At 43.7% G+C, this 128,354-nt stretch overlaps 3 protein-coding genes across 5 annotated transcripts; all 3 read left to right on the top strand.

Moving 5' to 3' along the window:
• The first annotated feature begins 11,911 nt into the window (after positions 1-11,911).
• Ptpdc1 (protein tyrosine phosphatase domain containing 1) lies at positions 11,912-65,169 on the top strand. 3 transcript variants are annotated; one of them, XM_005066330.4, is made up of 10 exons: positions 11,912-12,170; positions 28,743-28,830; positions 50,586-50,757; positions 52,770-52,850; positions 52,994-53,112; positions 54,244-54,381; positions 56,673-57,919; positions 60,599-60,784; positions 61,475-61,585; positions 63,197-65,169. In XM_005066330.4, the coding sequence occupies exons 2-10, from the start codon at positions 28,749-28,751 to the stop codon at positions 63,314-63,316; spliced, it is 2,256 nt and encodes a 751-aa protein (XP_005066387.1). In that variant the 5' UTR covers positions 11,912-12,170; positions 28,743-28,748; the 3' UTR covers positions 63,317-65,169. The 3 variants fall into 3 exon arrangements, with proteins under 3 accessions (XP_005066387.1, XP_012966098.1, XP_012966097.1); XM_013110644.3 differs by lacking the exon at positions 11,912-12,170 and adding an exon at positions 12,321-12,339; XM_013110643.3 differs by lacking the exons at positions 11,912-12,170; positions 28,743-28,830 and adding an exon at positions 49,885-50,150.
• A 22,881-nt stretch (positions 65,170-88,050) lies between these two features.
• On the top strand, positions 88,051-88,742 carry LOC101838454 (peptidyl-prolyl cis-trans isomerase A-like). Its single transcript, XM_005066331.3, has one exon. The coding sequence runs from the start codon at positions 88,238-88,240 to the stop codon at positions 88,715-88,717; it is 480 nt and encodes a 159-aa protein (XP_005066388.1). The 5' UTR covers positions 88,051-88,237; the 3' UTR covers positions 88,718-88,742.
• An 18,732-nt stretch (positions 88,743-107,474) lies between these two features.
• On the top strand, positions 107,475-124,566 carry LOC110340214 (translation initiation factor IF-2-like). The gene is made up of 4 exons (XM_040755233.1): positions 107,475-107,611; positions 107,706-108,048; positions 121,729-121,823; positions 123,281-124,566. The coding sequence occupies exons 1-4, from the start codon at positions 107,475-107,477 to the stop codon at positions 123,321-123,323; spliced, it is 618 nt and encodes a 205-aa protein (XP_040611167.1). The 3' UTR covers positions 123,324-124,566.
• The last annotated feature ends 3,788 nt before the right edge of the window (positions 124,567-128,354 follow it).

Genomic DNA, 128,354 nt, shown 5'->3' with positions numbered 1-128,354 from the left:
ACCAAGGTTCTCCTCTTGGACATCCAGGTGACTGATCTTGGAGGTTAATTTCCCAGATCCTTATCTATGAAGTGGACATACACCTAGCATTTTCGAAGAAGCAGAATCATTATTATGTAAAAAACACTTTATAAGCTGCAAAGTGCAATTACACAGTCCTCTTTCAGGATGGACATTTAATTCAGGTTGGGGCTGAGGCTGGGGAGCAGCTTCCTGGAAGAACTAGTAACTCTGTGACATTGTAAAGGGTGCAGAAAGGAAGGGAGTGCATTCTAGACAAAAGAGGAGCCTGGGAAGAACGAGAGAGGGCTTAGTTTCTCTGACAAAGTGGTCAACATTTGCACAACTAGGGTTTAAGGAAGGGAAAGTGGGGATGGGAAGAGAGCGAATGAGCGAGACCACGAAGCCCCTTGAGACCACCTTAAGAGGTTTAGACTTGTTGTGGGAAAAGCTAAAAACTTTTGAAGAGTGAGTGGCATGAGTGCTAGACAGACTAAATAAAAGCAATCAAGACTAGGCAAAAGGATTATGCAGGCTGGTACAGTGACCTCACCAGCGGCTGAGACAAGGCAGTCGGAGCAAAAGTGGGGAAGATCATGTTAACTCAAATGGTACTGAGGAGGTCCAGTCTGCAAGCCAGGTGGTCAGGAAGCAGAGAGAAAAGGATGGAAGATGACGGGAAGGTTCTTAATGTGGCTAAGGGATCAAAAGCAGTGGTTAAATGTACTCAGAAGAGACAGTCTGTGTAGAGTGTAGTCTTCCTTGCCAGTCGACTGGGCCCTGCTACAGTTTCAGCCCCCAAATAACACACAAGACTCTATATTAATTATGAAGCTGTTGGCCATTTGCTTGGTTTCTTACTGGCTAGCTCTGACTTAAGTATTTAACCCATAATTGTTGATTTAAGTATTTCTCTTACCAGAGAAAAGAGTCCCGACCTCTTACTCTGGCGGTCTACATGGTGACTCTGCCTCTCTTTCCCAGAATCCTCCTTGACTCCTAGTCCCACCTATCTTGCTTCCCTATTAGCCAACAGTGCTTTATTCAACAACCAATAAGAGAGAGAGATTTACAGAATGACATCTCCCATCAAGTCTGGGGTTAGAGGACCAAGATCCACAACGTTAAAACAGTTTACACACTGCCTTGGGAGGTACCTGAGGGATAGGCAGAGGTATCTAACAGACTTAATGTAGAGTTCAGGAGTACAGGAGACCTTAGGCGGATAAACATGAAACCATTATTATACTACTGAGATCATTGACTTATCGCTAGTACGAAAGATACTTTACATCCAAGGGTTAGGGAGATGGCTTAATCAGTAAAGTACTTATCACACAAGCAGGCAACCTGAATTCATATCCCCAGAACACATATAAAAAGTGTCCGTAACCACAGCAGCGGAGACATAGAGACATGCAGAACGCTGGAGCTTCCTGGCTAGCCAACCTAGCCAAGTCAGTGCTTTCCAGTCAGTGTGAGACACAGCCTCAAAAAGTAAGAAGGAAAGTGACCAAAGAGGCCAGTCTTTACTTCTGGCCTCCACACCCAAGTTCACACGCCTACATGCTTACACACACATTTTAAAAACTGAAATAAAAAATAAATGATACTTTATGTCTATAGGGTTTCAAGCTTCACACACTTCCAGTCCAATAAGGAATTGCAATGGCTAAATTACATTGTAAGGATTCCGCATATCATTTAAATCTTCATTTTGCATGAAATCATGCTCCAAAACCCTGAGGTAATGGTCACTCTAAGGAAACTGTAGCCTAGGCATGCTTTTCAAGGACAAGGAAACATCAGTAATAATGTCTGGTGTCATATAACACTGTGGAACCTCCACATTCACCTTAAAATCTTGTCTGCTCAGGCCCGTTGTTTCCTGTTCTGGTCCTCACGGGAAGTAAAGTCTCGCTGTTTGCCTCCATGATGATGCGACTTTAAACCCGTGGTTTAACTCTACATATATGAATGATAAACAGAAACTTGAGCTATCAGTAGATTTTCAGGTTTTAAATAATAATGTCTGCTCTTTACTATTTTCCCATGGTCTGAGAAAGGATCAAGAGAGTTAATGTGGTCCAGAGGTCTTCATGATGGAGACTGTAGCTGCCTTTAAGCCCATCACGTGGCCTTCTCCCTCTTGTCCACTCCTGTCTTGCCATTTTGGGCTCCTTTCCATGCCCAGAAGAACCCTGTTTTATCTTCTCTGATTGCTTCTTTATTATAACTACAAAAACACTGGCACACAATTTGGCCCCTTCCTTCCTCTTGGATCTTAGTCTCTATCTTTTTTCATATAAAGGCCGAACACAGTTAAGGTTAAACTCCTTAGTTTAGCTTGGATTTGTACTGGGTTATCAAAGATGTGAATGAGGAATCAGTGACTTTAATAAAACCAACCTTTTCTCATTAAAAGACTAAGTAAAGAATATGGTTTTTTTTTTTGGTTTTTCGAGACAGGGTTTCTCTGTGGCTTTGGAGGCTGTCCTGGAACTAACTCTTTCTTGTAGACCAGGCTGGCCTCGAACTCACAGAGATCCACCTGCCTCTGCCTCCCAAGTGCTGGGATTAAAGGCATGCGCCACCAATGCCTGGTAGTAAGGAATATTTTTAAAGTACCTACTTACCTGCTTCATTTTTAGAAGAGGAAATAATGCCAAAAGCAACTATTACTGTATAAAAGAGAGAATAAGAGGATTTACAATGTTAACTATGAAAACAACATATTTCCTTTTAAATGAAGCCATAACAGCTTATTAACCAAGATAGTTTTGTTAGAAAAAAAGAAATTAAAGTACATATTTGAGATATGCTGTTCAAAATAGGGGTCCATAAGGTGGCAGATGATCAATGGCACTCAGTAAAAGTTGGAAGCCGGTTGACTGAATACTAAGAGGCTGTGGCAAAGACCCATTGGCAAAACACATGCACTGACAGGCACATACCACAAGATGGTGCTGTTCTCAGAAAAGAATGCAATCGGTCCAAGATGGAAATCTCTCTACTCTGTTGTTCAGATAGAATACCCTTCTTTTAGAAACTCAGTTCTGATTTCTCAAGTTCTTAAGAATTTTCTCCATTAACGTCGTTATTCCTTTGACCTGGGATCTTTCTCAGTCTTTGCTCTCTCCCCCCCCTTTAACTCACATTTCTTTATCACCTAAAACCTCATTTCCCCAGAGAATCTCACCTCTCTGGACTAGGTTTGTTCTCATAGTGTACACCACCAGAACACCTAGTCCTCAGCTGGTATGTATGTATGTATGTATGTATGTATGTATGTATGTATGTATGCATATAAATGGTCTCGCTGGCTGCCCTGGAACTCACTATAGACCAGGCTGGCCTTGAACTCACAGAGAATCACCTGCCTCTGCCACCGAAGTGTGGGATCAAATGCATGTGCTACCACACTCAGCTACTGTGTTGTACTTAAGAAAAAATTTTAAATTAAAAATTATTTATATTTTATCTTATGTATACAGGTATTTTGCCTACATCCGTGTCTGTGCACTACTTGCATGCCTGGTGCCCTTGGAGGTCAGAAGAGGGTGACAGCTCCCCAGGACCTGGAGTGTCAGACAGTTGTGAGCAACCATGTGTGCATTGGGAATCAAACCCAGGTCCTCTGGAAGAGCAGCTAGAGCTCTTAACCGCTGAGCCATCTCTCTAGACCTTTCTTATGGGATTTCTGACTTCTAGATTAGTAAATAAAGAACCACATTGATATTTTTTGCAGTTCAAACCTATAAGCCAGCCCCATGAGTGAAGCCATGGCAGGTATTCAACACATATTTTTCAATGAATAGATTAATTGTAAACCACACAGCAGACAAATTATCTCTAAAGATTCTTCTAGACTGAAAAGATTTGGAAAAAAAGAAAGTCATCCAGTCAGGTGTTGGTGGCGCACGCCTTTAATCCCAGCACTCGGAAGGCAGAGGCAGGCGGATCTCTGTGAGTTCGAGGCCAGGCTGGACCGACAGCCTCCAAAACAGAGAAACCCTGTCTCGTAAAACCAAAAAAAGAAAGAAAGAAAGAAATTTAACCTATCAAAAAACACACAACAGGTTAACCCACAACTCCCAAGGTTAAGTGCCTTTCCTGACTCTACTCTGGCAAAGTGTGCATCATCTGGTATAATGATGGGAGATTAGCAGTGCTTCCATCTGTTTTTTTTGTTTGTTTGTTTTTGTTTTTACGAGACAGGGTTTCTCTGTTTTGGAGGCTGTCGGTCCAGCCTGGCCTTGAACTCACAGAGATCTGCCTGCCTCTGCCTCCCAAGTGCTGGGATTAAAGGCGTGTGCCACCAACGCCCGGCTTGCTTCCACCTGTTTGATAGTAATTGTGAAAACAGCAGAGCCAGCGTCTCGGGGAGCAGCCAATCAGAGTTACCAGGGTCTCCTCCTGGTGGTTGTCGATGGCGAAATGACTTCTGCCTAGACACAGCAGAAGTGTGGCTGGCGTTCCCACCTGAGCACAGCCCGTCAGGAAGATTGTACCATAATCTAGTTCTTTTTATTTGATGTTAATCTCAGCTTTCCTCAATTAAGTTTCCCTCAGCACTAAGCACTTGCCGTGGAGAGATCCGCACTGGGTGCTTGAAATAATACCAAGATGGGAGCAGCAGAGCTCTGTGTTCAAGGAGCCTGCAACCCAGCGAGTTTTGATCCAGAGCTGTGATCCTGTAACTCATGTTACGTTTAGAACAAAGTCATTTTTTAAATATTTTATTTATTTATTATATATACAATCTTCTGCCTGCATGCCAGCAGAGGGCATCAGAGCTCATTCAAGGTGGTTGTGAGCCACCATGTGGTTGCCGGGAATTGAACTCAGGACCTTTGGAAGAACAGTCAGTGCTCTTAACCACTGAGCCATTTCTCCAGCCCTTTTTTAGATTTTTTTTTTAAGATTTATTATGTATACAGTGTTTGCATGTACACCTGCCCGTCAGAAGAGGGCACCAGATCTCATTACAGATGGTTGTGAGCCACCATGTGGTTGCTGGGAATTGAACTCAGGACCTCTGGAAGAGCAGCCAGTGCTCTTAACCACTGAGCCATCTCTCCAGCTCCGAACAAAGTCATTTTTAAGTTAAATTTTTTTTTACCTTTTTCAAGACTGGGTTTTTCTAGCTATCCTCAAACTTGTTCCACAGACCAGGTTGACCTCGAACTCAGAAAACCACCTGCCTTTGCCTCCAGAGAACTGGAATTAAAAGTGTGCACCATCAAGCCTGGCATTAAGTTAATTTAAAAAATATTGTGAATGTGTGGAGGTCAGAGGCCAGCCTGTGGGAGTCAGTTCTCTCTCTCTCTCTCTCTCTCTCTCTCTCTCTCTCTCTCTCTCTCTCTCTCTCTCTCTCTCTCTCTCTCTCTCCTCTATGCGGGCTCTGGTGTTCGGTCAAATGCAGGCCCAGGCTTGAGAGCAAGCCTTCCTACAAGCTGAACCATCTCACCTTCAGGGTTTATTACGTTTGTTTGGTGGCTGCGGAGGGAGGGAGGGGGAGTCAGAGGACTCTTCGTAGACTTGACTCTCTCCTTTTACCAGGAGGGTCCCAGGGACTGAGCCCAGGTCTTCAGCCTTGGCAGCCAATGCCTTCACCGTTCCAGCCATCTCATCAGTCCTTGGGTGACTCCGACTCCTCAGGACAGACTAATGGGGTCTTGCACTGGGTGGCGGGAGGGGGGGGGCAACTGTCAAGAAGCCTGGGAAGCATGTAGTCAATATATTATCGATTTTTTCAGTAACAAAGGTAATCCTAAGTCCAGAAAGCCAAGCTCAACAATAGTTTCCTTCTGAGGGGCTGTGCACAAGATGAAATAGAGGTCGAAAGGTATGGGCTACACAGCTTGAACCTGGAGGCAGAATCTGGTCCAGAGGAGCGCTGCTTATAGATGCTCTCTCCATTCACCACCCAGTGTTTCGGGGGCATCCTCCCTGCCAGTAGCTCCCGTGCACGGAACACCCCTGGGCTCTGCATCAGGAGGGATGACCTGTACAGCCTCACTCCTTCTTGTGCCTTCCCGTGTGCTGTTCACTGTGTGGACTGCTCGGATGCCAATGACCTGGCAAATCCCTCAGCTTCAATCAGCCCGGGTGTTAGAACCGCTGATGGATGGCTTGTACTCCCTGCTCCGGGCGTCAGAAGCCACTGTGCAGTCACCGTCTATGTGGACACAGATCCCACATATACTTTAGCAGAGACCTCGGCACACATAGGAGGCTCGTTTCCCCACCTCAGTGCGTCTTCCATGGGACAGCTGTTGATGTCAGGGGTCAGAAACTCTTCATCCTCAACATCCGTGGCAGGGCACCCTAAAATATCATCTTACTTGTCACAGGGAACTACCGAATGACAGCCCACGAGGCCACCTGCTGACACTATTAGGTTGCATGCCATTCATTTGCTTAGGAATTTCAGGTGCAGGGTTTCCTTTCAATGTTTGCAAAAACGTGGCACTTAAGGTACTTTTTATTGATTCTTTGAGAATTTCACATAATGCCTTGTGATCATATTCACTCCATTCCCCCTCTGCCTCCTCCCTGGTCCACTCCCCCTTTCCTATCTTTCCACCTCTTTATTTCTTTAACAACCTATCAGATCCAATTTGTGCCGCCCATATACACTTGGGTATGGAGACAACCACTGAAGCATGGCCAACCAATCAGTGGTCAAACTGTAAATAAATGGACTGTCCCTCCCTGGAAGCTGTCAGCTGTCCATAACTTCAGTTAGAGGTAGGGGCTCATGAACCCCTTCCTTCTCCACGCTAGAATGCTCTCTGGATTGATCTGGTGCCAACAACCACAGTTGTTGTGAGTTCATGATTGTAGTGGTTCTGTCACGTCCTGAAGACACCTCAGCCCTGGTCCTTCCCAGCCTCTGGCTCTTACAATCTTTCTGCCTCCTCTTCTGTTATGGTCCCTGAGATGAAACATGACACTTTTAAGAATCTTAGAATTGGGGATAGGGAGATAGCTGAGCTGGTAAGGTGTTTGCATGCAAGCATGAGGAACGAAAGTTCGATCCCCAGGACTCTCATTAGAAGCAAACAAGCAAAAACAAAAAACTGGGCCTGGTGGCACACACTTGTAAAAGCAGCGCTGGAGATGCTGTGACAGGTGGAGCCCTGGGACTCACTAGCCAGCCAGCCTACTCTAAGGGGCAAGTTCTTAGGCCAGTGAAAGACCTTGTCTTAAAACAACAACAACATGGCTGATAGTGTCTGGGGAACAGGAACTGAGGTTAACCTAAATAACTGTATTTGGGAGAGGGCTCTAGGGATTGACTCCAAGAGCGTATGTTCACACACACACACACACACACACCTCAGTATCATCTGAGCTAGTGAGGACCTAAGAAATAGTGCAGAAATCAGGTGAAAACTAGAACCAGAAAAAGTGAAAGACTTGTGTCAAGTCCTAAGATTTAGCAAGAAAATCAAGGATTATTATTTTCTGTTACTGAATAAATTATTTCAGATTTAGAGGCTTAAAACAGCAATCACTCACTAGCCCACGGTTCTTCAGTCAAGGTCTCTCTTAGGTGACTCAGAAGGTCAGGGAGGCTGTTTCCACCTGGAGGCTTTGGGGAGGGCCCAAGCTCATGCTGGCTGGCAGGATTCGCTTCCTCCCAGTAGGAGGACCAAGGAACTGCTCCACTGCTGGGCTCTAGTCAAGGATTGCTCTCAGCTCTCAGAGGCCCTCTCCACGTCCAAGGCAAAAACACAGGCAGACTCTCTTTTGTTCTCTGAACCCCTGGTCCTTGCTGCCACTACCAGCAGGAGATCTCTCTACCTTTGAAAGTTTCAGATGATTGTGTCATGTTTACCCTGATAGTTTTTCTTTTTAAAAAAATCTTTACTTATTTTTACTGTATGAATGTTTTGCCTGTATGTATGTCTCCTTGCCACTTGTGGGCCTGCTCCCTGTGGAGGTCAGAAAACGGTATCAGACCCGCTAAACAGGAGTTGCAGGTGGCTGGGAGCCACTGTGTGGGTGTTGGGGATCAAACCTGGGTCCTCTGCAGATCGGTCAACCCTCCTAACCACCCAGTCCTCTCTCCAGGCCCCTAGTTTCCCTTTCTTAGCATCAATTGTTCCATGTCACGTTTCCTGCCATAGGAGTGGTAATGAACTCCATCAGGTTCACAGTCTCAAGGATTACGTAGGATGTGAATGTGGGAGTAGTGGGGTGGGGAATCTTGGAAGACAGAATCCTACCTACCGCACAAGGGCTCTGCAGTCACACAGATGTCCATGTAACATTGCCTTTATGGCTCACTCCCTCTGCACCTGAACGAAGCATTAATCGCTGAGCTGGTGTCTTGGTCCTAGGTGAGAATAAATACTCCATGGGGCTTTGTAAGTATCAGTGAGAAGATGGACACGAAAGTGCATTGAGTTATAAGGACCCATGTGTCGGGATCTAACTGCAGTGACATGTCCGATGCAGCCCCGCCCACATACCCTCTCTGCTCTCTGCACAGTAGTCCTAAGGATAGGACAGACGTCCACACCATCTCCACGTCAGTGCTGTACTACCGAATCATATCCCCAGACCCAACTGGGTCTCTGAATATGACGAAATCCCTCAAGTGTCACAATAAAGTGAAAGCTTAGGCCACCAACAAACACAAAGCCTGCCTTCAAGTGGCCGTTTTTTTCCATCCAAGGTAAAGCTAGGCCACATTCATCTATGACTAAACTGCTTTAGCATGCAGCCAAAGGTGAAATATCTTTAAGCAACTGGCAACTACTGACCCCCCAATCTCTCATGGTTTCCCTTGTACAGAGATGGGGATCAAATTCAGGGCTGTCCTTCAGAGTGAGGCTCTGCAGGCATGGCCAGGTCAGAGATCCAAAGCACACAGCTTATCTATACCCCTTCCCCTCCGAACCTCCTTTAGTGTGGAAATTACACACAGTAATAGCATCTAGTCTTAACACTTAATCTGGAACACTGAGGGGAAAGATGCTCTACGGTCTGCAAGCCAGGGCAAGCATCTGGTGAAGGCCAGGCTTTGTTTCCTCTGCCACGAGGCTTGCTTTGTGAGAAAGAAGCACACAGGCCTTGATGCATCTTGACTAAGAATGATGACTACATTTTTATCAGACCGATTTCCTTTTAAAAGCTTTCTTTATTAAATTTATTAATTCTGTTTTATGTGTGACTGTTTTGCCTGCTATGTATTTATGTGTTCCATGTGTATTCTTGGTGCCTGTAGAGGTCAGAAGAGGGCACCAGCACCCCTGGAACTAGAATTATGGATGATCATGAACTACCATGTGGGTCCTGGGAATTGAACCTGGTCCTCTGCAAGAAGAACACATGCTCTTAACCACTGGACCATCTCTCCAGGTCCCATTTATTCTTTAGAAAAAGAAAGTATTTGATTATATCTCCCTTAACTTTTTCTTTAAAAGCATTGTGTGTGTGTGCGCGCGCGTGCGCGCGTGTGCACAGAATGGCAAGTATATGGAGGTAAAATGACAAGTCACTGGAATTTCTTTCGTTCTACCATGTGGGTTCTGGATCAAACTCAGGTTTCAGGCTTGATATCAAGTGCTTTTACCTGCTGAGCCATCTTATCTACAACTGCTTCAATACTTTCTTGCTAAATGCCCATAAATACAGTATATAACCTCTCACATAATGGGCATATTTGAAAAAGTATTCATGGGGCGGGAGACAGCTCAGTTAGTCAGGCATTACTTTCCATTTGACCAAAATGTTTGTTTTCCAAACACTGCATTGATAAATTAATGTGAAAAATTTTTTTGTATTATGTATTATATAAGACATACTTCTTGGGCTACAAGGTAATATTTTTCTTTATACTGCCTCTTGACTTTTTGTTTGTTTTTAAGACAAGTTTTCTCTATGTAGTCTGGCTGTCCTACAACTCACTCTGTAGACCAGGCTGGCCTTGAACTCACAGGAATCTGCCTGCCTCTGCCTCCTGAGTGCTGGGTCTGAAGGCACGTGTCACCAGTGCCTGGTGTTGTTGATTCTTGTTAACTTTAGACAGAGAGGAGTTTGTTAACTGAGTATGTAGAATTATATGCCTTAGGTTTGTGTGCTTGCAATACTGGACAACTAATTCAAACTGGACCAGTCATTTGGTATACCTAAAGTTCCTCTGTGTTCTAGTTTATCACCATTTACATCCATGCGTGTCACATATACCATGAAGCTAGTGATAGCATGAAATAGGAAGATATACGTAAAGCACCTGGCACAGAATATACATTGCCTAGCAAACTGGTCTGCACTAGAAAGACTTATTTCCATTGAGCTGTATGAGTTAATACAACTTCCTATATAGAGTCCGATACCAAAGATGGAGCAAACAGATTCATCCCTCCCTTTTTGGATATGGGATTTCCTTCAGCACAGCAAAGTGCCTAGCAAAGGCATTTCTCAACTACATGAGGCCATGCTGCTGAGTCAGAGCGCATAAGATCTATAATATGGTTAAGTTGTTGAGTAAGCTTCTAGAAAAGTCCTTTATTCAGGAAATGGTGATTGATGTTTCACCTACCATTTTGACCCTTGACACAAATTGGAAGGAAGCCTAATTTCTTTTTTGTTTTGTTTTTGTTGTTGTTGTTTTTACGAGACAGGGTTTCTCTGTATTGTTTTGGAGGCTGTCGGTCCAGCCCGGCCTCGAACACACAGAGATCTGCCTGCCTCTGCCTCCCGAGTGCTGGGATTAAAGGCGTGCGCCACCACCGCCCGGCGGAAGCATAATTTCTTAAGGGTAACAAAGGAGAACTTTGGACCCCTGGGCATACCAACTCTTCTATGAGAAGAGAAGGCATGCCTATGAGTTTAGGTCAGGACTCTGGAGCTTCGGGGTTTCTGTTACAAGCAGGTGAGCCCAGTCAGCCACAGTTAACTGCAAGGGGCTTGTTCTCATGCATGGGTTCGACTCCTGGGTGCAGACCTGGAGTCCCAAGAGGCTAGGATGCTGGGAAGGTCTGAAGAAAGAGAGGCTAAGCACTGCAAGGGAACAGAAAGAAGGAAGTAGCTCTGATGTTAGAACCGAACAGCTCTTTGAAAGGAGGAGGACGCATCTTTACTAGGCTAGCATATCCGGTCGGGGGGATGCTCTGGAGAGACAGTTTCACATAGTATTTACTGGTTTTCAGCATTGGTCATTCAATTGCTACAGCACTGGTGGCTTTACATTGCTGCCTAAGTGACCATTTGCCGATGGTCTGTTTCGCGACAACCGAGGGGAAATCTCCACTGGAGTTTAAGCGTGTTTAGAGAGGCAGATACTGTGGCAGTGAGGACATTGTTTAGCAGAGTGGTTCGTTGTAGGCACAGTTGTTTCACTAGATAGCCGTGGAAACCCCTTCTTGTGACAGCCCTCTACATAATTCAACTTCTATTAGTACAGTTCTGGGGCGGAAATTTACACTTAAGCTGTCACAGCGCAAGTCAATACTTCCATTGCATTAATTTTGCACATTAAAGACAACAGATACATAATATGGGCTTTTCTTCGCGGGGAGCTGCGTGGGAACACGTGGCTCTGACAGCGAAGCACCAGGGCTGTCCTCGCTCCTCTCTGCATCGGCGCTGGTGAGGAGTCGGTGCCTCCATGTCGCAGGCTGGCACCCGCTCCCCCTCAGGGCCCTGAGGGTCCTCCGGCTTTCGGTGCACAGGCCGTAGGCCGAGCGAGCGACCACACAGCCCCCCAAACGGCCTCCCAGCCGCGCGCGCAGGTTCGAAACCCCTAGGAGCCATCCCTCGCGTCACGGGCCGCCTCAAGCCGCCATTGGCTGGCGCGTGTCACGTGCAGACAGCGACTCTGGCTGTTGGCTGGCGGGCCGGGCGCGCGCAAGGCAGCGCCGGCGACGCGGCGTCATCGGATGCCGGGCCGCGGGGTGGCCCGTGCGCGCGCCGACGGGGAGACGTTGAGTGGCGCGCCCGGCGGGGAGTCAGTCCCGCTGCTAGTGGCGCGGCGGGGAGGCCGGGCCCGGCCTGCGGAGAGCGGTGGCGGGGCAGCGGGCAGGCCGGCGCCGCGGAGCCCGGGCAGCGCTTGGACCGGCCTCTCCGCCCGCGCATCCCGGCTCTAGACGTTTGAGACAGACCGACCGGCCGGCCCCAGGGCTCCGAAGCCGGAGAGCGAAGCGCGCCAAGAGGTTCGGAACCTGCAGCCAGTTAGGCGCCCGCCGAGCCGTTCCCAGACGGTTGTCCTTACGCGGCGGGTGACAGAGGGAGGCGTTTTGTAGAAGCATCCCTAGGGGCGGGGCGGGGGCCGGGGCCACCGGACTGCGGGCGCCCCTCTGTTCTGCTCCGTGGGGCGAGCAGGTGGGTGCCTGGGTGTTTTAGTTGAAATCTCTTGATTAGAAAATACCGGTAACTAAATTTTCATTACAAAGACGCCAAGCAAGACAGTCGCTGGCTGGTAATCAGACTGCCCCTTTACGATCTCTAATTCAGAACTAATTCTGCTAGTAAATGAGTCACTTGACCTTGTCCAAGTCACTTTTCTTTCTCACAGGCATTCTCAACATTGACGATGATGCCCCTGCTATGCGCGTGTGCGTTTGTGTGTGAAGTCTTATATAATACAGGGTTCGTGGCCTGTCACAGCGTCACAACATAGATACACAGTGTCTGTGGTATTACATTTTAACGGAAAAGAAAATATTGTAAAGAAAGAAAGACCCAGGGGCGTGGGGAGGCGGGGTTGAGAAACAGTACTTTAGGGAAATAGCTGATCAGATATTCCGCAAGAGTTGCCTATGCTAATGAACACCAGCTATCATTGACTCTCTGCTGAAAGAACCTGAGATATCATTATCGTTGTGTGCGCACGTAGACATACACGTATACCCCACCCCCACCCCACCCTGTACACTGAACAATCTTACTTGATTTTAACAACAAAAGTGCCACTCTAGTTTTGTTGTTGTTTTTCTCTGAGAGAATGGAAGGCTTGGGTGACTTGCCACAATCAGAGCTATTAACTGAAAGAAATAGGATTTCAACACGAATGTTTCCTGCCCCCCCCCCAACCGCTCACCCACCATCACATGGTTCTGGATTGCCTGTTCAGTTGTAGATGAGTACCCAGGAATTCTACCTGTGACTTTTTAAAAAGCATGGATTGCTGAAAAACTAGGACCAGCCTGAAATTTGCATAAAACCTGACAGATGATTCCTATTTGGTAACCCATAGTCCGTTTTAACCGTAACTAATCCCTCACCTGATTCCAGTGCTTTCGTGGGGTTGTGTCTTGGGATTCAAATTTCCCATCTCAAGCACTGCTTCCATTTTCTCTTTAAGAGGACGATTTTCTCCAGAAGAAGACCCTTTGTTGTCGGAATCCAAAGGTTATGATAGGGCACTGTTGAATAGCTCTCTTTTTGGAGAAAGTCCTGACAATTTGAATTTGCTTTCTCACTTTTTATATGATCTTCCTTGAGTGCTACTGAATATATTTTTTAAAAAGGCTCAAGTTATTTCTTTTCAAATCAATGTGAATCACAGTTAAACCCTATGAAGAAAAGTTCAAAAACCACAATTTACCCATAATACCACCAGTCTAACAACATGATGTTCATGGTCTTTATATTGCTGTATCCTTGTTACTGATATTTCTCATATCACATAAATTATTCAGGTTCACAAAACTTAGAAAATTCTTAGAGATGAGCCTGAACTTCACAATCCAAATCTGGGGGAAAAAAATCTAAAAATTGTTTTGAAGATAAATTTCGAATCACTGTTTTCTTGAAAGCACATTTCAACCCTTTTTCCAAATCCAAACCTGCCCCCAGGTCCAAAGCTTTTTATTTTTTCCCCCAGTTCTGAAATAAGGAGTGTGGAGGGAGGCTGTTGTGAATAGTGCTACGGTGAGCTCTGGAGTGCAGATTATTCTTTGAAAGACTTATCTCCTACTTTTGTGTAACTCAGAGCGTTGTGACATTGTGACGGGGGTGGGGGGGTGAGTGGTGGTGGTGGTGGTGGTATCTCCAAAAAAAAAAAGTAATTTTAGGTAAGGACTTTTTGAGTGGCAGGTCTACATAGCCTGGTTCTGGCTACTACAAACTACTGTCTCTGGTTTAGATCTTTCTGAGAACGGGTTGGGTGAATCTCTAGACTAGGCTCCCTGTGTGAGTGCTGTGGTGGCTATGGGAGCTGCCACCACTGATAAGAGAAGACCCACAATCACTGGGAGGAAACAATGTCATTTTTTTAATGCCCAAGTTATTCTGTTAATTATAGTTTAAGTAACATTGTCCTAAGCACACCAGTTCCATCTTGTGATCTAGGACATTACCCCTTAAACCATCTTGCCTCCCATATTCAGTCTTTGATTAAAAGTTTTGAGTACTTACTGTGTGCCAGATACGATGATGGTTTAAGTGTGCCCACTTCCCAATTCCATAGCCAATGCTATGTTTCTAAGAAGAATTCTGATGTCACCTGCTCATGGAAACAGTTTGCATCTAGATTCACAGCCTTGCAAAATCAGTCTTTGATAGTTTTTATTTATTTATGATTTATTTCTTTAATACCTGGTTGTAGAGATTTTGTATCTTCTCCATTGATTTGAGTCTTTTGTCTTAGGGATTAATTACCTGTTTTTTAAAAATTGTGTTGTGGCTCTGTTTTTATGTTTGTTACTGATACTGCTTTCTAAGAAGTATGAGGTATAATATAATATTTTATAAATAAAATGTTTTTTCTTCAAAGGCAAAGTATACAGTCAAACTTAGAAAACATCAGTAATCAGAAAGAATGTAAAAAAATCTGGTCATTCTCGTTTCTTCGGTGTGTGTTCTGCCGCTCTCTTGTCTATGTGTTAGCTGCAGAACTGAGAACGTGCTCTGTATCGTGTGTGTAAGCGGTATTGCTACTAATTATTGTGTCTGTGAAAGTGTGGGTGCATGCATGTCATGGTGCATGTGTTAGCACTTTAAGGAGTTGTTTCTCCTGCCCTGGGATCTAAGGGGTGAGCATGCTTCAGGGGCTGCCACTTTTACACCATTGAGCTATCTTGCCAGCCTGTGTTATATTTTGTGACATATTTTTTAACCCAGTGATAAAGTATGTCCTTTTCTCACATGACTCCAGTTCTTTTTAAACAGCTGTTTTGTTGCTAGAATTGGGGCTAGAAGGATCCTGTTTATTAGTGACTCTATGGGACAAATTCAATATACTGCCAACCCAGGAAAAAAGCCTCTGCTCTTTTTCTTTCATTAATTCCTGCCTCATCCCCCCTTTCTTAGACCCAGGACAGAGGGGCTCTGCTGGCAGCATCCCTGCAGGAAGATTTAGTCAGAAACATTGTCAACATTGTAGTTTCCTTCCAGTTTTTTTCCAGATATAGTTGGTCCTGCTAGAAATTCTTGAAACTGAAAGCATCCTATTTATTTAAAAGGTGCTCCTATAGCTAAAGCTAGTGGAAGAGATGGGTTTTATAGGTAGAAAACGAAAAGGAAGGAAAGAAACCCAGGTTGGTTGTTAGAGGTTAGCTGCAGGTAACTTGCAGGTTTAGAATGGAATTTTCTGTGTCATGCCATTTCAGACAAACTGAATTCCTTCTGATTGGCTGCTGTTAACCTTCTCCTGTTTGGAAGACTGTTTTATTTTGTTTTGGTTTTTTGAGACAGGGTTTCTCTGGCTTTGGAGGCTGTCCTGGAACTCACTCTGTAGACTGAGCTAGCTTCGAACTCACAGACATCCGCCTGCCTCTGCCTCCCTAGTGCTGGGATTAAAGGCAGGAGCCACCAACGCCCTGCTGGAAGACTGGTTCTTTACAAGTTTTGTGTGATAACCTAATATCCAGCACAAGTGACCGTTTGGACTGGGCCTGACCATTGGGCCTAGCACAGTCTAAACCAGAGACTTTTTTGCAGTTTACTCTACCACCCTCATTATCTGACTTGGATATGTATATGTTGAATATATTATCCTTTTCTCTCCCACGTCCCGTGATGGGAACCAAATTCAGGGCCTGGGGCCTATTAGACAAGTACTGTATCAGTGAGCCATACTTCCAGCCACTAAGTATTTTTAACCTATTCTAAGAATGGATGGTCTTGGGATCTCTGCAGATATCCAGGCCATCATAAGCCTTTGAAGAAAGGTGACTAAACTAACTTTAATAAACTATTTCAATCATCTTAACAAAACAATGAAATATAAAGAAATTATATACTATAAAATATAGAAACATAAAGAAAAAAGCTTCCTTTCTTCCTCCCCTCTCTCCCCCCTCTCCCTCCCTCCCTCTCCCTCTCTCCTCTCTCTCTCTCTCCCTCTCCCTTTCTCCTGTCTCTGTCTCTGTCTCTCTCCTCTTCTCTCTCTCTCTCCCTTCCTTCCTCTCTCCCTCCCTCTCTTCCACTCCCTCTCTTCTTCTTTGTGAATTCCTGAGTGGTTTCTTGAGCATCAGACTGCCCTATTTCCATAGTAAACAATAGGCTTGGTTACAAACTACAAGTTGTTGCTTCAACTGTGTTAATTAGTAAGCTACATTTAAAAGAAATGGCTTTTCCAAACATTAAGTGACTTTGTATCAAAGTTGTGACTTAAAAAACACAAAAGTCAAATCCACAGGTGAAAACCAGTAACCCAGCAAAATGCCCTGAAGTGTCAGCTCTGAATCGTGTCTAAATTGTTTAAGGGGGGGCAGCACCCTTCTGGAGACAAAAGGTAGGTGAGCCTGCCTGCTTCTATTCTGGTAGTTTCCATTCTGTCTTTGGTATATGTGGGTCCAGCCCCAGGCTGGGTACCATGACTAAGGAGGTGACAAAGGGCAGGGCCAAGACTCCAAGCCAGAGCAAATGAAGAAAAATGGCCCTACCTGTCATTTCCAAGCTTTGGCAGCTCTCAGAAGGTGTTTCCTGCCTGCCCAGCCCCTGCTGTGGCCAGATTGTGGGTCTTGGACCTGGGTTTATGGTTACTGAAGACCTGCTGCTACTGCCCAGCTCCAAGCCCTTATTCCAGCTCCTCCGTATCCCAAGGGAGAGAGCTGGTCTCATGGCTGGTCTCAGGCTGCGGGTGGAGGGGAAGGAAGGTTAGCTCAGACCTCAGAATCGGCTGGTGCCCCTCAGAACTGGGGCTCAGCACACAGGAGAAGTCGGAAAGAGGTAGACAGAGGATGGATGTGGTCTCACGGTACACAAGGCAGGCAGGGCATGAGTGAGGACCGTGTCCAGCTCTGAAAGGGCATGGACTGATGAATGGCAAGGCCCATTCTATGCACATGTGTGTTTACCATCTACGTATAGAGCTTTATATTTGACTCCCTTGAATTTTTGTACCACTGTACATTGCTTTTTCATATTTTAGTATGTAGCCAAAATAGTATGCCATAGTAAATGTTAGCACATATCTTTCCATACTCCTCTTACATGAGGTTTTCTATATGCCAATTGTCCTAATTAGATAGTTTATCATTATTATCATTTCCTGAATGTGTCTAATTTTTCTGGGGTTTAAGTGGCCTATTTGAACAAGCTTACCTTCTCTATGTCCTAGTGAGCACTGTTAATCGACTGCTGTGTCTTTGTTTCTACCCAATAGCTGAGTAAGTTTCAGTCATGAGAGTCAATGTACCTAATTTGTAAAGGTCCTATTGTGCCACCACTTTAGCCTGACTGACTGTGTTAAGCAGGGACTATATAGAATAGCTGACTTTAGTTCAGTATTTGCGTTCCTTTGGGTATGATAAGGACCACAGGGAAGGGAGGGACTTTCTCTGTGATTATTGTGGTTGTTCCTGATGCCCAGGGGAAAGGACTCTCACTTAGATCCTTCTCCCTACCTGGTGTCAATGCCTGGATGACTCAATGTGGAAAGCAGAGTGCTGCTCTTGATTTGTGGATGTTAAAAGGGTAATGCCCACAATGATTTAAGTTGATGGAGACATATGGCAGAATATTGGGCTTTTAGCCCATACCTCCCATTTCTATTTTCTGAGTGATTATTATTTAGATCAGTGTAGACTTCCTTGACAGATAAACTCCTCAAATTAATGAACACAGAAATAAAGTTGAGCTGTTTTTCTCAGTTAAAATGTAAACTTCTAAATGTTTATTTTTAGAAAATTAACTTTTCTAGGTGATAATCAAATTATAGGATAAAATCTTCTTTTATTGTGCAAATTAATTAAGATGAAGGGTTGAGGAGATGGCTTTGTGGGTAAAGGGCTTATTATACAGGCATGAGGATCTGAATGTGGGTTCCTAATATCCAGGTAAGGTAGGTGAGATGGCATATGACTTCAGTAACCTTAGTGCTCCTACAGCAGGATGGGAGACAACAAAATCACGGTGGCTCATAGCTAATCTGGCATAACTAGCAGTAAACAAGACTGTCTCAAGCTGGAAGGCAAGGAACTATACCTGAGTTTGTCTTCTGACCTCTACACAGAAATTTTTAAAAATGACATTTAAATTCAAGCCGGGCGGTGGTGGCGCATGCCTTTAATCCCAGCACTCGGGAGGCAGAGGCAGGCGGATCTCTGTGAGTTCGAGGCCAGGCTTGACTGACAGCCTCCAAAACAATACAGAGAAACCCTGTCTCGTAAATACCAAAAAAAAAAATGACATTTAAATCCAGTAAATTCTGCATTGGATCTTACAGCCCAGTGCAGTCTATTGTAACTTACCCTTCATTCTTGTATATTCTTCAGATTGTACTCTGACCTTACTTCTCTTACTCACCCCAGCCCTTTGACTGTCAGCTGTCACTAATCTCAGGGTACAGTCTTTCATTCCTTTTACTAAGCACTTACTTTTTAAAGCGCAAAGACTATTTTACTCATCCTTGCACCCCACCACTCTGCATCTTATGATTTTTGTGGTGCCTGTTAAGAACTTGAATATTTATCAGTTTAATTGGTTCATGTGTGCCTGTCACACGGTCTTTCCCTCTGAACATGTACTAATGTGTCCATTTCCCTTTTGACCTGTGTTTGTGTATATGTTGTTCTCCTACTTTGGAAAAATATGCCTTACAATGGCATACTTTTATGTATCAAAGTTAGAAAAATGCAAAGAGTGACCTGAGTTTTTCCTGTGTGTGTGAGGGGTTGTGACTGCTGGCCAGTGATGGCAGTGTTGCACTGCTCATTCTGTCCCTGGCCTGCTCAGCTTTGCCAGTAAGAGTGCTTTCATTTGGCCTCAGGCCCTTTGACATTCTTGTCCACTAGAGTTTTGAGCCCTTGTCTGCCTTATAGCACTACAAGATGATCTAGGCTCATTGTAAACATTCCCTGCCCTAGCCTTAAACAAGTCATTTCATCAAGAGTCCCTTTGCTCTGGTGTGCTCATAGCAATTGGGGTTTCATTGCTTTCGGGTAACCGTCTGTGACCAGAGTTATAGAATATATATACATGTGGTTTTTGCTTTCCATGGCTTCAGTTATCTAGTTAGCTATAATTTGAAAGTATGAAGTGGAAAATCCCAGAAATAAAAATGTAAATTTTAAATTGCGTGTCATTCTTAGTGACATGGTGCAGTCTTGCACCCTCAGCTCTCTCCTGCCCTGGACATGAGTCATCCCTTTGTCCACTGTACCCATGCTGTGAATGCTACTCACTCATTAGTCACTTAGTCATAGGCTGTCACAATGCTTGTGTTCAGTTATATAGCAATGCATGTGTACTTTTGTGTAGCAGACTAATGACTACATCACAATGCCTGTGTCCTTCACCTCACTTCATCTAATCACATAGATAGAATATAATAAGATATTTTGAGACAGCTACTTAACTATTAGCACAATAATGTTAAATTCTATTTTATCAGTTATTGTTAATATTTTCTTTTGCCTATTTTATAAAGTATTCTATAGTAAGTGTGTATGCATTAAAAAGAGCAGAGGGTACCTGTAGTTGTTACATGCATGGCTTCAGGCATTCACTGAGGAGCTTTGAAACATGTCCTCGCAAATATTGTATTAAGCTTACCAGGAGACCCCACAGTAGGCCAGACTAGTGCAGATGGTTCACTTCTTGTTTACCTGCGACTTCATAGTCCACAGTCTGTGTTGCTGCTCCGTTCAGCATCTCTTCTGATGTTTCCTATCTTGGTGTACATGACCTATATGAAGATTGCTAATTTGACCTCCGTAAGAAACATAACCTAATATGTATGAGTAGTTCTTTTTCTCTCACATTTACCATTCATTTCCAAAGATACTTGTTTGTAACTTTCTTACCATCTTCTCAGGGAGGTCCTGTCCTACTTTTGTAATGCAGTCAAGTTCCTTTGCCTTAGTCTGGGATCTGTGCTGCAACCCATCCCCTTCTTGGTTGAATTTTTAAAAAAACATTAGTAGACATTTTTTGTGTTGTGAAAATCCATTGTTCTTGATAAGTAGATAACATATTTATCATGACACTAATAAACAAATAATCCATGCTGTACCTGGTCAGCCCTCTCTCCTGAAAGCCCTTGCAGAAACTGGCTAGTTTTCTGTCTGTGTAGTTTTGTACTTTTCCAGAAAGTCTCTAAATGTATTCATATGATATACAGCCTCCTCAGACTAGAATTTTCACTTAGCACAATTCCAGAAGACACGTAAAGAGACAGCTTTCTTGTAGGATTTACCCATGTTGCTCAGATAAACAGCTCTTTTATTTTGGCCACAGAACAGCATTCCTTGTACAAAGAGACATCACGGCTGCCTCTGGCTTTGTGCCATCATAAGTAATGCTGCTTCGAAGATTCATGGGCAGGTGTTTGCGTGGATGTAGTTTTCACATCATCTGGAAACCATTTCTGGATTTCATGCTCACACTGTGTTTAGCTTTAGAAGCCTCCGCTGAACTCTCTTCGTTTTGTATGTATTTCACCAGTAGTAAAGAAGCGAAGTGTTCCCATCTTTGCTAGTGCTTGAGAGCGTTACTGCTGGACTTATGCGCACACTTTAACTTTTACATTATAGTTGTAGTGTAGTACATGTGCATGTGTGCAGAGGCAGAGAACAACCGGAAGTCCATTCTCTTCCCACATGACGCTTCTGATTGGATTTATGTTGTCAGGCTTATGCAGCAAGTGCTTTTGTCTGCCAAGCCATGTCAGCCCAGCATGTATTTTTTTTCATTTTAACGATACTAATTAATGTTTAGTGGTCTTTTGTATATCAAAATTTTATTTGTGATTTAGAGTTGAAACAATGCAGTAATATGTGAAGAGAATACAGTATAATATATTCTATCTCTGTTCTGAACTGAAGTCCCTCAAAATGTGTTGTCATTGTTGCCCTTCTAGTGATACAAATGTCGTTTTTCTATTGTTTTGCAGTTTTCACATTATTATGTGAAAAATCATTATACTACAACTTGATTTTACCTTTTGACTTGTTACAGCCAAATTTCCAGGTCATTTATATATCAGTCTGACTAAAAATGTAACTTAATTGTATTCTGTGAGTATTGCATGTAATAATGTTTTTAAAAAATAGGAGTTTTTTTGTCTTGCTTTTTTTTTAAAAAGGCAAGTTCTTGCTATGTTGCTCATACTGGCCTCAGGAGTGCTGGGATTATAGATGAGTTACTACATCCAGCCTCTGCTACTATTCATTCAAGCTTTCTTACTTAAAAATATTCTAATTATTAACAGTTTACTTTTATAGCAAATATAACAATATTTAAAATTAACTCATTTGTGTAAATTGCACAAGTTGGATGCATGGCCTTTATCACTGTGTAATTTGCAGATGTTTTTCTCAGCCTGCCTCCTTTGCTCATTGTCTTAATGTCTTTTACTAACAGATTTTTGAAACCTTTTTTTCATTTATTGAAAATAGATTCTTTTCTCATGCAATAATCTTGATTACAGATATAGAGTCCCTCCCTCTACTCCTCCCAGTCCATTCCCCTCTCCTCCTCTTCCCTCCCCTTCTCCTTTCTAGTCTAGAAATGAGTAGTCACAGGTAAAGCAAATAACAAGCCGTGGTACACTTTTCATGATGAACACTAGTTCCTGAAAAATTTAAATGTCACAAAGTATGTAAATAAACAGTTTTATATGTGTATATCACTGCATATTAAAACGAATATCTAAATAGTGAGCATGGTAGGAATTCATATAAATGGTGTTCAATGAGGCATGGTATCTGGTACTTAACCAAAAAGTAGCCCATGTTTTGAGAAGCCTGGTTTTGTCGACACCGGTCTTATAACAATTTCCTAGTTTCACGCAATTTGGTTTAAAATAGAAACTTGGTAAGAACATTAAAACCAAGTCTCACCCAGGAATATTAGCCAGATTACTGATTTAGTTGAGGATATGGGACTTGTCGGTATATTTCATGTTATTATCAGAATTGGCTCAGAAACTGTAAAAAATGTTTAATGTGGACAGCTAAAGTAACCCAGGAAGCAGTCCTCCATGACAAACTCTTTCAAATATAAATATCTGCTGTTATATATGTATACATTGCTAACCTAGTCCAGTGGTTCTGAATGTGTGAGCATCACATGGAAGCCAGTTAAAAGTAAGATTCTCAGCCTCAATACCTTCTGGGTCTGAAATGAGGGTGGGGACAAGTAAACTACTGAGTCTTTATAACATCCAACTAGTTATTTATTTGTGATACTGGAGATTGTGTGAGGCAAATGATCTACTACTGAGCCATAATCACCAGCCCACCAGGTCATTCTGATGGCTGTTGAAGTGGCGGTTGTCTATACCGATGAGCTTGGAAGTATTTGTGCCTTAATTGGAGTTTGGTTCAGACCTGGATACTGTGCCAGGTGCAGCTACTAGCAGGAAAAAGCTTGGGGGTATGGAACAGCTCCAGCTATTGCTACCAGTTTACCTCATTTGTTTGTCATGAAGTATTGTCTGAAGACTATGACTTCAGCAGCCTAGTTCTTTAAATGATGAAACAGGAGGTTTCCTGAAGTGTTGTTTTTCTGTGGTGTGTGACTTGCCTCCTGGGAGCCTTGCAGTCTTCCCTAAGGTGTAGTTAGGGTGTGAGATCAGAGAAGCCAGTGAGGTTACTAGTGAACTTCCAGGTAGCTTGCGGGTTAGGATGGCCTTCAGCCCTCTCCCTGAGGACTACAGGACGCTGTGTCTGGGCCCACATAGACCTCCAGGATAAGGAGATGTGAGTAACATTTGTAGTTGACATTTAGGGAGGGATCTTAACAGGGAGGAAGTATGGGCTGGGGTGAGAAGAAAACAGATCCAATCCCTTGAGGAATTAGAAAGAACACAAATTTGTCAGATGAAAGATTTATAAGAAATTACAGATTTAAATGTGTTCAGGAAAACATCATAAAAGATTATGATGCTATTCCTTGTATTTGCATTGTTCTGTCACACAATTATACACTCTCGGTGTTGCTGAGACAAGTAAGGCATGATTACAGTTCCTACTTTATAGATGGAAAATGAAGACTCATATTTTAAATGGTGGCCGCAGGTACCCATTACTGGATGTTCATTCGTTCACTCAGTCGTTACTATATGCTAGGTTCTAGCATAGGTCTAGAAGTGCAGATGTTGACAAAGCACATCCTCAGGAAATGTGTTTTCTATGAGCTTATGCCGTAGAAAAGGAAAGGTGGACAATAAATCAGATAAATAAAGTAAATTACATAGTATTCTAGATTATTTTATCTTGATCCTATTGAGAAATACTAATAAGTGAGGATGATTTAAATTTTAAGGTGGGTTATGCAGAGGATTTTTGGAAGTAGACTGACATTCTAGGCATGGTAGTATATGTTTGTGGTCTTAGTACTGGGGAGACAGAGATAGAGGGTCAGGAGTTCAAGGTCACTGTCAGCTATATGGGAGTTACAATTAGGAGTTGCCTTGGGTCTCAGAAGAGATTTTGGGCTTATATATTAATCAGTGTTGAGACTATGAAAGATTATTGGTACTTTTGAAGTTGAACTAAATACATTTTGAGTTAAGATATGGCCAGGAGCCTTGGGTGGTGAACTGTGGCGGATTGAATGAGAATGTCCCCGCTAGGCTCAGATGTTTGATACAAGGTCCCCAGTTAGTAGGTTTAAGAGTTTGGCTTTCCTGGAGAAAGTATGTCACTGGAGGCAGGTCTTAAGAGTTTAAAGACTCACACCACTTCAAGTTCTCTGTCTGCTTTCTGCTGAGGTTCAAGGCGGCAGAAGCTTCCTGCTTCTGTGCTATGTCTAGGCTCTGCCATCATGAACTCTTATCCCTCTGAAACCATAAATCAAACTCTTCTATAAGTCACCTTAGGCGTGGTGTTTTATCAAAGCAATGGAAAGGCAAGTAATACATTACTCCATGATCAAAATAAATGAGTCATCAGACCATGAAAATAAATGGAGGAACCTTAAATGCACATTTATTTATAAGTGAAAGAGTTAATCGAAAAGGCTTCCTAATGTGTGAGCCTAGCATTTTGGAAAAGGCAAAACTGAAGAGTAGTATGATGCTTAGTGGTTTCCAGAAGCTAGGAAAGGGATGGTTGAATAGGAAGAGCATATGGGGATTTTTTAAAAGTGTAAACTACCCTGTCTGGTACTATAAGGGTGGATTTTTTCTAAACCTATTGAATATACAACAAAAGAGAAGTTTAGTGTGATCTGGGGTCTTTGGGTGACAGTGATGTGTCAATTTAGGTTCACTACTTGTAGTCACAACTGTCCTACTCGGTAGATAATGTTGGTCATATGAGAGGCTGTATTGGGAAGTGGAAAAGGGCCTAGGGGGCAGATGGGAAAATCTCTTACTTTAACTCTGCTTTTGTTTGTGTGTCTGAAACTGCTCTAAAAACATTGTCAGGGATGAAGAGATAGCTTAGCAGTTAAGAGTACATACTGTTCTTGCAGAGGACCAGGGTTTAGTTCCCAGCACCACGTGAGAGCTCACAACTGCTTACAGCTCCAGTTCCAGAGGATCCAACACCTTTATCAGGCTTCTATGGACTCCTGTATACATGTGGTGCATGTATACTGAGGTGCAGACACTTACCTGACATTTAAAATAGACAAATCTGTAAATAAATAAGTCCAGATGCTGGCAACATGGTTCATACACAAAGGCACTGGCTGCTAAATTTAATCCCTGGGCTCCACATGTCAGAAGGAGAGTGCCAGCACTACAAAGTTGTCCTCTTTTCTCCATGTGTGTGCTGTGACCTGTGCATACACACTAAATACATGTAAAAAAATAAATCTGTTAAAAGTAGGAATAAGTGCTGTCTCATGTAATAGGGTATGATAAGGATTACATGAGATAAAATATATAAAGGAATTGGAATAGTTTCTGCATGGAGTGAGCTAATATTGTTTGGTTATCATGTTATGAATGAGCATAAAATATGCTTCCATTTGAGCACCATTATGTTTACATGGCTTGGATAAATTCATTCACATTCTTGAGTGTCTATGATTATTGTCCAGAATCTTACCATACTGACAGTGTTGCCCATAAGAGTGGACTCAAGACCTCTCAAGTCAGAACGACGGGGAGTATAAATTAGCAATACGTGAGTGTTGTGCTCCTCCAGAACTCAGGCACTTTGGAAGTGGGGACACGAAAGGATCTGCCCTTCCACAGGTCCCCAGGCTGATCCTGATGCATTCCCAAGGTGGAGTGCTTGAGCTGGGAACATCAAGGAACGATTAGAGCACTTGCTCAATGCACCGCCTCACAAAGTGTCTCTAAGAAATATGCAAAACACCATTACATCCATAAAATAAGAGGAGAGAGAGAGAGAGAGAGCCAGCTGAGGTTCTTTAGGTTCTCACTACCTAGTCTTTGTGAAGTGAATTCATTATGAAGTAGAACATTACTTCGTGACTGTTCTCCTTAACTGTGAGTAATAGTTCACCGCGGTGCTCAAGTTTTAAGTAGTAGGTACTAATTAGTGAAATGTGTGACTAATTCCAAACTGTTGAGTCATTGGGGGGGGTTTAGGGATAAAAGAACTGTAGGATAGAGTGAGCAAATCACGTGTCATTGAGTCAGGAAGTGAAGTTACATAATGTGTGATCACAGTGAAATGTCAGGGTTAGAACTGAAACTCTCCTTGTTCTCCAGCTAGGCATATGAATAAGTTAGTTGTGAATGGAGCTAATGCTTTCTTAAGACTTCCTGGAAGCTCAGCTGTTACTAACTACTAGCAGGACAGACAGGTAATGCAGAGACTCTCTTACAAACTACTTTCAGGTAGAAGCAAAGTGAAGTGACTACAGCCTAGGAACGGAATGGAAAAATTACACTATTGATTTGCAAAGAAAAATAACAAGCATTTGCTTTGTGTCAGGCATTGCTTTACACATGCTTACATATGCACATACACATAATTTCTTCCTTACAGCTTATGAAGTGCATATATCAATCTTCATTTTGCAAGAGAAACCAAAGCTTAAACCAGTTCATATAGATGGCAGTTGAATAAGATTTAAACACAGAACTTTGACACTTTATAATATATTTAAATCTTGATTTTTTGATCAGCAATTATGTATAACTGTACTGCATTTGTATGCAAAGAAGCATACAGTAGACATTGTTCCAGAGATCTGAGATTTGAGTTTCAGAGATGAGTGGAGAGATTTCTGATCCTACTACATAAATAGGGCAGATGCATCTTCTTATCTTAACTAAAGTTTTAGACTACTTTATGAAAAATGATTGGAAAGCAGGCAGCCCATGGCTTCAGTCTCTTAGAGAAGAGATGTTAACATGGTGATTTTAAGGTTGCACCAGCTGCCTCCCTGGGGGAAATTTCCAGATTTGGGCTTAGGGAAGGGACCAGGCCTTCTCAGAGATGCACAGAGGGCTGAACTCAGTGGAGCCAAAGTAGCTAGGATTTGCATAGTTAAGATCTCCAAGAAAGGTGAGGGAGACCACACCCCAGAAAGTCCTCAGAGCTTTGCTGAACAGCAGAGTTTGTTGAGTACGTGTTTGTACAAATCATCTGAGACCAGGAAAATACAAGAAGGCAGAGAACTTGTCACAAGTGGCTCTGCTCCATCAGCTAGAGTAGATAGGCCTCTGCACATGTAGGGGCAAATCTGTGGAAAGATTAGCCTTAGCAGTACCTCTAAACTAGCCAAAGTCTAGGCCAGGAAGCAGCCCCAACACACATCTCAAAGAAAATTTACAAAGAATCCAGTTAACTCCTTTAATAAGAAAAAGTCAAGACCTGCTGGGAAAGTAACCAGGATTTCAGGATTTCCTTGAGGAAGGTGGATAAAAAGGGGCTTAAGATGGGGGAAGGGGGAAGGGTCGGGTTACAGATGTTTGGGCAAAGAGGAAAGCTCACATTTCTAAAGAGTGAAACTGAGGCACCAGATTCCCAGATAAGGGCAGATTGACATCCACAAGGTGAGAGAGGATTCTGCATGGTGTACTGTAGGCTGAGCAGATACAAGCAGTATTCTGTTTCCCAGATTGACTTCTTATTACACAGCTCAGATTTGTGAGAATTGGCAGTGTAATTAGACACTAAAACAAAGTCACACTTTCTTTTCTTCTGTACTACTTGTTTTGTTTTGGTGGAGGCTGTTTGTAGTAAGAAGGCTTGAACCCAGCCTCCAGCGTGCTGGGCAAGCACACTAGCAGCACCAGACTGTATCCCCACCCAGTACCCTGTATCAAGAGATGTGTGCTACCCAAGCTCAGCTAGTAGTGCTACATAGCAGCCAAGAGTTCTGGTTGGTTGATTGGTTGGTTGGTTGGTTGGTTGGGCTTTTTGCTGGTTTTGAAATAGTGCCTCACTTCAGAGTCTCAAATTTTAGATCCTCCTGCCTGCCTTCCTTGTATGTATCCTCTTTGGGGACACCAATCTGTGTGCTGTTCCAGCCACACATGTAACGATGATGATATCCAGATACCTGTAGAGACCATGCATACTGAGCATGTGGAGAATGGAGACTGCTTAAGAAGCCACTATGATGGAAATATTATATTTTAAAAAACAAAACACGCCCCCCTTTTCCTGCTTGAGTACTTTTTCTTCCCAAGGAATCAAAATGTACCCAAGTATGTGATTGTGAGTAGAAAAATAGGGCACAGAAATCAGATGTGGGCAGTTTTGCGTCATCACTTTTGTGTGAATTTTCAGTGAAATGTGGAAGGAAGTGGGGATAGGGTAGGAGGCTGGGGGGGATGTTGGGGTTATGCAGGAGGAGGGGAGAGAGAGGGAACTGGGATTGACATGTGAAGCAAGCTATTTAAAATTAAAATGAGGAAAAAACATTAAGTCTAAACGTGACAATGAAAAGGTTTTAATAGTTGAACATTATGCAATAATTTCTTACAATATCAATATCTAGATTTGACTTTAAATTTTTTGGTATCTGTATGATGTGTGTGCTGTATGTCAGAGTATAGATGTGTACATGTTAAATCATGTGTCAAAGGACAGCCTTGGTTATAAATAGTTTGCACTTTTTTTTTGAGACAGGGTCTCTCCACATAGTTGTGGCTGTCCTAGAACTTACAGTACCCCAGAAGTCAGGCTGGCCTCAAACTCACAGAGATCTGTCTGTCTCTGCCTCCCCAAGTGCTGGGATTAAAGGTGTGTGCCTCCATGCCCAACTTTAGTTTACCCTTCTTTGTAGTATGTTTTCAAATGGTATATCTGGAGGTGCAGCTCAGTGGTAGAGTACTGAGTTTAGTCATACAGAGAAGGGAGAGAAGAAGAAAGGGCCACGTAGTTAATGACTGCATATTGGGCAGCAGATGTCTAACATGATTAGTTAAGTAATAAAATCTTTTTTTAATTTTCCAACAGACAACTATGGCTGCAGGAGTCTTGCCGCAGAATGAAAAACTGTATTCCACTTTGGTGAATAGCAGTGGGTACACTGCAAACATGGATGGTAATAATCTCTTTAGTGTACTTTGTGTCTCTGTGGAAACTCATACTTAGTAAAAGTTATTATGTGAAGGTATCTAAAAAAAAAAGCTGTATTCTTCACTTCAGAAGCCCAGGTCCAGGTGGTGTTTTCTTTCTGTCTCACCGCTTGGCCGGGTAGAATTCCTTTACAAAACCCTAAATAATGCTCTTGGCATTTTGAAATAGAGATGTCAGAAACAGTGTTTGTCTCCTGCATTATTATCTTAAACTGATATTGCATGTTTGTTCCTACCATCAAACGCCTACTTGTGAACCAGCCATTATTTCTGTTTCCTTCATTTACATGCAAGAGTCACTTGCAAAGCATATTCAGAAGTCCTCAGGCCCTGTGTGTGTGTGTGTGTGTGTGTGTGTGTGTGTGTGTGTTTCTGTTTCTATGGTATCCAGGCAAGAAAGCATACCATAACTTACATTCTTATTGCTGTATCTGCCTCTCATCCTTTTGCAGTTCTGAACTAGGAATGGATGACATGAATCCTCTCTGGCCTTGTTAGTTGTGTTAGGCAGCTTTCTATTGTGGGGAAATACCCAGTAAAAATTGATTAGGGGCCAATGAGATGATGGCTCAGTGGATAAAGGCACTTGCCACCAGGCCTGAGTTTGACCCCAGACCCCACCTGGTATAAAGAGAAACCCAACTCCTGCAAATTGTCCTGTGGGCTGCATACTTCTTCTGTATCCACCCAACTGAAGTGAATGTGATATTAATAAAATTTTAGTTAATTCAAGAGAGAAAATGGTTATTTGACTTAGGTTTCAAAGGTTTCAGTCCATAGCCAGCTGGCCCATTCCATTTGAGCCTGTGGGAGACCAAACACCATGACAGAAATGCATGGCAAAGGAAACTGCTGCTGGACTAGGAACAAAGACAGGAGGAGTCAGTGTCCCAGTATTTCTGTTAAGAGCATGGACACAGTGGCTAACTTCCACTAGAACCTGCCCTTTAAAGGTTCCACTACCTTCAATAGCACTATGGGCGGATGACCACGCTTTAAGCATAGGAGCCTGTTAGGGGCACTTAAGATCCCAGCCATAATGCGGGCCTTGTTGCCATCACAAGTGATAGCAGAAGAGATGCTGAGCGTTTCCTTGGCAATACCTTTCAGGATTTTCTAACTGTACAAGTTCCTTTTACTATTGTTGAAAAATAGACTTTAGAGGATTTCTTCTCACAGTGTGGGTGAGGTGACAGGAAAGTAAAGGAGGAGGCTCTGACTGCAACTTAGGAAGGTAGAGGAGGCTAAGACTGCAACTGTTGCATCCAGTGCTGCCTGGGAACAATGGCTCTCAGTTCATTGTGTTCTTACTCTAGGAGGGCCTTCTCTCACATCATGAGAAACAGTGTTTCCTACATGGCCAAATCCCAAAACCCTGTAGATCTTTCATCTGTCTGCTGTGTCTGGCTTTAGAGGACATGCTTCCCTTGTAGAATATTTCCCCTCAGCAACAAATTAAATAGTCACATCAGCCTCCTTCCTTCTTTCTTCATCAGGGTTATTTTCTAGTGGATTTTTTTCTGGAGGGTTTCTGTTAGCTTTGAGATAGTGTAAACTCATTACACAGGAGAGAACTAGGGTTCCACCTACTGAATCCAGCCATCCGGGTTTCAGGGACCAAAAACTCTCTGCACATTCCCAGATGCCTCAGGGAAGGAGACCATTGTGATCTACTAGAGAAGCTGATTTTTTTAACCTTTTAAATTTTAATTAAATAACTTATTAATATTTTTCTCTCATAAGTACAGCTAATTTTTATTAGGAAAAAAGGTAGAAAATTTACTTAATATTTACCTTTTAAAAATTCTATCTCATTAAAGGTAAGTCAGTTATATTTTACTATATTTTAGGGTGGAGAATAGTTTTTTGAATTTTGTCTAATGAGTCATAGGAAAATTTAATGTCCAGGTACATCAATAAAATACTTAACTATTAGAGGACAAAGTTAGAAAGTTCATCAGAAACTCGCTTTATAATGAGACAGACCTAGATTTAAATCTTGGTTCTACCACTTAGAACAACAAATCTGAACAATACTACTTTCATTAGGGAGAATTTCAGACCTTCACAAAAGTACAAAGAATAAAATAAAGGCCTTTCCATCATCATGTGTGAGCCATCCCTCAAGTATACACAGTTACCAGCAAACAATTCCTGTCACTCATTTCCTCTGCTTACCCTTCCCTGTACTTACAGTAGGTGTCACTTATTCAGTAAGTACCTACCTTACTGCCATAATGAAAATACTAACTCACAGTATCATCAGCTATCTAAATAGTGTTCAGATTTCTCACCATGTCATAGGCAGGTCTTATAAATATGTATTTACATATAATTTATATTAGAATCCAAAGGTGCCACTATGTTGTCACTTTTGTTATGTATATTAAATCTGTTTTAATCTTGAATTTCACTTATCTCACTTCTTATTAATAGTTTATTGACTAAAAAAATTTGGGTTTGGGCTTTGTAGAGTTTGCCACAATCTTGCCTATTACGTCTATTAGTTATTTCTTATTCTTGTGAATATAGAAGCAAATCAGGATGACTTTTTAGTTGACTGGGATATTACATGAGCAATGCAGTATTCCTCCATTAGATTTCCAGCCTCTTCCTTTTTGTGATGCTTTGAGAAAAAAAAAGTATTATTTGAGACAGAAGTTTGATGAAAAACATACACGAAGAGGCTGAGAGGATGGCTCTGTTGATAGAGCACTTGCTGTGCAAGCATGAGGACCTGAACTCAATCTCCAGCTCCCAAGTTAAAAAAAGAAAAAGCCAGAGGTAGTGATTCACAGTTGTAGTTCCAGCACCAGAGAGGAAGAGACAGAGCTCACCTGAATGGTGAGCTTCAGTTCAGTGAGAGACCCTGCTCAAAGGTGGATGATACTCTTAAGAATGACATTTGACGTTGTCCTCCAGCCTATATTGCATATCCACAGACAGACAGACAGACAGACAGACAGACACAGGCACACACATGTACACACAGTCTTCTGTTCACCTACAGATCCCATTCAACTTTTGTCAGCTATTCCTATAATATCGTGTAGTGCAAATAATAGAAATCCAGAGACATATATTGGGGTTCAAGCTGAAGATCAGAAAAGCAAGAGTGCCAACCTCTACCAAGGCTGGGGTGATCCTATCCCCAGCCAGTGTGGCAGGAGACTGAATGCTGAATGAGACATTACATTCCTCTCTAGTGCTGGGATTAAAGGCGTGCACCACCACTGCCCAGCTTCTATGGCTAACTAGTGTGGCTGCTGGGATTAAAGGTGTGAACCATCACTGCTTGGCCTCTGTGGCTGTTGCTAGCTTTGCATTCTGATCTTCAAGCAAGCTTTATTAGATCATAAGCAATATGTCGCCATAATATCCTTTAATAGCAAAAGGGTCTTCCTTGGCTGGTCTCAAACTCCTTGTTTCTCAAGCTGGCCTTTGAAGATCCTCCTGCCTCATTCTCTCAAGTGCTTGATTGCAGGCATTCGCCATAATGTCCTGGCCTTGTAATGATTTTTAAATCTCTTTCAAAGACCTTAGGTCTTTTCTTAGCACCTTAGTTTGTGTGCTGTTATGGCTGAGTTATTATGTAGCATGTGTCTGGGCCTGGATTTTCTGCCCTCTACAATGGTACATCTGAGGTTATGCAGTTTTGTTAGAAGCCTCACAGAAGTGGCCCTCAGGTGACTCAAGATGTCATTTTACTCTGTCACTGGAAATGTTGTTTGATCATATTAGTAAGCTGATATCTGCCAAGATTTACCCATTATAAATTATTCTTTCCCCATTCATAATTAATATTTCATAGAAAGGTGCTTTTAGGTGCTTTGAAGCTGTGTAACATGTTGTTCATATCACCTTTGACTCAGGAATGTTATAGTTCCTATTGATATTTCTTCCTGAGTCATTACTGTGATAGATTCCTTTGTTGCTAAGTGGCATTTTACTATAAGGAACAATTTCCTCTTTGTTTGCTCAGTTATTTCAGTGAATTCATATTTTGTTCAACGGAATCTGGTCTTCCCGTTTGTCTTGAGGTTTCAGCTGTTCTATATTCAACCATTCAAAACCCTTTTTGCTGTGTCTCCACCATTCCTGAGACACAGAAAGAGCTTCTAGCTCATTATCTTCCATTTCTGCCCTAGCTTTGAAAGTGGACGTTTCTCCAAGAGGTCCTGGTTCATTTTAGTGAGGAGTGGCTCAGCAGTTAACAGCACTTGCTGCTCTTTGAAAGGATGTGAATTGAGTTCCCAGCAGTCACATCAGTAGGGTCATAATGACCTGTAACTGCAGCTCAAAGGGATCTGATGCCTTGTTATGGCCTCTGCAGACACCTGCACTTACATGTGTGAGTGTGCAGACACAATTTAAAACAAAATAAATCCCCCCAATCAAAAAAAAAATCTAGATATGCCAACTGCAGTTGCCATGTCAAGATTCTCAAGCCACCTCAGGCAAAGCTTAGGAATATACACACTGTGTGTGTGTGTGTGTGTGTGTGTGTGTGTGTGTGTATCCACCCATTTTATATCTTATAATCTTATATTTAATTAATTATAATTAATATAATTAATTAACCCTCTCTCTGTGTGTATATATAATATTATATATAATGTGTTGAAAACTTCAAGTTGGCATTGTTGCTTTCATGTCCAATCCAATATTATGCTATCATTCTAGTTTTTACCCATTTTTATAATTCACTTCTTCAAGAATGAGAAATCTGCTTATTTTTTTCCTCAGACCTTCTTTTCTCAGTCTCCTGGCCCAGTCTACACCACCCATCTCAGCTGATTCCTCCTACACAGGGCCGTAACTACTCAGGCAACAATTGTCCCTTCTGGCTCTGATAATTCTTGTTTAGGTATCTAGTAAGTTTTTCTGTGATGACATATTTTAAACTAAGATGTTGGGAACTGTACATCCATGCAGAACAGTACAGATGAAATAATGCAAAGGAATCCCGTTTATCCTTTATCTGGTTTCCATTAATAGTAACATCACAGCATCACTAGTTAAGATTATGGCATTGCTACCAGGTGAGAACAGGTCCACCTACAAGATAATGCCTCTGTGTAGTTCCAAGGCTTCTGGCAACAGCCTGTCTCCTGTTTCTGTAACTTTGTCATTTGTGGAAAGTTAAATGAAAGCTGCATACAGTATGTAATCCTTTAAGATTGGCTTTTTCTTTCTTTTTTTTTTTTTGTTTTACATTTAGCACAGTTCCCTTGAGTTTCATCCAGATCATGTGTAAATAGTAGTATATTCCTGTTTATTTCTGAAACATACCACGGTGTTCATTCATTGACTTACATAAAGGTGCCTGGATTGTTTCAGTTTGGGGCTATTATGAACAAAGAAGCTCTGAATATACATGTGTAAGTTTTGTGTGAAGATGAGTCCCTGTTACTATGATATAAATGCTTGAAGAGTTTTCCTTTTAGGTCATCTGGTGGTTAACATTTTAATTGTATGTGCAATTAGTAAACTGATTTTCAAAATGGTTGTATCATTTTATTTTCTTAAAAACTGTGTGTGCATGCAAGTGTGTATGAGTATGGTGTGTGTGTGTGTGTGTGTGTGTGTGATATGCACGTGTGCACAGGCCACAGGAGGAGTCCATGTGTCCTGCTCTATCACCTGCTGTGTTCCTGAAGTGTGCTGTCTTACTGAACTGGAACTAGGCTGATGAGGAGCAAACTCCAGAAAGATTCCTTTCCTCTCTCTGCCCCTCACCCCACCACACTGCTGGGTTACCTGCTCTGTAACTACACCATATCTTTTAGGCTCTGTGGATTTGAACTCAGGCCCTCATTTTTCCACAGCAAGTGCTCTTAACCATTGAGCCATCTCCTCAGACCCCACTTTTACTTTCTTTTAAGTAAATTATTACAGTTTATAATATTTTTATTTTGAGGATTTTATTTATGCATGCAGTATATTTTGATCATATTTTCCATTTCTCCATCTGATTCCTCCCAATCAAGAGTGTTTAAATTTTAATTTATGTTATAATTATTTGGTGTGTGTGTGTGCATGTGTGCATCATGCCACTGCACATGTGTGGAGATCTGGGGAGAGAGTACTGAAGTCCATTCTTCCCTGCTGTTGTGTGGTTGTCAGGCATGGTAATGACGGCCTTCACTCACTGAACTATCTTGAGTGGCCTATTTTACTTTCTTTTCAGCAATGTATACGTGCTCAAGTTCTGTGTTTCCTCATCTGCTTTAGGTGTTGTCATTATTTGGCTCTTGTAGCAGATGGAGAATGGCATTTCTAGGGTCTTTTGTTCTTATGGTGCTGGGGAACAAATGTAGACTTGTGTGCATACTGTGTGAGCACTCAGCCACTCAACAATAGCTCCAGCCCCTCTTTACTTGTATCTCTCTATTGCAGCCTGCATTTAGCTTAGACCTAGTAAAGAACGGAGGGAAACTAATCCATCTTGGCTAATGATTGTTGTTATCGTTTATGTGTTTCTCTGTCATGTCTTTTATCCACTTTCTAATTCAATTGTTAGGTTAAAAAGAAACAACTTAAGGGAGGAAGAGTTCTTGTTAATTGATAGTTTCAGAAGATTCGGTCCATGGTTGTTTGGTCCCAGCTCTTGGAAAGAGCATGGCATGGTGGGAACCTGTAGCAGAGGAAGCTGTTCTTTTCTTACCGCATCAGACAACAGGAAGGAAGAGCAGAATAGGAGCCCAGTACCACAGAGGCACACCCCAAGGATCCAGCTAGGCCAGCCTCCCTACGATTCTACAACCTCCCAGGATGCAGCCACTGGCTGCAGACCAAGTGTTCAGAACGTGGCACCTCCACTTGGCTTTATGCTGTGCTTGCCACGTGCTCGTTTTCTGTGACAACAACTCTTTTTCCTCACGTAGTTCAATTTTCCTTCTCTGAATTGTCCTCAAGTCAAGTCTTAAGAATTCCTCTATCTCACTTAAGAAAGTGCTCAACATCCTTAGCCATCAGGGAAATGCAAATCAAAACAACTCTGAGATACCATCTTACTCCTGTCAGAATGGCTAGAATCAAAAACACCGAAGACAATTTATGCTGGAGGGGATGTGGAGAGAGAGGAACACTCCTCCACTGCTGGTGGGAATGCCAACTCATACAGCCTCTTTGGAAATCAGTATGGAGATTCCTCAGGAAAATGGGAATTAATCTACCACTAGACCCAGCAATTCCACTCTTAGGCATTTATCCAAATGAGGCAGGTTCATACAACAAGGGCATCTGCTCCACTATGTTCATAGCAGCATTGTTTGTAATAGCCAGAACCTGGAAGCAACCTAGATGCCCCTCAACTGAAGAGTGGATAGAGAAAATGTGGTACATTTACACAATGGAGTATTACTCAGCAGAAAAAAACAATGGAATCTTGAAATTCGCAGGGAAATGGATAGCACTGGAAGAAACCATCCTGAGTGAGGTAACCCAGTCGCAAAAAGACAAACATGGTATGTACTCACTCATATATGGATTTTAGATATGGATCAGGATAGTGCCAGTCTGCACTTCCACAGATAGACAGTCTGGGAAACAGGAAAGAACCTAAAAGATATGCATATATGCATAGTACCCAAGAGAAGAGGATGGAGACAAGATCCTCTGAATGGATGGGGAACAGGGCGGGGGGGTAGTGGGACCTGGGAAGAATAGAGGGGGTAAAGAGGAAGGGAGTTGGTCATGGGGGAACAGGAAGTTGAGGGGGTGGGGGTAGAATAGGGGGAAGAGGGAATCATAGGATCGAAGACAGATCAGGCACCAGAGTGACCTCGAGTGATCTAAAGGTATAACATCAATTGGCAAGCTAAGCAATAGTGGAGGGACCACCTCGAATGCCCATTCCTGATAATGAACTTGATGTCTATAACTATCCGGGAGCCTTCATCCTGGGACTGATGGAAGCAGAGGCAAACACACAACTAAGCACTGAACTGAACCCAAGGAACCCAGTGACAGAGAGAGAGGAATGATGAGCAAATTGGCAAAGAATGGGCTGGCAAAACCAGCAGAGACAGCTGATCTGAACAGGGGAGTGCTCTTGGACCCCAGACCGACAGTGGGGAGGCCAGAATGGGACTGATCTGGACCCCCCAAATGTGAGTGTCAGTGAGAAGGCCTGGACAACCTATGGGGCTCTGAGCTGTGGATCAGTGTCTATCCCTGGTATACAATCTGTCTTCATGTGCCTATAGCACAAAGAGAGATGCTCTCTCAGCCTGGACTCTTGGGGAGTGCCTTGACCCTACCAAGAGTAAAATGATAGACTCTAGACATCCCCTATGTGGAAGGATTTGGCAATAGGGTGGGAGGGAGGGTGGAAGGGGAGTGCGGGAGGAGGGGAGGGAGAGGGAACTGGGATTGACATGTAAAACAAGCTATTTAAAATTAAAATAAAAAAAAAAAGAATTCCTCTGTCTCACTGTCCTGGTGAGTGTGCGGTTGTATAGTTTCTCTTTTCTGTCTCATTGATCTGTCTGCCTAACCCCGAAGCAGTGCCATCCTGTTGTGATCACTCTAGAGTGACTCTTTCCACTTAGTTTTTCTTTTTTAATATTATTGTGGCTATGACCGGTGACTTTCCCAATAAATTTTTTTGTCTTTTTTCTTTTAATTTTTAAATTTAAATTAGAAAACAAGCTTGCTTCACATGTCATTCCCAGCTCCCTCTCCCTCCCTTCTTCCCACACCTTTCCACCAACCCCCCTTCCCCTTTCCCCAATCCCCATTCCTTTCCCCAGGGAGGGTGAGGCCCTCCATGGGGGTGTCCATAGTCTGTCATTTCATCCAGGGCAGGGCCTAGGCCTTCCCCCAAGAGTCCAGGCTGAGAGCATCTCTCATTGTGGGATGGGCACCCAAAGTCCATTTGTATGCCAGGGATAAATACTGAACTACTACCCAAGGCCTCATAGATTGCCTAGGCCTCCTCACTGACACCCACATTCAGGGGGTCTGGATCAGTCCCATGCTGGATTTCCAGCCATCACTCTGGGGTTCAAGAGCTCCCCCTTGTTCAGGTCAGCTGTTTCTGGGGGTTAAATCAGCCCAGTCTTGACCCCTATGCTCATCAGTCTTCCCTCTCTGTCCCTGGGTTCCTTGAGTTCAGCTCAGTGTTAAGCTGTGGGTGTCTGCCTCTGCTTCCATCAATCATTGATTGAAGATTTTGTTTCCTAGACTCTCTGGCAGCAGGATTGTAGGCTGGCACTCCCATGATCCATGTCTAAAATCCATACATGAGTGAGTACATCACTCAGGATGGTTTCTTCTAGTGCCATCCATTTACCGGCAAGTTTCAAGATTTCATTGTTTTTCTCCACTAAATAGTACTCCATTGTGTAAGTGTACCACATTTTCTCTATCCACTCTTCAGTTGAGGGGCATCTAGGTTGCTTCCAGGTTCTGGCTCTTACAAATAATGCTGCTATGAACATAGTGGAACAGATGCTTGTTGTATGAATGTGCGTCTTTTGGGTATATGCCTAAGAGTGGAATTGCTGGGTCTTGTGGTAGGCTGATTCCCATTTTCCTGAGGAGTCTCCATACTGATTTCCAAAGTGGCTGTATGAGTTGGCCCTCCCACCAGCAGTGGAGGAATGTTCCCCTTTCTCCACATCGTCTCCAGCATAAATTGTCATTGGTGTTTTGATTTTAGCCATTCTGACAGGAGTGAGATGGTATCTCAGAGTTGGTTTGATTTGTATTTCCCTGATGGCTAGGGATATTGAGCACTTTCTCAAGTGCCTCTCAGACATTTTAGACTCCTCTATTGAAAATTCTCTATTTAGTTCTGTAGCTCACTTTTAATTGGATCCTTTGGTGTTTTGGAGACTTGTTTCGTGAGTTATTTGTAAATTTTAGAGATCAGCTCTCTGTCAGATGTGGGATTAAATAAGCCTGTATCTGTTAACAAAAAAAAAAAACTGCTGGGAGTTTGTTAAGAATTAAATTATATAAATGAAATTAAGGAAATTGCCATCTTTACTATATTGACTCAATTTGTAATCATAATGACTCTCCAGTTATTTAATCTTGATTTTTATCAGAACTTTAAACCTTTCAACATATAGATCCATATATATTTTAAAACTTTATACTTAGTGATTTTATTTGGAGTGTTTATAACTGTATTGTGCTTTTAGTTACCATTTTCTTATTGTTTTATCTGCAGAAATGCAGTTAGTTTTTGTATGTTGTCCTCTGTTGATTGAACACACTGGTTCTGAGTTTTGGGACCCCCCCTGTGGTTTCCTGTATAAATTCTGATGTTGTCTGTAGATAAGGACAGTTGAATTCTTCCTTCCCAATTTGTACACTTGTACGTGTTTTTGTGTTTATTGTTATAGTCTAGAACTCAGAAGCACAAAAGCAGTAGAATAGAAAAGATATCCTGGCTTCTTACTGCTCTTAGGGGAGTGTATGATCTTCTGCCCTTTCCTGTGATATTAGCAGGACATTTTATGTAGATGTTTTAGCAAGTCCAATTAGTAAAGTCTCCTTTTTAGCTTCATAGGGTTTTTTTTTTCTGTTAGTATTTTATAAAACCAGGAGCAGGTGTTGGGTTTTGCCAAGTACTGTTTATGTGTCAACTGATAAAACCATGTAATTTTTCTTCTCTAGCTTGTTGACATAACAAATTTTATTGGGGATGTTGTGTGAGTAGGTACTTGTGGTGGCTGGAAGTCACCCTTGTGTGTCTTTCCTTAGCTTTTATCTATTTTGGATGTTGTTTGTTTGTTTGCTTGCTTTTGAGACAGGGTCTCTGGCTTGAAGCCTGTTCAGTAGACTAAGCTCTGCCTGTCTCCACTTCCTCAGCTCTGGGATTACAACCACCATGCCTGGATTTTTTATGTGGGTACTGGGGATCCAACTCCAGTTCTCATGCTTGCGCAGAAAGCACTGCATTGACTAAATTCTCTCCCTAGCCCTAGACTGATTTTTGATTGTCTAAACAGCTTTAGATACTTGGAATAAGTCCCATTTAGTGGTGGTGGATAATGCTATATGATGTATTGTTGGGATTTGGTTTGCTAATATTTTATTGAAGATTTTTTTTGCCTAAGTTCAAAAGAGGTATTAGAATATAGCTTTTAAAAATACTTTATCTTTTTTTTTTACTGTCTTGTATCAGAAAAGCTAGCTTTATAAAAGAGGGTTGGTGTATGTACCTCCCCCTACTACGTCCTAGAAGGCATTTTGTGTAAGATTGTTACTGTCTTCTCTAAATGTTTAACAGCGATCTCCAGTAGTCGTGTAATCCTAGATATTTCTTTTATAGGACCTTCTTATTTATGAACTAGGTTTTTATACTACTTTAAAGAGGAAGGATCTCAAATTAGTCCAAGCTCCTACCACAGTCACAAGGAAGGTATGATGAACAAAAACACAGAACAAGCATTGGGAGGATAAGAATAAGGGCTGAAAGGAAAAAAATAAAACCTTTTTTGTTTTGTTTTTGTTTTGGTTTTTTTTTGAGACAGTGTTTCTCTGTATTGTTTTGGAGGCTGTCCTGGAACTCGCTTTGTAGACCAGATCTGCCTGTCTCTGCCTCCCGAGTGCTGGGAATATCTTTAATTGCTGCCCCATGCCATTCAGTATATTCCATTTTCATTTTGATTCAATTCTATGTTATGTAATTTCATTTGAAACCCACAAATTAATTTGTAACATTGACAGCAATTTCTAAGTCTTTAGAGTTTTTTCCTGTTGTCTTTCTGTTAGTGATTTCTAGTTCAATTCTTTTTTTTAATTTTAAAAATTAATGCCAAGGCACATTATAATTATAGTCCTTATTGAATAATTTCAATGTTGCATATCTACTGATCATTTCTTCTCATTCAATTTGTGATTTTCTTAATTCCTGGTGTGACAAATGGTCTGTGACGGATTTTTGGACCCAGTTTTTTGTTTGTACTTAACACCAGTCTCCTCTGGGCAGTCAGCTACATCTTCATGTGAGCTGTGTCTGCTCAGCCTCCACTGGTGTGGGAGGGACGGAAGTGCAGCTCCCCACTGCTGCGTCCACACCTTCATGTAGAAGGGGAGCAGGGCCATGCATGGACAGGTTGCCTTTGGATCGTGTGAGACTGGCTCCTTGAGAGATGAAATGATGATCTGGGCCCCACTGCCGTCTGGGGGGTGACTCATGCTTTGTTACAGTTGTGGTTGGGCCTCATTTCCCTGCTGTGCCTGTGAGTCACTGTCCCACCTCCTCCAAGTAGAGCTGGGGGCTCAGCTCCCTACTGGATCCCACTAACCCAGGGGATAGGAAAGGGAATGTAGACCTTCTCATTGATGGAAGGTTAAGGTGCAGGACACTCAGGTTCCCCAGGCTCCATTGACACTGGAGGCAGCAGTGTGAACAGCCCTGCTTCATCTTCATTGTTTAGTCTTGTTTCTATCAGGGAAATGTGTAGGTCTGTCTCCCTACTAGGCCTCACCAAGACCAAAGTTTGGCCATAATTTGCACTGCTTTCTTTCGTCTCCTTGGTGCTGGGTCAGGATGGAGGCTCGGCTGAGGAACCACTGTGGGAAGGGATGGCAGGCTTAGTATTGACTGGTTGTGCATGAAGCTCCCACTAGGACTTTGCTGCTGCAGAGTGAGTGTAGACTCCAGGCCTGCCTGCCCGGAGAATTACAGCACTGTCCACATGTACTTGATAAGGATGTAAAGCATCTGTACCCAGCCCATCACTTCAACCCCAGCCGGTAACTCTAAGTGCCACATCCCTCTTTCACACAGGATACAAAACTAGCTGTCTGATGAGTCCCCTGGGCCACCCATAGATTTTCTCTTGTTTGTCCTTCTGATACACCTTAGTGGGTCAGTCCACTTCCTTTGCTGTAGGATTGGAATGTTGGAGGATGAACAGCTTCCCATTTGTCCCCTCTGAAACTGGAGTAAAAGGACTGTATCAGTTGTCACCACCCCCACCACCAACCGTCTCCTCCTCCTCAGCAACCCTGAGAACCACCAGTCACCTTTCTGTTTCTACACGTTTCCTTTTTCCAAACATTCTGTTTTAAACAGACTCATACAATATGTGGTCTTGTGATTTACTAGTCTCACTTGGATTGACGATTCCAGAGTTCATTTGTGCTGCGTGTATCAGTACTTATACTCTCCAGTTGCATTTTTAACTGTACCAGTTGATGAATGTTTGGGTTGTTGCCATGTTTTGGCTGGTGTAAGTGCTGACTGTACATATCTATCTGTAGACTGTCTTCACCTACTTGAATTTATAACCAGGAGTCAAATGCTGGTTTATATGGTCACTTTATTTACTTAATGTAACAAGCTGCCAGACTGTTTTCCAAAGAGGTCGTTCCATCTTATATTCCCACGGGCAGTGAGGGAGGGCTCCCTGTCTGTCTATTATAATAGGCACTTGGAGCTTATCTGGCTGTCCAGTTATAGCCATCCTGGAAGATGTGAAGAGATACTTCATTGTGTTTTTTTATAAACATTTTCCTAATGACTGATAGTGTTGTACATCTTTTCATCTATTTATTGATCATTTCTATATCCACTTGGGAGAAATTCCCATTCAGATCAATTGCTATTAAAACTAAATCTCTGTAATTTACCATTGTCTCTTCTTTCACACAGGGTTTTATTACCAGCTTGGGTAACTGATTTCAACACAAAGAACTTCTAAAGAACCTCCTAAATTGGCCTGTCACATAACAAATTCTGTTTCTGTTTATCTGAGATTGCTTGGGGTTCTACTTCATTTTTGAAAGATGATATTGTAAGGTTTTTAATTTGTTTTATTTTCAGCAGTTTGAATATGTGCCCCTCTATTTGAGGCTTCCATTGTTCCTAGTAAGAAATTGGGTATTAATTTTCCTAGGGTCTTCTTGTCCATGAGGAGTGAAATGTTTACCTTGAGATGTCTTGCACACCCATGGGTTTTCCCACTGGGGGCCTGCTGAGCTCCTCTGTGTGTTCATTCACGCTCTTCATCGCACCTGCGATGTTTGAAGGCATCATTTCTTTATTCTTTTTTTCTTTCTCTTTTACTATTTTCTTGAATCTGCTGGTACATTCTTTGCATATTTGCTGCTGACCACATTTTATGGAGGCTTTGTTCGCTTTTCTTAATTCCTTATTCTCTCTGTTCTTCCATGAATATAATTTCTGTCACCAAGTTCTCTCCTTTCTGGTTTTATATCTGCTGTTGAGTTCTACAGTAAATATATTTTGTTATTTCTGTACTTCTGTAATTCTGAATTTTGATTTGCTTATTTTACTACATGTCTATGTCTGGTTTTTATGGCTTTCATGAGCTAGGATGTCACTACAATTGAAGTAGACCAGGGCAGTTTGGGCCTCAATACTGTCAGCTGCTCTGGAAATAGTAAGGATGCAAAGAGTGCCTGTTCTTGTGACTCAGAAGACAGTGTCGTTAGATGTCAGTGCAGTCTAACATGATTGCAGATTCAGCACCATCCCTATTCAAATCCCTAGGCACAGAAGAGAAAAAAAATCTATCCATATTTTAAGAAGAGTTTCAGAGACCTCCAAACATGCAAAATAATCTTGAAAAATAAGGAAAAGGATTCATTTCCTAATTTTAAAACATTTAAGCAAATCTGCTGCATCTATCAAAATAAAGACAATGAAGAGCCCAGAAAGAATCTCTGCATGTATGATTATCTTTAAAAGAATTTATGACATATATTTGTGTCTGTGTATTCATACATGAAGGTTAGAAGGTAACTTGTGCAGGCCTTCAGGCTTGGTGTGGCAAGTACCTTTACCAGCTGAGCCATCTCCCAGCCTGTGTTACTTGTTTGTCCTGCAGAATAAACTCAGGACCTCAAGTATGTTAGGCAATTACTCTGCCACCCCAAGTCCTCAAATGATTTCAGCAAGTATAGCAAGACTGTTTAGCAGGGCAATGGCAGTCTTTTCAACAAAGGATAACAGAAACATAGGCTTATTCACTGCAAAAAATGATGTTGGGTCTGTCCTTATGCTGCACACAAACGTTAACCCAAAAGCATGTTTTTAGATAACAGAATCAGAAAGCTATTTCAGTTTCCATTTCATGTCTTATGTAATATAAATTTTTGTTTTGGCTTTTTGGTTTTTTGAGATAGGGTTTCTCAGTGTATCCCTGGCTGTTCTGGAACTCTCTCTGTAGATCAGGCTGTCCTCGAACACAGAGATCCACCTATTCTGCCTCCTGAGCGCTGGGATTAAAGGTGTGTACCACCACCACCTGGCGACATGGCAGTATTTTAGTATGAGAGTAATTTCTTGAAAGGATTTGACAAAACAAGCCATGCTCCTCCTTGAGCATCCTTCTTCACTATTGGAACGTGTGTGTACATCACAAGAACAGGCACTACTGTTGCATCTCATTCACTCCTAACCTTCAATCTCTTTCTTCCTCTGACAATACATTGCCTAAAAAGAAAGAAAAAGAAGAACAGCTATAGGAAAACAATACATATGTAACCCACAGGACCACTCTGTGCCTCTGGGCTCCTATTACAACCATTGCATAGGAATGTGGAGAAGCCCTGTGCCAGGGTCTCAGCTAAGAACCTTTGCAGCCTGTTTGCAGCTAGGCAGAACCGAGCTTAAGAGTAGTATCGAACAAAATGAGATACTTTATACAAAATGCAAAGTTATACATTATCTTGGTAAGCACAATGAAAGCAAACAGCTGACTAAGCAGTACCAAGTGAGTACTTGGCTTTTTCTTCTTGAGTTTTTCCAGTAGGTAGTTCAAATCCCAAGCATCCAATGCCAGGCCTGGTCATTTTCTTATGTTCAGGGTTTCAGCAAGGGTTGTTTCCTGTTCAGACAAACCCATTTGAGGTTCAGGGGAAACAGCAGCAGTCTACCTGCTTACGTTCTGTGTGTGTGTGTGTGTGTGTGTGTGTGTGATTTATTCTTCTAAATTTCATTTTAGATCCCAACTACAGTTCTTCCTCCCACCCCTCCTCCTGCTCCCTTCTTCCTCGTCCCATTCCCAGTCCACTGCTCCTCATGGGTAAGGGCTCCCATGAGGAGTCAACAAAGTTTGATACAGTAGGTTGGGGCAGGGGCAAGCCCCTTTTTCCATGCAATAAGGCTGAGCATGGCATCCCACCTTAGGGAATGGGCTCTAACAAGCTAGCTCATATATCAGGTTTGTATCATGGTCCTACTGCCCAGCTCCCCTCTGACAGTCCAAGCTTCACAACTGTCTCCCACATATGGAGGGCCTAGTTTTGTTCCCTAGAGTCTCTTACCGCTGTCAGTCTACAGTTCATGAGTTTCCACGAACTTGCTTCAGCTGTCTCTGTAGACTTCTCCATCATGATCTTGACCTCCCTTGCTCATATATTCCTCCCTCCCTCTCTTTGACTGGATTCCCAGAGCTAAGCCTTGTTCTTGGTTGTGTATTTCTGTGTGTGTCTGGTTCCATGAATACTGGATGAGGGATCTGTGGTGATAGTTGGAGTATTCGGGGGAAGGCCTGTTTACATTCTTAGGTCCACACATCAGCACATCCATGTTTGGCTGTGCTGTTGACTTTCCAGTTCCGTTCTCCTTTCTGTGATAGGTTCACTTCCTACAAAGCAGCCGCTGTTCAGCTGTTAGTTCAGAATGTTTGCTGATGGGGATCAGATCTGTATCTCAATTAGTATTAATTCTAGTTTCTCCTCAACAAAATACAAAACAAAACAAAACACATTCCTTGAACTTGAAATGTTTTCAAATATGTGAAGACAGAACTCCTATTCCTACTACATGTAATTATTTCCAGACCTCTCACTATAATTCTCCTGAGGTCCTTCTCTTCACAGCTGAATCTTTATAAAACTCTGCTGACCGTTGCAGCCATCTCTGTGGCTTGTTCAGTCTCATGTCAGCTCTGGCATCTGCCTCTGGTTTCTGCCGAGATTGTTTTGGCTGAGGCCTCTGATGACCCATTTAAAGTAGACTCTACAGCGCTCTTATTTGCTGAGTAGTACAGAACACAGACCCTTGAGTTTTAATTGTTTAATATCTTTTAGAGGATCAGTTCTCATTCTGAAGCAATCTGAAACTTGTGGGGAAAGTTAGAAGTACAACACAGACATGTTTTTCTTGAACTATTTGGGTGTGAGTTGCAGACATGATTCTACATCACTCTCACAAAGGCCTTCTCCACACTCCCCACATCAGCAAATTAGACTGAACTATCATGATCTTTCTTCTGCTCTTTGGCATCATTCGGGTTTTGCAGATTACCATAGGAGTGTTACTGACAGTCAGAGGGCCAAGTTCAAAGTGATTCTTCCATAGACTTCACAAAAGAATACACTCCAGGCTTACCTTGACTTTGGTGACCTCAGTGTTTCTAAAGAAGACAAGCAAGTTGTTATGTTACCAAAGTCTCTCAATTTGGGTATCCTTTTTCATCAGGATTACAATCAAGAAACTGTAGTGTTTATTGCTATAAAAATTGAACTCACAAACCAATGTCTGCTTGTTGTATGTGTTCATTACTATCCTATTATTTTCCACAAGAACTTCTTGATTGTCAGAGTTGAAGAATGCATAGCTGTAGAATATAGTCTTCCTTGCCAGTCACTTAGGCCCTGCCACTCTGTCTGAACCCCCAAATAACACACAGGACACTATATTAATTATAAAGCTGTTGGCTGTTTGCTTGGTTTCTTACTGTCTATCTCTGAGTTAAGTATTTAACCGATAATTGTTAATCTAAGTATTTCTCTTACTGGAGAAAAGGGTCCGGACCTCTTATCCTACAGCGGCTACATCATGTCTGACTCTGCCTCTCTTTCCCAGAATCCTCCTTGACTCCTAGTCCCACCTATCTTGCTTCCCTATTGGCCAACAGTACTTTATTTAACAACCAATAAGAGACAGATTTGTAGAATTACATCTCCCATCACATAGCAGTACCTATTATGTATCAACACTTGTACTTATATTTGTATGTGTGTATGTATATATGCATATGTATACACACACCTGCACACCTATACACACACAAAATCCTGGCTCTATCCATTCCAACCCAGTCTTACGGGGCCCCAATTCCTGAGTGAAGTTGCTGGACATGTTTCCTTCTTATTTATACTTAGTTTTTAAACATGTAAAAACTCAACTAAGTAAAACTTTGCACTCTGAACATTAATTTTACTCATGAGTTATATCTTCCTCAAAAGTTTACTAAAGCAAAAATATCAAAATATAGGTTTTGGTCTTCAAAAATTTAGTATCTTATTTTTAAAATAAAAACTATCAATATTACCCTAAATGTCTAATAACTACAGGATTAAAGAAATTTTTGTGGTGTATTAGCTAAATGAGTTTTCATAGTTATTTTGTTTATTAAATACAAATTTAAGACTGGAGCAAACACACCTATCCTGATTGGAGAAAGCAGGAAAAATGTATGTGTACTGAAGTTGTAAACACAAGAAAGGCTGGGAGTGGTGGTCTGCACCCTAATTCCAGTACACAGAAGGCAAAGACAGAGGACTCCCTATGGATTTTAGTCCAGCCCTGTCTACAGAGTAAGTTCTAAGTCAGTAAGGGTATTGCACAGTCTCTAAGTAAGTAAATAAATAAACCTGGAAAGCCCGTAAATACATGAGCATATTAGAGAAGGAAACTAAAGTAGCATGTTGGATTTAGACTAAAGGTTGTATGCCAGTTGTAAAGCCCTCTGTGATATAAATAAAATTTACTTTCTTCCTTAAATTTTTTACATATTTGTATATTTTGCCTGCATGAATGACTTTGCATACATGTGTGCCTGATGCCTATGGAGACCTGAAGAGGTCAGCAGATCCCCTGGACTGTGAGCTACCACGTAGGTCTGAAAATTGAACCTGGGTCTTCTGGAAGAGCAGCCAGTCCTTTTTACTGCTGAGCCACGTCTCCAGCACTGAAGTTTATTTTTGAAAGAGGATTGGCTGTAAACTGGGCACTTGGCCAACATGTAGTTTTGGAGGATTCCTTCAAATGAGCAGGGAAGCAAAGGCTCAGGTGCCTGTCCCTTGTGAAGAAGTGGGTGCAGGATATATCCTTGGAGCCATGTTGGCAGGTGGGAGGGTGGGCTGCATATGCCTGCCCAATCCCTGTTTGCGTCAGGCTACACTTCCTCAGACCCTGGCACAGGGTTACTGTGCTAGCATGTCCAGTCAGCTCAGTTGTACACTGTTTTTGTGTTTGAAGTTAGCCTAGTTCTTAGGATTTTGCAGCAGAAATTATTTTTAAGGTGATACTATCCTTTCTTTAGTCTGATAAGTCCCCCCCCCTTCCCAATCAGATTACTTTGGATTTTTAGTACAATCGGGCACAGAGCCACGTTTGAGCACCTCTGTAGACATCCTTCAGCACATCCTTCCGTTTTCGGGAATCACTCACTGACTGGCACCTCCTCCCTGTTGCTTTAAATATCTATGGCTGCCAGAGAGCTGGTGGGTTCCTAACGCCACCTATGCCTGGGTTCTGTGTGAACAGCTGAAAGATCTGCCTGCCGCTCGAGCTGGACTCTCACAGCGTTGGTGCCACAGCAGTCCACCCCCTGCTGTGTCCCCTTCCACGGCTACTGTGTTTATCAGGCTGCAGTGAGCATCTGTACTCATCTCCTCCAGACTCTGCATGTGCTGCCAACTCAGAAGTCTTGTCAGACTCTGTCACCAGAGTAGCAAACACAGCACTTTAGGGCCGCCTGCCCTCAGGTCCCTCCTTGCTCTCTGGCAGTATCTTCTATGCTTTCCTTTAATGCAAACCCTTGTGGAACTGCCCTGTTTCCTTTTAAGAACCAAGTGGGCCTTGTCTAGAATATTTCTCAGGCCATTCTATCAGGCAGAGTAACTGCTTGCTGAATTACTATGGGGGTGGGGGGACTTTTCCATTTCTGCATGATACTACAGATAAAATAGCAATTGGAGAGCCATATTAGACTTCTCTGTCTCCATCTTGTTTCACAGAAGTACGTGATGCCAGGAATATGAGGGTGGCAATTTAGCAGCATAGATCAGAGCCTGGCATGTAACAGCAGTTAGGCTTCCGTCCGCACGCCACTGAAATAGCGTTTGTGCAGAGAGTACAGGAGAGGCGCGGGCGCAGCCTGACATTAGCGAGGGAGGAGGCGGACAATAAGAGCTTTGCAGTTTGTTTTCTTTACATCCTTTATTCTCAAACTGCCACCTCCTCCTCATCCAGTTCCCCTAAAAATGTGATACTTCAGAGAATGTTATTCAAATGCCTCCGCTGAGACTTAAAAGCTGTTTTTCTCCCATAGCAACAGAAGGCGGAGAATTACAGCTCTGAACTTTGGAAAGGCATGGCTGCTCTTAGTTACTGTTGCTCTCAGCTAAGTTGTTTCCAGTGGCGTATAACCAAAAATCAGGTTTTAATTTCTGAAAGTAAAAATAATGAAACTGTCTTCTTAGCTCTACAATGTCCTTTTTCCATTCCAGTGTTTCTTTAGTAGTTACATCAAACAAATATAGGGAAAATTGGTTCTGAAAAATTGAATGATCCTTTAATAATGCTGTAAGATCTAGCATATACTGCTAAATTACAACAAACTTGTTCCTGTCCTGTTCCAAAGAAAAGTAGGATTTTCTTTCAAAATACCTGGAGGCCAGCTGTGAAAAGCATAAGAAAATTTCAACTTTTTAATGTATGTACAAGGCAGTATTTTGTCATTAAAAAATAAGGCATTTTAAAGCTCATTACGGTGTTTTGGAAGTGATTCTTTGGGAAGAGTCAGATCTTCAAGTTGTTTGAGAAAGAAAATAATCTAGATGTAAGAACAAACTACTTTTAATGCATATTTTTCTTCCCTGTATTTGAACAATTTGTCCAAAACACAATCCATTCATGTAAGATTTTTGCCTGTTCACATCTAAGTGGGAATCAGTAGTTTCTTTGTTGGTCACTATGGAAACGAGTCAGCCTATCCTGAAAAGCTCTTAGATCATACAGAGCGATGCCTGTGTCTCAGTGTAGCTCCTCACTGAGCAAGCCAGAGCTGGCTTTTGCCTGCCTCCAACTCTTGGCTGCCTGAAGCCTGTGCCATGCAGGTGCAGGACGCATCCCGGAGGCCTTCGGCTGTGCACTTCCTCAGTGCCTTTCTGCAGGGCCGCCGGCACTCCACTTCTGACCCGGTCCTGAGGCTGCAGCAAGCCCGGCGTGGCTCTGGCTCTGCCACCAAGCTGCTGTCCTCATCGTCTCTCCAGGTGATGGTGGCTGTGTCTTCTGTCAACCGTAGAGAGGGGAATCCAACTTTTCCTGAAAGAAAAAGTAAAACTCTTTCTTATACTCTGCTACCCTTTGTTTGTGTCTAAGTGTAAGGAGTGGGAATGGGCTGTAGTTTTGTCTGTACTCTTAGAATGTTGACAGTTAATTCTGTTTATGCTTTGTACTCTGCTCATGCTAAGACTGAATGGATATGTAAGAGGAGATAAAATGGTGGAATGATTTGTGGTGTTTTTGTTGATGTTAAAAGTATACTTTTGGACAAAATTCATCCTCTTGAAAAAGACGAGCTTCCTTATTTTCTTCTCATTACCACTATAATAAGTAGAAATTATTGCATGTGAAAGCCTTTTTAATATTAGATGAAGGGATTTACGCTGGCTCGAATCTACAATCCTGAGGTAAAATGAAACTGTTTCCCATGTTACCATTCTATTGGGAGGATAGAATCTTGAGCCTTACTTTCCTTGTATATTCTAGAAAACTCAGAACGCCCAACACCAAAATACACAAAGGTGGGAGAACGTTTACGGCATGTCATCCCTGGGCACATGGCATGTTCCATGGCGTGTGGGGGGAGAGCATGTAAGTATGAGAACCCAGCCCGCTGGAGTGAGCAGGAGCAAGCCATTAAGGGAGTTTACTCATCCTGGTAAGTATGGCTCTGGGTCTTGCCCAGCCCTGTAGGATGAAGGAAGCAGGAATACTTGTGAACCAACAGACAGGCAATGTGAAGGAAGCGTGGGCCTTGAGTTCAGGGGCCCTTGCAACCATCCCTGGGTTTGCAAAATGGAAATAATTGAGCTTAAAGCCTTTACATTAAGTGAAATGACATGCATGAAGTACCTTATGTCAATGGGTAATTAGATAGTTCTTAAATTCAGAAATTGATGAAAATAGTAAAAATGTTCAGCTATACGTGTGAGAAAATTACATGGTCCATGTGTAGTCCTCAGATTTGTGCCATCCAGCATTCATATCGTTTGTTATGAAATATACCCTAGTCTTCCTTGACAGAAGTGGCACTGGCTGCCAGTTCAGCAGGCAGTCCATAAGACGCTGGCATTGGTTCTTGTGTTTAAGCACAATGAATTCTACTCTTAAGTCATACTGCCCTTATTAGTGACAATGAGCTAGTCAGGTCTGTATTTGTGGTCTTGAAAATATTGATAACCAAATGGTAATTGAACTGGGCATAATGGTGCCTGTCTTTAATCCCAGCATACAGGGAGCAGAGGCCTGTAGGTCTTCTGTGAGTTCAAGGTTAGCCTGGTTTACATAGTGAGTTTCAGGACAGCCAGGGCTATACAGTGAGACCTTGTCTCAAAAAAACAGAAAAAACAAAATCATATTTGGAACACTTACAATTTACTGTTTAAAAGAGTTCTACTCATGAATTATTTTATATAGCAAGAACCCATTTAAGATCAGATGTTTGCTGACAACTCATTTGACTTGCTGTGTCTACTTTCTGTGGTGACCCCGCCTGATGTCCACTGTCGTTAGTGTTCTGTATGAGTCATTGTGAAGCCTAATGGCACTTATGGTGTGAGGGAGCAACCACTCCTGAGTCGGAGTCCCACAAGCAAATGCCCAGTGTAGCATAGTTCACATGAGCTCTCCTTGCTTGTTAGCTGTCCACGTGAGCCTCCCGCCCCTGCTGTTCTCATGTCAGAGTCCGTGTCAGGTTCTGCTCCTAAGCGGGTGTTCTTAGGGATGTGTTGTTAGGGATGTTGTTAGGGATGTGTCAGGTTATGCATGTTGCTCCTTAGGGGGATGTTGTCTTTTGGATACTGGCCCACCAGTTTCATGTCTTTGTCAGAGGGTTACTCTGAGGTTCATAAGTCACAGCCTGCAGTAGACTATCGTACATATCTTCTACCAGCTTCCTGGTGACAAATTTGAACAAAACAAAGCAAAGCTGGAGGTCTAATAAGAGTGACAGACAGACTTTTTATGGCCAAGTGCTCATTGATTCATTGTTTTTTTCATAGATTCATTCATAAACATTTAATTGTAGGACAAGGCACTTTGCTACTAGGTGCTTTGAGATTATCACTAATTTTCATAAAACCTTGTGAGCTGTTAATGCCATTTTATTGGTAGTCCAGATGGATGAGTTAATTTGCTTCGCAGATAGAAAGAAGAAAAAACAGCATTTTAAGTCAGGCCCAACTGACTTCGAACCCCCACCTTCTTTCTTTGATAAATTGCAGCGCCTCAGTGTTTATTTATAACCACAGGCCAGGATTAGTGCTATATTGTACATCCACATCATATTGAATTCTCACCCCAACCCTCCATATGTCTGGCATTATTACCTCATTTCACTCCTCAGGTAACAAGTGTCCACTATTAGTCTCCCGTTTGTCCTCCATTTAGTTGACTGATCACTTTGTCACAAGGTAAAGTTCCCCTTTATGTCCACTAGATCCTCTTTAGAGTCCTTGGAGACATTTTGTCAGAGTCCATAAATGACTTAGGTCTTGACATTTTTCCCTCTGAGATTTAAGGAGCTACGAGGTTCTAGTTGTGACGCAGAATTGAAGCTAGATTTATGTAAGGATATAGAAGTTGCTGAAATGATAGAAAAAACGTTGCTAACCCTATCAGGTAGAATTCTCTGAGTTTTGCACATCTCAGCAGTCCCCTACCCATCTTCAGGGTCACTGACAGTATCCTGGCCATGGCTCGTCCATCCTCTGAGCTGCTGGAGAAGTATCGCATCATCGAACAGTTCCTCGGGTGAGTGCCACAGCATTCGTGGCTGTAGTGGACACAGTTAGCATGCTTTTCTTTAATTGATTATGGCATCGATCTTACTAACGCTAAAATCCAGTTTCTCGGGACTCCAGGTCCTTATAAGTGATGGCTCTTTTTCTTTGAAGTCACGGCATAAAAACGATCATCAACCTGCAGCGTCCTGGTGAGCACGCCAGCTGTGGGAACTCTCTGGAACAAGAAAGTGGTTTCACGTACCTTCCCGAAGCATTCATGGAGGCTGGCAGTAAGTTCCTTCCCACCCTGAATTATCAAGGACAATACATAGAGACTTCTGTCCTCTAGGCTCTCAGGTTAAAGAGATAATACTTATCAATGGAATTTGTACAGTGGCAGGGCATCTAATTTCACTTGAAATGATGCTACCTTTCTTGGCTGTTGCTGTTGTGAGTACAGGGCTTCCTTTTCCACTAGGAAGGCCTGGAAGGAGACCCTGCAATAAAAAAAGGCTTCTGTTCAGTTAAAGCCTGTACCATGCCAGACATGATGACTTCATTTTCTCTTTACTGCAGTTGTGCAACTCAGTTTAGGCTTAGGGAGTTATCAACTTGTCTGAGATCACATAGCTTAGAAATTCCAGTGAGGATTGGAAGTTGAATAATTTTTGGCTCTACAAGAATATGTCCTTGTGGCCACCCAGAGCTTATCACAGGAGCTTTGGAGTTTGAGTCCACTCAGTGGGGTTATTCAAACCAGGCTGAGCAAGGTGAGCATGCAGTCTGAGAACATGTTCTTAAGAGGCTTATGTCTGACATGTGAAACAAGATTGTTTCTAACCTAAATAAAAAATAATTAAAAAAGAGGTTTGTGTCTAGCTTTTTTTGTGACCCTAAGTAGAAAACTCTGTATCTATATCTATGTAAAACTCTGTATCTAGCCATTTATTAGCCTTTTAAAGAATTTCTATTCTTAAACAAGAATACATGTTGTTACCTTCACCTTAGTTTTTAATTCTACTCTGCTATAATTCTTTCTACCTTCACTTCAGCAGGAAATGCATTAGGTAAAAAGAATGTGCTTGTAAGAAATTTTAAGTTAAACTTACTGGAAATATAAAAACCCTGTTAGATGCATATGGTGACTCACGCCTTTAATCTCAGACCTCAGGAAGCAGGGGCAGGAAGATCTTTGTTAAGTTCAAGATCACTCTGGTTAGAATATCAAGCTCTAGGCAAGCCAGGGCTACACTGTGAGATCCTGTCTCAAGACATAAAAAGTAGAAAAATAAAAAGCCTATTATTGTAAGCCTGCTTATTCAGTGAAATCTCTGTGCCTTGTAACTCATTTTCTTCAATTGTCTTTGTAAGTATTTTTATGCATATGAATCTTGTTTTTCTTTTTCTCTTTCACTGTCTAGTTTATTTCTACAACTTCGGGTGGAAGGATTATGGTGTAGCATCCCTCACTGCCATCTTAGACATGGTAAAGGTGATGACATTTGCCTTACAGGAAGGAAAAGTAGCTGTCCACTGCCATGCAGGTCTTGGGCGAACAGGTGACTTCTAGGAATCATATTACTGTTGTGTGGGCATGAAATATATAGGAGTGAGATTTCCTAATTCTAAAGAGTTCTTAGAGTTATAACAAAGTTTTGGAATTAAATTAAAGCAATAAAAGATATTTGAAGCATCTTAACCCTTTATAGTAACCATGTATTGATAAGAGTATTTCTGAACAATTTAGAGCTGAAAACTCATTGTGTTTAAGCATGTCTCTAAAGCCACTTAAGTAATCAGCTTATTTAAACGGAGCACCTCATGTTAATAAATAGTATTTTTTAGATACTGTTTTTCTTTTTTCTTTTGTTTGTTTTGTTTTCTTTGTGTAACCTTGGCTGTTCTTGAACTTGCTTTGTAGACCAGGCTGGCCTTGAACTCTCAAGAGATCCACCTGCCTCTGCTTCTTTGAGTGCTGGGATTAAAGACATGCACCACCACCACCATGAGATAAAGTATTGTTTTTCTTGAAGACTTGCTTTTATTTTATGTTTGTGAACATTTACCTGCCTGTCTGTGTCCCACATGCATGCTTGGTGCCAATGGAGGTCAGAAGAGGGCGTCAGATTCCCCTAGGACTGGGGCCACAGACTGTTGTGAGCACCATGTAGCTGATGGGAATCAAACTGAGATCCTCTGTAAGAGCGCAGGTGCTCTGAACCTCTCAGCCCCCAAAATACTTTTTTTAACTGAAAGAACTACTGAAATAGCACTGTTCATTTGCTAGAGTATTTTACATTTGCTATCCTTTGAAGTTGTTAGCAACAATAGGAGTCAAACTGCAGTTAAAAGAAAAATTTTAAGTTTAAGTAATCTGCTACATTCAGTGAGTAGCAGGGTCACTATTACATCCATACATGTCTGGCTCCATCTTTCATGCCTTCTCTACTTTGGGATGTATAAGGATTGTATACTTGAAGAAGACTATTTGCATATAAAGTTCTATGTGAAAGTCAGTGGTTTTATATAAACACTCAGCAAACTTCATTACATTGCTGGTCTGATAAGCAAAAATGGAAGGCATGGAGTCGATAGCTTCACTGTCGTGTGATTTAGTTAGATGAAACCACCCTAGTGTATATATCCTGCCATGGGATTTCCTACCTGCCCAGGAGCATCCTAGGCTAGTATTCAACTCATGTAGGTTTGGGCAACTATTAGGATAAAGCCAAAATGTCTTTATTCCTACACATTACATGTTATACCTCTGCAGATATTTACCCTTATACTAAAGATCTTTGATGTCCCCATGAGAAAGCTGTGTTATATTCACTGCAAACTTGAGGACGTGCAGTTCTCAGAGGTTCGGATTATCATGTATATCTAGATGTTCACAAACTTAGGAATTATATGTCTGTCTTTGACAGTAAGAGTTGTTGGCTATTGTATTATAATTAATTGATTCTGAATTCTTACTGATAAGTAACTAATGTAAAAGAAGCCATTGTACTGTTGCAGCTTACATCCTTAATAGCATTTGTTTACATCGTGGTCTGGAGAAAAACACAAATTAGTGTAGATGTGATTTGGAAGAATTGTCAGGCAGAGAAGTAGAGTATACAATTTTAATAATCCCCAAAGCAAAACCTTCCCAACCTGGGAGAGGACTCAGCAAGAATGTCCTGGCAGTGGATGGCAGAGATGCCAGAGCAGGACATTCCAAGGGCAGAGTGGGTGGCGGGTTGGATGGAAACATCAAGAGCTGTTTATCCCAGAACATAGAAGCAGAATTTGGCTTCCTGCCATACCAGAGCTAGGCAGGAGGAGGCTAGACCAGACTCTCAGCTTAGTTCTCAAGTCCTCACCTCAGCAGCCCTAAACCTGCTAGCTGTGTTAGCTCATCTCTGGGGCAAAGCTGACTCAGCCACAGGAAGGAACTGCCACAAAGATCTGTAAAAGTCTTTGCAGTAATGAATGCTTGAGGGGCTGGGGATTCAGCTCAGGTGGTAGAGTGCTTGCCTAGCGTACAGGAAGTGCTGGGTTTGATAGCCAGAACTACATAAAAGCAGCCTGGTGGTGTACACTTTTAATGCTGGCACTTGGAAGGTAGAGGCCAGAGGATCAAGAGTTGAGAGTCATCCTTGCCTGTATACAGGGTTTCAGGCCAGCCTAAGTTATATGATATCCTGAATTAAAAACAACAACAAAAAAAAAAACCTGGCAGGCATCATTACTATCCTTCAAATGTGCTTGTATTTATATGATTTATTGACAGTATTCAAACTTTAAAATCATCAAAGACTGGTACATAAGCGAGTCTTTTCTCACATTAATCTTCCTTACCATTTAGGTGTTCTAATAGCATGTTATTTAGTCTTTGCAACAAGAATGACTGCTGACCAAGCAATTATATTTGTGCGGGCAAAACGCCCCAATTCCATACAGACCAGAGGACAACTGCTCTGTGTACGGGAATTCACTCAGTTTCTGACCCCGCTCCGTAATATTTTCTCCTGCTGCGATCCCAAAGCGCATGCCGTTACCTTAGCCCAGTACCTGATTCGCCAGCGCCATATGCTTCATGGTTATGAGGCGCGACTTCTGAAATACGTGCCAAAGATCATCCACCTGGTTTGCAAGCTGCTGCTTGACTTGGCTGAGAACAGGCCAGTAGTGATGAAGAGCCTGCCAGAAGGGCCTGGCCTCTCTGCTGAAATCGAGAAGACTGTGTCTGAGATGGTCACAATGCAGCTGGATCAAGAGTTACTGAGGCAGAACAGTGATGCGCCGGACCCCTTTGACCCCACTGCAGTGGTGGCCGAGTTTGAGAATCAGGATGGGGGCCTTTCTAATGAGCAAGACTTTGACCCCCTCTGGAAGAGGAGGAATGTAGAGAGCCTTCAGCCCTTGACACATCTGAAAAGACAGCTCAGCTACAGTGACTCTGATTTAAAGAGGGCCAAAGCTATCCTGGAGCAAGGGGAGACACCTTGGACAGTGCGTGCCCAGGACTTGCTGGGCCACAGCTACCAGCATCAGAAGCACATCAGCCACTGTTACATACCGCCAGCTCCAGAGTTAGCTTTAAATAAGGAAGCACTGGTTCACAGTACGTTTTCCTCCTGGACCCAGTCAAAGTGTGGAGGCTTAGAAGGACTCAAGGATGATGGGTCACCACTCTTCTGTAGGAAGGACATTCCGAAGGAAGTACAGCGGAGCAGAACCTTCTCTGTGGTTGTCCCTTGTCCACACAATCCTGGAGAACCAGTGCCACCCAGCTTTGCAGGTGTCCATAGGGAACCAGGGCAAGTCACCCGCTGTCAGTGTGAAGCTCCTGGTGGTTGGATTCCAGGCTCTATGCAGGGGGAGGGGAGGAATCCCTGCAGCCCTCTAAACTGTGACTCCAGTCCTAAAGCACAGTTCCCACGCGGACAGGAAACCCCAGACAGCTCAGACCTGTCGGAAGCAATGGCACACGCTGGGTTTCGGCCTGAACTGAGTGCTGAAGCCAGGAGAATACTGGCAGCCAAAGCGCTCGCAAATCTAAAGGAGTTTGTAGACAAGGAAGAGGTGATCAGGAAAGTGGAAATGTGGCAGGTATTGGTATCTCATTTAATTATGTATACACATGTATGTGCATATATATATTCTACATACACACACACACACACACACACACACATACAGAAATGGTTTTGTCAGACCAAAAATACGAAACAAATTTTTCCAAACTTCTCAGTTACAGAAAGAGAAGATAGAACTTGAGGTTTCCCACTATGATGTGAACCTGATGTAGAAATGACCCAGGGCGTTTGCTTAGTTCCAGTTAGATTTCTGTGTTCAGGAATCCACCTGGCATGATGCTTGCTACATACATGATGTTAATGTGGGTTGCTTTCTTCTAGGGGCAGCCAAGCCCACAGAAGATGATGTTAGGAACTGGCCTGCAGTGTTTTTCTGACCAAGGACCTGGAACCATAGTTTGGGAACCACTGGTCCTAGTGACAAAAATAAGGCAATTTACTTCCCAAAGCTTATTGGTGCAGGTGGTGAGTTAGGCCTGCCTTCTTGGCCTGCTGTCCACAGACTTGCTGGCTTCGTTCCGACGGGGTCACTTCAGGCTTAGAGATAGCAAATGGAAATGACCCTGTGATTTGTTATATCTGAGAGGACTCAGAAACCCATTTCTTGGCTCTTAGAGTGGGAAGTTTTAAAACTGAACTCCTTTTTTGTTTTACTCTTAGTAGGAAGACAGTCTTTAGCTGTGCTTTCTTATCCCAGATGAGCACCTTGTCTGGAGAAAAGAAACTCGGCAGAAACAGGGAGCCGGCCCCAGCATGGGACTGACTTGGGCTGTTTGACTCAGAGAGACCTGAATTGGCACCGTGCTCTTCTGTGGATTACTTGAGAGATTTTATTTCATATTGTAATATGTGTATTTGGGAGGTGGGGTGGGGTTTGTATATGTATGTAGTTGTCCTCAGATCAGGAGAGAGTGTCTGATACCTGGGAACGGAGTCAGATTACAGGCATTATAAGACCAGTGACACGAGTGCTGGGAACTGAACTAGGGGCTTCTGGAAGCACATGCTCTTAGCCGAGAGCCAGCTCTTCAGGCTGTGCTATCAAAGTAATTGCTACACTTCTGTGTTCTGCGAGGATATCTTCTGAGGCAGGAGATTATGTTTGGAGCTCTTACCAACTTACAATGGTAAAAGTTCATCTGAATTGCCGGGCGTTGGTGGTGCACGCCTTTAATCCCAGCACTCGGGAAGCAGAGGCAGGCGGATCTCTGTGAGTTCGAGGCCAGGCTGGACCGACAGCCTCCAAAACAGAGAAACCCTGTCTCGTAAAACCAAAAAAAAAAAAAAAAAAGTTCATCTGAATTAGAGTATTTACCTAATAACAACTCAAACATTGTTTTCCTTCCAATAAATTTTCTTTATTCCCCACAATAAACTAAAAAAAAACTCTCATTCAGTCAGCAAATATTTCTCATGCATTATTGTATGTTGAGAGCTAACAAGTAAGAGGACATTTGTGTTACAAATGTCATGGTACCAATCCTGGGTCAGCCCTGCATGTCCCTTGGCCAAGTGCCCACATGAGCTGGGAAGATGTAGGTTTGGGCCACATGCCGTCAGTTCTTGAGGCAGGAGCAGTCGAATCTTTGCAAGTTCAAGGCCTGCCTGGTCTACATAGAGAGTTCCAGGACAGCCAGGGCTACATAGAGACCCTACCTCCAACAACAAATATGTGCACGTTTGGTTTGAGACAAGCTTAGCGTTTATCTGTGAGGTGCCTCCCTGTGGGGTGCCGTGAATGTTGGAAGTAAGTCCTGTGTTTCTTTTTCTACCACTCTGTGGTACAGGCTACACGTATTTACTGGGCAATTAAATGGATATTAACAATTACTGTGTTTTTTATCATTGAAAAGTTTTATTTGATTTAGAAAGCATAGGTCTAATCCCTGTCAGAAATTTCTTATTTCTTATAACTCATCTTTGTAAGGTGAAATCTTAAATCTCATATGAGACTGGCAGTCTGAATCATGAGCGATAAATCCTCCGTCCCTGAGTTCTAGTCCCTGGACCCACATAATAGAAGGAGAAAACCAACTCCACACACACATGTACAGGCTCACACACGCGCACAGGAATACACACGCGTCAGTGCATACATGAGTACACACAAATAAATAAAATAATTAAAGCTCGTATTTAACCTGTCTCCAGGTATTTGGGAGGATTCACAAGGCTTCCCACTTGTTTTCACCCTCCCAGATTAAAGGTGCCAGACTTCTTACTTGTAGGCTTCTCTGTAGGATTCTAAAAGACACTTTTAGAAAAGCACACACCACAGTTACCAACTTTCATGCAATTTTCTGTGTGTGGTTAAAAGGTTTATCTGAGACCCCAGCCTAGCTTATAAATGGTCCCCTTTTTTAACCTACCATTTCCTTATTTGCAGTCCAGATTTCTGTTTTGTTTACCAGATGCCTGAGAGAGAAGACTGCCTCTTGAACCATGTCTGTGGCCTCTGAATCAGAGTCTGGGCCCTTCTGTCAGTAGTTAGCCTGTACTGTTTGTGGCAGAGATGAGGCTCAGCTTAGGGGAGCTCCTGTGCTAGCCGCCCCCCCCCCCAGAGGTGCAGGCCCTGAGGAAGGTCTCGATTGCACCTGAGAGCCCAGCCTTCACTTAGCCGCCTGTGGATCCCCCATTAGGCTCTGTACACCCCTCTTTCCTGTATCCATCTCTCTCTCCCTCTTCTCTGCAGAAAGAATTAAACTCCCGAGAGGGAGCCTGGGAGAGAATATGTGGTGAGAGAGACCCTTTCGTCTTGTGCAGTTTGATGTGGTCGTGGGTGGAGCAACTGAAGGAGCCTGTGATCACCAGAGAGGATGTGGGCATGTTGGCTGACAGACAAGCAGATGCTAGTGAAACCCTGTTTTTACTAGAGAAGGTAAAGCAGCTAATGGACAAGCCAATGACTTAATTAAGTCCCTCAATATGTTTCACACATGTGCAAAAAAAAAGGATGAAAATTTTATTTAGGTCTTAAATTTAGTGAATTTTTTTTCTCCCTAATTTTGTGTATGTGGTCTCTGTATGAGTTTGTATATGAGAGTGCAATGATTGTAAAAGCCACAAGAGGGCATCCAATTCCCCCGGACAGAAGTTGTAAGTCCTTATGAACCTGCTGGCATGGGTTCTGTCCAGGTCCTCTGCAAGAGCAGCACATGCTCCTGAACCCTGAGCCATCTCTCCAGTCCCCCAGCTTAGTAGTTTTCCTAAGAGAAGAGAAATTGGCCTGGAGATGCAGCTCGGTGGTAGAGGAGTAGCCTAGTGTGTGTGCCAGGCCCTGGGTTTGATCTGCAGCAGTATAGGCACAGAAATGGATACACATTTAAAACCACACCAATCTCCAGATTTATTTAATTCAGTCTTTGTGACGAAACAACCAGCTCTCCCCCATCTTCCCAACAGTTTCCTTGTAAATATGCTGCATTAAACACTTGGCTGAGCGCATGATAAATAAGCCTTTGAAATTGAGCCCTAAGTCATTTCCAGCAGCTCCCTCTGTACTTATTTGAGTTGGTTTCTTGAGATATCTTCAATTAATTTTTTTTTATTTCTGGAAAAAACCAAACAGGGGCAGTACCAGACCATCCTCTGTGTATTGCGTTGCATAGTGAGCCTGCAGACGCTTCCCATGGAGGTGGAGGAAGCTTGCCTGTCACATGCCATTAAAGCTTTCACCAAGGTGAGTCCCTGTGTCCCCACACTGTCACATGCCATTAAAGCTTTCACCAAAGCCGGGCGTTGGTGGCACACGCCTTTAATCCCAGCACTCGGGAGGCAGAGGCAGGCGGATCTCTGTGAGTTCGAGGCCAGCCTGGTCTACAGAGTGAGTTCCAGGATAGCCTCCAAAGCCACAGAGAAACCCTGTCTCGAAAAAACCAAAAAAAAAAAAAAAAAAAAAAAAAGCTTTCACCAAGGTGAGTCCCTGTGTCCCCACACCAATCGCACTGTCTCTGTAAGTCAGGGGTTCTCAGGTAAATCTTGAGCACGAGTTTTATAAGAAGTTGGAGTTGCTCCAACAGTGGCGTCAGGAAAAAGCTGGCTTTTCAGGTTGTTGAAGATGGTGTGGAAACAGAGAGTAGCAGCTGAGTATTCACCAATCATTTCAAGTCTTGTTCCTCATTGGAGGCTGGGGGATTTGCTTGTCCAGATAGCTCCACCTTGTGTTTAAACCCTAAGGAGGGGTAAACATCCAAAAGTGTCAGGTCCCTCAAAAACATTAAATGCATGCTTCCGGGAGAAATGTGGTTTATTTCTGACGGAGAGCCTTGTGAACACTACCACCAAGACCCTGACAAACAAGTGGAGCGGCATCCCAGATCCCTGGTGTTGCCAAGGAAGGAAGCAGCCTTTCCCTCCTCAGAATTTGTCTAAAAAGAAGCAATTTGTAGCGGTGAGAAGCTGCACCCAAGATCCTGGTTCTTTTTCAGTAGGAGACGCCTTATTCTGGGGACAGTGCAGGACTGCTCTAGTTCCCCAACCTGTCACTGTCACTCCTCAGCAGAGAATCACAGGCATGGCAAAGGCCCCAAGTGTCTATACAGTGCATTCTCAGCAGAGAGGGGACCTTCAGTCTCTCGGAGGTTTTTATGTGTGCAAAACACTTACTTACAGGAGCCAGATTTTATTTAAACTCTCAGAAATCTCAAGGCGGTGGGTATTGGGTTTTATATTTATATTCACATGAGGAAACTGAAGCCCACGGACCATTCATAATAGTGGCAAAATTACAGTTAGGAAGGAGCAACGAAATGATGTTATTGTTGGGGTCCCCACAACATGAGGAACTGTATTAAAGGGTCTCGGCGTTAGGAAGGCTGAGAACCACCACCACCACAGACTTAGACAAAAGATGGAGATACATAGCCATAGGTGGGAAGCCACACTGTTCAGGGCTTCAGACTGCAGACCGGAGTGGTCCTGGGGCTTCGGAATGTCACACATAACAGTTGGTGTGCTTCTTTTGGAAAAGAGACTTGCAAAATCAGTGACTCTGAACTTACACTCACTGCCGACTTCCTTGCTGGCCAGCTGCAGGGATTGTACTAAACTTGCAGCACTAGATTGAAGTTTTAAGTTTTCACTCTAAGGTTTGATATTAATGTGATTGATAGCTCTAACATAGTCTTCCAGTTAAAATGTATGAAGTTCATCATGTGTGCTTTTCAACTATATGTATTTCTATATAAATCTTTGTTATAGTTTTTTTCCAAATCCTTCTTTTCTTTGAGAACAGAAACTTGTTAAAGTTTTTGCTACAGTGTCTTAAATAGAAAATTGTTTTGGTCACCAGGTTAGTTTTGATTCTGAAGATGGACCAATAGTTTACAACACCCTGAAGAAAATATTTAAGCACACATTGGAAGAAAAGAGAAAAATGGCAAAAGACAGTCCTAGGCCTGGCCTCTCGTGAAGTTTTCCTCTCTGGACAAGTATCGCCCCAAGGGCCCATCCCACATAGGGTGGCGCTTCTGTTCCCATGTGGGCGTGGCATGCTGGCTCTGCCCTTCCTCGCCACACTCCATTGTCAACGCTGCGTCTCTTGTGCTGAGAATAATGGTTCCTTTTTGGAGTAGTTATTTATTTTAAAATATCATTGGCTGTGTCTTGAGAGCTTGCCATAAAGTTGGTGCCACTTTATTTATTTACTGAATTAATACAGTTGTGTTGACATTTTATGTATGTTATATTTGTGTCATTACTCTTTTGACATTTTGAAGGGGAAATAAAGAACCCTTCCAAAACAGTTATTTTCTTAACAGAGCTCTCCTTGGAGTTTCTATCAAATAGATAATTTTAGTAGTAAAACCTTACTATGTATCCCCCCACAAGACATATGTCTATCCCCTCCTTCAGAAATACGACCTAAGAAAGTCACCAAGTGTCTTAAACTGTTTTATATTTGTTATTAAGAAGACCATTAATACATTGTAAAGGACTTTTAAAAACTTTGAAGCCTTGTGGGTTTTCTTTTATTTTTTACAGACGTGGCAAAGGCTTTCAAAGTGTGTTATTTTTCAATGATTCAATGATTCAACTCACGTTAATCGACTGACTGGAGTGGCTGGGATTTTGTACTTGTAGAAAGTAGCCTTGCTCTTGTCAGGCTTCCAGACAACCTCTCCCTTGGCTGTTGGAGGAGGGAGCAGCTCTCAACCCAGAAGCCTTATTCCACTTCCCCAACCTGCTGCTGAGCCAGTTGGCTTCTTTATAGAGAAGTGGGAACAGACATGGCCAGTGTGGGCAGTTGCTAAGGAGCAAAACTGGCCTTTGTCCTCCCAGGGACTGTGGTGCTGGGAGGAGGCCCCTCACCAGTCTGCTGTCTTGGGGCACTGTGGCCATTCTGCACAGGCAGCTCAGACCTGGCGCGAGTCAAGCAAGCCACTGCGTGCCCCGGGAGTACTGGCATTGCTGCCTGCCCCCATCCCCACCCTTCTGCCCTTTCACAAGCCCACTCGCCTTGGCCTCTGACACTAGCTGCTGTCTTGCTATGGGAAGTATAATTTTAAAATTGAATTTGACCCCAGATTGCATTCACCTTAACTGGCTTCAAATGAGAACAGATAAGTGCTCAAACTTGTTCCTTTAGGTAAAACTATTAATCAGCAATTGAAGCCTTAACTTATTTAAATTAAGTTGCTATAGGAGCCAAAGAACCCATGCCATAAAGAGACAAGGAGTTTCTTGATAGAGGTGATAGCCAGACCAATTCAAACTAGAGACACAGCTTCTCAGAATGCGAGGAAAGAAGCAAGACTGAATTAGAACAACTGAAATGTCTCTAACTCATGCATTTCTGAATTACACTCTAGTATATCAAAAACTATTCTAATCATTAGTCTCACCAACTCTGATGGCAAAGGCTAAGTGCAGCTTTCTTCACCCTGCATTTTCTTCTTGGGAAATGAAATGTAATAGCTGTAAATGAAGTGGCTTACCCCATGTTGAAATGTCTTTTTAAGTGCCTAGCCTAGCAGCAGGAAATAGTTGCATTTTATCTCCTGTGGTACATTCTGGAATCTGATGTTCAAAGAATGTTTGTCTTCATGTCTGTCCACCTCAAGTGGGCGAGTGATGCCATGGAACTTCGCCACCCTCCGTCCTCAAAGCCATCCGTGCCCATGCATCTGGAGCACTTGTTTTAAGCTCCAGAACAGTCATGTGACCACGCCACTGCATGTCAGAACATCCAAGCACCAGCCTGAGAAGACACAATCAGGCTCTGTATAGGTGTTGTGTTTCTTTGAATAAAGATGAAGAGAACAACCGCTGGCCTGGTCTTCCTGTTTCTTCGCTGCGGTGCTCCAGGGCGTCATACACACTCCAGTGACACTGGTAAGGTTTGCTCTTAACCGGTTCAGTGGCTGAGCTGGCTAGCCATGCTCGGGTGGACACGATTCTATCCTTCCTCCTCTATTGTAGAAAGAGTTCTTTCTAGCTGAAAGGATGAAATTTTCCCATATGGGAGAAGTTTTTTTTTTAAAGATTTATTTATTTATTTATTTATTATATATACAGTGTTCTGCCTACATGCCAGAAGAGGGCACTAGACTGAATTGTAGATGATTGTGAGCCACCATGTGGTTGCTGGGAATTGAACTCAGGACCTCTGGAAGAGCAGTCAGTGCTCTTAACCTCTGAGCCATCTCTCCAGCCCCCATGGGAGAAGTTTTAAGGTTGCAAGCTCTGCAGAAGAAGCAGCAACTGAGAGTAAGCACATCATCCTGAGAACTCACCGTGGGCAGGCGCTGCCTCGCTCTCTTAGCACCCTGAAACAGGGTAGTGTTCATTTGATGACGACACAAGTCGGGCAGAGACCCCACCACCACCACTGTGCCCACAATGCAGCCTAAAAGTTTGTCGCACCTGCTGTGCGGCCTGCATCCAAGAATGTAGCGAGGTGGTCGGGATAGATGACACAGAGACCGGTCGGTTGCTTTTAGAAAACTTTATCTTCCCAAGTCAGCTTAGGAGAGAGCTCTCAGAAGAAATCTCAGGAGAAGTCTCTGGCGAAATCTCTGGAGAAGTCTCCCCAAGAAAAAGGGCTTCCCTTTTTAAGGACTTTTGCCATCCATTTACATACCATTCTTTCCACTTCTCACCCTCCTGGCTGGTGGTTTAATCTCCGGCCCCAGAATCGGGGAGACACCACAGGGGGCAGGAAGAGGCATCTAGCCATAGGAGGTGTGGAAGGCATGGTATTTCAGTGAGCCAGCCCTTATCTGAGCCCTATCAAGCTTTAAAGCACTGAATTGTTTTCAGTAAACATTACATAGATGCCTGCTCCCAGGCCGAAGGGGAAGTGGGTTTCTGCTCAAGGTCTGGTGTCCCCACAATTCACCCCTTTTTATTTTTAAATGAGGCACTCCTGTCTTAGGTCAAGTAGGGTCACCCTCCCTGGCCCGTCTTTGGGGGACCTTGAACCCCTGTTAGGTGGGAGTGGGTCTTCCCCACAAGTTGCCCGTCATTGAAGTAGCCCCACCCTTAAAATCATTTGTAATAAGGCTTTATGGCTATCGGGATTGCCATGGGCTAAGGCACTTTGAACTCAGCATGAAGCCAGAGCGCCTACTGCCACTGTTACCATTCCTAGGATCCCCACTGACATAGCGCCTCTCTGTCACCTGCCCATCCCCCGATCTGGGCCTTAGCATTCTACCACCAGCCTTTCTTTGCTACAAGGGTGATTTATAGTTACAATTTGACGGTCAAAACAGTGATAAAGTTTACAATTATTTTAAGATCTACTTAGGAAAGCATTAGAGAGTGCTCTTGCACAGATACATTAGGTACAATCATTGATGTTACACATGTAGCATTATAAAAAATATGAACAAGAGGCTTGTTGCACTATTTACAAAGTACCAATTTGTTCCTGTGGTGATGTAGTCTGTCGATTTAATGTCAGTAGTATCAGCCGAACATGCAACCCGAGTCAAAGTCTTTTTGTCGCACCAGGACAAACCATATTTCTCCAGAAAAACACATTGTGATTCCAAAAACAGGAACTACCGAGTCTGATATTTCAAGTGACCATGTCCTGTTCAAATACTGAAAAAAGGCTTTTGCCATTCATCACAGTCCATACCAATGTCTAAATGTTAAATGGGTCCTTTTTCCCCCAAAGGGAAAAGCTGGCAAAATGAATTCTGTTGTTTTAAGGTGTATCAAAGGCTAGCTGCTAATCTTCTAGTTTTGTTGGCTTTGGGATGAAAACTCACGGGTCCAGGAGGTTGATGTAGCAAGCCTGATGAGAAACTGGAAATCTCGAACTGACTGTTTTATTTCTTTCTCGGCTGTAGATTTGATGACATCAAGGGTCAGGAACACTGATTTAGGAGATCTCGAACTGGCTTGAGCAGGCTCCCACGGTCTCAGGTCCAGTTTTTCTGCTCCATGCATCTCACCAGATGTTGTGACCGCTACTGAAGCTTTATTCTTTTCCTGTAAGAAAACACAAACATGCCCTCGACCCCAAATTAGGGTCTTCTCTACTGTCTAGTGTATGGATGTTTCCATTTGGCCTGAGTAATAGTTATTTAACTTTCATTATGTTAGAATCTGTCTGAAGCAGATTCCTCACTGGCATTTATATTTTATAAATATTTAAATGAGGAGTGGATTATTTAATGAATCATGTGGAGACTGGGGACATTACTCCCTTTATTTTTAAATTTTGTTTGAACTGTTGAAGTTGGACCATAACAGTAGAAGGATTTGTCTACCCTCCTTAGTCAACTATCTAGGTGAATTGGGATCACTATTTAAAGTATTAGTAGATGTCCTTTAAAAGGGACATAACCATTAAGTACCTTTGAGAATCATTTAAGGATTGTAAACTATACTATGTCCCAAATAGTCCTTTTTTTTTTTTCTAACCTGTAGCTCTCACTAGCTGACAAGGCCTCATTTGCATCTGAGCTGACAAGGCCTAATTTGCATCTACACAGACACCTTTGGGGGTGGGGGCCTGCCAAAGCGGCAGGACAGTTCCCTGAAAAAACCTCTCTTTCTCTCTCTCTCTCTGACTGGCTCTGAGGGCTTAACTTGAATTTTTTGTTAAAATATTAACCGACTGACTGGATGTTTCTTTTGGCTATATCTAAATCGATTTAGGTAGTTTTTAACTGTTTGAAGGGATTTAAGTATCCCTTTAATCATATCCAAGGCAATTAGAACAGTTGCTTTTGTCAACATTCATGCATTTACATTTCACACTTCATACATACTGACGTGGCCACGTCCATACACACAGACCATGCATACATATCTCTCCTTGCCTAGGTTATGATTAGTTTGTTGAACTGAAACTTCTTTAACAGAACAACTCCAGTCAATCTTTGAATTAAAGCAAAAGGTTGAAAAAGTCCTGTATGTCCCTTGTCATTTCTTCATTAGAGAAGTTTTGAGCTACACTCAGGGGCTACAGCCATACCCACTCCTTGTAATTCTGTAGATGCAAAGTGGAAAGGCCAGGCTTTTGCCAAAAGTTTTTAGAGATGACTCACAAAATTCAATAACCTACCCTATATAAATGTAACCAAACATTTTTATTTTATATACCTTTGTCTTTTTCTTTACTGAATACTAATACCTCATTTATTAACTTTACCATTTTTTTTTACCCATCTTTAATCTATCCTCCCATTGAGGATGATCCTCCAATCCACCCTCCAACTGAGGGCAACTTTTCATCTTAGGTTCCCTTGACCTTTGTTAGGTGAGGGCCTAGACATTTAATCTAATCCACCCTTCAACTGAGGGTGATCTCTTAGGTTCCCCTTTCTTTTTTGACCTTTGTTAGGTGAAGGCCTGGAGATTTCATCCGGTACCCCTAGCTTGGTACCCCCTTTTTAATACATACTTACTTATAGCCTTACTTGTTGGCCAGTCTTTTAAATCTCTCAGTTTTCCTTTACTTTCCTGACCTCAGTGGATCAGGTGAAAGACTGGAGATTTCTTATTTTACCCTCCCTTTTTTTTTTTTTTTGACTGGGTTTCTCTCTATCCTTTTGGAGGCTGTCCTGGAACTTGCTCTATATACAAGGATGGCCTCCATCCTACCTACCTCTGTCTCTCGAGTGTTGGGATTAAAGGCATATGCCACCAACACCCAACTCTAAAGATCATAGCGAACATCCTTCCAATATGGGACATTTAAGTCTCCCCCAGTAATGAACCATGGACTCGCATGTTCAATCCATTTTAAAAAGCCTTCCAAGGTTTTAGACTTTACTGTAGTCCCATGTCCTTCAAGTAACTTTTTAACTTGATACTGTAATTCGAGCTTCCCAGAACTATTCCCCATGGTTTCTTTTCTTTTTTTTTTTTTTCCCCAATCTTTCCCTGGCCAGAAAAAGAGACAAACCCGCTCACTTACCTCGCTTTCATGATCTCGGTGGGACCTCCAATTGTCGCACCTGCTGTGCGGCCTGCATCCAAGAATGTAGCGAGGTGGTCGGGATAGATGACACAGAGACCGGTCGGTTGCTTTTAGAAAACTTTATCTTCCCAAGTCAGCTTAGGAGAGAGCTCTCAGAAGAAATCTCAGGAGAAGTCTCTGGCGAAATCTCTGGAGAAGTCTCCCCAAGAAAAAGGGCTTCCCTTTTTTAAGGACTTTTGCCATCCATTTACATACCATTCTTTCCACTTCTCACCCTCCTGGCTGGTGGTTTAATCTCCGGCCCCAGAATCGGGGAGACACCACAGGGGGCAGGAAGAGGCATCTAGCCATAGGAGGTGTGGAAGGCATGGTATTTCAGTGAGCCAGCCCTTATCTGAGCCCTATCAAGCTTTAAAGCACTGAATTGTTTTCAGTAAACATTACATAGATGCCTGCTCCCAGGCCGAAGGGGAAGTGGGTTTCTGCTCAAGGTCTGGTGTCCCCACAAAAGTTCTTGGCCAGGTGAACCCTCCCAGTCTAAAGCCCCTCAGTGACACCAGAGCCGCCCAGCGCTGTGTTCCATCAGAGTGCCTGTTGTTTTTGTGACGATGGCCAGAGCACATCCCTGGAAAAGGCTGAGCCAGCACTAGCTATGATGGCTCAGCCTTCAGTTTCTCCTACTTGTAGGACTTGCTAACTGCCTCTGGGGAGAATTCCTGTTCCTACTGCAGTTTGTTTATTTGCATAACTCAAATTCTATGCTGATTTACTTAGTCATATCTTAGCCAGCTTCCATTCCCAGTTTTATGTGAATATGCTGTTGTTACAGGCGTACATATGAGTCTAGAGGGCAGATTCTGGAGTTTCCAGCATCTTGTGTCAGTTTGCAATGAACTGTCCAGATACACAGGTCATTAGAGGAGATGAGCGGTTTCTTGGGGAGACACAGAAGGGCCTGAAGGTGTGCCATGCCTCCCCTGTGGCCTGACTTCAAGAGGGGTAGAAGGGTGAGGAGGGCTGAGGTGGTTTCCCAGGGACATCTTATGAGTCACTAACATGGAGCTCCAAATTCTATGATCCAACGTGGAAGCAGTTTCATAAAGTTTTATCATTTTTAAGAACAAAGAAATTCATCAATCCAGGTATATTAGTGGGTACATCAGAGAGTCAAACTCAGCCAGAAGGGGAAGATTTTCTATAGGGCCTAAGATGCTATCTGATGACATTCTTAGCTTCTAGGTTGGCACAAGCTCGTGGTCTGCTAAGTTAATGTTTTCCAAACAGGCTTTTATCTATTAGTCACAAGATTTAAGTTCTAACACAGAGGTGGGACAAGGAATGGCTATTCCCGAGGTCCAGAACTTAGCCCAAGATAAAGTAATTAACCCCTGGGACGTGACTGTCCAATCTCCACAATACTGTACTTGTAGCCAGTCAGTCTCTGCAGTCACAGCTTCTTTCCAGGCTTCTTCACGCCTCCCACATGCAAAGATTACAGGCGTGTGCCTGATGTATACAGTGCTGGGGACCAAACCCAGGCCTGTGTACATACTAGGCAAGTGCTCCTACCATTTTTTTAATTATAAGATTTGTGTGTGTGTGTGTGTGAGAGCGCGCGCGCGTGCATGTGCACAGGTTTATGCACATAAATTCAGTACCTGAAGAAGCAAGAAGAGGTATCATATCCCCTGGAGCTGGAGTTACAGGAGGTTATGAACCACTACATGGGAGCTGAAATCCAAACTCAGGTCCTCTAAAGGAGCAGTATACGTTTTTAGCTGTTGAGCCATCTCCCCAGGCCTCTACCCTTTCATTTCTTGTGAGTTTTTCTCGTTCTCTTCTTAAGATGGGCTGGGGAAATATTCAGTGGTTGAAGCACTTGCCATGTAAGTGTCAGGGCCATAGTTCAAGTCCCCTAATCACATATAAACTCAGGCAGGTATGCAGGCCCGCCCGTGTTTCTCAGAAGGGAGAGACAGGACCCACCCAGCCAAGCTAGCTGTGTCTGCTAGTTCTTGATTCACTTCAGAGACCCTTCATTAACCAGAGAAAGAAGAAAAAATTAAAAACACCCAGGCTTTTGATTTCAGATTCATGTGGAGGGGCCATTTCTGTAGGGAAGCAATGATCAAATTGGCCATTCAATGTGGTTCAACCTAATTTTAAATGTTCCTGTGGCTGGCAGAGGGTATTCCCTGGGTTTTGATAAGGTCTAGATTAGACGATCATTATTCTAAACAGCAGCCTACTTGTTCACACTAGTTTCTTTCACAAATGCTAGAGACCGGTAGGAAACCTTGGTTCTTTGAGCAAGACATGTGCCTGCCCTGGGCTGTGCTCTTGCTAATAGCGACATGGGAATTATTACTTAGTCATGAGCCCCGTTATCCAAGCGCCAAGGTGCTATGGTCCAAATGGATTCATGTGTTGGGGTCTAAATCCCCACTGCAACAGTGCTGGGAGTTGCAGCCTCAGGGGAGGTGGTTGGGTCATGAGGCTCTGGCCACCAACCAGTCTAATAGTGCTTTGTTTTCCCTCAGTCACGTGAGGACAGAGTATTCTCCACCCACCTCCCACCCCTGGGTTGAAATAGCCAAGGTACCATCTTGGTAGCAGAAGACAGCTACCAAGCTTGACTTCCCAGCTTGGACTAACTACCAAGAAACTGGTACCACAGAAGCAGGGTGTTGCTGTGACCAGTAAGTAAAAGTGTAGAAGGGGTTTGGGAGCTGGGTCAATGAGGACCTCAAGTTTTGATGTTGTGTTTGATTAGGGCTGTAGCCTCAGCTCATTCTTAGTTGTCCCTACACCAGGAATGGGCAAGATTTGTATCTTCACAGTGAGTGAATTTATTGAATTTACTCAACTCACAAGTGACACTGGTTTTGTTGGCTGCCTTTTGAGAGCTTGGTCATTGTTAAACACGGGTTCTTCTATTCTAAGCTTAATGATTAATATTAACTCCCAGATCACACATTGCAAGATCATGCAATAGATAGATAGATAGATATGCTATTAAAGAATTAAAGAGTTCATGGGTGTACATGAGAACCCTACTGGAAATTAGGGGAAAGGTCATCCTTGCTACAAAGTGGCAAAGAGTTTAGCATCATGTCTGTTCTAGAAGTTTCTAGATGTCAGAACTTAGGGCTGAGGGACTAGCATTCTCAGTAGATATCTTCTGTCAAAGAAATCTCCAAGCCCCACAGTGTTCTGGATGCTGCCTGGCTTCTCTGAGCTGCTTTTAGCAAAGCAAAAGAAGAAATTACTCACAACAGAATTTATAAGAGGGAGAGCACAGAGCTACAAGTCAGGCATCCTTAGTAAGAAGCTCAGTATGGCCAGAAGGAAGCCTCGTACTATTCATGCAAACCCAGGGAGGATGTCCTGGAGATCTCCCACACTGCTGTGTTGTCCCTGGCCCTAAATACTGGGGCCTGGGAAGGAAGAATGGTTTTGAAAGGATCTGGATGCCCACAATCCTCCACGCTCACCTCCAGCCTCTTACTCATCTACTTCTTAACCTCACAAGTTATGTCTGCAGCAGTTCATCCCTTAAAATCTTCCTCTCCAGTGGTGGCACTGTTGGGGAGCGGTGTGACTTTTAGGAGGTGCGGCTTGCTCTGGAAGCGATAATCAGGACTCAGGACAGCCTCTGATTCCTCAGTCACCATCCTGTTGACAAGGTGAACAGATCCCCCCCCACCCGGGGAATGTGCTGCAACAGAACCAACAAGTAAGACTGAGCCCCACAGATGGAAACCCTCGGACTGTTGCCTTTGGCTCCATAAATCTTTCTTCCTTTATGATGATTCTGTCAGATCTTTTTCCTCAGCGATGGAATGCTGACAGCAGCGTTAACTTTAAAAATTTCCAAGTATCTGATTTAAGAAAAGACAGCTGGATTCTCATAGCTCTCTGCTTTTTCATGCAATCTGTTACAGTGTCACATGGCACGCTACAACTGGAAAGTTCCACAGTACGTTCGTGAGAACGCAAAGTGCACACAGTATCTTAGTATTCTGAGAACAGTTTTAACTTTTCAGATAACCTTGAAGGAGTCTGAAGTCCTAGATATGAGGCTTGGGAGATAGCTCTGTTTAGTGCTTGATGTGCAAGCACAAGGCCTGGGTTCATTTTCTGAAAGAGGCAGGCATAGTGGTGTGTGCTTTTAATCCCTGTGCTGGGGAGGCAGGCATGGCGGATCCCTGGATCGCAACGGCTTAGCTTAGTCAGTAACTTCCAAGCCAGGAAGAGGCTGTCTCAGACAAAAGGCGGGCAATGACGGAAGAATAACACCAGACATAGTCCTCTGATCTTCAAATGCATGCGCGTGTGCACGTGCACACGTGCGCGCACACACACACACAATGCATAAGGTAACTTTAAAAATTATTTTCTGGTGAAATAAGACTTAGACTATACATATTTTTAAAATCACTCCATTTATATAAGAAAAAAAATCAACCCATTCGACTAACAGTGAGTAATGGTCTAGAAAAATTATCAGATTTTAAAAGGAAAAGGAAAGATTTTGGACAACCAGACAAAAAGGTCAGTATTTACATGGAAAACGAAGCCTGTTAGCCATCAGTTTGCTACAAGCCTCTGGCACTAGAAGTGAACGTCTTGTCAGGTTTTTGTGTGTGTGTGTGTGTGTGTGTGTGTGTGTGTGTGTGCATGTGTGTGTGTGTGCGTGTGTGTGCATGTGTGTGTGTGTGTGTGTGTGTGTGTGCATGTGGGGGCCTCTTGTAATCACAGCACTTCCAGAGGTGGAGACAGGAGGTCCCCAGAGCAAACTGGCTAGTGTAGCTAGCCAAAACAGAAAGTTCTGGGTTCAGGAAGAGCCCCTGCCTCAATAAGTAAGGTGGAGTGATCCTATGTAACCTCAAGCCCTTACATACATGCACACACCCATGCACAGCATACATATACATATGCAAAATACATTACAAATTCCTGAAGACATTATAACTGAGTCATAGAAATTGTATTGGAGACAGTGTGTAGATATCCATCTAATGGGAAACTACAGGACTAAGAGCCTATTTCCTTCAGTAAACAAATCACAAGAGAAAATCAGAAAGGAATCTGTGGATTGAAAAGAACTTGGGTGGACCTGGCTTTTGTCCTGACATGAACAAACTATCATAAAATGTTGATGGCAATGACCACAGGAGATCTGGTGATGCAAGGGAGTATTGTAAGTTTTGTCTTTAATATACATATTTTTAATTACTTTTACTAAGGGAGTGGGGCATGGGCAAGTGAGGGTCAGATGATGACTTGCAGGAGTCTCTCTTTCTATCACGAGGGATGTAAATATCAAACTCGGGTCAACAGACTTGGTATCAGGCACTTTTACCTGCTGAGTCACTTCACTCACCCAGAATTCATATACATTTTAAAAATTTTTCTTTTTACATGTGTACCTGAGCATATGTTTACCCCCATGCAGGTACCTATGAAGACCAGAAGAATGTGTCAGGTCTTCTAGAGCTGGGGTTTCAGATGGTTAGGAGACATCTGATGTGGAACCAAACCCAGGTTCTCTGAAAGATCTGCAAATGCTCTTTGATGGGGAAGTCCTGTGTATATGTCAATAAAGCACTGTTGGCCAATAGGAAAGCAAGATAGGTGGGACTAGGAGCCGAGGAGTATTCTGGGAAAGAGAGTCAACAGCAGACACAATGTAGGCCACCAGAGGAGTAAGAGGTCTGGACCCTTTTCTCCGGTAAGAGAAATACTTAGATTAACAATTATGGGTTAAGTACTTAAATCAGAGCTAGCCAGTAAGAAACAAGATAACGGCCAACAGCTTCATAATTAATTTAGTGTCTTATGTGTTATGGGGGGGGGCTAAACCGGCAGCAGAACACAGGCAGGAATCCCACAACAATATGGTGCCCAACAGCTCTTAACTACTGAACTATCTCAAAATTCATATATTCCAGAAATACCAACAGAGTTATTTCCTTATTGTTTTGTGTGTGTGTGTGTGTTTTGAGATAGGGTCTCATTATGTAGTCCTGTCTGTCCTGGAGCTTGCTATATAGACCAGGCTGGCCTTGAATTCATAGAGATTCTCATGCCTCCTGGGTGCCGGGATCAAAGGCGTGAGTCACTACTCCCAGCCTTAGTTATTTCTTTACAAATGGCAAATGTCTTCAATGTTAGCTGGACTGGTGGCACATGTCTTTAATCCTGGCACTCAAGAGGCAGAAGCAAATGAATCTCTGTGAGTTCGAGACCAGCCAGTACTACAGAGTGAGACCTCTCTCTAAAAAAACTAGTATTCAATTTAGTTGTTTTTTTTTTGCTGTGGATTTTTTAGTTTGTTTGTTTTTTAGTTTGTTGGTTAGTTTGTTTTTAAAGCAGAGTCTCACGTAGCCCAGGCTTACCTCAAACTCATGTGTAGCTGAGGATGGCCTTGATCTTCTTGCCTCCATTGCCTAAGAGCTGTGATTTCATTCAGATGCCATCATTCCTAGCCAATACCTTCAATTAAAGGGAATTACCTAGTAAGTTAAAAAGTGTTGGTGTGGTCTGGAGAGATGGGTCAGTGGTTAAGAGCACTTACTGCTCTTGTCAGAGGACTTGAATTCAGTGGGCAGCTCATAACTGCCTGTAACCCCAGCTGCAGGGGACTCTGGGTCCTCCCCTGGTCTCTGTAGGCACTGCAGTCATGTGTACAAATCTGTACACACACACACACACACACACACACACACACACACACACACACACACACACACGAATTTAGTGATCATTTTTTAAAGTGTCCCTGTAAGATCTGCCAGTTGGCAAATGAGAAGAATTAGAGATGAAACAAAAATGATCATAAATGAACTCTTTTGGAAGCAAGGTGATACAGAGATATTTGTATGTGTGTGAATTTTTTTATAATATAAAGCTTTAGAAGGCACCGTGTAGGCTGGAGAGATGGCTCAGAGGTTAGGAGCTCTCTTAGGGGACCTGGATTTAATTCCCAACACTCACAGAGTACTTCACAACTATTCCTAACTGTTCGTTACTCCAGTTCCAGGGAATCTAATACTCTCTTCAGGACTCTGGACCCAGGCACACATGTGTGCACAGACATACATGCAGGCAAAACACCCATACGCATAACATAAAATAATGCTTTTTTAAGAGACATTGCTATTACATACTTTTTAAAATTTAAAACTATAACCTTTTCCAACTGAAACAGAACAATGGAGACCGGTGTACCTCCTTGAAATAATCAGACACATGTGAACACAGGTGCATAGACATGCTCTCATGCATGTATACACACCTACACATGTGCATGCAGCTACACATAGAGCACCCACACACATACATGTGAGTACATACATGTGAATGTACACTACATACACCAACACTGCCAACCCTGCCAGTACATACTCTCCTCCTCATTCAAGGAAGGGCAAGTCCTTGAGAGAGAGGACAAAAATGTCCAAATGCCACAGTTTACTGCCTTGAGAGACTCCTCAGGCAGTAACAGAGGGAGATGTTTACTGAGACCACATGAGTTGATGAGCAGAGTCCAGAGAGGGGAGAGGTGTGCAGGCTGAATCCCAGGGACCATCTGCTTGCGGGATTAATAGAAGACAAGGAAGAAGTTGGGCATCATCTCGAGGGATGCAGGAGAAGCACCTGGCAAAACCCAGCGGCCATTCTCAGTAAAAGCCCCCAGGAACTAGAATTAGGAAACAGCTCTTTAGCCCATTCAGGGCATCCACAAAAGCACTGTCACACACAGTGATGACGAACTGCATGCCATTCCCACAGGACCCAGAATGAACAAAGCAGACCCCGCGTTGGAGATTCTACCTAGTGCAGTTGGGCAGGGAAGAGAAGTGAAAGGCATGAAAAGAGACAGCGCTTGCTTCTCTCGCTGGATTTGCCTGATCCAGTAAGAGATCCTGCCTCAAAAACATAATAAGGAGCAGCATGATAGATGAAGACATCTGATGCTGACCTCTGTCGTAAACACACACACACACACACACACACACACACACACACACACACACACAATTCGATAAGAGCTACAAAACAAAAACAAAATGCCATTACTAGGAAATGAGTTTTGGGTTGACTTGTCCAGCTTCAATGGGATGGGTTTTGTTTTTCTTATTATATTTTGTCATGTTTGGTTATTATTTCCTAGAAGCCTGTTCTTCTCTAATGAGAAACTGAAAAGCAGTGGATCCAGAGGGGGTGTGGATCAGAGGAGAGAGACTAGGGGGAGCAGAGGGAGGGGAACTGTATGAGAAAAGAATCTTTAAAAAAAGGAGTTTAGCAGAGAGAAAGCAATATATCAAAATCAGTTGTCTCCCTTCTTCTTTCCCTTCCCTCATCTTTCTTACATCCTTTTCCTAGTTTTTAGGATGTCCCCCTCTATAGCCCAGGGTCGCCTGAAACTACCTAAGTCTCATGAATTCTAAGGCACCACCAAACCTCACCTTCCACTGTATTTACAAACACCAGCAATCCAAACTTGAAATTGCAAAGACAATGTCATTTGTCCTGGTGTCTAAAAGGTAAAATGCAGGGCGGGAAGCCCAGGGGCATGAACAACCTGTCACGTGAGTGCCAGGGCAGCTATAACAAATTACCAAACCTGGTAACTTACTGGGACTGAACACTCTCAGTTCAGGAATCCGTGAGTCCGCTGGAAATGCTCTTCCACTGCGCTGGCACCCAAGAGCCCCTGATGTTTGGATTGTTGCTGAAACACTCCTTAGCTCCTGTCTGCCTCCATAGCCACAACCCCTCTCCCTGGCCCTGCCCCTCTCCTGGTCTCTTCCTCTCCTCATATATGAACTTTATGTCTTTAGGGCCATCTGGATAAGCCAGAATGATGCTCCCAAGATAATTACATCTGTAGAGCATCTCCCCTTTTTTTTTCAAATGAGGTCCCATCCAGGTCCTGGAGATGAGAGTAAAGATGGTGTGCTTTGGTGAGGACCATGGCTCATCCTACTCAGACTGTAACGGAAAACTATGAGAGATTGCAACATGAATAAGACTGCCATTAGCTAAGTGGGAAGACTCAAGATTACCAGAAAGTTACACCCTCATTGATTTATATTCCAATATAGTGCTAAGCAAAATCCAGCAGCCTTTCCTTATAGAAATCAAAAAACTGATTTTAACATGTATGTGGAAAGGCAAAAGACCGGAGACAGTTTAAACAATTTTGACAAATAGTCCCTACCACACCCTCTTGAGTGACCCCTCCAGAAAGTTACTGTGTGGTCTGGGAATAGAACATGTTCTTCCCCATTTAGAAACACTATTTATTTTAGATAGGACTAACACACAATGCTTGGCAATTTGGTAAGGTTTTCTTGTGTGTGGTACCAGGGATCCAGCCCAGGACCTGCTGTAGCAAGCATGTGATCTTTCAAGGAACTACATCTAGAACCCCGATACAGAGAGCTTTGACATATGCACACACCCAGCTGGGCGTTGGTGGCGCACATCTTTAATCCCAGCACTCGGGAGGCAGAGGCAGGCGGATTTCTGTGAGTTCAAGACCAGTCTGGTCTACAAGAGCTAGTTCCAGGACAGCCTCCAAAGCCACAGAGAAACCCTGTCTCGAAAAAACAAAACAAAAAAGACATATGCACACACCTTCAAAAACAACACCACAGTCAGCATATCTGGATGTCTCTAGGACCCTAAGTGTCTCCCGAAGCACATTTGCAAGACCTCCCTCCCAGCCCAGGCAGCCACAGACCAACCTTCTGTTGCTAGGATGGCTGTGTACTGTCTGCAGTTTTATGTGAGTGGAATCAGACAAATGTTCTCTTTTCCAATCAGTTTCCATCTCGGCATCATTCGGCTAAAGTTCATTCCTCTTATTGTGGGTACTTGTGGTTTATTCCTTTTATTGCTCAATAATATTATCCCCAGTGGATATTCCACGTTGGTTTAGTTTTTTAAAATAGAGTCTCTCTATATAGCGCTGGCTGCCCTAAAACTCACTAAGTAGGCCAGGCTGGCCTCGGACTGTCATAGATCCACCTGCCTCTCCCTCCTAAGTACTGGCATTAAAGGTGTGAGCCACCACCCCCAGCTTATTCCACAGTGGTTTATCCACTCACCTGCTCATGACGTTGGTATTGCTTCCAGAGTTCCCAGATGTCATGAGCACTTGTGTCCAAGTCTTTGTAGATGCATGTTTTGTTTTCTTCTTGGATACATGTCTAGGAGTAGCTGGATCACACAGTGGTTTTATATTTAAGTGTTTTGATGTCTTTTAAAACTGTGTTGCAGAATGATTGGGCCATTGTGCTCCCCACTGGCAATATCAGAGTTCAAGTTTCTTTATATATTCAGTTATATCTGGTATGGTGAATCCTTCTTCATTAAAAAAAATTTAAAGTTGCCACCCCCCTCCCTCCCCCATGTACATGTATGTGGAGGCTAGACGTTGGTACTGGTGTCTTTATCAATTGCTCTCCCTTTGTTTTCTTTCATTCTTTCTTTATGTTTGGGTTTTTGAGACAGGCTTTCTCTGTGTAGCCGTGGCTGCCCTGGAACTCACTCTGTAGACCAGGCTGGCCTTGAACTCACAGAGCTCTGCCTGCCTCTGCCTCCTGAGTGCTAGGTTTAAAGGTGTGCGCCACCACCGCCCAGCTCCCCCATATTTTTTAAGATAGGGTGAGTCTCTGGCTGAACTTGATGTTCAGCAATGTGGCTAGACTGGTTGGTCCCTGGGTCACCAGAGTCTGCTGCTTCTGCCTCCAAGCACTGAGGTCACGACCACAGAATGCCAGGTCTGTGTTGTTTAAATGGTAGTACTAGAAGATCTGCACTGGAGTCCTTACACTTTCATGGTGAGCTTTTTTTTCCTGACTGAGCCATCACCTCCTATTATTTTTTGAAGTTAAAAAGAAGTAGACCTTCTTACTGAACGCCGATGCCTGTCACCCGAACCTCCAGTGGACCTCTGCAAGTGTCTGTATTTTGACAATAGAAGGCTTGGGTTATTCCACTTCATACTCTAAAATGCCTTTAAAGAAATTGAAATTTATTTCTCAAGGTTTTTTTTCCCCTTGAGAATTGCTGAAGGATTGAATTTGGAAAAAAAAATGTGTGTTACACCAGCGGTCTTGCATCCTCCCTCGGTCCTGTCTCCAAATATTACTCAGTGAGACTAAACCATCATTTTTCTAGACTCTGACTAACGCTTCTTTTCCCTTCTTGGTTTTTCTGGCCACCACACATTCAGCACACAAGCTCTCTTGCCAGATGTTTGGCTTCCCGCTTTCTATATTTAAAACACACGGAGGAGATGTAGCTGTGATAGCCACATAATTTTTCATTTTCTTCTTTGGGCCAATGATTTAAAGCATTGACATCATTTTAATTCAAAGGCACAAGAATTCCTGACCTCACTTAGGAAGGGGTTCAGGCAAACTGTCTTCTGAAGGGCTGGGAGGGAGGTCAGGCCCAGGGCCTGAAGCCTCTGCTGCAGGAATTCTGACACGAGGCCTCCTGGCTGTGGGCCAGAAACTGAGTCATAGAGAATAGCTCCCTGAAAAATAAACCTTTGGGCTAATGAGAACGGCTGCTTTGGAAGGGCCTTTGTTAAGGCTGGAGAGAGGGCTGAAGCAGCCCCCGCCTCGTTCAGGTCTCACTGGAAATAACCCTGGAGGGGGTCTTCCCAACCCCTCTTTAGGTTAGGAACATAGAAATGTTTTCTACCCTCCCTCGAGCAGCCCACAGTGAAGGAGGGCCGAACTCCGGAACAGACAGCAGACGTAGGCAGGATGGGTCTTTACCGTGGGACATGTCAAGCCAAGTCCCATGAAGACAGGCAAAACCACAGAGGGGCCAGCTGTGCTCCCTGGGCAGAGGGACCCACTTTCTGAACACAGGAACACTAAATGCAAGTTCTTTGTCCCTTTGTTCTGAGAATACCAGATAATTCTCTGTCCCAAATAATTCAGATTCAAACTAAGCCCTAGGTCATTCAGGAGACAAATTTCTAAGAACTATACTCCCCAAGTTGTTTGTTCTGAGACAGAACTTTACTGTGCACCCCAGGCTGGCCTCAAGCTCACAGAGGTCTTCTTGCCTCTGACTCCTGATGCTGACATAAAATGTGGGTGCCACTGAAGACCAGCCCTCTTTTTTAAATCCAGTGTTGCAATTCTTTAATTTCAGTCTTTAAGTCAACCCAGTATTGTCCCAGTGTCCCCCACCACGCTCCTCTAGGCTGGTGAAGTCCCTTAGTCTTCTGAACTTCCAAGACAGAGCCACGATTCAAGACTGTGAGTGTCCCTAGATACTGGTTCCTTGCCTCAGGCCTCCTGTTGCTCACCTGGGCTCAGGCAGAGACCTCCAGCAGAGCAGGAATGCACACTATCTTTTCCTTAAAAGTCTAGACTCCTGTTTGGAGACCAGCCTCCCTAAAGGATAGAGGCCTGTGCTCTGACCCACAAAAGGTGAAAGCAAAACCTTGACCTCAAGATGCCTTCATTCCACAACAGAGTCTGACCTCTGCAGCTATAGACATCCTGCTAAAAACCCAGTCCAGGCTCAAGGGTTTGTCGCCAGGGTGGGGTTGAGGCTTCAAGGCTGGTCTTGCATTCACTCTGCAGCCGGGGATGACCTTGAACTTGCAGTCTGCCTGCCTCCACCTCATAAGCATGGGGATTACAGAGATGCCCTGGTTTATGCGAGGCTTCGTGTCTGCTAGGTAAGCACTCTATCAGCTGAGCTACGTGCCCAGCCTTCTTTCCATTCCCCTCCGTGTAGCCCGTATACAGGCTGAATTCTCAACACCTGACTTCCCCAGTTCAAGTCTCAGTGTCTTTCCAGCACCACCCGAAATGTACCAAAGCAGACTCCAGCCAGATCCCGGTTCATCTCCACCGTCAGAGCCCCTGTCCTGGTCCCTTACACTAGCAGAAGACTTGGCAGCTCTTCTGAAGTGAAAGGAAATCAGTGCCAGTTTCATGTGGTGGCCCTGTAAATGTGGGACAGTGCCCGGGGAACATTGAACTCAGCTCTCTGCATCCAATAGAGTTCAACAAACTGTCAAGGTCCGGCATTGCATCTCTCCAGTTCCCTGGGGGCCATGCTCTATTGCACGGTGCAATCCAGTTGGGTGTGACAGGTCATTCCTGAAATTCCAGCGCTCAGGAGTCATAGGCAGGAGGCAGGAAGATTGTGAGTTCAGGGCTCGCCTGAGCCACATAGAGGAAACCTGTCGCCAAACAAGGCAAAATCTATCCACCCCCCCCCCTTGAAGAACACAAGCAGCAGGTGACCATTTGAGGAGGAGCAGAACCCTTCGCCTCTCTTCCAGTACCCGGTGAATGGTGTCCCACAGGGGAAGTAGACAGGCCAGGCCAGCGCAGCCCCAAGGATGCTCTCCTTGGAATATAGGGTAGGAAGCAGGATGTGAATTTAGAAACAGTACCAATCTGACAGTGTCTGATGGATGAATGATTTCAAAGTTGTGTTTGTATTCTAGTCATCCTTTTTGTTTGTTTTTCATTTTATTTTGAAATTTCATTGAATACATTTATTTTACATGGCACCGTGTTACATAAAGACACCGTTGCATAAGTATACATTGTGTGTTGGACACATTTGCCCCGAATTTATTTTTGATTACATCTTACAAAAGCATGGCTCTGGAGTGGTTGTGTATATCTGTAATCTCAGAACTTGGGGTGCTGAGACAGGAAGATGGAACGTTTGAGCCTGTCCTGGGAGAGATAACGAGACCCTATCTCAAAAACCAAACCAAAGAAAACAACAGGCGCTGGAGAGAAGGTTCAGTGTGAAGTTCGCTGGTCAGCAGGTCTGGTCAACCCCTGAACTTCAGGATAAGTACCTTTCTCATAAGGTGAAGAGACATAGAAGGCATCTAACGCCAATCTCTGGCTTCCAGGTGTACATATGCATGCAAAACACACACACACACACACACACACAGAGTATCAATCTTGTGTTATGCTAGATGTTTGTTTTAAACCAGCCTTTTACTATGGACAGTTTGAACATCCCCGCTCCAAGCCAGACTGCAAATCCAGGCCCATCCCTATGTATCCACAAGAGCCGAAGTCCCCCCCCACCCCTACCCCCACCAAAGGGCCTGCAAAGCACCTCTCCTCAGGTCCTGGGTTGCTTCACAGCAGGCTGAGGACAAAGGATACAGAGGTCAGCTTTCATTCTGTTGCCCTGTATTCTAGAACCCTAGTGATCAAAAGGCCCTAAGGAGGCTGGGAACATGTTGAGGCAGGAGGGGGTGGGCAATAAGTGGCAGACTATGTAGACATGAGCCTGGGCTTCTCTCAGGATCCAAGTTTCTGTAAAAGGGATCGTTCTCACTGTCATTGTGGGCTTGGGGCTTTTAGGCAAGTGTCCACCCTTGGCCCTGACTGCTAGTCTTTGCAAGGCTCTCTTCTAGACTAACAAATCGCAATGAGGCCTCATGGTGGGTCACATGTGCCTCTGCCCCACACGAATGACTGCTCTTCTGAATATGCATTTTCTCCCATCTCATCTGCGTGTCCAAACATGACCCGTCCTTCAAGTTCAGCTCAAACACCAAGTTCTCCATTAAGCCTGTGAACCAGCCAAGAGTGAACAAAAGGACTGTGAGGCTTAAACTAAAAAGATGTGGCTCTTTACTTTCAGAAAGTTTCCAGCAAGGAGTCTCCAGAGTTCTCCCTCAGCTCACTGACTCGAGGTTTGGATAACAATCTCTGCAGATCTTAGGGCTTGACATCCTCCTCCTCTTCATTTTCCTCTCCTCCTCCTCCACCTTCTCCTTCTCTATTCTTCTTTTAAATGATTTGTTTTTATTTTATGTGCATTGGTGTTTTGCCTGCGTTTACATCTGTATGAGAATGTCAAACCACCTCAAGCTGGATTACAGACAGGTATGAGCTGTCATGTGGTGATATTTGTTTATGATCTAACAAAGTTTGCCTGACGATCTGAGTGTAGAGCTAGCCACAGAGTGCTGCATCTCTGTCACAGGTGTGTGAGGAAAGGAAGCACACAGAAGACAAGAGTGGTCCCTGTGCAATGCCTGTCCCCACCAGTGTATTGCAAAGCTCAGAAACCATAAGCCCTGGGAAGCACTTCCTGGGGTCTTACATCAGTAGTGGATATAATCAGCCCTATGCTGACCACTGCTCTGACCCCCAACAAACCATTTCTAAGTCACTCAACTGCATCCCAGAACAAAATGTAAGGTTTGTAGGAATACAAAAATGCCCAGCATCCAACAGAGTAAAATTTGCTGTGTCTGGCATCTAATCAAAGATAATCAGGCAGGCAACGGAGTAGGAAAACATGAGGACAATAACCACAGGCTCACAGCCAAGTCAGAACGGACAGATGGTAGAATTCGCAGGCAATGACATTAAGAATTATAACTAGGGGCTAGGGAGCTAGCTCCTCAGACAAAGGCACTTGCTGTCAAACTTCACCCCCTGAGTGTTCAGAAACCATATGATGGAGAGAACAGACACCGCAACTTTTCCTCTGACTTCTGCATATGCTCATGGCATACAGGTGCTCACACATATACATACACACAACAAATAAACAAAACAAAATGTAATACAATTAAAAGTTATTACAGTTATCGTGTGTAAATTTTCAAAGAGCTGGAGACACGAGAGAGGAATATCTAGGTGGTGGGCTGGAGAGGGGCTTGCAAAGTGGATGAAGTGCTCACTGTGCAAGCATGAGGACCAAAAGTTCAGACCCCCAGCATCCACGTAAAAGCCAGGCACTGTAACTCCAGTGCTGGGGGTGGGACAGAGACAGGCAGATCCAAGGGCTCAGTGATCAGCCAGTCTAGCTGGAATGGAAGTGCTACATTTAGAAAGACATCCTGTCTTGAATAATAAGGTGGAGAGTGATGGGGTAAGATACTCAGTATATTCTGGCTTTGTACATATACACATAGGCAAGTACACTTTGCATAGACATACATGCATATACCACACACACACACACACACACACACAACACACACACCAAACACACATATACTACAGACACACACATTATAGTTACACACCATGCCCCTCTTCCCAAAAATTTAAGTTTCGTTTTTTTTTAAATGAAAACTACAATGTCTTGAAAAATGCACTTGATGGGGTTAACAGCAGGTCAGACACTATAAGAGAAAAGAGAATTAATTTGAAGATACAACAATAGAAATTACACAGGATGAAACACAGAAAAACAAAGATTTTGTTTTTGTTGGGATAGATCATCGATGAGTTATGGAATGATTGCAAATGTTCCAAATATATGGATATATAATCTAGTTTCTTTTCATGTCTTGTAACTTTTTTGCCTCTTAGCAAATATCAGGGTATATGGAGTCAATGAAGGAAAAGATAAAACTGACAGAAAATTATTTAAAGAAAAATATGGTCAAAGTTCTCCAAATGTAAAGCCTGGCAAATAGTTATAGGTGCTGATGTGTTTCCTCATGGCCGCATCCTGGTCTACAGAGTGAGATCCAGGATGGCCAGGGCTACAAAAACCAAACAAAACCAAAACCAAACCAACCAACCAAATAAACCAAAACCAAACCTGTCTCAAAAAAAGCAAACCAAATCAAAACAAAACAACTTTTCCAAATTTAATGAAGACATGAACTCACATCTATAAATATGGTGTTATGGCTTGAATGTGTAATGTCTCCCACAGGTGTATGTGTTTGAACACTTGGTCTCCTGCTGATGGCACTGTTTTGGAGGCTATGGAAACTTTAGGAGGTGGAGCCCTGCGGGAAGTCCTCCACTGGGAGCAGATTCAGAAATTTAAAACTTCACACACACACACACACACACACACACAGGTCTGGAAGGCTGAAGGCATGGTATTTCCTAATTCATTCTGTAAGACCAGCATTAAGTTTTCAATGTACAGATTTTGAGGAGACATAAACATTAAGAGATCACAGCTTCCTTTCCAAAATGATGTGTTTACCAAACCTGATTATTTGGAGATTTACGCAGGCTTTGATATGTAGGAATGATTACTCAAACCATTGTCCACTGGGGATAAACTCAGTCTCCAGCTTCCCCCTCCGCTCTCTCTCCAGAAGTTAAAGTCATGATGCTGAAAGCTCCAGCCTTTCAGTTGTGGCCTTCTAGTGACCAGCCTTTACCCTGAAGCCATATAGGGGCTGTGCTGGCTAGCTTCAGTCAACTTGACCAAGCTGAAGTCATCTGAGAGCAGGGAACCTCAATTAAGAAAATGCCTCCATAAGATAGGGCAATAGGCAAACCTCTAGGGCATTTTCTTAATTAGTGATGGATTGACTCAGCCCATGGTGGGTGGTGCCTTCCCTGGGATGATGGCCTTGCTTCTCCAAGGAAACAGACTGGAGAGCAAGCCAGTAAGCAGCACCCTCCATGGCCTCTGCATCAGCTCCTGCCTCCAGGTTCCGGCTCTGTTTGAGTTTCTGCTCTGACTTCCTTTGATGATGAACAGCAATGTGGAAGTGTAAGCCAAACAAACCCTTTCCTCCCCAACTTGCTTTGTTTATGGTGTTTTGTCTCAGCAACAGAAACCCTAAGACAGGAGCCCACCAAGACTCACTTCATAGCTCAGTCAGGTTTAATGGAAAGACACTTATAAATAACAAAAGATGCCACAGTCACTCAGGGGACCCCAAAGCTTTTAGGAGCTCTGGACCAGGAACTAGGGAGAAAAATCAAACATGTATTTCTCATTATACCACAGGAAAACGTAAGAAAAAGCATCTAGGAAAACCAATAAGATATCTCACACTTACTCTTAAAACACTGAATTCCTTGGTCTAAGACCAGAAAGAAAACTAGGATGCTGACTCCCATCACCACCAGGCAGCATTTCACTAAAGGTCTGGACAATGCAATCAGGCAGGAAAAAGAAACAGAATAATGTAATGTGAGAAGTCAGAACTAAATTTCTGAAAAAAAATTAGCAAAGAACAACAACAACAGCAAAACCAATCTGATCAAATCAAAGCAAGTTTTGTTTTGTTTGTGGACCTAGGGATCAAATCCAGGGCCTTGCACACACCAGGCAAGCTTTCACCACTGGGCTACATTCTAGCCCTCTCTCAGCGTTACAAATTTGAGACAGTCTCATTCAGTTGCTCTGACTGGCCTTGAACTCACTCTATCCCAGGCAGGAATTGAACTTGTGATCTTCTCTCTCAGCCCTCCGAGTAACTAAGACCACAAGCCTGAAACTCTGGGACTGGCTAAAGTGGTTGTTTGCTTGTTTTGTAATAAACGATGTGCTCTAGAGACAACAGAACTATTTGGATAAATGGATAAATGAGTTGCCACACACAAGAACCTATTATTAATCTGAAAATTTCTGGGTACAAGAAGCTAGACAAAAGAGAATGGAATTTCCATTAGTATAAATTCCTGAAACTGTGAAGTAACATTTAATTGGAGAAAGAACATAAGTGGGTGACAGGGGAGGGGGTGGCTGGGAATGGGGGGGTGGCTGGGAATGGGCAGGAAGGAGAAAGTTATGAAGGGGGTGTTGGAGGTTTAGCTCAGCAGTTAAGAGCTCTTGCTCTTGCAGAAGACCTGATGTGGCAGTCTGAATAAAATTGGCCCACGTAAGCTCATAGGGAGTGGCACTACTAGGAGGTGTTTTTTTGGGAGTGGGTATGGCCTTGTTAGAGGCAGCGTGTCGCTGTGGGGGCAGGCTTTGAGGTCTCCTTTGCTTACTTTGCTAAGTGTCACAAACCATTTCTTGTTGCCTTCAAGAAGTCAGACTCTCAGTTTCTTCTCCAGCACAGTGTACCTGCACACTGCCGTGTGCCACTGTGATGATAGTGGACTGAATCTCTGAACTGTAAGGCAGCCATCGCAATGAAATGTTTTCTTTGTAAGAGTTGCTGTGAGGCTTCCCCTGTCATCATTTCCTGCAGCCATGTACTTGGACATCATGGCGGATGGCGAGCCCTTGGTCCGCGTCTCCTTTGAGCTATTGGCAGGCAAAGTTCCAAAGACAGCAGAAAACTTTCACGCTCCGAGCACTGGAGAGAGAGGATTTGGATGTAAGGGTTCCTCCTTTCACAGAATTATCCCAGGACTCATGTGTCAGGGCGGTGACTTCACACGCCATAATGGCACTGGCGGCAGGTCCATCTGCGGAGAGAAATTTGAGGATGAGAACGTCATCCTGAAGCACACAGGTCCTGGCATCTTGTCCATGGCAAATGCTGGACCAAACACAAATGGGTCCCAGTTGTTTATCTGCGCTGCCAAGACCGAGTGGCTGGATGGCAAACATGTGCTCTTTGGGAAGATGAAAGAAGGCATGAGCATTGTGGAAGCCACGGAGCGTTTCCGGTCCAGGAGCCGCAAGACCAGCAAGAAGGTCACCGTTTCCGACTGTGGGCAACTCTAATTCTTTTGTCTCTTGGGCGGCTTACCCACCAGATCACTCCTTCTGTAGCTCAGGAGAGCATTCCCCCGGCCCCTTCCCCCCCCCCCCCCCCCAAATCTGCTCGCAATGCCCTGTAGTCTCTGCTCTCACTGAAATTCTTTGGGTTCCATATTTTCCTCATTTCCCTCCAAGTCTAGCTGGATTGTAGAGTTAAGTTTATGATTATGAAATAAAAACTAACTAACTAAAAAAAAAAAGAGTTGCTGTGGTCATGGTGTCTCTTCACAACAATAGAAATCCTAACTAAGACACCTGGGTTCGATTCCCACTACCTACACCCACATTGTGGCTCACAACTCCAGTTCCAGGGGGGGTTTTACTCCCTATCTTCTGACCTCCATGCACCTCACACACGCATGTGATACACATACAAACTTGTAGGCAAACACATACAATTTTTTAAAGGGTGTGGGGACATTGTTGGGAAAGACAGCTGTCTGTTGATAAGTTTGATTGCAGTGATGGTTTTGAAACATCAAATGAGGTTTACTTTGGTTTTGTTTTTTGTTTTTTTCGAGACGGGTTTCTCCCAGATGTCCTATAACTCACTCTGTAGACCAGACTGGCCTCAAACTTACAGAAATCCACCTGCTTCTGCCTCCTGAGTGCTGGAATTAAAGACACGCACCACCACTGTGCACAAGTGAGGTTTAAAACAACATGAACTAGCTGGGCGGTGGTGGCGCACGCCTTTAATCCCAGCACTCGGGAGGCAGAGACAGGCGGATCTCTGTGAGTTCGAGGCTGGGCTGGACCGACAGCCTCCAAAACAATACAGAGAAACCCTGTCTCGTAAAAACAAAAAACAAAAAAACATGAACTTTAAGTGTTAGCTTTCACACATCATTCCTACTCAATAGGGCAGTTTTAAAAACAGTTTAAAGGATGTGAAAAATCAGGGTTACTGAACTAAACAAGCATAACTATTCTCAGTAAAGAAAGTATAGCTTGCCTTCCTTCTTTCTTTTTTTCCTTCCTTCCTTCCTTCGGGGCCTATCAGGTCACATATTGTATAATGGCAATTCACAATACACATGAACAAGACAGAGCTCATGCTCAAGACAGTTTAGGCCCTCAACCGTGTTCACTCTGAGTCCTGGTATCAGTGTTGACACTGCCAAACCTGTCTCTTTTCCCCGTTGCTAGGGTTTCCTCTCAGGGCTTCCTCTCATCTCTGGCCTGACTGTAGTGGTAGCTCTCACAGGGTCTGCTCTGCTTCACCACAGAGCCAGAGTTATGGGTAAGTCCTTTAAACCTGACCTCCCCTTATTCCCTATGTGTCAAAGTTTACACTCAACATTACAATATTATTGTACTATTTTGAACTATGATTCAAATTTTCATCATATGAAATCACAGTATGTTTGCAAGATAATAGGATGCACAGACATTAATCTCCCTTTTTCTGTGGTTTTGCTTTCCATGGTTTCAAATGCAATCTGAAAATATCGAAGGAAAAATTCCTAAAACAGTTCATAAACTTGAAATTGGGCGTCACTTTGGGTACTGTGAAAAACCGTTCGTTCTGGCACATTCCATACCACCCTGGGTGTGAATTTTCCCTTTGTCCGTCCGTGTATACACGCTGTGTACACTGCTTACCTGTTAGTCCCTTTGTAGCATCTCAGCTATCAGGTCAGACTGCTGTGGTACTGCAGCACTTGTATTCAAGAAACCCCGATTTTACTCAGCGATGGCCTCGCAAGAAACTGCCAAGTGCTCTCTTTAATTATCATTACAAGATAATTAACCATCATTCCAAGAACAGGAAAGATGAGTATACTAAGGCATTTTGAGAGTGACCACCTTCTCATAACTTGCACATAGTTATCTTACTTTATTGTTGTTAATCTTATTGTGCTTAAGTCATGAATTATAACTTTACCATAGGGGAGTTCAGGGGAAAGGCATTAGTCCACATAGAGCCGGGTACTATATGCAGCCTCAAGGATCTACTGTGGGAGGTGGAACATATCTCCTTGCTGATAAATGGAAGAGCACATTGTTGCCCAAAGGTGTGGGAACACCAGACCTTGAGCAGAGACCCACTTCCCCTTCTGCCTGGGAGTAGGCAGCTGTAAGACAATGTTTAGTAAAAACATGTTTACTAAAAACGATACAATAAGTTCCTGGCCACTTCCCCTTCTGCCTGGGAGTAGGCAGCTGTAAGACAATGTTTAGTAAAAACCTGTTTACTAAAAATGATACAATAAGTTCCTGGGAAAGGCCTTCCCACGGAAACCGCCCTGACCTCGACCTTGTCCAAAGACTAACCGCACCTTCAAAAGCCCACACACATCCACCTCTGGGTCAGAGCAGAACCAGCCAGGGTAGAGGAGAGAGCAGAAGCTTCTCTGGTGGGAGCTTTTCTTAGGAAGTTTTTCTTGAACCTTTTTGGAGCCTGTTTAAAGTTTTCATTATATCGTTGAACGAGTCTCTGTGTTGTCAATACCCGACACCCTCCGCACGTTCTCGGACACAGGCCGCGTAGCAGACGTGACACAAAGGGAAGCAAGTGACAGAAGGGCAAAGAGATGAGTCTGTTACAGCGCTTCCTGCATGTCTGGCTTGGTGCCCGGCTCTGCAAATTCACCATTTCATTTATTATCCTTCAGATTCAAGAGTCCTTTTCCACAAGGCAAGAGACTGCGATGCAGGGCTCACAGCTACTGCAAGCCAAGACCCCTATAACTCTGCATAGCTTGTCATGAGTGTACTTCCCTGCTTTGCTGTCCATATAAGGGGAGGCCCTACCTCTGGACTTAAGGGATGTACTGAAGACCACAGGCATAACACGAAAAATAAAAGACCCAGAGACTGATTGGGGTTCAAACTTCAAGCTGAAGATCAGGAAAGCAAAGCAGCTGACCACTAGCTCTTACCTCTACCTCAGGCTGAAAGAGCTGATCTTGCCTCCATGAGCTCTCACCAAGCCTCAGACCGCTGCCTCTCCTCAGTGTGGCTGGAGAATCAACCCTTCCTATCCTCAATGTGGCTGGAGAATGAATGCCAGCTCTGAGACCCTGCACCTGTCTTAAATACCTCTCATGAGTCCTGGGATTAAAGGTGTGAGCTCTATTACTATTTTAGACCAATTCAAGCTCATGTATCCCTGGGTGGCTTTGAACTCAGAAAGATCCAACTGCCTTTGTCTCCTGCGTCCTGGGATTAAGGGTGTGCAGCTCCTATGGTTAACTAGTATGGCTGCTTTGCATTTTGATCTCCAGTGGCTTTAATAAATAATAAACAATGCATCACCACACACAGATCCACTGGATCAGGCAGGACAATGTTGGCTATATACAACCCAGAGTGGAAGACCTTGGTTTTGCTGTTGTTTTTGTTTTGTTTTTAGAATATCACACAGGGAGTATCTGAGATTTCATCTTCTTCAAAATATTTTGGTAATTTCTTCTGCTAAAGTATTCTTTCAATAAAGATCTGCATTTGGCTACAGCAGAAACAGATGACAGTGGTTCTAAAAAGAAGTGTGTGGGGGTGGGGTGGGGTGGGGTGGGTGCTCTTGCATTTAATGTCTCCAGATAGCAAGTGGAAGGTGGTTGGCTTGGGGGACCCAGACGCTCCCCAGCCTGGGGTCTCAATATGTTGTAATCGTCCCACAGGTTAGAACCTGACCCATACAGGTCCACAGGCTCGGTAGGCGACCTGGAAGGGCAGGGGTCCACACATCTCTGAGAGCCACTACCCGCTTTCAGTCGTGTTCCTAGAGGCTCCATCCCAGGATGTCTGCATCTGCTTCTATTACACCCCAACTGTAAAGGAAACAGGAAATGAATGTAATATTTTTAGCTACCCACATTGCTGCCCCCAAAGAATCAGGGCTCTTTGGGTAGGAAAGAGTTGACAAATAGATCCTGGGCAGATGGCCAACAGTGCCTGCACGCCTTGGGCCTCCCTCCCATCCTAGAAGCAAGCACGTGGCCTCCTTCTATCTCCCTGGTTATCTTTCCTAAGGAGATACTCTTGTTCCCTCCACCAGAAACAGGCTCGTCTGGAACTTTCTCCTAGCTAGACACCACCACGTGTGCTGAACTGGAGACACGGGCAAAATGGTTGCTCGCTGCCTTGCAAGCGTGGGAGCCGGAGCTCTCCTCGTTGGAGTGGCTCCAGCTGGCCTTCTCCAAGCTTGGCGCCAGCTCAACAGCAAATAAGAGGCTGTGCGGAAACACGGGAACACAGTGCGGTTACTACACCGGGACATGGCTGACTTGAGGAGACTCCTGGCGGGCATTGTGCCGAGGCCAACGTGTCCATAGGAACACACATCACTGACTAGGTCCAGCTTGAGTGTGCAGGACCAAGTACCCGGGCCTGACTCCAGGAGGCCGGGCTCCCGGGAGTCCTGGGCAGCAGGCTGGGAGGGCAAGGGCATGGGTGGGCCTTGCAGAGCGGGAGGAAGTTCTGTGTGGGTCAGTGCCGGCTCCCTGCCAAAGTCTGAGGAAGCTGCTTAGCTTACCCGATCCATCTTCTGTCTCCACTACTTACTCTACTAAGGTGCCCTCTCCACAGGGGACTGGGCTTGGGACCATGGAGTTCATGGTGTAAAGTCCTGTTTGGGGCCCCAGAATGTCAACAACTTTGATTATTTTGGCTATAATTAGAAAGTAGCTACATTTCAACTTCTTGGGGGGGGCAGTTTTTTCCACGGTGTGATTTCTCTCTCCCAACAGGTCACCCATCTGGTAACAGATAGTCACAGCTTTGTCCTTTGTAGGGAAAACCTACTTATTAAGAAGCTGCTCATCCTGTCTCGTAAAAACCAAAAAAAAAAAAAAAGAAGCTGCTCCTCCTTCTCCTGTTCCTCCTCCTCTTTCTTTTCCTCCCTCCTCCTTCTCTTTCTTTTTCATTTTTTTCAAGACAGAGTTTCTTTGTGTAGCCCTGGCTGTCCTGGGACTAGCTTTGTAGACCAGGTTGGATTCAAACTTTCAAACTCAGAGTTCCACCTGTCTCTGCTGTGATTAATGGTATGCGCCACCACATGCAGCAAGGCTTGGTGCTTCTTCTTCTTCTTCTTTTTTTTTTACGAGACAGGGTTTCTCTGTATTGTTTTGGAGGCTATCAGACCAGACCAGCCTCGAACTCACAGAGATCTGCCTGCCTCTGCCTCCCAAATGCTGGGATTAAAGGCGTGCACCACCCTGGAAATGCTGGGCCTGGCCTGGTGGTGGTATAGGTGAGTTCTTGGTGCAACCACTCAGGATAACAGGGGTCTCTGGTTACTTACTATACACATTTTATCTCAATGGAGTGACAGACACAAAACTTACAATAGCTATGATTCCCTGTGGTGATACATTGTTATAATTTAACAAAGCCACCGGAGATCAACATGCAAAGCTAGCCACAGCCATAGAGCCAGGCAGTAGTGATAGACACATTTAATTCCAGCAGCCACACTAGTTAGACATAGAAGCCAGGTGGTGGTGGTGGCAGTCACCTTTAATTCCAGGATTTGGGATCGCACACCTTTGATGCCAGCACTAGGGAGGTGGGGACAGGAGTGACATGACTGGGCAGAGAAAGGAATATACTGTCACGTCTGCTGCGCGGCCTGTGTCCGAGAACGTGCGGAGGGTGTCGGGTATTGAAAACACAGAGACTCGTTCAATGATATAAAGAGAACTTTAAACAGGCTCCAAAAAGGTTCAAGAAAAACTTCCTAAGAAAAGCTCCCACCAGAGAAGCTTCTGCTCTCTCCTCTACCCTGGCTGGTTCTGCTCTGACACCAGAGGTGGATGTGTGTGGGTTTTTGAAGGTGCGGTTAGTCTCTGGACAAGGTCGAGGTCAGGGCGGTTTCCGTGGGAAGGCCTTTCCCAGGAACTTATTGTATCATTTTTAGTAAACAGGTTTTTACTAAACATTGTCTTACAGCTGCCTACTCCCAGGCAGAAGGGGAAGTGGCCAGGAACTTATTGTATCGTTTTTAGTAAACATGTTTTTACTAAACATTGTCTTATAGCTGCCTACTCCCAGGCAGAAGGGGAAGTGGGTCTCTGCTCAAGGTCTGGTGTTCCCACAATTCACCCCTTTTTATTTTCAAATGAGGCACTCCTGGCTTAGGTCAAGTAGGGTCACCCTCCCTTTCCCGTCTTTGGGGGACCTTGAACCCCTGTTTTAGGTGGGAGGGGTCTTCCCCACAGGTTGCCTGTCATCGGAGATACCCCAACCTTAAATCATCTGTAACCAACCTTCATGGCTATCGGGATTGCCATGGGCTAAGCTAAGCAATACTTGGTTACGGATCTCTTGTCTCTGGAACAAGGCACGTTTGAGCTTGGCATAAAGCCAGAATGCCTACCGCCACTGCCACCATTTCCAGGACCCCCATTGACATAGCGCCTCTCCATCACCATACCCATCACCAGATCTGGGCCATAACATTCTGCCAGCCTTCATCTGTTACAAGGGTAACCCGCATGTGATTTACATTTACAATTTGATAAAGTTTCCAATCGTTTCAAGATCTGCTCAGGAAAGCATTTAGAAAGTGCACTTGCACAGATACATTAGGTATAATCATTGATGTTACACATGTAGCATTACGAAAAATATGAACAATAGTTGTTGCATTAGGACAAGTTGCATTTCTCCAGAAAAATACACTGGCCTAGTCGTGATTCCAGAAATAGGAACCATCAAGTCTGATATTTCAAGTGACCATGTCCTGTTCAAATACTGAAAAGAGGCTTTTGCCACTCATCATAGTCCATACCAATGTCCAAATGCTTTAAATGGGTCCTTTTTTCTCTGTTAGCTTCATGATGAAAACTCATGGGTCTGGAAGGTTGATGCAGCAGGTCTGTTGAGAAACTGGAAATCTCGAACCGACTGTTTTCTTTCTTTTTTGGGCTGTAGATTCGATGACATCAATGGTCAGGAACATTGATTTAGGAGATCTCACTCAAACTGGCTTAGGTAGGCTCCCATGGTATCAGGTCCAGTTTTTCTCTGCTCCATGTATCTCACTAAATGGTCTGACAGCTGCTAAAGCTTTATTCTTTTCCTGCAAGAAAACACAAACATGCCCTCGACCCCAAATTAGGGTATTCTCCACTGTCTAGTGTATGGATGTCTCCATTTGATCTGAGCAATGGTTGCTCAAGTTCCATCATGCCAGAATCTGTCTGAAGCTCACTGGCATTCACATTATAAAATTTTTAAATGAGGAGTGTATTATTTGATGAGTCATGTGGGGACTGGGGGCATTATTCCCCCTTTTTTATTTTCTAAAAAAGTTTTCTTTTTTGAACTGTTGAAGCTGGACCATAACAGTAGAAGGATTTGTCTACCCTCCTTGGTTAACTATCTAGGTAAATTGGGCTTACTGAATAACTTTTGAAAATTATTTGAAATCTGTGAGCAGTCTTTCCCAATCTAACCTGTAGAGCTCTCACTAGCTGACAAGGCCTCATTTGCATCTTAAATTTTCTGTTAAAACATTAACAGACTGGCTGGATGTTCCTTTTGGCTATATTTAAAGCAATATAGGTAGCTTCTTAACTATTTTTGAAGGGATTTAAGTATCCTTTTAATCATATAAGCAGTTCACACTCACGCATTCACAATCACATTTCATACATACCGGTGTGGCCACACCATACATTCAGAACATACATGCATCTTTTAGTCATCCTTTTTCCCTAGGTCATGATTAGTCTGTTGCAATGAAGCTTCCTTAATTGAAATCTATGTAAAAGAACAACTCCAGCCAATCCTTGAACTAAAAAGGTTAAAAAGTCCTATATGTTTTTATCATTCCTCCATTTGAGCTACAGTCATGGGGTACAGCCGTACCTACTCCTTGTAACTCTGTAGATGCAAGGTAGAGAGGCCAGGCTTTTGGCCAAAAGTTTTTAGAGATGACTCACAAAATAGAACTTAAATGTAAACAAAATTTTCCATTCCATATACCTTTGTCTTTGTCTTTTTCTTTAATTAATACCAGTACCAATTTTTTTTTTGAGTCAGGGTTTCTCTGTATTGTTTGGAGGCTGTCCTGGGACTTGCATACAGGTGTGTTGGGATTAAAGGCTTATGCTGCTGGGAATCTCTTGGATTCCCCTACTTCCTGACCCTGGTATCAGGCTTAGGAGGGGGAAACTTGGAATGTCTAGTTTCTGACTTTTTAATCTCATTGGCAGCAGCCGCTTCCAATGTATTATTGGTGTTATAAAATGGATGAACAGGGAGCTGGAATGACTAACTGGCATCAACATGGGGGGGAATCCTCACCAACGCCCATATTTCCCTTACCTGAGTGTTCAGCAATGGTTGGATCATCTTTAGCATGGTGAGCATTCCTAGTATCCGGAGTAGTATTGGGGTCGACATGCCTGATGCACCGTTCGGGGACCCAAATGGGCTTCTCACTTCCTGGAGGGAAAACACAAACAGCCCCTCGGACCCTAGCTAGTAGGGGGGTGGGTGGCTGCCATTTTCCTGTAATCAAATCCTTCCATCTGACCCATCCCAAGGACTGGGAGGGTTTGTTCCAATGTCTCTCCATAGCAGACAAATTATTATGGTCTACGGTCAAAAAATTTAAAATGTAAAGTATGGTGGATAACTGAATATTGGGGGAGGTAACATACTCCCCCTTTTTTATTTTCTTAAAATACTGTTTGAGAGTGGCATGGGTGCGCTCCACAATAGCCTGTCCCGTGGGGTTGTAAGGAATACCAAAAGAATGGACAATGTGATGTTCCCTGCAAAAGGCAGCAAAGCGATTGCTGGCATAGGCAGGGCCATTGTCCGTTTTTAGGGCATCTGGAACACCCATGTAGGCAAAGGCCTGCAGGCAATGAGAAATAACATCTTTAATCTTCTCTCCTGAGTGGAGAGAGGCAAAAATCAGTTTAGAATACGTATCCACCGAGACATGCATGTATTTTAATTTCCCTGCCTGTGGCAGGTGAGTGACATCCATTTGCCAGAGATGGTTGGCCCTGAGGCCCGGGGATTTACCCCTCATTGGGAGAATTATGATAAGGGGCACAATCAGGGCACTGAGAGGTAATCTGTGTAGCTATGGATAAGGGGCACCCAGTGTGAAATTTAATGGAGCGGGCATTTAGATGATACCTCTCATGGAGCTGGTGGGCCAGCTGCTCCTGAGTAAATAAGACCCTAGGGCAGGTCAAGGAGTCAGCAATTTCATTGCCCTGGGCAAGGGGTCCTGGAAGGTTAGTATGTGCACGAATAAATCCCACATAAGCAGGGTGGATGTGCTGCCAAATAAGATGTTGGAGCTGAACTAATAAGGAACGAACCTGGGAGGTTGGAAGAACATATGGAGAAGTTTCTAAAGGTCTAACAATGTTGGCAACATAAACACTATCAGTATATAAATTAAAGGGCTCTCCCTCAAACATTTGGAAAGCCATCAAGCAAGCAAACAACTCGGTGGCTTGTGCTGACATCTGTCCTGTGGGTACCCTCTTCTGCACCTGAGAAGAAACCACCACCGCGAAACCCTTGGAGGAGCCGTCTGTAAAGACTGAGCGAGCTCCAACTAGAGGGTTCTCCTTTAAAATCTTGGGAAAGATCACAGGGTGTTGTTTGAAAAAAGACATCAAGGGGCTGTTGGGATATTGGTTATCAAACTGTGCGCCTGTAGATGTAATAAACAGGGTCCACCCATCATGGAAGATCTGTAGATGTTCCACCTCCTCCTTACCATAAGGAAGGATAATTTTATCAGGACTCTTTCCAAAGGTTTGAATGCTAAACTTGTGTGCCTTCCACAACAATTGTAAAATGAGATCATAGTAAGGGGTCACTACCTTCTTAGGGGAGGCTGACAAATGTACCCAATAAATAGGACCAGTCTGCCAAAACACGGCAGTGGGCGAAAAGCTAGATGAAAGTACAACCAGAACAAGGGGCTGCCCATAATCTATACGCCAAAGGTGGGCTTGCTCTATACTTCTTAACAGCAATTGTAGGGCTTCCCTGGCCTCTGGGGTAATCTGTCTAGGGAAGTTGGAGCAGGATCTCCAGGAAGAATATCATAAAGCGCTTTAAGGGCCCCTGTTTTAATAGAAAGAGAAGGGCGAAACCATTGCACCTCTCCCAAGAATCTCTGCCAATCATGAAGTGTTTTTAAATTTGAACAATCAATTTGGAGTCTTTGTGGCCGGAGGCCAGTTTGTTGAATTTGATGACCCAAATAAGTATAAGGGGGTCTCTTTTGGATCTTTTCAGGAGCCAAAATAAATCCGCGGGCCTCCAGAAGTTCCTGTAGCTCTGCAAAGGCTATGTAACATTGTCTTTCTTCGGCTGCGGCCAAAAGAATATCATCCATGTAGTGGATAATGTAAAGATCAGGGAACTTACGTCTGAGGGGATCTAAACAGGCAGCTACATAAATCTGGCATATAGTTGGACTATTAGCCATCCCTTGGGGAGCACCACCCATTGGAAGCGAAGGGCAGGCTCCCTAAAGTTAATCGCAGGAAGGCTAAATGCAAACCGAGGACTATCTTGAGAATGCAAGGGAATAGAAAAGAAGCAATCCTTCAAATCAATGACAATCAAATGCCAGTCTTTAGGAATGGCCACAGGCACGGGCAAGCCAGGCTGCAGAGCCCCCATAGGCTGCATGGTCGCATTCACGGCCCTCAAGTCTTGTAGTAACCTCCATTTCCCTGAAGATTTTTTTATTACAAATATAGGGGTATTCCAAGGGGATGTGGAAGGAACCAAATGACCTGCCTCCAATTGTTCTTGAACTAGCTGGTGAGCCGCCCTTAGTTTCTCCGCTGGTAAGGGCCACTGTTCCACCCATACCGGATCATCTGATAGCCATGTGATGGGTATGGGGGCTGGCGGCGCAATAGTGACCCTCATCAAAAATGGCCAAAACCCTTCCTATCCCCTGGGGTCCTGGTCTCCAAAGGGAGGGATGCCACAGGGCAAACCTCTCCCTGTTCTAGTTCACCTAGTTCCCTCCCCGGGCTCCAGCCCCTCCCTTGCGTCATCTGGGGGCCCCTGCTTTTGGACTTGGGTGCCTGAGTGGTGAGGACCACTCCCATTTCTTGCATGAGGTCCCGTCCCCAGAGGTTAATAGGGAGGCCAGGCAAAACATATGGCTGGAAAAGCCCTGTGTGGCCTTCAGAGTCTTGCCACTTTAAGATCCTGAGGCTTTTTTGGGGCACAGCCTGTCCTATTCCCTGGAGGGTCACTGTCCCTTCCTCTTTCGGCCAGGCGGGGGGGCCAGAATTTATCTGAGAGGACAGAAAAATCTGCCCCAGAATCTAAGACGCCCCTAAAGAACTTGCCTTCTATGTTTAATGTAAGCTGGGGGCGGTTCTCCATAGTGGCTACCCAAAATGCTGCCGGGCCAGTACTTCCAAAACCTTGGTTGCCCCTTTTCTCTTTAATTTTTCTAGCCTCACAAGGAGCTGTAGGGAGAAGGAGTATCTGAGCAATCCGTTCTCCTGCAGGGATGGCAACAACCCCACTGCCCACTGATGTCATTATTTTAATCTCCCCCTCACTATCCTGGTCTATAACACCAGGGTGTACCTGGATGCCTCGAAGAATAGTACTGGACCGTCCCAAGAGTAGTCCGACCGTGCCTGGAGGCAATGGCCCATGCACCCCAGTAGGGAGGGCCTGGATCCCCATTTCCGGTGTTAGGATTGCCCGGGCAGAGGGAGCGAGGTCCAATCCTGCACTCCCTGAGGTGGCTCTAAGGAGGTCTGAGATATGAAGGGGTTGCTCTGGGGGAGAAAATGAGTCCTGCCACTGCCCAGAGCAGGGGTCATTGCCCCGTACACATTGGTTTTGGGGCCCTGGGGCCCTCCTCCCGTTTCCCTGATTATTATTAGCAGAAAGGAAATTTCCCTCCCTGTCAGTTTTAGAGTAGCAGTTATTGGCCCAATGATATCCCCTTCGACAACGGGGGCATAAACCAGGTCTCTTGAGACCCGTAGTACTATTTTGAGGGCACTCTCTACGGAAGTGTCCCTCCCTGCCGCAGCTGAAACATGTTTTTCTCCTTCCCAGAGTAGGTCTTTCTTTCCCCACTTGGGGCCGAATGGCAGCAGCTAACACTTGGCCCTGGATGAAGTTCCCATCAATGTCCCTACAGATCCGGATATAGTCATTTAGACTTTTATTGCGATAGGGGCTAAGGGCTTCCTTACAATATTTATTTGCATTTTCAAATGCCATCTGCTTTATGACTGGCATCGCAGGCCCAATGCCCCCAAATATTCTTTCTGCTACCTGACTGAGATGGTCTACGAAGTCTTGAAAAGGTTCAGAAGGTCCTTGAAGGATTTTGGACAGATGATCCCCTCCTTCCTTGGAAGGCAATGCTTTCCAAGCCCCTTGGGCCGCTGCTGCCACTTGGGCATAGACTGCGATGTCATATTGCATTTGTTGCTGAATGGTGGCGTATTGACCACTCCCGGTAAGCATCTCCACATTTCTCTGGGGCTGTCCGGCCTGTGCATTCCTTTGGGCTGTCTGGCTGCATCTTTCCTGAAACTCACCTCTCCAAATCAAATAATCTCCCCCCGACAGAGCTGCTCTGCAAAGCTGCTGCCAATCGCCAGGTGTCAAATTAAGAGACGCAAAAGATTCCATTAAGGAAAGTGTAAAGGGAGCCTGTGCTCCATAATTTAAAGTTGCCTCTTTAAGTTGTTTTATATCCTTAAAATTTAAAGGGTTATGATGCCGAATGACCTGTCCAGAATTGTTCGGATCTGTAACTTCCATTACTGGGGCCACCACCGGGCAGCATTGGACCCCTCCTCTGGGTCTTCCCTCCAGGTCTGAGAAGGACTGGGTTATCTCATAGGATGAGTCCCTTTTTCAGAGTATGGGGAAGGGTTTCTCTCCCTGTCCTGTCTTTCCTTAATTAGAATCTTTTTAGTTCTTTTTAAGGGCCGCGATCTCAGCAAGTAACCGTTCCTTTTCAGACCGTGACGAGTCTGAGTCTGAGCTACTTCCATTTTCTAGGTCTGATAGAGAAGGATATAACCGATTCTGACCGGAGTCCTTCTTTTTGGGTCGCGCCCGGAGATGTCTACCCGTTTTTTTGTTGTTACTAAGAGACTCCTCCTCATCCTCACTAACAATGGAGCCTCTAGTTTCAGTCACGGTCTCTTCATCATCACTCTCTGCCCCTGAACTCAAGGAGGCTTGAGTCTCAGTCTCTTGTAACTCTAGAAAAGCCTCTTTTGTGTCCTGAACTACCTGGCGGTGACGAACCTTATCTGTCAAAAGTGCTCCCCTCACTAATCTCCATAAGGAGAATGTCGTAGGGGCAAGGACTCAGATCCCTCTTTTCGTAAAAGTCTATGAAGATCACGGCGAACCTCCTCCCAATCTGGAATATTTAAGCTTCCCCAGTAATGAACCATGGACTGGCTCGTTCGATGGATTTTAGAAAGCCTTCTAGGGTTTTAGACTTGACTGCAGTCCCATGTTCTTTAAGTAACTTTTTTAGTTGATACTGTAATGATTCTAGCTTCCCGGAACTATTCCCCATAGTTTCTTAACCTGTCCACTTACCTCGCTTTCACGATCTCAGTGGGACCTCCAATTGTCACGTCTGCTGCGCGGCCTGTGTCCGAGAACGTGCGGAGGGTGTCGGGTATTGAAAACACAGAGACTCGTTCAATGATATAAAGAGAACTTTAAACAGGCTCCAAAAAGGTTCAAGAAAAACTTCCTAAGAAAAGCTCCCACCAGAGAAGCTTCTGCTCTCTCCTCTACCCTGGCTGGTTCTGCTCTGACACCAGAGGTGGATGTGTGTGGGTTTTTGAAGGTGCGGTTAGTCTCTGGACAAGGTCGAGGTCAGGGCGGTTTCCATGGGAAGGCCTTTCCCAGGAACTTATTGTATCATTTTTAGTAAACAGGTTTTTACTAAACATTGTCTTACAGCTGCCTACTCCCAGGCAGAAGGGGAAGTGGCCAGGAACTTATTGTATCGTTTTTAGTAAACATGTTTTTACTAAACATTGTCTTATAGCTGCCTACTCCCAGGCAGAAGGGGAAGTGGGTCTCTGCTCAAGGTCTGGTGTTCCCACAATATATGTCAGGAGGAGACAGGAACACATAGATTGCAGTCTGAGCCTTGGTGGAGAGCAGTGCAGTCTGCATTGCACTCTGAGGATTCGTGGAGACAGGATCACCCATTTCAGTCTGAGGTGGAGGTAAGGGCTGCTGGCTGGCTGCTTTGCTTTTCTGATCTTCCGCTTGAACCCGGTATCTGTCTTTGGGTTTATATTAATCTTGTTACAATTCCCCTAGAAAGGGATCCTTTGACTAGCTCTACTGGTTTCTTCTTTCTCCCATCACAACAATAGCTGCAACTTATTGAGTGTTGACTATGAACCATTAGGTACAGTTTTATTAGGGACTTAATTTATTTCTGGAAATAACTGGAAGAACTGAGACGTATCTTCTAGGGGATAAGTTTATCTCCTATTTCTAATTTTCTAGGAGAAAGTTCTGAGGTCAGTGAATTTAAATAACTGGCCTAAGATCCCACAATTATTTAAATGGTAGAATATATGCAAATCTACATATGGCTTAGAATTGAGTTTTAGGCTATCCCAAAAACTGTCCCCTTAAAGAATACTGTCATAGTTCTTCAGACGAGTTCATTCTTTAATTCCAGTATATCAGTTTCCATTAAACATCTACCATGAAATTCAGTATTTGTGGAAGGCTTTGTGAGTTCCTGTTATGCACACATGTTGAATTTTGTAGCCCAGGAAAGCCTTTAACCTGAACAAGGATGGCTTGAATCTCTTGATCCTGCCTCCACTTCCCAAGCGCTAGGATTAAAGATGTGTACCATCTAGCTCAGTTTATGGGGTGCAGATTTCACCTTCCCGTCTGCTACGCAAGTACTCCACCAACTGAATTTTGGGAACCCCACAACTCAAGAGTAAGTCAATATGAGAGTACCTGAGGTCTAAGGAAATCAACAATATATCCCATACCCCAGTTAGTAGATGGCGGAAAAGTGGATTCTTAATCCACCTATGTAGGTCCTCCTCCTAACTCCCTCACCATTGAGCTTGACTCACCAAACTCCATGTCATTCTTCCAGAGTAAGGGGAACATGTCTGACACCTACTAGGGAAACAGTGCTGTTGTTAATCCCAAAAATTGGAGGAGAAAGTCTACTGACCCAAATCATCATAGCCAAATTAATTAAAGTAAGCGTTTTTTTTTATTCATGTACACCAGCTGTCTCTCCCTAAAAGCAGGGTTCAAGAGATCAGCATTGGCTGTGAGGAAGACAAGGTTTTTATAGCTCAGGGATAGAGAGTTTCCAAATGGGGGACTTGGTGGGCAAAATAGGCAGGGTTACAGGAGCAGACCACAACAATGTGGTCAGAACAAGGTAGTCATAAAAACCTTTGAAACAACAGTAAGGTTGCAAGATGGTCATTGCAACTTTTTGAAATGAAGGAATGGTTGTCATTTCCTCGAACCAGCAATTGAGAACCATGTATCCATGTATAGTTAAGGTTATAGGTGGGGCATAGCCCGATCCTTGAGAAGCAGATTTAATCATAAACAGGAGTGAACATAGTTTGCTTTTGCTCCAAGATGGCTTTCAAGCCCAAGATGGCATCACTGTGTCCTCAGCAATCCCAGAATGCAGGGAGTCAGCTTTTGTTACAACCCCCATTCTTAGTGCATGAGTGAGTGAGTGCATGAGTGAGTGCGTGCGTGCGTGCGTGCGGGTGTGTGTGTGTGTGTGTGTGTACATGTGGAGGTCAGAGGTCAATGTCAGGTGTCTTCAATTGTTCTTCACCTTATTTTAAAGAGACAGGGTCTCTCACTGATTCTGTTGGGCTGGTTAGGCAGCAGTCTCCAGGGATCCTTTTGTCTTTATTCCCCAGCACTGGAGGCAGGTGCACACTACCACCCTTGCCTTTTTGTGTCAGTGCTGGAACCAGACTGCATTAATGGCCTCTTGCTTGTGTGACGAGCATTTTCCACACTGAGCTATCTCCCTAGTTCCCTTGCTTCTCCACTCCAGCTTGTATGCTTTCTGCAGACAGGCCTCTTCTCATCTGTCATTGCAGCTTTGGGGCTGAGGTCAAGGGCTTTCTTCACGTCGTTCGTTTTTCAGTTGCTCTTAGGAAGGGGTGCTAATCGGCCTCGTCTAGGCACTTGTGGAGGACGTCCGTGGGGCTGCTCAGCTTCTGCCCCCTGTTCACCTCAGTGGTGAAGAAGTCAGGATTAATAGCTGAGACTAAATCCCCACAACTGAAATGAGTCCGGACCCCGCCCCTGCAAGAGGAGGCTGTGTTTTACGTCCAGAGGACTCATTCAATGACTTCAGGGACCAGGCTTGTCATAAAAATGGCTCAGACTCCTTGGCGACTGACAAACAGCATAGCTAATTCTTCAAATAAAGAAAATATTGTCATGTTGGAATGCAGACTGAGTGCAGAGATTCCAATTCATTTTTTTTGAGAAAACCAAGAAACCCAGATATTTTCACATTAAATATCTTCATTCTTTTGAATGCTGTCAGCCAATTTAAAACACCACCTGTATTTTAACAAAGCATTTGTGTGAATTACATGGGACCCTAGGCCATGACCTGTTTATAAACTGGTTGAGGAAGATAGTATGAGGTAAGTAATATAACAAAAATCTACCGCATCCCAAGGATAATCCTGGGGAGAAAAGTGTCCCGCTTTGCCTGAGGTCTTTGCTTGTGGAATTTCTCTCTGTTGTGAAGCAGCACTTCAGGTCCTTCAGGGGGCAGGGACGTATGGAGGAGGCTGAAGTTGTCATGACACTGCCAGCTATTATTCTCCTGTTAGCCAAGCCATGCCATAACAGGGCCTCGGTGAACTGCCAAAGAAGATCCAGTATGTTACTCAGTACTTGCATGAAAGCAGGATCACAATATTCCCAACTGATGACAGTTTACCTTACAACACTGGCTTATTGGCTTCAAACTTTATCACAAGCCAAAGAATATCTACCTGTAAATGTGCATGTTCATTGTCAGCTTAAATGAATATGAAGTCCAAGAAGTCCTACAATTTTCTTGGAAAATTATTTTTTTCATTTATTCATTTAGTGTTTGTGTGGAGGTCAGAGGAGAACTTGGCAGGCTCGGCTAATGTACCACATAGATCTGGGGATCGAACTTACCTTTATGTGCTGAGCCATGTAGCTGGACCAAGTCCCACAGTTTTTCATATGCAAGCTGGAAACAGGAAAGTTGCTGTAGTGTGAAGACCTGGCAGTCAACGGAGAATTAAACCTCCCTCTGTCCCTGGACCACTTTGGTCTAGTCAAGCCCTGGATGGATTAGATGAGGCCAACTCACATTGAGGAAGGCCATGTGCTTTTCCTCAGTTTACCAATTTAAATGTTAATCTCATCTGGAAACATTGTCACAGACACATCCAGAAATATATTTAACAAGTTATCTTGGTGCATGGTGGCTCAAACTGACATACTAAAATGACCCATTACACCCAGGAATAAGGACACAGAGTCTAACCTGTGAACAGCAGGGAGTTCAAGAGGCAAGCTAATTATCTTGAAGTTATGTAATGAATTAGGGCCAAAGGGAATAGAAGACAGAGGACACAGGAAACTGTAACAAGGGACAGGCTGAGGCAAAGGCTAGAGAACATTTCAAGAAGCAGTATGCTTCGTCTTGATAGTCTTGGTTACATGTACTGCTTTGTCTGTCTAGTCTGAGAAAGTTGGAGGGAGCCTCCGTCTGCCATGCAGGGAGTAGAGAGGGGACTGAGATGTCAAAGAATCACAGACGCCGGACTGGCTACTCCAAGAACCTCGGCTGCAGGAGTTTGTTCATCTTTGGTCTCAGTAAACGCCCAATTCTTTCTGGGCCCAGCAGGTTGCTTCCCCATGGGCTAGTCCTATATTATAAGTCCCCATTCTCATTGTCTGGGATACCCCTCCGGAAACGGAGGGAAAGTCCTTTCTCCTAGGACAGAAACCTAAAACTTCACTCATTTTCAGTTACATGGCTACAGTTAAGCATTTTGGGTCTGGAATCACCTTCAAACTAGGTTTCTGTCTATTACACACACACACACACACACACACACACACACACACACACACACAGAGAGAGAGAGAGAGAGAGAGAGAGAGAGAGAGAGAGAGAGAGAGAGAGAGAGAGAGAATTATGTCTATGAAGGAAAACCTACTGCGAGGAGTCTAGTTTTGTATAAACATAACAGTTTATGCCATCATCTTCTATATAGTGTTTATAATCATTTCTCATAGTATACCCTGAGGGTTGAAGCCCTCCCAAAACCTACCCTTCCCACAAGCTCGAGATCATTTGCCTCCTCTAGTATCTTGTAGACACTAACCCTCCATCTTCTTAACTTGCCATTTGCTTTGGATGGGACTAGGACAGCTGACAGTCTGAGTTCATAATATAAGCACATCACTGAAATCTACAGTGTCATGTCCCCTGGCTGTATGGCAGACAAGTGCTCACTTTTTTTTCATTTAAAAATGAACAAAGCTCCTAGAAATAACCAGTATAAAATAGCTAGAGCACAGGTCTTGCGATTCAAAAGTCCTAGTAGGGGAAGTTTTAATAGAACGGCTCTTGAAAAAGTTTTAGTACAAAAAAAATCAATATATGGGATGTAAAAAAATAATAAAAACGACACAAGTTACAGTATAGAAGACATAACTCCTTATGTGACCGATGGCTGAGCGGAGGCACAGAGCAGCTTCGGCACCCGGCCTCGGGGCCGCTGAGAGGGAAGATTCCGGGGGACCTTACACCGCGTGCACACGTGAAACCCGCCCAGGGCACTCCGGCGGCTCCCGCCTCGCAGCTGGGCAAGCGACCAGCGGCCGTGTGACGTGGCCTGTCCATCAGCGCGGAGGGCGGGGCCGAGGGACGCTCCTCGCTCTTCTCCCGGTTCTCCCGCAGGGAGAGAGGAGCCGTCACGGTGGGCGGGCTGGACCCGCCTTCTCCGCCGCGGCCGCCCAGTGCGGGGCGGGCTCAGCCGCCAGCCTCCCCGAGCGGCGGAGGCGAAAGGGCGAGGCGCGCGTCAGTCAACAGACGGCGCCAATGGGCGCGCGCGCTGCCCGCAGCGCCCGCCCCGCATCGGATTCCCGGCGCGCGCGTAGCCTTCCCCCAGGCCGCCGAGGCGGCGCCCGCCCGCCCGCGCTTCCATCCGGGTTCTGGCGCGCTGCTCTCCGGGCGCGGCGGCGGAGGGGAAGGCCGGGCTCTTCCCGCGGCGGCGGCAGGAGGCCTTCTCCGCGAGCCTGAGGTGGGTACCGCGGGTGTGAGGGCGAGCGTGCGGCCGTCGCCATTTTTCCTTCCCCGGACCCGCCGCGGCAGCGGGCGGGCGGGCGAGCGGGCGGGCGGGAGGGAAGGCTCGAGGGCTGGCACGCCGCACCCCGGGGACCCGTGGGCTGCCGCGGCCGCCTCGGGCAGGCGGGTGTCCCCGGGGCCGGCGGCGCGCCGAGGCCGCGGGGCGCGGGCGGGGGAGGGGGTGCCGCGTGGCCGCTGGCCTGCCCCAGCCCCCTCTGCTTCCCGCCCAGCTCCGCGGCGACCAGGCGGGGGAGGGGGTCATTCTTCACATTCCTCACCTCGCCCCTCCCCCGCGCTTCAATCAAACTGGCGGCGGGCGGAAGTCCCGCCCCTGGCCGGCGCCGGTTGGCCGGCGCCGGCCTCCTGCCGTGGCGTGACTGGCTGCGGGCGGTGCCGGGCCCCGTGACGTCACTTCCGCCGCCTGGTTTGTGGGCCGGGGAGACCTTGGCTTTGGGGGTTGGGATGCAGGAAGGTAGGAAGTGCTGGGGGCGGGGGGGGGAAGGCGCTGGCGGGGCGGGACGGAGAGCAGCGTTGGCGGCTCGCCCTCCCCAGCTCCGCTCGCTCGGCCCGGCCGCAGTAGGCCCGCGGGGCTGGAGCAGCTGCCCGGGCTGGAGGTCCGCCGCGGAGGCCCCGTCCTTGGCCAGCGGGAGGGGGAGCCGAGCGCGGGAGGAAATTGTATCCCGCGGGATGGGGCAGGAGGTTTGCCGCTGGGTGGCACCGGAAACGAGGCTGGCCTCTTGACCGGGAGGGAGGCTGCTAACTCTTGGGACCCTGGGCCTCTCGGAAGGGCGGCTGATGAAGTTGTCGGCGCGCTTCTCGTGGAGGCAGCGTGGTAACCTTTATGCCCTTGGCCAGCGGTGCTCTTCCGTGAGCCAGCGTGGTGGTGGTGGAGCCTCTGTGGCAAGGGGCGGGCGGGTGCATTGTACTTGTAAACTTGTGTAGAAAGTCCCATCATCAAAGCCTAAGAGGGGAGGGAGAGAACTTGAGAAACTGAGTTGAAAATGCAAGATAAAGACAGATTTCTTTAACTTTGTCGAAAAATGTTGGCACCCTGTTCTTTAAGAACAGTTAGCATTCTCATTTTTTGATTGCCTGACAATCTTCTGACGAAAATTGAATGTGAAGCTGAAACCGTTTTGTAGGAAAAAACAGTTTAATCCATATTTGTTTTTGCATTCTGGCCTCCTTTTCGTTGTATTCTGGTGTCACCCAAAACAGTAATAATTTGGAAAATTTGAGTATTTTGAGTGTAACAATTAAAATACTATTTGAAAACATAAGGAAAGTAAAAGGGGTGTGCATCTTACCCTCACGAGTAATTTTATTGTAGAGTTTGATAGCCTTTACAGTCTTGGAGAAGACCGTCTCCTCCCTCAGTGTATGTTGAAGTTGCACTCGAGACTCAGTAGTTTTGTAAGTTGGGAAAATTGAGGAAAGCAAACATACAGCTATAAAGAATATGCAGGGTGGTGGTGGTGCAATCCTTTAATCCTAGTAGATCTTTTGGGAACAGCCAGGGCTACACACAGAAACACTGTCTCAACACCCCCCATCCCCACCCCGAATAAAAGTGTAATTCACTGAGTTTACACAGAGTGAAGTATTTACCAAATGGTCTTGGCTGGAGTTGTTGCTCAGTGGTAGGAAGCTTCTGTAACATGCCTGAATTGGTGGTTTGGGTTTTTAGTGCTAATAAATTCTCTTAAATGTATAGTTAGTCGTTGTGAATTAAGTGGGTCTCAGATCTTAATTTTTTAAGGGATCTGGAAGTGTCCCCAATAACCCTCACCATCAAGGGAAATAATTGGTGTTAAAGTACATCTAGAGAATGGAGACAGTTCAGTGATAAAGCCCAACAGTGACCTGAGTTTGGATCCCAGGCACTCACTTACATAATGGAAGGAGGGAACTGACTCAAGCAAGTTATCTTTTGATCTCTAAATTTGTGAAGACACCATAAAGAGTAATTGTAATACCCCCACCTCGGGGAGGGGGGACGGATTTCTTTGCATAGCCCTGGCTGTCTTGAACTAAACTAGTTCTATAGACCAGGTTGGGGGATTGAAGGAATCTACCACCACAGCCCTGCAAAAACAACAACAAAGGTTTTGAGGTACCACCAAGCCCAATCTGGAGATACAACTTAGTTGGTAGAGTTGCTTGCCAAGTATGCCCGAAGCCTTGGGATCCATCCTCTGCACTCTAGTTAGGCATGGTAGTATCTGCCTGTAATCCCACCATTGTTATAAATTATCCTCAGCTACATAGATGGTTCCAGGCCAGTCTGGGCTGTGTAGGACCCTGTTTCAAAAAGAGAAGGTGGAAAACCACACCAGTTTTCCAAATCCTGTATCACTTTTGTGTGTGGTGATCAATTTTTTTTTTGTAGAAAAGTATGAAGCATGAAATAATGTGTTAATTAAGCTGTGTACATTTGTATACTTGGAAAACAGCATTTTGTGAGTAGCAAAAAAAAAAATGTTAGTCCTAACTGACGTTTCCTCCCTGTAACATTGGTCTCCAAGGAATATTAGTGACAGTGCTCTATAGTCGTTTAGTGACATTTGTACCTCTCACTTAATTGTGTATGAGTTGGAAAATGTATTTATCACTCAAGGCTAGCATGTGTTTCAATCATTAATAACTTCCAATACCTTTAGAAACTTAAAAAAATTTTTTTGAGACAGGGTTTCTCTATGTAGCTTTGTAGACTAGGCTCTGCTCGAACTCAAAGAGGTCCACCTGCCTCTGCCTTCCTAGTGCTGTGATTAAAGGCGTGTGCCACCACCACCAGCCTTGAGGAACTTTTATTTACACTGTAAGGGATCTTTTTCAGAATACTAATTGTCAATTTTTGTTACTGATCTCATGTTGCCTCAGGACTAGAGGAATGACTGGCTTCCAGATCCTTAACATGATCTTTGCTTGTGTGGACATTCTGTGCATTATGTAATCACTTAGGAGTGGACTCTAGTGTAATCTAGAGTATTTTACATTTATAGGAGAAGTATATTTTAATTACAGTGTGTACCATTTTGAATAATGCAACTGTGATGAATTGTTTAGCTGCTTTTCACAAATCAGATTTTGCTAGCTGGATACAACTGTAAAGATGCTTTCTGTCTATCCACAGCTTTATCTCAGATAAGGCTTTTTCCATACATAAGATAGATTTAAATTCTCTAAGCCTATTGAAAGGTATCCCCTTGTTATTTTTCCTAGGAATGTTTTGAGATATTTTAGATAATTTGCTTTAAATTGATAGGTGTGGTGGCTATGGTTTGGGGGCATTGTATTTTAATTGAGTTAGCCTTTTCTATTTCATCTGTATATTTCCATTAAGGTGATAGTACATTGAAGTCCTAGGAGAGGACTGACATTGTGGGAACAGGCAAAACTAGCATCATTTTGGACTAGGATGACTAGACACCATCTTGAGAGGCTCCTGACTGGACCCTCAACCCGGTTCCAAGAAAAACCACAAACAGCTAAAAGTTGCTTCAGAACTTATCCCTGAATCGGCCAGTCATGAGACTAACCGGCAGGTTATCATGGTCACCAGATTTTCTAACAAATTCCTCACTGCTTGCTTAACCCCAGGGCCAATTGGCCCAAGATCAGAAAATGCCAAGGCATGTGTTCCGCGACTCCCCTTCCCCCCAGCTTGCAGTTTTACCTTTATAGACTCTCCTATGCTGGTTCGGGGCTGTTCCTCTCTCCTGCTGTGTTGGAGTGCTGTCATATGGCCTGAACTTGTATTTGCATTGGTACCTGGTTATGTGGTGGTTGTGTTTGGGGGTCCTGCATCCTGGTCATGACATTTTGGGGGCTTGTCCGGGACACATACCCCAGACTTGGGCCCTGAGGAGTTCTTGACTGGCCAGTGAATCTTTTTGTCTCTGTCTTTTTGTACTTTTATTTTCAAAAGCACGCCTCATCTGTAATGTGGTCCAGTAAAAGTCGGTGTCTGAGACAGGCGGTTGCGCTGGAGGACCAGGGTCCAGAAGATGTTCTGGATCTTGGGAAGGGAACGAGGAACCCCCAAAACTTGTTTGATAAAGGACGGAGAATGTCGAGTGTGAATGTTTTTTTGGTTAATTGAGCCTGGAGAGTTCCTCCCTCTGAGGGATCACGAGCTGTTGCTGTTTTTGCATTATTGTTGGTTGTTTGGGGGGGGTTGTGTGCCCTCGTCTTGCTTGTTACTCACTGTTTGTGTTTTGTATATTTAGAAGCCGTGGGATAGACCCCTTCTTCCCCTTTGGACTTGTGCTTGGCCCCGTGGAAAGATGTGAAAGTGACAGCACAAAACGAGGGAGTTGAGGTTCATAAAGGAAAGTTGGTTACTTTTTGCAGCTCTGAATGGGCCACTTTTAGGGTTGCTTGGCCACCTGAAGGAACTTTCATGCCTGGACTGATCATTGCCTGCCAACTCCGTGTTTACCCCGACCAGGTTCCCTGTTTTGTCACTTGGAGAGCCTTTATAGAGGGCCAGTCCACTCACCCCCCAAACCTTTCTTCACTCAACAGGTGGAAATTCTGGTAGCTGAACAGCTGAGGTGACCTCAGAAAAGTCTGACACCCACCCCCTCACCCCGTTTACCAGGACATAAACACTAAAGAATAGATCTTCCACTCCCACCTTATGTCCCCACTCCTCTTGCAGGGTTTGCACCCATGGAAGCTCTGGGGGAACAGGCAGCAGCCCCTATGGAAGCTGGTCAGGATCCGTGAGTGCACGACCCAGAGGGAGAGAACTGGGGCCATTCAGAAGTACTAGGAGGGGAGGGTGGGACCTCCTGACACTGACTGACTCGGCTGTCATCTTCCCTTTGAGAGTTGCAGGTATCCCTGGTGCAGTTGGGCACCAACTCTTTCACTATTGGCCCTTTGCCACAAGTGACTTCTATAACTAGAAATTCCAAATTCCCCCTTTTTCTGAAAAACCCCCGTGGTTTGATCAGTCTCTTCGAAACTATCCTCTACACACCAGCCCACCTGGGATGACTGTCAGCTTTTGCCGATCCTATTCACTGGAGAAGAGACCTATCCGGATCCAGGTGAGGACCTGGAAATTGGTTCTGGGTCCCTCTGGAGAGCCTACCACTAACCAGGCTCTCAATGATGCTGCCTTCCCCCTGACCCACCCCAGATGGGACAACAACATGACTGAAGGTAGGGGGAGCCTCCTGGTCTATTGCCAGACTGTTAGCAGGTCTCAAAGTAGCTGCTCCATGGCCTGCAAATCTGAGTAAGGCCTGTGATAGACAAGAGGCAGAAGAAGGTTCAGCTGCATTCTTAGAGCAGCTGCAGGATATCTTCCAGAGGTATACTCCATATCCAAACTAGTCGGGAGGCACAACTGCCTTAGTTCTAGCATTTCTTAACCAGGCAGCCCCAAGTTTTAAGGAAAAGTAACAAAGGATAGACTATCTAGGAGTAGAAAATATCAGAGTTAGTTATGGGTGGCTGAAAACATGTACAGTGGAAGGGAAAGCGCAGAGGAAAAGCAGATGAAGAACCATGTAAAAGCCATCATCTTGAATGAATGTGTGTTACTGGCTGCTATGGCTGAATCTGAAAAATGCAAGACAATTAAGGTGCTTGTTTTGCCAGGAAAGGGGACCAAGAACATAGAGGTAACAAAGAAAGACCCAGGCTAGGAAAGAACCAATGTGCCTAGTGCCAGGAAGAGGGACATTTGGCTAGAGAATGCACAAAGAAAGAGTAAGGAAACGAATGTCCTTAGGCAAGGGACAGACAGAGATTAGGGGAGGTGGGGTTTGGATCCCCTCCCCAAATCGGGGGTAAGTCTAAGAGTAGAGGGGAAAAAGATTAATTTCATGGTTGATACTGGGGCCCAAAATCCATTGCTTTTAGAATCATCTGGGCCCACGTCCAACAAACAAACCTGGGTTCAGGGGGCCATGGGAATAAAATCCTACTAAGGGACTACTTGGAGAATGGTGGACTTGTAATTCATTCCTAGTAATACCAGAATGCCCCTATCCTCTCCTAGACAAGACCTTCCCAAAATGAAGGCTCAGATCCATTTCTCCCATAAAGGGGCCAAAGTTCTTCCAGAAACCTGAGAACTGGTCCAGGTGCTCATGACTCATGACCTAAAGCATAAGTACAGGCTACACTAACCTGAGGTCCAGCCAGAGGCTGACATATAAAGATACGATTTAGTTTCCTCAAGCCTGAGCTGAAACTGGAGATATGGGACTCACAAAACATTAGGTTCAAGTTTAGTGAACCTAAAACACGGAACAGGTCCGTCCACCTGTACCCATGCCCCGGGAGGCTAAAACAGGTTTTAACACCCCACATAAGGCGGCTGTTGGACCTGGGGGTACTGAGGCCTATTCAGTTGTCCAGGAAACCTCCCCCCCACCTGTCAAAAAGCCTCATGCCGATGATTATCAATCAGTTCAGGACTTGAGAGAAGTCAACAAATGGGTAATGGACATTCATCCTACAGTCCCAAACCCATATATCCCGCTCAACCCACTGGAGCACACTTGATATGCTGTCCTGGACTTAACAGGATGCCATTGGCACCCCTGAACCAACCTTACTTTGCCTTTGAATGGCACAACCCAGAGATCAGAGTCAGTGGCCAACTAACCCTGACCAGGCTACCATTGACTTGCTTGTCCAACACACTAGACCCAGTTGTGGCAGGGGATGGATTTGCTGGTAAAAGATGCAGACAAATTGACTTTGGGACATAGCCTAACCACAGCTACCCCTCACGCTCTTGAAGGGGTACTCAAACAGCCTCCTGATCAATGGCTCAGTAATGCCTGCCTAATCCACTATCAGGCATTATTGCTAAATCCCACCAGAATGATGTTCCCACCACTCAGAACACAGCTACACTGCTGCCTGACCCAGACCTGGAAGTGCCCCTACATGACTGCTCCGAGATTGTAGCACGGGTGCACAGGATCAGACCCAATCTACAGGACACTCCTGCCAGACTCAGAGGTTATCTGGTATACGGGTGTGAGCAGTTTTGTACATGATGGACAAAGGTATGCTGGGGTTACAGTGACTACTTTTGAAAAAGTGATCTGGGCTAAGCCAAGCCAGTGCCTCCCAGCACCTTGTCACAGAAGGCAGAGCTTACAGCTCTGACAAAGATCTTAGAACTAGGCCAAGGTAAAAGGATTTACACTGATAGCCAATATGCCTTTGCAAGTGCGCATGTACATGGAGCAATATACAAAGAAAGAGGGCTCGATTGCTGAAGGAAAGTATTAAAAACAAACATGAGGTTGTAGCCCTCCTAAAGGCCATTTGGCACCCAAAGAAACTGGCTATTATCCATTGACTGGGACAATGAAAGGGATATGGGCCAGTGCCAAGAGGCAACAATTTGGCAAACAAGACATCCCCAGAGATGACTATGCAGGCTGACCCTTTGTGGTGACTATGTTGGCTTTGGCTTTGTGGTCCCAGAGCCCCTATGTTGCCCAAGGCCCCCTAATGTACCTGGGAAGATCTAGATTGCATAAAGACTTCCAGTGACACATCTAAAGGGATGGTGGCGATCGGTCTGCAGTAAAATCAAAGGTTTAACCCAGGGATTGGGTCATTGTCAAAAGAGAACCAAGAAAATATAGACTCAGATAGACTCAGATGGAAGGGACCCATCATTGTTCTGCTCATTACTCCCACAGTCCTGAAAGTTGACAGTGGCCACCTGGATCCACTACTCCCACACCAGAGCTGGTAAGGAAGACTACTGTGGCCAAGGATGGGAGGCAACAGCACACTCCACCAATCTGCTCAAGGTTCAAATCCAGAGACACCTTGGACAACAACCCTCATAATCAGTCATCCTATTGGTACAGACATCTGCTGATGTCTGAGCTACAAAAACTCCCTTGCTGATAGATCCAAACTTGGATAGTTGTCAATGCAGACAGGAGACCACAGCCAATAGTACCAGTGTCCTTTAGGCACCTGGTTACCCGACCTCTATGTGAACCTTTCTGACTTGGTGGGAGACAATTGGAACTCCTCGGCCTGGGTATGGATGTAACTCCTGGGGGACCTGGGGTACTATGTCCAGAACACTCCCACCCCAAAGCCCGATATAAGAAATGGGGTAAGAAATGTGGAGGGCCAGGGGATGGTTATTGTGCCAGTTGGGCATGTGAATCCACTGGGTGGATCAACTGGCCGCATACACCCACCACCACCACACCCACCACCAACCCCCTCTACCACCATGGGGATTTGATAACTGTCCAACGGGCAGGGGACATAAAAACAGGGATAGGGACTTGCACCCTAGGTAAGAAGTTGATTGTGAGACCCCTGCTACTAAAAGGAATGTTCTCTAATCACCCCTGGGTGACTGCTGGAAGGTGCTGCAGCCTACTGGACATCTGCTGAGGCTGGCAGAAAAACTGATTGGACCACTGATGAAACTTGGTGTTTTGGGCTTTACCAGTGAGACCAGGATCCAAAAGTAACCTTTACCATCTGTAGGCTGCAATTGTCCCTCAGCCTTGATAGGCCCCAACCAGTTGATTAACCCTGTTCCCAGCCCCTCCCCCCAGGCCCACTTCTCACATTCTCTGCCCAATCTACTACTCCTGTGACTATTATCACTGCTACTGACTCTGACCTAAGCAGCCCTTTACCACCAAGGACTTCTTAATCCTACCTCTTCCTGGATGCTTCTAGGTTAGATTTAACCACCGCTTGCTGGTTGTGTTATACTACACTCCCTTATTTATGAAGGGATTGCACTGCCAGGAGCATTCTCAAATAGCTCTTAACTCCAGGGATTGCTACTGGCAGTCCAAGACATCCCTGACGCTCCAGCAGGTCACTGGACAAGGCACCTGCATTGGCCAGGCACCCCCAAGCCAAAGCCACCTCTGCAAACTTTTCATTTGGGGGTCAAATTATCTAGTTGTTTGACTGGTCGAATGGCTTGTGCCTATGAGAGTGTGCTCAGAAGAGCTCAAGGGTGTCCTAGGGCTGCTTCCCCAGCTGATCTATTATACCAATAACGAGTTTCTCCAGAGATTTACCTAACCCCTTTGAGCTCCCAAATGGGTAAGGCATGAGCCTGTAACTACCTTGACCCTTAGCCTTATACTTGATGATGGGATGGAAGCTGGCATAGGCACCGGCACCATGGCTCTTGTTCAGTAGGATCACCATTATTCTAAATTAAGGACTAGCTTAGATGCAGACCTCCGCAAGGTGGTAGATTCCATCACATATCTGGAGGACTCCCTCATCTCTCTAGTAGAGGTAATCCTCCAAAACTGACAAGGGCTTCATCTCCTATTTTTACAACACTGAGGTCTTTGTGCAATGCTTGGTGAAGAATGTTGTTTTTATAGGGACCACTCGGGAGTCATCAAAGACAATGTGGCTAAGATCAGAGAAGGGTTAGACAAACGAAGACAGGCGGGAGAGGCCAACCAGGGATGGTTAGAATCTTAGATCAATAGCTCTCCCTGGATGACCACCCTAATATCAGCCCTGATGGGTCCCCTCTTAATACTCTTTGATGTGGGACCAGGCAAAGAAAGCTAATGCCATTTTGGACTAGACACCATCTTGAGAGGCCCCTGACTGAATCCAGTTCCAGGAAAAATCACAAATGGCTAAGAGTTGTTTCAAAACTCCTCATCCCGAGTCAGCCAGTCATGAGACTTAACAGGTTATCATGGTCACCAGATGTTCTAGTGGAAATTCCTCACTGCTTGCTTAACCCCAGGGCCAATCGGCCAGAAAGTCACCTTGCTACTCCAATCAGAAAATGTCATGCGTGCATGTACAACCCCTCAGCTTACGGTTTTTCCCTTTCCCCTGCTGGTTCAGTACTGCGCCTCTCTGTCAGAGTGCTGTAGGGTGGTCCGAAATCGATTTTGCATTCAATAAACCCTTGTGTATTTGCATCGGTACCTGGTTCTATGGTGGTCGTGTTCATGGGTCCCACGTCCTGGGCATAACAACATCACCTTTATTGCATCTTCTTGCTTTGTTCTCTTTTTTAGTCTTTGATTTTGAGACAGCTCTCTACATCTGTAGCTAGCCTGGAACTCAGAGTCTCTTGATTCTGCTTCCCAAGTGCCTGGCCCCGTATCTTGTTTTCTTTTGGCTTGTGTGATTGGCTAATGTCTAGAAAGGAATTGTCTATTAAAAATGGTTAATTTTAGCAGGTTCTGTAATCTATATTAAATAAATTTAGGTTAAAAATTATGGTGGCTGTGGAGGGTATTTTTAGTGTAGGGAAGGAAGGTTTTTTTCAAGTTGAGAATCTACAAGCTGAACAAGTCATCCAGGTTGGAGTCACTGCCTTATCCTAACTGCATGTGTTTAGACTTTAGAGCAGAGTGTATGGGGATAGCATAGAACTTGCTTGTGTGTGATAGCAGATGATTTGGTCTAATATTCCACTGTATAGTGGAAAACTTGAAAAGGAGCACTGAGGATTGACTTGGCATTGATTACCTTTTAAACAGTTTTCAGAACTTAATTAGCTCTACTGATTTAATCAAAAGTGTCTTAAGTATCTGCCATGTCTAAGAAAGGAAATGGTCCTTTTGGGAAATGTGACCTAGTAAATACTTTGCTATTTAAAACTTAACATGAACCTCAGGGTTAGTGCAGTGTATTTAATAGAATGGTAGAGATCTTGGAATTGGGTTACTTTGATTAGAGAAACAGGAATCTAGAAAATGCCATCCTGTCCAGTGCTCAGAAATTACTTCCCATTGCTAGACGTACTGAAAGTTCTTTATCAAAAGAAAGTAAAGATACCAATTGGAGAGTTTATTATGTTACACTATTGAGCAAGCACCAGCAGTTCATATTCAATTGAATATTTGAGATAGAGGGAAATTGTGAGTGGCTAGTGCTCTAATTTTGAGTTGTGTATAGTAAGTTAGTGAAACGAGGTAGAACTAGAGGAACACTTTGTTCTTGTAGGATAGTTGGAACCAATCAAGTAAAATATATATAAAATGTAAAATAACTTTCTGAGCTACTCTCTAGACAAAGAAAATTACCAAGAACCTAATGTACTACAAAGTTACCTCTCTGACTCACAGTATCCAAGTGTTTCATAGTTGTCAGTTATTTTATTTCTAAATGGAGTAAGATGGGTTTTCTGTCTGTTTCTCTAACTTTGCTTCATTGAACATTGTTTCCTCTTGGCTTCTATGTTTTAGTTTCCAGTGGTTGTCCTAATCAATGTCTAAATAACAGAGAGAGAACAGTTACTACCAAAATCAATTTGTGACTATAATCATGTACAGGAGTTAATGGTTTATTGGTTTGTGAACGATATTTTTTGTATTATGAATGACTAGACCTGGGTCAGAACTGTTCAGAATTATAGATACTGAGTGGTGGCTCACACAACTGTAGTCTTAGCACTGGAAATCTGGAGCAGGAGGATTGTTTATGAGTTTTGGGCCTAGGCTGGGCGATAAATAAGTCCTTTTCTCACATGTAACAAAAAGGATACAAAAATATTTCTTGCTGTTGGGTTGGGAGAGGTGGAAATAGCTATAATGAATAGTGATTCAATGTAGTAGATTTCTGTGCACCTTGTTTTGACCCAATTAAAAAAATACCTTATAAAAATTGGGAAATTTTAAGAAATAACTTTTTTGGATTGAATGTTTCACTCACCCGTGTATCTGTGTCACAGAGGTCAGAGCATTGGATCCTCTGGAACTGAAGTTATGGGTGGTTGTGAGCCTCTGTGGATGCTGAGAAATGAACCTGGTTTCTCTGAGAGAAAGAAAAAGTGTCCTTAACTGCTAAGCCATCTCTCCATCCTGGGAATTTTGTTAATAGCTCTTGTCTTGAATTACTAGATTGATTATTGGCTTAAGAAACATTATACAGTAAGCATACTGCACTCATTAAGATTGAAAAATAGTGCATTTTAAGGCTGAGTGTATTTCTCAGTGTTACAACACTTGCTTAGCATGTATGAAGTTCTGGGTTGCCCTTTCAGCACCACTCATGCATATGTGCTCAAACACACATGCATGTGCATACACAGAGGCGGGCATTTTATAACATTCCAAGAGTCTGCACTGTTTTGTGCAGTGTTGGGAAGGATTTAACTTGGGGTCTACCAAGCACTCTACATTGAACTACCTCTCTAGCCCCAAGCATGCTTTAAATGAGGAAGTTGGTTGGAGATTGGTGTTGAACTTGGAACAGAGAGCAATCTTGGATTCTTGGAGGGGGGGTTGATTCTTGTTTTTTTATTATTATTTTAAGATTTGTGTGTATGCGTATGCACATGCTCAGGACAGATGCTCTCTTTTGGCCTCCAAGTCCCTGGAGTTCGGAGTTAGAGGTGGTTGTGAGCTACACAATATAAGTGCTGGGTCCTCTGAAAGAGCAAAAAATAATCTTCACTGCTAGAGACAGTGATTATAAGTGCATATCTTGGCATTGTCAAAAATGAGCTCTGTTGGAGTATGTTGGTGATTCTGTGCTCGAATTTGGGGCAAGTTATATTTAGTAACGGATTTACTTAGAAATAATGGAAATTTGGTGTGTGCTTAAATATTTCCCTCTGTTCATAGATCTTTATGTTCATTGTTAATATTACAAATAGGAAAATGGGATGGGGGCTAGAAAGGCTGAATTAATTGTACAGGGTTTCAGTATGAAGTGAATAAGGAAAATTTGAAACGTGTCTCTTTGACTTCATATTTGTGGCAGTTGTCCTGTCCTGCCCCTTCCCCCCAACCTCCTTGGTATTCTTATTAAAAATCTTTGACCCTAGTATATGGTTTTATTTCTGGACCTTAAACATTGAATTGTATGTTTTTGCTTATATTTGTAATAAAGTGGGTGTCTTCACTACTAGGTCCACTACAAAATCTTCAGCGTTTGCCTGCTGAAATTTTTATAGTAGTTACTTAAATATTGAAGCCTTTAATTGAAGACTACTGACTGATATGGTTTAGACTAATTGGGGTATTGGATTTTTATTGTAAAAACCTTGGATTTTATGGTTCCCATCCTTATGAATTCTGTCTAGCTAAAGGAAGGATCCTTACAGAAACACTATCAGCTATTTCTGTCTTTTTGAGACCATTAAGTACTACTAAGTGGAGTAAGCAGACTCCATTTAAACAAATGTCATTCCTTTGTACATTTGGTGTATTTAGTAACGGATTATGTATGACATAGGGCTTTTAGATTTTAAGTCATTGGATATTGTGAGATTGGGTTCTTATGGAGTAAATAAATTTGATGATTTTTTATTTGTAGCAGTTACAAGAAAAAGACCAAAAGTGCTAAGACAGATAAAATTGATTCTTTATCTGAAATACTTGAAACTTTTAGATTATTACTTGAAGTGTTCTAGGTTATTTGCACATATGTAATGAGATTGTGGGAACATAGTTCATTTATGTCTCAAACACCTTTATTTACTGCTTGAAGATAATTTCATGTAGTATACTCTGAAAACTTTAGGCTCTTGGATTGGGAACATTCTGGATCTTGTAACATACTGAATTAGGGGTGTATAGATGTCCAAGTGTATTGTATAAAGTTATACTAAAACTACAACATACATGTAACAGTATTCAGTTAAACTTCATATTTCTTTTTCCTCATACAGGGAACCAGGATTACAAAGGAGAAGGGCTTCCTGTGGTGCTCACCTGGGATTACTTTCAACATTCGCCCTGGATGTCCTCTTCACTGTGGGATGAGGTAGTAGGTTGTATAGTTTTAGGGTCACACCCACCACTGGGAGATAACTATACAATCTACTGTCTTTCCTAAGGTGATGGAAAAGTCTGCATTCATGGGGTCTCAGAAGACCAAGAACTAACTGAAGTATTTGAAAGTATAACTTGCCTTAAAGGGCATTTGTTTATGGTGGGCATGTCTTTTAGTGATTAAAAAAAATTACAAGTAGACGATGGGAATGGAACAAGTTTTTACTTACGTGTTTTCTGTTCAGTGTAAATGTGGATTTAATTTTGATTGATGTTGATAATTTAGGGTTTAACCTTTCTTGAAAGAGATTGTTTATTCCAGAAGAAAAAATTGCTCTATCAGAGTGAGGTAGTAGATTGTATAGTTGTGGGGTAGTGATTTTACCCTGTTCAGGAGATAACTATACAATCTATTGCCTTCCCTGAGGAGTAGACTTGCTGCATTGTTTTTATCTAGAGGATATTATAAAACTTAGGTGAATTTTTGACTTTTTGTTGTACAGTTAATTTTCTTAAAGTGTAATAAACATTGTTATAGCATTTTTAGTGTGCATGTTTCAAGAAATTTAGACAAATATCTGAATGGGAAAAGTTCTACATTTCCGTCCAGGGAGAGATGTCTCAGGTAATAGGACATACCAATTAGAAAGGATACTTCTGGACTTAATTCAAATTAGGTTGCTTATCTTATTTCTGTACTTAGAATGCTATAGATATTAATGCAACTTCATTGGTATGTTGGTTTGGACAGACCTTACTGGTCAACAAAAGGAAAGGGGCTCTGGCTTCTGTCTTGGCTCTGCTAAGACCTCAGTTTTGCCCACAGAATAAAGGAACCAAAACTCAGGTGGCAAAGTTCATAATTGGTATCTTTAAAGAAAACATTAGAGGATCACTAGAAAAGGTTATTTAAATGTTATCGCCATCAATGGGCTTGTTTTTCACCCTTTTCTAGCGATCAAACTGTATCTGTTGGGCCTTTTAAGCAATGCCAAAAGGTCCAGGTTTTAAATGTTTACTGTGCAAACTATTTTGGAAAAGTAGAATACGGAAGGCAGGGACAATTATAATATCTAATTATAATTGTAGTGCAATGTCATAGTCAGTATGATCTGTACATGAAACAAAACTGTCCTTAGGACAGGCTCAATCCAAGTGATTTATCCTGAACCAGATTTAAACTTTATTTACTATCTGGCGTAGATAGACAGATACTTTGGAAAATTGATCTTTGTTCCAAATTTGACATATAAAACATGATGTAAGTGGGGGTATTTACACAGCTAATCTAATAATGCCAAAGAAAAGGAGAAATGTTTAAGAACTTCTTAATCTTTCAAGAAATTCTTTTTTGCTTAATCTTTCTTAAGTTGACAATGTGTATAACCTGTTGAATGTGTTGAAAGTAGCTGAGGAATTTTATGGTTTTCTGTTCCTTTTTTCTTCCAGCATGGATATCTACCAGTTCATGGTTTTGAGACAGCTTTACTGAGGCCTGGAGACATCTCTTTATAATTTGGTTATTAATTGCATGAGGACTAACATCCTTATTACTCCAAATAGGTAGAATTTGAAGAACTGGTATATTTTGTGAGACAACTTAAAAATGACTGGAGAGTGATACTCCCTTAAAGTTGGTCTTTGCCAGTGGCAAAAGGCATGACCAGGAATTTGCTTCTGTTTTAATTCAGACAGGGTCAATGGAGATGCTAACCAAAAGTAGGAAGCATGTGGCCTGAATATGGGACAAGCTTTACATTTATTTTTTTCAATTGATAGATCACAAGCAAGATTTATATCTATTGTCAGGTAATTTTCTGGTTAAAAGAGGCCATTTTATGAGACTTGATGTTTTCATTTTGATGATTGTTTTAAATAAAAGTGACTCTAATAATCAGTTGCCCAAGTGTTAGATTATTGGTTTTTTTATCCTCATGCAATTGGATTAATTTTTAATTTTGTAACTGAATTTTTTTAATCAGTATCTTTTTGGCTTTTGCCAAGAACTTTTAAGAGCATCAGTGAAAAGAATTCCAATTGGTTGAATTTCAAACAACTTAAAGGCCCGATTTAACATGTGCTTGAAGCATCTGCCACGTAGAAGACCAGCAAGAATGAAATGGGTTCCTAGGAAGAGGTAGTAGGTTGCATAGTTTTAGGGCAGGGATTTTGCCCACAAGGAGGTAACTATACGACCTGCTGCCTTTCTTAGGGCCTTATTATGCCACCGTACCATTTCCTTTCTACCTTGCTTTGGTGTAAGCAAGAGTTCTTCTGCGGTGCTCTCGTAAGTGGAAACATTGCTGATATCCTGAAGACAAGTGTTTGCATTGATGATTAGTAAACAGCAGCATGTCACCAATGTTTGTAGTCATTTAATGAGAATTTGAGATTTCCATAGCAAACCTTAGTTGTTTGTATATCTTACTTTTGGGTCACTGGGAGATTTTGGAAAGCAGAGTTTTCATATTCAGCTTAATTTTCTTTTTCTTTGACATGGAGAGTGTCAGCTATTCCCATATTATATTTGAAAGAGCACTTAACAAAACCCTTTGAATATTTAGCCTTAATACTGTAAATATATAAAATTTGTGTGTTTCCTGTATAGTGAGGGAGGGAAGTATTGCTTGAGTGGCTAATGATACAGCATGTAACTTGACAATATAAAATGAAAAGAGTTGTTAGGATAATAGACTAACATTTTCAATAAAAATGACATACTTTTAGAACTTGAACTTTTCTTTTTTGTCCTGTGTCTACCTCACCCACTATCATATTATGTAGGTTGGCTTTGAACTTGAGGTCCTTTTATGCCACTTCTCAGATGCTAAGATTGCAAGTGTGCCCCACTACACCTGACATCAAATTGTTTGCTTTAAATATTAGCTTCACTTTTCATTAGTACCATTATTCACAGATGTATTACTAAAGCTAATTCAATCAATATTCAATGTTTTTTATTTTGTAAACATTTGTATAACTTATAACTTTGTATCAGATGTGTATGACTATAAATGTGTTGCTTACACCTTTGAGTTGTCTGAGTTTACCCAAGCAAATACTACCTTGCAAATACTGTTCCCTCTTCATTTCCCCAGTCTGGTTTGAACATTTACCAAACAAGGAAAGGGGCTAAGTCTGGGATCCCAGACTAACTTTACTAATAGTAAATGTGTTCTAATAATACTCGGGAAGGAGATTGACCAATATCTTAGTTTGCTTTCTATTGCTGTAATAGAGAACAACCATGACCATTTTTGAGGGGGAAAGTAGGTTTATTTCAGCTTAAAACTCTCAATATTATTCTACCACTGAGTAAAATTGACAGGAACCTGAAAGTAGAGTCCATGGAAAAATGCTGCTTGCTGGTTTGCTCTTCAGGATTCACTCAGTCTGCTTTCAAATAACCCAGGACCACCTGCCCAGGGGTGCTACCTCCTGAAACGGGCTAGGCTGGACTCTTGAAATTTAATGCTCAGACTTTCTTGGAGACCAATCTGGCGGGAGTCTTTTCTCATTAAGGTTCCCTCTTCCTAGAAACCTTGTATTAAGGTGGCAGAAAACTAGAATAAATGGGAATTCAGGGTATGTATATGCTGGCATCTAGTTATAATAGATGGAGTTGTGAGTGTTTCAGGAGAAACGTGCTATATACTGCTTATGTTTTTTTATTCTAGCTGCTTTGTGACAGATTTATGAGTATAGGATATAGGTTGGTCAATGAAGTTAGCCTAGACATTAAATTTTTAAACTAGAACTAGCATTTGTTTCTCTGTCTTTTGAGACAGTCTCTCTGTTTCTTTGGCTGTATTGGAACTCGTTATGTAGACCAGGCTGGTCTTGAACTCGAGAGATTTGCCTGACTTATACTAGGTTTTTTGGTGAGAAATGCATTACTCTACAAGTTAGGTTTCTTGAGAGGAAATTCAATGTCTCATATGTTTTAGGGGAGTCCTGAAAGTTTGTTTAACCCTGAGGGGATAGTGAAAACACTAACAGGCTTTCAGGAAAAGGCTTTGTGACTTAGCTAAAATTTAGCTAAAAATACACAATAGGTCTCTGGCAGTTTTGGTAGGTCTGTAAGCATGAGCAATGAGAAGAGGCCAATGGCTAAAACACCTGGATCTTGGAATTTGGCATGTAGAGGATCAAGCTCTGTGAGGATCAGATGTCCCTGGTGCTAGCCTTTGTAAATTTGGGTCACTAAGTTGACTTCTGGTGTGCTTTAAAGGAAGATAATCAGGTGTGCTGGCAAATTTGAGAACCAATGCAATCAAAAGTGGATGGGAGCAAGGTGATGGCTGAAATGAGGTAGTCCAGAAACTGCTTGCCGTAGGAACATAAATTTGAACAGTCACACAATAAAACCCCTTTGGAAGAGTTGAGTCAGGTCAGACTGCCTTAGCTGATAATTAGCATCCTAAAACCTCAGCTGGTCTCCCTAGATTTTGCAGTGGGGAGAGACTTGCTTGAAGAAAAGAGTTAGGTCTAGAACTCAAGCTTTAACACTACAGGGTTACAAGTGTCAACTGTGCTATCTACAGAGGCTATCTACACATGACATGTCTAAGGGCCTCCCCTATCTCAGGAAAAAGAACTCAGTGCTTTGTGGTGACGTGGGGTACCTATGTGCTGTGAATCCACAGTATAGTAGAGTCCTGTGTCCAGGCCTGTCCTTTGCAGAACTTCCTGTTCTAACAACTAGATACTGCACTTGTATTTGGGCCTGTGTTAACAGCTATAGCTTGGGTCTGTTATCTGTGACTATGAGAGTCAAATATGCTTAAGTGTGATGTTGTCTTTTGGTATCAAGAGACAGTCTGTACCTGTTCCCAGAGTATGCAACAGGATTGTTCAGGTTTGTGGCTATGTTTTGGGAAATGTGGGGAAACAGCACAGAGTCTGTATAAAAGCCAGCATTAAGTGTGTCCCAGTTTCTTGCCCCAAGTAGTAATATGGTGACCCAAAGACCAGCCAGTTGGATTTGTATTATGACTAGCATCACTGTCTGATTTTGTTATTCTTGGGTTGAGGTTATCACAGGACCAAGGCATTTAGTAAACTTGTTAACATTGGTGTTGGCTTTCATGCTGAGTTGGTGGCCATGGGATTGTTTGATTTCCTTCCCAGTACTCAATTCCTGGCAGCACAAGATGGATTAATAGTTTGGAGGATAACAGGCAAATTGAGTCTGGGGCTAATCCATCCATAGAAGTTCCAGAGAAAGTTGTACTGATCCCTCATCACAGGTGAGTGACTATACTATTGACCTCTCCCAACCTCAGAGAAAGAAAGACTTGGGGTGAGTATTTTTCAGTCATTCAGTTAATTCTGAATGATTCCATAACTGCCTACTGAAACAAAGGAGAGTTAGGTGGCGTCTTGTGGTTTGAGACTATTGAAAACTTGAAGGTACAAGCTAGTGTTGAAGCAGCAGAAGTGACTACAAATCAATATTATGGCCAGACGTTGGTGGTGCACGCCTTTAATCCCAGCACTCGGGAGGCAGGTGATTTCTGTGAGTTAGACCAAGCCTGGTCTACTGGGAGAGTTTCAGGACAGGCTCCAAAACAATACAGAGAAACACTGCCTTGAAAAACAAAAAACAAAAAAAAATTATTTTACATACCTCTCCCTCCTACCTTTTCAACTCCCCATCCCCCCCCCCCCCCATTCACTCCTCAGGGAGGGTAAAACTTGCCATGGGGAATCACCAAAGTCTGTCACATCTGCCCATGTATATAGGCGGGAATGAGCTCCCAAAGCCAATTCATGCACTAGGGATAAATACTGGTTCCACTGCCAGAGGCCCCATAGACTGCCCAAGTCTTCCCAACTGACACTCACATTCAGGGCGCCTGGTTCCGTCCTATGCTGGTTCCCCAGCTGTGTGACTGGGATCCATGAGCTCCCACTTGGTTAGGTCAGCTGTTTCTGGGTGTTTCCCCAGGGGTCTTGACTCATTTACTTGTTACTCCTCCCTGTCTACAACTGAACTCTACTAGGAGTTCAGCTCAGTGATTAGCTGTGGGTCTCTGCTTCTGCTTCTATCAGCTGCTGGATGAAGGCACCATGGTGGCATTTAAGGTAGTTATCAATCTCATTATAGGGGAAGGTCATTTAAGTTATCCTCTCCACTATGGCTTAGATTCTTAGTTGGGATCTTCATGGCTCTCTGAACGTTTCCCTGGTGCAAGTTTTCTCTTTAAACCTCTAATAGCTCCCTCTATTAAGGTATCTCTTGTCTTGCTCTACTCAGTCTTCCTGATCTTTTCTCCCCTCTCCTCTTCCTCTTCTCCTTTCTTCCTCCCCCTTGTGCTCCCAATTTGTTCAGGAGCTCTTGCCCCTTTCCCCTTCTCTCAGGGGACCATGTATGTCTCTCTTAGGGTCCTCCGTGTTTCTTAGCTTCTCTGGGCTTGTGAATTGTAGGCTGGTAATCCTTTGCTCTATGTCTAATATTCATATATGAGTGAGTACATACCATGTTCGTCTTTCTGTGCTTGGATTACCTCACTCAGAATGG

This window comes from Mesocricetus auratus, unplaced genomic scaffold, assembly GCF_017639785.1.
Source record: "Mesocricetus auratus isolate SY011 unplaced genomic scaffold, BCM_Maur_2.0 Super-Scaffold_100013, whole genome shotgun sequence".
Classification (NCBI taxonomy): Eukaryota; Metazoa; Chordata; class Mammalia; order Rodentia; family Cricetidae; genus Mesocricetus; species Mesocricetus auratus.
This window is presented reverse-complemented; position numbering and strand designations above follow the sequence as displayed.

What these genes read in the sequence shown, in the direction of transcription:
- LOC110340214 (XM_040755233.1), top strand. Translation starts at nt 107,475, where the DNA reads ATGGCTGAGCGGAGGCACAGAGCAGCTTCGGCACCCGGCCTCGGGGCC. An exon ending in GGCTCCCGCCTCGCAGCTGG is followed by an intron (nt 107,612 to 107,705) that starts GCAAGCGACCAG and finishes GTTCTCCCGCAG; the next exon opens with GGAGAGAGGAGCCGTCACGG. An exon ending in CCTCTTCACTGTGGGATGAG is followed by an intron (nt 121,824 to 123,280) that starts GTAGTAGGTTGT and finishes TTTTTCTTCCAG; the next exon opens with CATGGATATCTACCAGTTCA.
- Ptpdc1 (XM_013110643.3), top strand. Translation starts at nt 49,925, where the DNA reads ATGCAGGTGCAGGACGCATCCCGGAGGCCTTCGGCTGTGCACTTCCTC. An exon ending in TGCAGGTCTTGGGCGAACAG is followed by an intron (nt 54,382 to 56,672) that starts GTGACTTCTAGG and finishes CTTACCATTTAG; the next exon opens with GTGTTCTAATAGCATGTTAT. An exon ending in CCATTAAAGCTTTCACCAAG is followed by an intron (nt 61,586 to 63,196) that starts GTGAGTCCCTGT and finishes TTTGGTCACCAG; the next exon opens with GTTAGTTTTGATTCTGAAGA.
- LOC101838454 (XM_005066331.3), top strand. Translation starts at nt 88,238, where the DNA reads ATGTACTTGGACATCATGGCGGATGGCGAGCCCTTGGTCCGCGTCTCC.